Source organism: Sminthopsis crassicaudata, chromosome 4, assembly GCF_048593235.1.
Source record: "Sminthopsis crassicaudata isolate SCR6 chromosome 4, ASM4859323v1, whole genome shotgun sequence".
NCBI classification, from domain to species: Eukaryota; Metazoa; Chordata; class Mammalia; order Dasyuromorphia; family Dasyuridae; genus Sminthopsis; species Sminthopsis crassicaudata.
The window spans coordinates 251392238-251536416 of record NC_133620.1 but is presented as its reverse complement, the minus strand read 5'-3'; positions in this window follow the sequence as shown (position 1 = coordinate 251536416).

Sequence of the window (144179 nt, the reverse complement as noted above, 5' to 3'; positions counted from 1 at the left end):
ATCAAAGGATGTGCAGTTTCATAGTCCTTTGGGCATAATTCCATATTGCTCTCTGGAATGGTTGGATCCATTCACATCTCCATCAACAATGTATTAATGTCCCAGTTTTCCCTCACCCTTTACAAAATTTATCATATTTTTTTCCTTTCCTCAGCCAATTTGAGAGGTGTGCAGGAGTACCTCAGATTTATCTTATGCATTTCTCTGATCAGTTAAAATTTAGAGTATCCTTTCATGACTAGAAAATGGTTTCAATTTCTTCATCTGGAAATTGTTTATATTTTTTGATGATTAATCATTTGGAGAATGGTTTGAATTCTTATAGATTTGAGTCAATTCTATATATATATATATATATATATATATATATATATATATATATATATATATATATATATATATTAGAAATGAGAGCGTTATTAGAATCCTTCAATAAAAATGTTTTCCCAAATTATTGCTTCCCTTCCAATCTTGTCTACATTGGTTTTGTTGGTACAAAAAGTTTTTTATTTAATATAATCAAAATTATCGATTTTGCATTTAATAATGTACTTGAGTTCTTTAGCCAAAAATTCCTTCCTTCTCCACATATATGAAAGGTAAGCTTTATCCTTTGCTCTTCTAATTTGCTAGCAATAAAATTATTTTTTTGTTCTTTATAATTATAAATTTTGACAGTATATATGCATGAGTAAATTTTTGATAACATTATCCCTTGTATTCATTTTTCCAAATTTTACCCTCCTTCCCTCTACTCCCTCCCATAGATGACAATATATTTAACATGAATTACAGTATGACCTAGATACAGTATATGTGTGTAAATCCAATTTTCTTGCTTCATGTTAAGTATTGGATTCTGAAGGTATAAGTAACCTGGGTAGATAGACAGTGGTGCTAATATTTTACATTCAATTCCCAGTGTTCCTTCTCGGGGTGTAGTTGTTTCTGTCCATCATTGATCAGCTGGAAATGAGTTAGATCTTCTTTATGTTGAAGATATCCAGTTCCATCAGAATAGGTCCTCATACAGTATTGTTGTTGATGTGTATATTGATCTTCTAATTCTGCTCATTTCACTCAACATCAGTTCATGCAAGTCTCTCCAAACCTTTCTGAATTCCTGCTGATCATTTCTTACAGAGCAATAATATTCCATAACCTTCATATACCATAATTTACCCACCCATTCTCCAATTGATGGACATCCATTCATCTTCCAGTTTCTAGCCACTACAAAAAGAGCTGCCACAAACATTTTGGCACATACAGGACCCCTTCCTCTCTTTAGTATTTCTTTGGGATATAAGCCCAATAGAAGCAATGCTGGATCAAAGGGTATGCACAGTTTGATAACTTTTTGGGCATAGTTCCAAATTCCTCTCCAGAATGGCCAGATTCTTTCACACCTCCACCAACCATGTTTTAGTGTCCCAGTTTTCCCACATCCCCTCCAATATTCATCATTATTTGTTCTTGTCATCTTAGCCAATCTAACAGATGTGTAGTGGTATCTCAGAGTTGTCTTAATTTGCATTTCTCTGATCCTAGTGATTTGGAACACCCTTTCATATGAGTGGATACAGTTTCAATGTCATTATCTGAGAATTGTCTGTTCATATCCTTTGACCATTTATCAATTGGAGAATGGATTGTTTTCTTATATATTAAGATAAATTCTCTATATATTTTGGAAATGAGACCTTTATCAGAACCTTTAACTTTAAAAATATTTTCCCAATTTGTTACTTCCCTTCTAATCTTGTTTGCATTAGTATTGTTTGTACAGAAACTTTTTAGTTTGATGTAATCAAAATCTTCTATTTTGTGATCAATAATAATCTCTATTTCTCCTCTAGTCATAAATTCCTTCCTCCTCCACAGGTCTGAGAGGTAGACTATTCTCTGTTCCTCTAATCTATTTATGATCTCATTCTTTATGCCTAAATCATGGACCCATTTTGATCTTATCTTGGTATATGATGTTAACATATACAGAGTAAGATGCTAAACTTAGCTGGATAGTTTATTCTTGGTTGCAATCCTTGTGGATCCATATCTAATTTCTGCCATACTAATTTACAGTTTTCCCCAATTTTTTTCAAATAATGAATTTTTATCCCTAATGTTGATATCTTTGGGTTTATCAAACACTAGACTGCTATAGTTGTAAACTTTTTTGTCCTTTGTACCTAATCTGTTCCACTGATCGACTGGTCTATTTCTTAGCCAATACCAAATGCTTTTGGTGACTGCTGCTATATAATATAGCTTTAGATCAGGTATACCTAGACCATCTTCATCTGACTTTTTGTTCATTAATTCCCTTGAAATTCTTCACCTTTTATTCTTCCATATGAACTTTGTGGTTATTTTTTCTAGGTCAGTAAAATAGTTTCTTGGGAGTCTCATTAGTATAGCACTAAATAAATAAATTAGTTTGGGGAGTATTGTCATATTTATTATATCCGCTTGGCCTATGCACAAGCACTGGATGTCTTTCCCATTATTTAAATCTGACTTTATTTTTGTGGCAAGTGCCTTGTAATTTTGCTCATATAATTCCTGATTTTTCTTTGGTACAAATATTTTATGCTTTAGACATTTGTTTGCAATGGAATTTCTCTTTATATCTCTTGCTGTTGCAATTTCATGGTGATGTATAAAAATGCTGAGAATTTATGTGGATTTATTTTGTACCCAGCAACTTTGCTAAAGTTGTGAATTATTTCTAATAATTTTTTATTAATATCTCTGGGGTTTTCTAAGTATACCATTATATCATTTGCAAAGAGTGACAGTTTGATTTCCTCATTACCTACTCTTATTCCTTTAATCTATTTCTTGACTCTTATTGCCAAGGGTAGCATTTCAAAGACAATATTGAATAGTAATGGTGATAGTGGGCAACCTTGTTTCACTCCTGATCTTACTGGGAAAGGTAGCAGTTTATTTCCATTACATATTATGCTTACTGATGGTCTTAAATATATGCTCCTGACTATTCTAAGGAATAGTCCATTTATTCCTATACTCTCAAGCATTTTTAGTAGGAATGGATGTTAGATTTTATGACATGCTTTTTCTGCATCTATTGAGATGATCATATGTTTTTATTAATTTTATTATTAATATGGTCAATTATACTAATAGTTTTCCTAATATTAAACCAGCCTTGCATTCCTGGTATAAAACCTACTTGATCATAGTGTATTATCCTGGGGATGATTTTCTGAAGTCTTTTTGCTAATATTTTATTTAAGACTTTAGCATCAATATTCATTAAGAAAATTTGTCTATAGTTTTCTTTCTCAGTTTTTGATCTACTTGGTTTAGGTATCAGTACCATGTCTGTGTCATAAAAAGAGTTTGCCAGGACTCCTTCATCCCCTATTTTTTCAAATAGTTTATATAACATTGGGGCTAGTTGTTCTTTAAATGTTTGGTAGAATTCACATGTAAATCCATCTGGTACTGGGGATTTTTTCCTGGGGAGTTGATTAATAGCTTGTTCTATTTCATTTTCTGAAATGGGACTATTTAAGCAATTTACCTCCTCTTCTATGACACACAGCCCTCCCTTTTTGGTATCCTCCCCCCCTCTTTTTAATTCCCTTCCCCTTTCTTGTACCCTTCCCTTATTCCCCTTTTCCTTTTCCCTTTTCATCTCCCCCCTTTTAATGAGATGAGAGAGGATTCTCTGAAAAACAAATGTGTCAATTATTTACTCTTTGAGCCGACTCTGAACTGAGTAAGATGCTAAACTTAGCTGGATAGTTTATTCTTGGTTGCAATCCTTGTTCTTTTGCCTTTTGGAATATCAGGTTCCAGGCCTTTCGATCCTTTAATGTGGAGGCAGCCAGATCTTTAGTGACCCTTATTGTGGCCCCTTGATATTTGAATTGCTTTTTTCTAGCTGGTTGCAATATTTTTTTCCTTTGTTTGGTAGTTCTGCAGCTTAGCCACAATGTTTCGTGGAGTTCTTTTTTTAGGGTCTTTTTCAGAAGGTGCTTGATGAATTCTTTTGACGCCTATTTTCCCTTCTGTTTCTATTATCTCTGGACAGTTCTCTTTGATGATTTCATATAAAATAGAATCTAGGCTCTTTTTTTGGTCATAGTTTTCAGGAAGTCCAATGATCCTCAGATTATCTCACCTAGATCTATTTTCAAGGTCTATAGATTTTCCCACTAGGTATTTGACATTATTCTCCAGCTTTTCTTTTCTTTTTTTTTTTTTTTTCTTTCTTTTTTGTTTTTTGTTTTTTGTTTTTTGTTTGACTGATTCTTGGGTTCTCAATGAATCATTCATTTCTATTTTTTCTGTCCTGATTTTTAATGAGTTATTTTCTTAATTCACATTTTTTTAGTTCTTTTTGTATATGCCCAATTGAGTTTTTAAATGAATTATTTTGCTCTGTTGAATTTTTTTCCATTTCACTATTTTTTTAATGAGTTATTTTTTTTCCACTTCAGAAATTCTACTTTCTTGAGACTTTTTTATCTTTTCCAATTCAGAAATCCTACTTTCCTGTGATATTTTAACCTTTTCTAATTCACAAATTGTGTTTCCCTGCACCTCCTGTGAATTCTTAATTTTTTCCAACTTAAATTTCAGGACATTGTTATTCTCTATCATAGCTTTTCTTTCCTTTCCCCATTTTTCTTCAAACTATCTTAACTTTTTAATGTCTCTTCTAGGAGAGAGTTATGTGATGGTCGACAGGTATCATTCCCCTTTAGAGTGTTATTTTCAGACTCTCTGCTGTTAGCTTCCTCTGGGTTGGATACCCGCTCTTTCTTTGTGGAGAAGGTTTCAATCATTCTCTTTAGCTTCTTACTCATTGTTAAAAATATGTTGGGGTTTGCCCTTGAGGTAAGAAGTTTATTTATTCGTTTAACAGCTTCCTCCCAGACTGGTGGGGGGGGAGAGGGGGAGTAGAATGCAACAACACTGTGCTTCAGGTAAGACAGAACTCTGGGAGAGAGTCCCCCCCCCCCCCCCGGAAATGCCTCAGAGGTGTTTAGCATGGCTGGGCTGTGAGGAGTGCATTGGTGAAGGACCCCTCTGTGTGGCCTAGTGACTTCCCTGAGGTTTAAGGATGAACAGTGAAAGCGTCACAAACCCCAGCCAATGCCTCCCTTTGGGCTGTGGATATCAGCAGCTGATGTGAAAAGCCCCTGTGCTCAAACAGGAAATGTCTGCCCAGAAACCAGGGTCCTCTTCTTTGGGAGTTCCACTTCTGTGGGAATTCCACTGCTGCTAGAATTCCACTGCCTTAGGTTGAGGCCCACACTATGTGGATTAGAGGCTGCCTAGGGCTGTGTCCCAGCTGTTCAGGCTCTCAACTACCCCAAGGAGTATCCCCGGGCAGCAGAAGGTATCTGCACAGTATGCACAGCTGTGAGGAGATCTATTAGGTCATTTCTGGATTGGGGTGGATTTAGGATCTAGCTTTATATTTTAAAGTAGTTTGATTTCTCTTCTGAAGTGCTGTTTTATAAGCAGAGAAGAGCTTACAGTCTGTGTCAGATTTCTCTACCTCAGTGGCTTCTCTGATCCCAGAGTTCTCCCCAGCCTGATCAGCACAGTGTGTTAGCACCCAGTCCAATCCTGTCTGTGCTAGCTTTTTTTCCTCCTCCCCTCGGAACCGACGTTTTCTGTTGGAATTCCAGATTCTCTTCAGCTGGTAAATTGTGCTTCTAATCCTTGTGTTTTTTTTTTTTTTTTATCAGTCCAGCATTATTTTTGAGGCTGATTTAACTAATTGGTAATGAGGGAGGAAGTGAGCTTACAAATTCACGTGTATCTTTTCCGCCATCTTGGCTCCACCCCAGTAAAATTCTTTATGTCTATGTCATGTACCAATTTTGATCTTATCTTAGTATAGGGTCATAGGTTTTGGTAAGTGCCTACGTGTAATGTTCTGTTGTTTCCAGAAACTGCTGATCACTCTCTGGGTGGAGATCTGCTCTCTCAACTCAATCTCTTGGCCAGATTCTTCTTTCTGTAGAGAGCCTGCAAACTCTGACCTAGAGTAGAGACTCCTCCTCCTCCAGAGTGCCACCCATTTTTATCCTTCCAGAGAATGGGCATGGGATAACAAAAGGGCTTGTGGGAAGATTACTTCTACCAATAAACTTATTCCTTTTAAACATTAAGCTCCTCCCCAGAAGTTCAAAGTGGTAAAACTTCCCTTAAAAGCCAGAACTAGAGAATTGTTAAGTACTGACTTAACACTTAGTAAGAACCTATCATCTCTTTATGTCATTAGCTCTTAGTAAGAATCTAACACCTATATTCTGCCATACTAGTTTCCAATTTTTCCAGCAGATAGTGAGTTCTTATAACCAAAACTAGGGTGTTTGGGTTTGTCAAACACTAGATTATTATAGTCATTAGCTATTGTCCTGTAAACCTAAGCTATTCCACCAATCAACTACTCAGTTTCTTAGCTAGTACAGAATGGTTTTGATGACCATTGCTATATAATGTAGCTTTAGGCCACAATCATTTGTATTTTTTCACTAATTCCCTTGAAATTCTTGATCTATTGTTCTTCCAGATGAACTTTGCTATCATTTTTTACAGATCTATAAAATAATTTCTTGAAAGTTTTATTGGTATGGCACTGAATAAGTAGAATTATTTAAAAAGGATTATCACTTTTAGTATATTAGCTTGGTATATCCATAAGGACTTGATATATTTCCAAGCCATTAAATCTGACTTTATTTTATACAACGGGTTTTGTATTTGTATTCATATAGTTCCTGTTTTTGCATTGCCAGATAGAACCCCAAATAGTTTATATTATCTACAGTTATTTTAAATAGAATTTCTCTTTGTATCTCTTGCTGCTGGACTTTGTTGGTAACATATAAAATGTTGATAATTTATGTGGATTTATTTTATATACAGCAATTTTGCTAAATTTGAGAATTGTTTCTAGTAGTTTTTTAGTTGATTCTCTACTATTGTTTAAATATACCCTCATATCACCTGCAAAGAGTAATACTTTGGATTTCCTTTTAACTACTCTAATTCCTTTCATCTTTTTTTCCTCTTATTTCAAAAGGTAAAATTCTAATACAATATTGTATAGTAATGGTGATAATGGACAACCTTGTTTCTCTCTTGATTTTATTAGGAATGGTTCCAGTTTGTTCCCATTATATGTAATGTTTGCTGGTGTTTTTAAATAAATGTTACTGATCATTTTAAGGAAAAATCCATTTATTCCTATACTCTCTAAGGTTTTTAATAAGAATGGATGTTGGATTTTATCAAATAATTTTTCTACATCTATTGAGAATATCATATGATTTTTGTTAGTTTAGTTATTGATATAGTCAATTATAATAATAGTTGTTGTAATATTGGACCACCTAGTATAAATCCTACTTGGTCATGGAGTATTATTCTGGGGATAACTTTTTCTAATCTCATTGCTAATATTTTATTTAAGATTTTTGAATTAATCATTCATTAGGAAAATTGGTAAAAAGAAAAAAAAGTTATTTCTCCATTTTAACCCTACTTGGTTTAGATATCAGCATTATGTCTGTGTCATAAAAATAATTTGGTAAGATTCCTTCTTTCCCTTGTTTTCCAAATAATTTGCATAATATTGGAATTAATTGTTATTTAACTGTTCAGTAGAATTCATGGGCAAATCCATCTGATCTTGGAAAGTTTTTCAGAGGGAGTTAAAAAGTAGCTTGTTCAATTTATTTTTCTAAAATGGAAATAAGTCATTTGTTTTCTCCTGTTTTAATCTTGACACTCTACATTTTTGTAAGTATTCATCCATTTCACTTAGATTATCAGATTTAATGGCATACAGTTGGGAAAACAGCTCCTAATTATTGCTCTAATTTTCTTTTCATTGATGGAAAATTAACCTTTTTCATTTTTGATACTAACAATTTGATTTTTTTCTTTATTTTTTTTGATCAAATTTGTTTAACTATTTTGTTGTTGTTGTTGTTGTTGTTTTTTTCACAAAACCAACTCTTAATTTTGGTTATTAGTTCAATAATATTTTTCTTTCAATTTTATTAATCTCCCTTTTTAGTTCAGAATTTCAATTTTGGTATTCAATTGGGTTGTTTGTTTGTTCTTTTTCTAGCTTTTATACTTTCATGTCCCATTCATTGAACTTCTCTTTCTCTATTTTATGGAAATAAGCATCTAGAAATGTATTCTTCCTTTCAGAACATCTTTGGCAGTATCCTATAAATTTTGATATGTTGGGTACTTATTGTCATTCTCTTCAGTGAAATTATCAAACATGCCTATGATTTGTTGTTTTACCAACTCATTCTTTAGGATCACATTATTCAGTTTCCAATTAATTTTTGTCTATTTTTTCCCTGGCCCTTTATTACATGTAATTTTTATTGCATCATGATATGAAAATTATACATTTACTATTCTTGCCTTTCTGCATTTGATTTTCAGGTTTTTATGTGCCAATATATGATCAATTTTTGTGTAGGTTTCATGGACTGCCAAAAAGAAAGTACACTCCTTTCTATCTCCATTTAATTTTCTCCAAAGGTCCATCATACTACCTTTTATAAAATTCTATTTACCTCTTAAATTTCTTTCTTATTTATTGTGTGGTCAATTTTATCTCATTCTGTGAGAGCAACTTTTAATCTGCCACTGATATAGTTTTGCCATCTATTTCTTGTTAAAGCTCTCAAATTCTTCTCTTGGAATTTGGATGCTATACCACTTGGTGCATACATATTTAATAATGATATTACTTCATCTTCTATGGTGCCTTTAGCAAGATATAATTTCCTTCCTTACCTCTTTTAATTAGATCTTTGTTTTTTTATTTTGTTTAATCTGAAATCAGGATCTCAATTCCTTCTTTTTTTACATCTGCTAAAGCATATTCGATTCTGCTCTAGTCTTTTATGTTTATTCTAAAGGTATCACTCTGCTTTAAATGTATTTCTTGTAAACACCATATTGTGAGATTTTTGTTTTTAATCCAGTCTGTGATCAGGCTTCCATTTTATGGGAGAGTTAATCCCATTCATGTTCACATTTAAAATAAATTATTTTGTATTTCCTTCCATTTTACCTTCCCCAAGTTATACTTTTCTCTTTACTTTCCCCCTTTCCCTTATCCCCAGTATTTTGTTTCTGATTACTACTTCCCTTAAATAGACCTCTCCTTTACAGCCCCTCCTCCTTTCTTATACCTTTCCATCCTACTTCTGTTTTCCCTTGTATTAGCCTCTTTCCTTTCTTTTCTCCTTCTCCTCCTGCTTCCTGATACTGTGAGACAAGTTTTTCTATGAAGATAAATATGTCTGGTATTCTCTCTTTGAACAATATCTGTTGAGAGTAATCATCACACAATGTAAATCTCCCTCCCTTCATTTCCCCAATTATAATAAATCTTTTTTGTCTCTTCATGAGTTGTAATTTTTCTCATTTTGTCTCCATTTTCCTCTTCTTCCAATACAGTCACATTTCCACTTTTTTATATTATCACAATAAAATCAAAGTATATCTGCACCCTCTCAGTATACCCACAACAGAGATAAACTTCTTAATAATTCATAATTCTTTCCTTTTTTTTTCTTTTTATGTTTCTCTTGAATTTTGTATTTGGGGATCAAATTTTCTGTTAAGCTTTGTTCTCTTCATAAGAAAACAAAATTCACCTGTTACATAGAAGGTCCATCTTTTTCCCTGTAAGATAATTCTCAATTTTGCTGGATCTTTGATTCTTACCTGCAATCCAAGTTTCTTTGCCTTATGGAAAATCAAATGCCACACATTTTGATCATTTAAGATAAAGGTGGTAGGTCCTGAGTAATCCTGATAGTGACTCCTAGACATTTGAATTGTTTCTTTCTGTTTGCAATATTTTCTCCTTTGTCTGAAAATTCTAAAATTTAGGTATGATAGTTCTTGGAGTTTACATTGGGGGTTTCTTTCAGGAAGTGATTGGTGAATTCTTTCTTTTTTAAAATTTATTTTTATTAAAGCTTTGTGTTACAAAACAAATGCATGGTAATTTTTCAACACTGATCCTTGTAAAACCTTGTGTTCCAAATTTTCCCCTGCTTCTCCCCAATGTCTACCTAGATGTCAGGTAACTAACTCAATACATGTTAAATATGTTAAAATATATGTTAAATACAATATATGTATACATATTTATATAGTTATCTTGCTGGACAGGAAAAATCAAATCAAGAAGAAAAAAAAACTGAAAAAGAAAACAAAATGCAAGCAAAGCACATCCTTTGACAATTTGAGTTATCACCTTGTAATCCTAACAATTTATCCATTAGAGAATAGCTTGAATTCTTATAAATTTGAATCAATTCTCAATATATTTTAGAAATGAAGCCTTTATAAGAACTTTTGAATGTAAAAATGTTTTCCCATTTTATTGCTTCCCTTCTAAACTTGTCTTCATTAATTTTGTTTGTACAAAAATGTTTCAATTTGATATAAACAAAATTATATATTTTATGATCAATAATGATCTTCATTTCTTCTTTGGTCACAAATTTCTTCCTCCTCCACAGATCTGTGAGGTAAACCATATGTTTTCTTCTAATATATTTATAATATCATTCTTTATGTCTAGATCATGAACCCATTTCAACCTTGTATATGGTATTAGGTGTGGGTCAATGCCTAATTTCTGCTGAACTACTTTCCAATTTTCCCAACAGTTTTTTGTCAGATAATGAATTTTTATCCCAAAAGTGGTATTCATAAGCAAAATACTGGGAAAGAAGGAAATGGGAAAAGGAAAGAAAAAAGTATAATTTAGAATAAATTAAATGGTAGGAAATAAAAAAAATTAATAGTATTGACTATAAATGTGAATAAGGTGAAGTCTCCCATACAGTGGAAGTAGATAACATACTGGATTCAAAGCCAGAACCCTACAATATGTTGTTTACAGGAAACCCATATCAATACTAAAACATATATGCATCAAGTGTTATAGCATTAAAATTCCTAAAGGAGAAGTTAAGAGAGCTGCAAGAAAAAAAAAAAAATAGGCAGCAAAACTATAATAATGAGAGATCTCAAACTTGCTCTCTCAGGTAAAATGAATTGCAAAATAAATAGTAAAGAAGTTAAGAAAATAAATAGAATACTAGAAAAGTTAGGTTATGATAGATCTTTGGAGAAAATTGAATAGAAACAGAAAGGACAAACATTTTTCTCAGCAGTTGAGGAAAACTATACAACAACTGACCATATATTAGGACATAAAGACCTCAAAATCAAATACAGAAAGGCAGAAATAGTAAATGCATTTTTTTGCAGATCACAATGCAATAAAAATTTATATTCAATAAAATGCCAGGGGGAAATGGGCCAAAAGTTAATTAGAAACTAGATAATTTCATTCTAAAGAATGAATGGGGGGACTTCCGGCCAAGATGGCAGCGTAGAGGCAGACAGCTGCTTGAGCTCTGTGTTTTCTCTCAGGACTTACTTCATGACAAGCCTCAGAGTTAATGCTTGGCCAGAAAAGAAACCCACAAATAATCACCAAGAGACGACAGCCTTGAAATTTGCCAGAGAAGGTCTGTGTTTGTTGGGGGAGGGTCAAACAGACTGGGTTCAGACTGAGGGCAGGCAGCCAGAGCAAGACAGATAGCTCAAAGAGCTCAGACCAGATGGAGGAGGGGTACAATCTCTGCCTTTTCTGCAAAAAGACTTTAACCCGAGTGTGGATATCCCATCTTGGCAGGAAGCCAGGATCAGCTGAGAGGGTGTAAACACCAGAGGTGAAGATTAAAACCCCGGAAAGCTAGCATCCCTCAGAACCGGCCACCCCCACCCCGACCTGGAGTGACTCAGGGCATTCTCAGAGCTTCAGAGTGCAGACGCAGCACAACCATCACTGTCCTGTTAGTGGCTCTCTGCTGCCCTACCCCCAGTCTGTAGAGGAAGCCCATTAACATCATCCAGCTCCATCCCCCCCAAAAAAGACCAATTATTTTGCTTGTCAATTTGTTTTCTTCCATTCCACTCTTGACAAAATGAACAAAAAATTCAAAAGGGCTCTAACCATTGACAGCTTCTGTATGGAGAGAGAGCAGACTTCAAATACTGAGGAGACTAAAAACAGACTGCCCCCAGAGGAATCCCCTAAGGTGGATATGATCTGCTCCTCAATACAAAAGAATCTCATAGAGGAAATCAAAAAGGCTCTCACAAGAGAGCTAGAAGAGAAATGGGAAAAGGAAAGGGAAGCTTGGAAAGAGAGCCTGGAGAAGTCATTCAGAGTGGATAAAGAGATTAAATCATTGAGAAATAAAATTAGTGAATTAGAAAAGGCAAACAACTCCAAGGAAAACAGAATTAGTGAGCTGGAAAAGGTAAACAGCTCCAAGGAAAATTGGATTAGTGAGCTGGATAAAGAAATCAGCTCTCTAAAAAATAAAATGGAAAAAATGGAAAAAAAAAATTCCATAGAAAATAAAAACACAATTGGACAATTACAAAAAGATATTAAAAAAAAGTGAGTGAAGAAAATACATCATTGAAAATTAGACTCGAACAAGTAGAAACCAAGAGGTAGTCAAGCAAAAGCAGAGAAATGAAACAATTGAAAAGAATGGCATGTACCTTATTAGAAAGACAACAGACCTGGAAAACAAATCCAGGAGAGACAATTTGAGAATAATCAGACTCCCTGAAAAATGTGAGGAAAAAAAGAGCTTGGACACAATTTTTGAGTAAATTATCAAAGAGAACTGCCCAGACATAAGATAGACATTGAAAAAATGCATCAATCACATAATGAAAGGGAGCCTAAAATCAAAACGCCAAGAAATATAGTGGCCAAGTTCAAGAACCATCAGACAAAGGAAAAAATTTTGGAAACTGCTAGAAAAAAGCAATTCATATATTGAGGAGCCACAATAAGGATAACCCAGGATCTAGCAGCATCCACATTAAAAGAACAAAGGGCCTGGAACATGATATTCCGAAAGGCTAAGGATCTTGGTATGCAGCCAAGAATAACTTACCCAGCAAAAATGAGCATCATTTTCCAGGGAAGAAGATGGACATTTAATGAAATAAATGAATTCCATCTATTCTTGATGAAAAAACCAGACCTACATAAAATGTTTGATCTTCAAATACAGAACTCAAGAGATTTCTAAAAAGATAAAAAGAAATCTTGAGAACTTTATTTCTGCCACAAAGATATGTAAAAAACACATGTATAATTTGTCCTAAAAACTAGAGGTGGAAAGGAAATCATATCATAAAAAAGTGTAAAGTGGTGGTATTACATCTCATGAAGGGGCAAAGGTAACCTATTATATCTGAGAGAAAGAAAGGAGGCAGGTGAACATAGTGTGTATTAATAGACATATTCGATTTATGGTGAAACTTCTTCCACTTCACTGAAAAGTGAGAGGGAAGGAGTAAGCTAAGGGGAAGGGAATACAGAAATTGTGAGGAAAAGGGGTAAAATAAGGGAAGGAACTTTAAGGTGGGGGAGGGATCCTAAAAAGGGAGGGCTGTGAAAAGCAAGTGGTGTTCACAAGTTTAATACTGGGTAGGGGAATAAGAGGGAAGGAAAGGGGAAAAGCATAAGCAGGAGTTAATAGGATGGCAAGCAATATAGAATTAGTCATTCTAACCATAAATGTGAATGGGGCAAACTGCCTCATAAAGAGGAAGCAGTTAGCAGACTGGATTAAAAGTCAGAATCCTACAATATGTTGTTTACAGAAAAACATCTGAAACCTGGTGATACATTCAAACTCAAAGTAAAAGGGTGGAGCAGAATCTACTATGCTTCAGGCAAAGCCAAAAAAGCAGGGGTAGCTATCCTCATTTCAGATCAAGCAAAAACAAAAATTGATCTAATTAAAAGAGATAAGGAAGGGCATTATATCCTGCTAAAGGGTAGCATCTATAATGAAGCAGTATCAATATTAAACATATATGCACCAAGTGGTGCAGCATCTAAATTCTTAAAAGAGAAATTAAGAGAGCTGAAAGAAGAAATAGACAGCAAAGCTATAATAGTGGGAGATCTCAAACTTGCACTCTCAGAACTAGATAAATCAAACCACAAAACAAATAACAAAGAAGTTAAAGAGGTAAATAGAATCCTAGAAAAGTTTGATATGATACATCTTTGGCAAAAGCTAAATGGCAACAGAAAGGAATATACTTTCTTCTCAGCAGTTCATGGAACCTATACAAAAATTGATCATGTACTCGGGCATAAAAACCTCAAAATCAAATGCAGTAAGGCAGAAATACTAAATGCATCCTTTTCAGACCACAATGCAATCAAAATTACATTTTAAAAAAATTCAGGGGAAAATAGACTAAAAAGTAATTGGAAACTAAATAATCTTATATTAAAGAATGATTGGGTAAAACAGCAAGTCATAGACATAATTAATAACTTCACCCAAGAAAATGACAATAATAAGACCATACCAAAATGTGTGGGATACAGCCAAAGCAGTAATAGGGGGAAGTTTTATATCTCTACAGGTGTAATTGCATAAAATAGAGAAAGAGCGGGCCAAGGAATTGGGCTTACAACTAAAATTACTAGAAAAGGAACAAATAAAAACACCCAGACAAATACAAAACGTGAAATTCTAAAAATAAAAGGTGAGATTAATAAAATTGAAAGTAAAAAAAAAAACAATTGAATTAATTAACAAAACTAAGAGTTGGTTCTATGGGAAAAAAAAAAAAAAAAACAACAACAACAACAACAAAATAGACAAACCCTTAGTAAAGCTGATTAAAAAAAGGAAAGAGAAAAAGCAAATTGTTAGTCTTGAAAATGAAAAGAGAGAACTCACCACTAATGAAGAGGAAATTAGAGCAATAGTTAGGAGCTACTTTGCTCAACTTTATGCCAATAAATTCGATAACTTAAATGAAATGGAAGAATACCTTCAAAAATATAGCTTGCCCAGATTAACAGAGGAAGAAGTAAGTTGTCTAAATAGTCCCATCTCAGAAAAAGAAATAGACCAAGCTATTAACCAACTTCTAAGAAAAAATCCCCAGGACCAGATGGATTTACATGTGAATTCTACCAAACATTTAAAGAACAACTAACTCCAATGCTATATAAACTATTTGGAAAAATAGGGATTGAAGGAGTCCTACCAAATTCCTTTTATGACACAGACATGGTACTGATACCTAAACCAGGTAGATTGGAAACTGAGAAAGAAAACTATAGACCAATTTCCTTAATGAACATTGATGCTAAAATCTCAAATAAGATATTAGCAAAAAGACTTCAGAAAAACATCCCCAGGATAATACACTATGACCAAGTGGGATTTATACCAGGAATGCAGGGCTGGTTTAGTATTAGGAAAACTATTAGTATAATTGACCATATTAATAATCAAATTAATAAAAACCATATGATCATCTCAATAGATGCAGAAAAAGTAATTTATAAAATCCAACTTCAATTCCTACTAAAAATGCTTGAGAGTATAGGAATAAATGGACTATTCCTTAAAATAATAACGAGCATATATTTAAAGCTGTCAATAAGCATCATATGTAATGGCGATAAACTAGAACCTTTCCCTGTAAGATCAGGAGTGAAACAAGTTTGCCCACTATCACCATTACTATTCAACATAGTACTAGAAACTCTAGCCTCAGCAATAAGAGCCGAGAAAGAGATTCAAAGAATTAGAGTAGGAAATGAGGAAATCAAATTATCACTCTTTGCAGATGACATGATGGTATAGTTAGAGAATCCCAAAGACTCTGCTAAAAAGCTATTAGAAATAATTCAGAATTTTAGCAAAGTTGCAGGATACAAAATAAATCCACATAAATCCTCAGCATTTTTGTACATTACCAACACAATCCAACAGCAAGAGATACAAAGAGAAATTCCATTCAAAATAACGGTTGACAGTATAAAATATTTGGAAATATATCTACCAAAGGAGAGTCAGGAGTTATATGAGCAAAATTACAAAACACTTGCCACAAAAATAAAGTCAGATTTAAATAATTGGAAAGACATTCAGTGCTCTTGGATAGGCTGAGCGAATATAATCAAGATGATAATACTCCCTAAATTAATTTATTTATTTAGTGCTATACCAATCAGACTTCCAAGAAACTATTTTAATGCCCTAGAAAAAATAACAACAGAATTCATATGGAACAACAGAAGGTAGAGAATTTCAAGGGAAGTAATAAAAAAAATGAAGGTGGTTTAGCTGTACCTGATCTAGAACTGTAGTATAAAGCAACAGTCACCAAAACGATTTGGTATTGGCTAAGAAATAAGCTAGTTGATTAGTGGCATAGATTAATTTCACAGGGCAAGATAGTGAATAAAAATAGCAATCTAGTGTTTCACAAACCCTAAGATCCCAAATTTGGGGATTAGAATTCATTATTTGACAAAAACTGCTGGGAAAACTGGAAATTAGTATGACACAAACTAGGCATGGACCCACATTTAACACCACATGCTAAGATAAGATCAAAATGGGTCAAAGATTTATCCATAAAGAACAAAATCATAAATAAATTGGAGGAACATGAGATGGTTTACCTCTCGGACTTGTGGAGGAGGAAGGAGTTTGTGTCCAAGGGAGAACTAGAGACCATTATTGATCACAAAATAGAAAATTTTGATTACACTAAATTAAAAAGTTTCTGCACAAACAAAACTAATACAAACAAGATTAGAAGGGAAATAACAAATTGGGAAAACATTTTTACAGTTAAATGTTTTGATAAAGGCCTCATCTACAAAATATACAGAGAATTGACTTTAATTTATAAGAAATCAAGCCATTCTCCAATTGATAAATGGTCAAAGGATATGAACAGATACTTTTCAGATGATGAAATTAAAAGTATTTCCACTCATATAAAAGAGTGTTCCAAATCACTATTGATTAGAGAAATGCAAATTAAGACAACTCTGAGATATCATTACACACCTGTCAGATTGGCTAATATGACAGGAACTAATAACGATGAATGTTGGAGGGGCTGTGGGAAAACTGGGACACTGATGCATTGTTGGTGGAGTTGTGAAAGAATCCAACAATTCTGGAGAGCAATCTGGAATTATGCCCAAAAAGTTATCAAAATGTGCATACCCTTTGAGCCAGCAGTGCTACTATCCCAAGGAAATACTAAAGAGGGGAAAGGGACCTGTATGTGCCAAAATGTTTGTGGCAGCCCTTTTCATAGTGGCTAGAAACTGGAAAATGAATGGATATCCATCAATTGGAGAATGGTTGGGTAAATTATGGAATATGAATGTTATGGAATATTATTGTTCTGTAAGAAATGACCAACTGGAGGAATACAGAGAGGTTTGGAGAGACTTATATCAACTGATGCTGAGTGAAACGAGTAGAACTAGGGGATCATTATATACTTCAACAATGATACTCTATGAGGATGTATTGTGATGGAAGTGGATATCTTCAACATAGAGAAGAGCTAATCCAATTCAAAGTGACCAATGATGGACAGAATCAGCTACACCCAGAAAAGGAACACTGGGAAATGAGTGTAAACTGAGAGCATTGTTGTTGTTGTTGTTGTTGTTGTTGTTGTTTTGTGTTTTTTTTGTTTGTTTTGTTTTGTTTCTATTCCCAGATTATTTTTACCTTGCAAATACAATCCTTCTTTTGCAACAACAACAAAATGCGGTTCTGCACATATATATTGTACCTAGGATACACTATAAGATATTTAATATGTATGGGAATGCCTGGCATCTGGGGGAGGGTATCGAGGGAAGGAGGGGAAAAACTCAGACCAGAGGGGAGTACAAGGGATAATTTTGTAAAAAAAAAAAAAATACCTATGCATATGTACTGTCAAAGAGAATGTTATCATTATAAAAATTAATAAAAATATTCTAATAAAATAAAAGAATGTATGGGTGACATAGCAAGTCAGAGACACAATTAATTTGATTCAAGGAATGATAATAATGAGATAATGTACCAAAATTTGTAGATTGCAGCTAAAACAGTAATTAGGAGAAATTTTATATCTCTAGATGCTTACTTGCATAAAATAGATAAAGAGAAATTCAATGAAATAGAGTAGAATACAAATTATCTCACTATTTTATTGTTTGTTTTTGCTGAGACAATTGATTATAAGTTATTTGCCCAAGGCCACAGAGGTAGGAAGTTTTTGAGGCCAGATATGAACTTAGAGCTTCCTAATTTCAGGTCTGGTGTTCTATACACTGTGCCACCTAGCTGCTCTGGAATCATTTAATTGATGAAAAGAGTCACATCCATCATAACTGATCATCACATAATCTTGTTTTTGCTGTGTAAAATGATTTCCTGCTTCTGCTCTTTTCACTTAGCATCAGTTCATGGAAGTCTTTCCAGAATTCTCTGAAATCATTTTTCTTATTGTTTCTCATAGAACAATAATATTCCATAATATTCATATACCATTTTTTTCTAACTCTTTTAAAATCCTTTTTGAATTCTTTCATAAAAGCCTTGTAAGAATGGAAACAACTCTCATTATCCTTTTCTTTTCTTCCTCAAAAAAAAAAAAAAAAAACTATGACCAGAGTTCTTTTTTACTTTTTTGTTTTTGTTTTTTGATCATTTTTTAAAAGTTTGAGGTCTGCTCTTAGGTAAAAGGGAAAATTGTCCCAAGTTTCCTCTATGAATGATAGCTGCTGGGTTGAGTCAGTGCTGTTGGCTTCTAGTGTTGTTTAGACATGGCCATGTCCTACTTTTTTCTGAAGCTCAGAGGCTTACTATTTGACTTTTGTATTTGCATTTAATGTCTCACAGAAAATCTGCAGATCCCTTTGTTTGTAACCAGGACAGAGTAGCCAGCACCTGTATATTTTGGCTATGAACTTCCTGGAAGATTCCTCAGAGCATGGGTGCCACATTGTCCTTGTCCTTTTGCTGTGCCTACACTAGGCTTCCTATCCCCTCCTGTACCTGATTGAAACCAACTTTTTCTTAAATCTTCCAAAATATCTTCTGTTGGGGTTCTGTCACTCCAAAACCAGTTCAGAGGATTGATTTGGTGTTCATCTGAGGGACATCAGGAAGAGCTCAGATAAAGATGTATGTTCCCTCCATTTTCTTGGCTCCATTCTCCCACAGACAATTTTCTAAAGTAGCAGGTTGAATAGCTGTCCATCTACATTAGTAAAAATTTCAGTATATTTTTTTTTCAAAAACAATTGTCACTATTAATTAACAATGGGAATGCTGTAGTTTTAGTGGCCATTCCTTTCAATGTAGGAGTTAGACTAGATTGCACAAAAGTATTTTCAAACTTTACAATTATGTTACTCAATAAAATGACTCATATTCAAAAATAGCACAGAGTAAATATGAATTAAAATATAATTCATTAAACACAAAATTTTACATAACTATAAACCAAAAATGAGTCAGTATTATGAAATGGCAATACAAACAAAAATACTAAGATGATAACATGCAGCTTTATGAAGGGAGCAGTGTATCCTTTAATTCAATTAATAGTGACAATTGTTTTTGAAAAAAAATATACTGAAATTTCAATTCTAGAAAAGTCTCTTCAGGAGATAAAACATGTTTTTTTAGTATCTCCATTAGAAATGTTTTTTCTTATCTTCAAATAATAATAATAAATATATCTCATGTAACATTTATTAATTCCATATAGTTCTACTTTTGGAAGCAAATTAAATTATATCCCTCTCCCACATGAAAACCCTTTGAATACTTGAAGACATGTCTCATTTCCCACATGAGTTTTCTCTCCAGTAAAACATCCCATTCCTATAACTAAAGATTACATGACTTATTCTCATGATCTTTCATTATCTTGTTTATCTGTTTTGGGACATTCTCAATTATCATACTCCTCCTTTAAAAAGGAAATGGTATATTAATTTAACCCTTTACCTTGATACTGGAACACTAATATTCATATATAACAAATTGATTCTTAGGTGAAATGTGACACAGAAAGAAAGAAAGAATAATTTTATCACATTTCCTTGTGTTTCTGGATTTTATAGATTTCTTTTTTTGATATTTTGAAATATCAATTTGTTTTGACTTTGAAATAAACATTGATTGGTTATATGATAGAAATTATAAAAAAGGTAAATTGAAAATTTAGATGAAGTAATAAGAAGAGAATTTAAAAGAGATTAATTTTCTTTAGGAAGTAGGTAGGTGTCTATACTACAGGTTTTCAAGAAAATGCTGGATAGTTTGTGAAAGTCAAGTATATACTGAGAATACTTTATCCCATACAACTTTTATCTTAATCAGGTGTATCCTTAAGGATACTTTTCGACTCTGAAATCATTTAATTCTTTTTTTTTTTCAATTCCATACATTTCACATTAGATTTGGCATTTATTTAAATTCAATTTTTGGTTTGGAAAACAACGCACAGTTTGAGTAGAGTGATAAAAGAATTAGCAAGACATAATAGAAAGAACTTTGGACTTGTTATCAGAAGATGTGGGATAAAATCCTGAATTAATCACTTAGGCACCTTACTTAAACTCTCTGTGTTTCAGTATTTTCATCTGCCAAGAATTTGACTAAATAACCTTTAAAGTGCTTGGAATTTTTAAATATATAATCTTACATTAAAAATTCATTATTGGAGGATCTTAAAGGCATAACTGTTCATTTTTATTCCTTTGCCTGCAATGTAGCAATATGATTTCAATATTCAAGCTGATTTGTTTATAATTTTTTTACACATTTCTTTATCAAACTTGAGAACAAAGGGCATATGTAACTATTTCAGCAAATCTTGAACTTCCAGGAATGGTATTTATGAGAAAAAAAAAAAAAACTGCTGAGAATCTCTATTTCACTATTTGACATTTTATGTTCTTATAAATGTATTCAAATGCATGGTCATGCTACAAAATGACTGTCATTAGTGTTGTCACAGGCCATGACTGTGGGAAGACCATGACTAATGCTAAGTCATCAGCACTATCAGTGCAAAGTGTATTCTAATAATTTCTCAAACTGACCATGGATCTAATTTCCACTTATCCCTAAATCATAAAACTTTACAATTATCCCAAGTTCATTAATAATGCATTACAGCTCTCATTTGCAATCAGAGTTTAATCAGACCCATGTCTCACAGGTAGGGTAACAAGTAAGCCACAAAAATTATCCATATAAATGTCAAGATTTATTTTTCCAGAATAAATGATATAACCCAGTCAAGCATAGTTAATAATGAAATAATCCTTTCTAAGCTTAATCTTCACTACCTATCTAATACCTATTTGGTTTAGTATTCCCAGCTATCAAATGATGGGATTCATTATTATCTAATTTATTTGGACTCCATTCAATTTTATAATAAATATTTGCAGGCATCAGGATCCCATATGGTAATGTTTAGCCATGCCTTCTTCAAGTTGCACATTAGACACAAGTAGAGTTCAACTCCTTTAAGAGAATCAATGTATCATGGAACCAGAATTTGTGTTACAGGCAAGACGTTTTAACTCCATCATTTAATAGATCTAGAAATATGATATAACCTGATTTCTGCAATATGGCAATTTATTCCTAATATAACATTTTTGGCTCTGTTTCTGCATATGTCTCCTCCTCTCCCTGTCTGTCTCTCTATATATATTTTCTCTCTCACACAGACACTTACACACATATAATTAAAAATTTATGTTACAGGGTTGGACAATGTGCTTATTCTTTCCCATAACTTTCTTTATGGAACTTCCTTAAATATTTCATATGGCTAATTACCTCAACACTGAAAAATAGAGACATTTTATGAATAAATATATTTTATTTGTTTTTTGGGGGGTGAGAATTTGATAGAGACAAACAGATCACTAAATAGAAGACAGATGCAAATAAGAATTAAAAATAGCACATTTGATAGGGAAAAGACCAAAATTTCTTTAAAGATTGCTTAGAGACATGTTACTACCCTCTTGCCAAATTTTATAAATTCTCTCTCTTAAGAAAATAATGCTGTTTACAGCCACTTACCTTCAGGGCAAAAATAGACAGAGTTGTTGATATTATCCTGACAGGCAGTTCTATTGAAGCGGGTACTGGAGACACAATCATTTCTTTTGCTTTCACAAAACCAGGCAAGAAAAGCTACAAAAAAACAAGTAAACCTTTATTATTAACTAATGCTCTACAAATCTTGTTCATATTTGTAATACTTCATAGAGATAAAGAAATGTATCCATGAAAATATAAAGTAAAATGTTTTATTTTAGATTTAGTTTCATTTCCTTTGTGCACAGTTGTTCAATTTTTAAAATGAATAAACTCAAAATTCTTTTTTTCTATGGTGGTATCCACATGAATACTTGAAAATTATCATATCAGACTACATAACTTAGAACCATAAAATTAGATCTAGAAAGTAAATAACAAGCTTTAGGTCTAACTCTTCACAAACAACAAAACAGAAATTCAGAAATACAATTACTTTCCCAATTACTTAGCCAGTAAATGTCAGATGTAGGATTGACTTCAGTTATTAATGACTGCATTAAGCACTATAATCAACATAAAATAATGACTCTATATGTTATATGTTAAATCTATAAATTTTGTGGAAATAAAATAGTGAAATATTCACTGTCAATTAAAAAAAACATTTTGCAGCTTATACCAAATTCTGCTTTTTTCTTCTCATTTTGTTTCTAGAAGGATTAATTCAACTGGTAACAATAATAGCACACATTTGTTCAATGTGACATAGTGAAAAGATATGGACATGTTTGAAATCCTTACTCCCTAACTTTGTTTTCCTCATCTGGGACAAATCACTAAATCTCTCTATCTGCATTTCCTATAAAACTGTAAATTCAGTATACTGATTAGATGACTTCTGAGGTCATTTTCTGCTCTAAATCTATGATTCAATAACATTTTAACATATATCAAATGTTTCTCCTATATTACCTTATTTGATCCTTATAGTGACTATATGAGGTAGTTAACATTTATTAAGCATTGCTAAATATGGATTAAAAAGTATCATTTTGCACATGCTAAAATGTACAGACATGGTATCCTTGTTACACCAAACCAATTCACATGCAAGTCAAGACATCCTCCATAATCCTCCATTTTATCCCATCTGCTGAAACAGTTTTATTGGGGTGTGGTCACTAGGCATGTTATGCCTTTTTTGGCGCAGGTGGACAAAAAGAGTGGATGGCTAGCCCTGAAAATGAGTCAAAAAGACCTTACACTGGAGGTGATAATTCTTCTTCAATACCCCAGTTAAGGTAATTAACAAGCCTCAAACCTAGCAGTGGGTTTCCCTCCCTTCCTCTTTCCCTTCTCTTTCTTTCTTTTGCCTCTTTTTTCTCTCCCTTATGCTTCAATATTATTTTGGAAAATGCAGTTATTTTAAATCTCATTTCCTTACTGGATTAATCCCAGTAATTATGCCCCAGCCTACTCACTCATCATTCAAGCAAAGCACAAATGTATACTTAATTATCTATTGTTGTATCACAACATAACAAAATAACAACAAAAAGAAAAAAAAAAAACTTATAAAGGTACAAGGATAGCTACCTCATAAGCCTCATCTTGAGACATGGTTCAATCATATATCATCCACAAAGTGCTACCTTGCCTTCTAGAAATCTGGATTTTAACCAGGAAATATTCACTTTTAGTTCCAATTTTACATATAAACGTCAGTGTTGGTTTAAAAGAATTACAATGAAAGGAATGTCAATGTATTATTCTCATCCCAAATTATACCTCCTCTATTGACAACATGCCTCATATTTTTAGTTATTATTACTATTATATTGCTTTTTTAATTATACCTTTTTTATTGACAGAACATATGCATGGGTAATTTTTTACAACATTGTTCCTTGCACTCACTTCTGTTCCAACTTTTCCCTTCTCTTCCTCCACCCCCCCCATGTCAGGCAGTCTTATACATGTTAAACATGTTAAAGTATATCCTAGATATAATATATGACTGCAGATCCATACAGTTCTCTTATTGCACAAGAAGAATTGGATTCAGAAGATAAAAATAACACCTGGGAAGACAAAACAAAAATGCAAGTAGTCTACATTAATTTCCCAGTTTTCCTTTCTGTGTATAGCTGATTCTGTCCATCATTGATCAATTGGAACTGAATTAGATCTTCTCTTTGTCAAAGAGATCCACTTCCATCAGAATACATCCTCTCTCCAAGCCTTTCTGTATTCATCCTGCTGGTCATTTCTTACAGAACAATATTCCATAACATTCATATACCATAATTTACCCAACCATTTTCCAATTGATGGGCATCCATTCATTTTCCAGTTTCTAGCCACTACAAAAAGGGCTGCCACTTTGGCACATACAGGTCCCTTTCCCTTCTTTAATATTTCTTTGGGATAAAAGGCCAGTAGGAACACTGCTGGATCAAAGGGTATGCACTAAATCACCTATATATTTATAACTCTAGTAGCTTCTCAGTTTTTGCCTCACTGTCTCTAGAACATAAAATATTCACTAAGAATATCAGACACTAAACCTGACTCTCTCCTGTCTCTCTAGTGGTCTCATATTCTACTTCATCTAAACATGCTATAGCAACTGGATGGTGCAGTAGATAGACTGGGCCTGGAATTAGGAAACCTGATCCTTTTGCACATGCAAAATGCAGGGAGATGGGATCCTTGTTCCATCAAAGCAATTCACATGCAAGTCAAGATATCATCCATAATCCAATATTTTACGATTTAATCTACAGAGACAGTTTTGTTGGATGTGATCACTGAACATGCTATAGCTTCTTGGAGGTAGACAACAAGAATGGATTGATAGTTCTGAAAATGACTCAAAAAGACCTCACACTGGAAGTGACATCCTTCTTCACCAACTCATTTTGAGGGGAATTAATGGGCCTCAAACTCATCAGTGAGTTAGGGGGTTTTCTACATGAGAAGTTTTCTGGGCAAAATGTATGGATGATGACAGTTTATTAAAATAGAAGGAAGCTGAAGCAGACAATGTTAAGAATGTAGGTGTTGGTCAGATATTATAGACCCTAAGGTCTGCTCTATCCTGGACCATCACTAGTCATTTCGATTTTTGTCTTCCACTGGACTTTCATGACTCTGGAAGAGAATGTAAAACTACTTTGTGCATCATGCCTCATTTAAATCTAATTCATGCACAAGTCAAGACATCAACCATTATAAAATGCCATTGATCCTTTAAAACATGAAGAATGATCAGCAAAAACTTCAAATATATGTGTGTACATATATTTGTGTGCATGTATATTTTATATATATATATATATATATATATATATATAATATATACATGCACCCCACACACACATATATACATATACATGCACACACACACACACACACACACACACACACACACACACACACGTATTTGTTAAATTGAAATTAAAATGAGAATATCCAAAAGTGGTAAGTAAACTTAGAAAGGATTTTTAAGGGAATTCCAAATTCCCTTTAATAAAAAAAAAAAAAAAAAAAAAAAAAAACCAAGATCATTATATGAGGGACTTGATCTGATACATAAATAGAGCAGAAAATCTGGGAAACTAAGTAATTGGAAGAGATATAATTGATAAGAAACAGCTTTGTTTAATTAGAGTAAATGAAGAAAATCAATAAATAAGATTAGTTTTCTTTAAGGGTAGTTAGAGTTATAAAACATGAAAGAACATTTCAGGTAGTGACCACATCCAATAAAACTGTCTCTGTAAATGAGATAAAATGGTAAAGTAGTGGATTACGATGATGTCTTGACTTGCATGTGAATTGCTTTGATGGGAAAAGGATCCCATCTACCTGGATTTTTGCATGTGCAAATTTTTTTTATAAAAAGCAGAAAGAAAGAAAGAAAGAAAGAAAGAAAGAAAGAAAGAAAGAAAGAAAGAAAGAAAGAAAGAAAGAAAGAAAGAAAGAAAGAAAGGAAGGAAGGAAGGAAGGAAGGAAGGAAGGAAGGAAGGAAGGAAGGAAGGAAGGAAGGAAGGAAGGAAGGAAGGAAAGAAGGAAGGAAGGAAGACAGAAAGACAGACGGAAAGACAGATGGAAAGACAGACGGAAAGAAAGAAAAGTTGAAATTCTTTATTTTGAGAGGCAATGTGGATTAAGTGAATTCCCCTGGGTGACATAGCTAGTAAATATCTAAGGCCAGATTTGAACTCAGGTTTCCTAACTTCCTAGAGCCCAGTGCTCTATCCACTGCACCATCCAGCTGCTCCAATATGTTTAGAATGAAGTAGAGTATAAGAATAAAGAGAAAGGAAAGAATCAGGTTTAGTGTCTGATATTCTTAGTTAATTACATATTTTATATTAGACAGTGAGGCAAAAACTGAGACGCTACTACAATGATAAATATATAAGCAATTTCCAGAAGCCAAGGCAGCCCCTTGTGGATGTCACATGATTGAACCATGTCTCAAGATGGGGCTTATGAGGTAGCTATCCCTCTATCTTTAGAAGGTTTTTTTTTTTTTTTTTGATTGCTATTGTGATACAACAATAGATAATGAACTATACTATTGCTTGAATGCATGAGTGGAGTAGGTTGGGACATAATTGCTAGGACTAATCCAATAAAGAAATGAGATTTAAAATCGCTACATTTGCCAAAATAATACTGGAGGATAGGGGAGAGAAAAAAGAGGGGGAAAAAAAGAAAGACAAGGAAAGAGAGAGAAGGGAGAGACAGAGAGACAGAGAGACAAAAAGAAAGAGAACTTTATTAATAATTTCATCTCCATCACCTAGTAAATGCTTAATAAATAATTGCTTATTGAGCCAGGTATTCACTACTATCTAATTACTTCTCTGAAACCTAACTGCTCCCCAGAGGTTAGAGAGGCAAAAGAGTAATTAAGAGAAAGAATAGAATATAAAATAGTTTGGGGAAGTAGAGTGACTGACAGCTCTTCCAACTTTTCTACTAGTAAAGCAAGAATAATCATGCTGTTGTACTAAAAATAGAATTTTTGAGTCTACTTATGTACTTAAATTATGAGACACAATTGACAGCCACACTGAACTGTATCAGAACAGTTGGTTTTCTTATGATATTAATCAGCTATGTTTTATCCTTAGTTGGGAAGAAAGAGTCCTGGAAATACAGAGGAGATAGATAAATAGTTATTGAAGGCCAATTAAGCAATCTCTTTTATTTGTTTATTGTTTCCTAATTTATTTTTTTCTTTTATGATTTCATGTATAAGCAACAGGATTCAGTGGTATAAGGGATATAATTTGGAGTATGTATATCAGAATATATTTCTATATCATATCTTTCTAAATTTATAGCCTTATCTATGAAGTAAATATAGATGTGAATAAACATCAGCTGAAGAAAAAATGGAAATGGAATTTCTGGATTAAGGATATTCATTCCTTACAATTTCTGGTGTTTATAAAATTAATTACAATTTCTTTTGTTTTGGAAGTCATCAATTTAGAAAATTTTCATGAAATCACACGTAGAATTCAAATCCAGTGTACAAGCATTTATTAGCCCCTTGTTATAGGATATAGCACAGTGTCTGGTACATAGAAGGTGCTTTTGAGAGATACAAAAAAAAATGCAAGTCATGTTCTGCTCTCGAGAATGTGTAATGAGGGAGACATATTAATAATTATATAAAATCATATTATACAAAATTATTTGGAAATAATCAATGAAAAGAAGACATTGCAATCAGGAAATGTTTCTTTTAGAAACTGTGACTTTAATTAAGTCTTGAATTCAGAAAACTAGGGAACATAGGAGGAGAACATGAGAAAGAAGAGATATTGGAACCTAGACTTGTGAGATGGTATATATTGTATAAAGAAATAGCAAAGATGATAGACTGGATGCATTCCAAAATTTGTGGAAGGGAACTGAGTTTTTTAAAATCAGAAAAGTAGGAATATTATGAAGATTTGATTATGAAGGTTTTTTGATTATTAAAAGTTGAATAGCAAAACTTTGATCTGCAGGTAATTTTATGTTTGTTCTGCAAATCATGGGGAGAGAATGGAGATTAATGAAAAAGCACATAAAAAAAAAGGAATAGAAATCTAGGCTAGGACTTTTGGTAGAACATCTCTCTGAGTTTAAATGATGAAGATCTAACAAAGGAGACTAAAATGTAGAAGGAGTACCACAATAGAGTAGTATCATGATTATCTAGAAACAAAAAAGTATCAAGGAGGAGAGAGTGGTTGACAGTGTTGAAGCCTGAGAATTTTGAAAGTAATCATTACTAATTTGAAGAAAGAAATTTCAGTTGAATAATGAAGATTAAAGACAATGTAAACTTAAGAAAGGGAGAGGAAACAAAGTGAAAGTGTGTATTGTGGTGGTCAAAATGGAGGAAAAATATGAGAAAATAATTAGTGGGAATGGATAGTTCAAGTGAAATTTTTTTCTGAGAATATGGCATTTGCACATTTTATAAATAGTCTGGAAGAAGCAAGATGATGGGGAGAGATTGAAGACATATAAGAGGGTAGAGATGAAAAAAAGGTAATTTGCACTTGCACTTGAAGAGGATATTGTCTGGCAAGATAAGTGTCATCTCTTCATGTGATACAGGACTAAAGGGTACATAATAGAAAAACATATTTGAATGAGATGAGAAAATGCAGAAAGAAAAAGAGAGAGCTCTAAACACGTGACTTTTTTTGTTAAAATAGGAGACAACAATCTATGCTGACAGGTTAAGGAAGGAAATGGAAGGTATGAGAGCACTATAAGACAAAAATGATAAATATACAAAATTTTTGATAAAGTTCTCCTTTCAAGTACTATACAAAAATACAGAATCTCAGATCAAAAGGATACTTTGAATACCATGTGGTCAACTCCAGATTATGTTAAAACACATCTACAAAAACTAACAAACAAAAAACAACATAAAAGATAAGAATTCGTGATGAGCTTTTGTTAGAGGAGCTCAAGGATAATGGTGGTCCTTGTGACATTGGAAGCCTCAGGGGACTTATCTTAGGCATCTTATTCCATATTTGCACAGATTTCCTAATTATGGGGACATTTTATTTGTTTGTTTGTTTGTTTGTTTTTGTGTGTGTGTGTGTAAATATCATTTTCTTGTTGCACATTAAGTATTAGATTCCAAAGATATAAGTAACCTGGTTAGATAGACAGTAGTGCTAACAATTTACATTCACTTCCTAGTGTTCCTTCTCCGGGTGTAGTTATTTCTGTCCATCATTGATCAACTGGAAGTGAGTTGGATCTTCTTTATGTTGAAGATATCCACTTCCATCAGAATACCTCTTCATACAGGATTGAAGTGTACAGCGATCTTCTGGTTCTGCTCATTTCACTCAGCATAAGTTGATGTAAGTCTCTCCAAGCCTCTCTGTATTCTTCCTGCTGGTCATTTCTTACAGAGCAATAATATTCCATAACCTTCATATACCATAATTTACCCAACCATTCTCCAATTGATGGGCATCCATTCAACTTCCAGTTTCTAGCTACAATAAAAAGAGCTGCCACAAACATTTTGGCACATTCAGGTCCCTTTCTGCTCTTTAGTATTTCTTTGGTATATTCTCTTGCTATTGCATTTTGTTGGTGATATATAAAAATGTTGAGGATTTATGTGGATTTATTTTTTATCCTGCCACTTTGCTAAAATACTGAATTATTTCTAATAGCTTTTAAGCAGAGTCTTTGGGGTTCTCTAAGTATACCATCATGTCATCTGCAAAGAGTGATAGTTTGATTTCCTCATTTCCTACTCTAATTCCTTGAATTTCTTCTCGGCTCTTATTGCCGAGGCTAGCGTTTCTAGTACTATATTGAATAGTAATAGTGATAGTGGGCAACCTTGTTTCACTCCTGATCTTACTGGGAAAGGTTGCAGTTTATTTCTATTGCATATTATGCTTACTGATGGTCTTAAATATATGCTCCTGATTATTCTAAGGAATGGTCCATTTATTCCTATACTCTCAAGTGTTTTTAGTAGGAATGGATGTTGGATTTTGTCAAATGCTTTTTCTGCATCTATTGAGATGATCATATGGGTTTTATTAATTTGATTATTAATATGGTCAATTATACTAATAGTTTTCCTAATATTAAACCAGCCCTGCATTCCTAGTATAAATCCCACTTGGTCATAGTGTATTATCCTGGGGATGATTTTCTGAAGTCTTTTTGCTAATATCTTATTTAAGATTTTAGCATCAATATTCATTAAAGAAATTGGTGTATAATTTTCTTTCTCAGTTTTCGATCGACCTGGTTTAGGTATCAGTACCATGTCTGTGTCATAAAAAGAGTTTGGTAGGACTCCTTCATCCCCTATTTTTCAAATAGTTTATATAGCACTGGGGCTAATTGTTCTTTAAATGTTTGGTACAATTCACATGTAAATCCATCTGGTCCTGGGGATTTTTTCCTGGGGAGTTGATTAATAGATTGTTCTATTTCTTTTTCTGAAATAGGACTATTTAAGCAATTTATCTCCTCCTCTGTTAATCAAGGAAGCCTATATTTTTGGAGGAAGTCATCCATTTCACTTAAGTTATCAAATTTATTGGCATAAAGTTAGGCAAAGTAACTCCTTATTATTTCTCTAATTTCCTCTTCATTGGTGGAAAGATCCCCCTTTTCATTTGTAAGACTAACAATTTGATTTTCCTCTTTCTTTTTTCTGATCAGATTCACCAAAGGTTTATCTATTTTATTGGCTTTTCATAAAACCAACTCTTGGTTTTATTTATTAATTCAATAGTTTTTTTACTTTCAATATTATTGATTTCTCCTTTTAATTTTTGTATTTCAAGTTTAATTTTTGGTTGGGGGTTTTTAATTTGGTCTTTTTCTAGCTTTTTAAGTTGCAAGCCCAAATCGTTAATCTTCTCTTTCTCTATTTTCTTCAAATAAGCCTTTCAAGATATAAAATTTCCCCTTATTACCGCTTTACCTGAATGCCACAGATTTTGGTATGATGTTTCATCATTGTCATTATCTTGGGTGAAATTATTAATTGTTTGTATAATTTGCTGTTTCACCCAGTCATTCTTTAAGATGGGATTATTCAGTTTCCAATTACTTTTTGGTCTATTTACCCCTAACTTCTTACTGAATGTAGATTTTATTGCATTGCGATGTGAGAAGAAGGCATTTATTATTTCTGCCTTCCTACATTCAATTTTGAGATCTTTATGCCTTATATATGGTCAGTTTTTGTATAGGATCCATGAACTGCTGAGAAGAAAGTATATTCCTTTCTATTGCCATTCAGTTTTCTCCAAAGGTCTATCATACCTAGTTTTTCTAATGTTCTATTTACTTTTTAAATTTCTTTCTTATTTGTTTTGTGGTTTGATTTGTCTAAATCTGAGAGTGCAAGGTTGAGATCTCCCACTATTATAGTTTTACTGTCTATTTCTTCTTGCAATTCTCTTAACTTTTCCTTTAGAAAGTTAGATGCTATACCACTTGGTGCATATATTTTTACTATTGATATGGCTTCATTATTTATGCTACCTTTAGCAGGATATAGTTTCCTTCCTTATCTCTTTTAAGTAGATCAACTTCTGCTTTTGCTTGATCTGAGATAAGGATAGCTACCCCTGCTTTTTTGGCTTTGCCTGAAGCATAATAGATTCTGTTCCAACCTTTTACCTTTACTCTGTATGTATCTCCCTGCATTAAGTGTTTTTCCTGTAAACAACATATTGTAGGGTTCTGATTTTTGATCCAGTCTGCTATCCATTTCCGTTTGATGGGAGCGTTCATCCCATTCACATTTACAGTTAAAATTACTAATTCTGTATTTCCTGCCATCATATTATCCCCAGATTATGCTTTTTCCCTTGACCCCCCTGAACCCCTTCCCCAATATTTAATTTATAGACCCCACTTGTGACGAGCAGCCCTCCCTTTTTTTAGTATCCCTCCCCCCTCCCTCCAAGTCCCTTCCCTTATTCTCCTTTCCTTTTCCCTTTTCCTCTCCCCCCTTTTAATGAGGTGAGAGAGAATTATCTGAAAAACAAATATGCCAATTATTTACTCTTTGAGCCTCTTATGATGAGACTAAGATTCACACAATGTTTCTCCCCCTCTCTAAATTCCTTCAGATATGGTGTATTTTTTATGCCTCTTCCTGGGATGTAGTTTCCCTCTTTATATCTCTCCTTTTCCTTCTTCTGATACTACCCCCTTCCCTTTACTACACCCCCTTTTTTCTTTTATATCAGTAAAATCAAATTATCCATGGGTACCTTCTATATACCCACAACAGAGATACAGTTCTCAAGGGTTCTGTGTACCTTTTTCTGTTTCTCTTCAGTCTTATGGATGTAGATCAATTTTTTTGTTTAAGTCTGGTTTTTTTCTTAGAAACTTATGGAATTCCTCTATTTCATTGAATGACCATCTTCTTCCATGGAAAAAATGCTAAACTTAGCTGGGTAGTTTATTCTTGGTTACAATCCTTGATCTTTTGCTTTACGGAATATCAGGTTCCAGGCCCTTCTATATTTTAATGTGGAGGCAGCCAGATCTTGTGTGACTCTTATTGTGGCACCTTGGTATTGAAATTGTTTTTTTCTAGCTGCTTGCAAGATTTTCTCCTTTGTGTGGTAATTCTGCAGCTTAGCCACAATATTGCGTGGTGTTCTTTTTTTAGGGTTTATTTCAGAAGGAGTTCGATGAATTCTTTCAACATCTACTTTCCCTTCTGTTTCTATTATCTCTGGACAGTTCTCTTTGATAATTTCCTGTAAAATAGAATCTAGGCTCTTTTTTTGGTTACAGTTTTTGGGAAGTCCAATGATCAGCAGATTATCTCTCCTAGATCTATTTTCCAGGTCTATAAATTTTCCCAGTAAGTATTTGACGCTATTCTCTAGCTTTTCATTTTTTTTTTTTTTTGTTTTGTTTTGTTTGACTGATTCTTGGGTTCTCAATGAATCATTCATTTCTATTTTTTTCCATCCTGACTTTTAAGGAGTTATTTTCTTCATTCACAGTTTTTAGTTCTTTTTGTAAATTCCCAATTTTATTTTTAAATGAATTATTTTGCTCTATTGAATTTTTTTCCATTTCCCTATTTTTTTTTTAGAGAATTATTATCTTTTTCCAATTCAGAAATCCTATTTTCTTGAGATGTTTTTTTTTTTCTTTTCTAATTCAGAAATCCTACTTTCCTGTGGTTAAAAATTCACAAATTTTCTAATTCACAAATTTTGTTTCCTTGCATCTCCTGTGAATTCTTTATTTTTTCCAACTCCAATTTCAGAACGTTGTTATTCTCTATCATAGCTTCTCTTTTCTTTCCCCATTTTTCTTCAAACTCTCTTAATTTTTTAATATTCCCTTCTAGGAGAGAGTTATGTGATGGGGGGCAGGTATCATTCCTCTTTAGGCTGTTGTCTGCTGAATCTCTGCTATTGACTTCCTTGGGGTTGGATACCTGCTCTTTCTCTGTGTAGGAGTCGATCGTTTTTCTTTTCTTTTTACTCATATTTAAAAAATCTTTTGGGGTCTGTCCCTGGGGTAAGAAATTTATTTCTTTATTTCTTTACCTGCTTCCTCCCAGACCTGATGGATGCCGTGGCTCTAGGCACCTGAGCTAAGAAAGAGCTCTGGGAGAGAGTTCCCCACCCCCTCCCTGGAAGTGCCTCAGAGGTGATTAGCACTGCATTGCTTTGAAGGCGCTGTGTGTCTTAGGAACTTTCCTGAGGTTTAAGACTTAACAGTAAAGGTGACACAAAGCCCAGCCTATATGTCCTGGTGGGCCGTGGATGTCAGCAACAGATGATGTGAAAAGCCCCTGTGCTCAAACTGGAAGTGTCTGCCCTGAAACCATGGTCCCTATTTCAAAGCTTCTGCTTCTTTGGGACTTCTGGGGCTGAGTTCCACAGCCTCCAGCCAAGCAAGGCAGTATGTGTTACCTTGGGCCGTGTCTACCCACTTTTCAGTCTCTTAACTACCCCCAGGTGAAAGCCAGGACAGCCTAAGTTGGCCACACCCACAGTGCAGAGATCTGCTGAGTCACTTCTGGGTTGGGGTGGTTCTAGTATCTGGCTTATATTTTAAAGTGGCTTGATTTCTCTTCTGAACTGCTGTTTTATAAGCAGAGAAGAGCTAACAGCCTGTGCCAGATTCTTCTATGTCAGTGGCTTCTCTGATCCCAGAGCCCTCTCCAGCGCGATCGGCGCAGCGTGCCAGCACCCAACCATCTGTGCTGGCCTATCTTCTTCCTCCCCTTGGAACTGACCTTTTCTGTTGAAACTCCAGTTTCTCTTCAGCTGGTAAGTAGTGCTTCCAGTCCTTGTGGTTTCTATCAGTCCAGCGCTATTTTTGAGGCTGATTTAACTAATTGGTAGTGAGGGAAGAAAGGAGCTCACAGTATTGCGTGTATCTTCTTTGCCATCTTGGCTCTGCCCTCCTTGTGGGGACATTTTAAAAAACACACTTCTGAACATAAAAAAAAAAAAAAAAAAAAAAAAAACAAACAAACTAACAAAAAACATTCTGAACATAAAATCTCAAATCATTGTACCTTGTTCTTCCTTTTAGGAGCAATTAAATGTCTGATCCCTCTTTTAAATGACTGCTCCTCAAATACTTGAAGATAACTCTTTTGTATCTTTTAATAAATTTCTCCTCCAGGCAGACTATTCTTAATATCTTCATTACATTCTGATCTCTAAGTCATGTAACAATCTGGTTGCTCTGCTCTAAGTATTATACGGATTATCAAAGTCCTTCCTAAAATGTAATAACTAATACTGAGCAACCCACTCCATATGTGATCTGAGGTCTGAACAACAATCTTTCTTTCAAAATCAATTTTTGTTACTTGAAAGGAGTCCTTGCTTTCATTTAGTATTGTTTTTGTTTGTGTCTTTTTCTACTTCATAACTCAATTTTTTTTTCTTTATTGCACACTTTCTGAATGTAAATTCTATTATAATTTGGGGGAATTTGAATCTCAAGGGTATTTCAGGTTCTTTTCAAAAAGTGTAATTCACCAGGAATGCAGGGCTGATTCAATATTAGAAAAACTATTAGTATTATTGACATGTGAATAACTAAATTAACAACAACAATATGATCACCTCAATAGAGGCAGAAAAAGCATATAAATAAAATCCAATATCCATTCCTACTAAAAAACACTTGAGAGTATGGAATAAATGGACATTTCCTTAAAATTATCAGTGGCATCTATTTAAAACTATCCATAAGCATCATATATAATGGGGATAAACTGGAACCATTCCTATTAAGACCAGGAGTGAGAAGGTTGCCCACTATCACCAATACTATTTAATATTGTATTAGAAATGCTGGCTTTGGCAATAAGAGGAAACTAAATTATCACTCTTTGCTGATGATATGATGCTATACAGAGAGAACTCCAGGGATTCTACTAAATAGCTATAAGAAATAATCCACACTTTTAGCAAAGTTGCAGGATACAAAATAAACCCACATAAGTCATCAGCATTCTTATATATCACTAACAAAATCCAACACTTAAAGTTACAAAGAGAAATTCCATTTAAAGTAACTACCAATAGTATAAAATATTTAGGAATCTATCTGCCAAGATGTGATTGTAATCATTCTTGGTGAGCAGATTTCTTAGGGAGTTTCTGGAGGCAGCCTTAGTTTCAGTCCACTCCAATAATCCCAAAATGAAGCCAGGAGTTAAAGTCCATTTCCTATATCATGTTCTTCAAAATCCTGAATATTTTCCTGGGGCCTGGTTAGTTTTAGTAGAGGACTATGTCTCTCCTCGGTTCCCCAATGAATTCTTGTCAGAATCTAAAGGTTTATCCTTCAGCCTCCAGCCTCTTCATGTCTCCTGCCAGCAGGAAAAGTAATCGTGGGAATAAATCATACACTGCCTCCAAAAGTGTGGGATTGTGGGTTTCTGCCTTGTGAATATCCCAGAAATCAATCCTAGTTATGAATCTCCCAAAGTCCTATGTTCTGAAGGAACCTGAATTTCTCCCAGGAAGTCCTTTCCTTGACTGAATCCTGGCTTTTTATATCTTCCCAGAGAATGGGCTTGTGGGTATTCCCTGGGTTTGTGGGAGCTCCTTAAAATTATGCTCTTTTAAAGGTGTGAATCTCATGGAATTCTAATAAATATATTACTGAACTAGAGAACTGTTAAGTACCATGCTAAATTAGATAATTATATCCATTCCAGTAAGTTAGCACCTTGTAAGAATCATAACACCAAGAGAAAATCAGGAACTATAAGAGCGAAACTACAAAACACTTTCCACACAAATAATGTCAGATCTAACCAATTGGAAAAATATCAAATGCTCTTGGATAGGGTGAGCAAATATAATAAAGATGACAATACTACTTAAGCTGATCTATTTATTTAGAGCTATACCAATCAGACTGCCAAAAAAACCTATTTTAATGACCTAGAAAAAATAACAACAAAGTTCATATGGAAAAACAAAACATCAAGAATTTCAAGGGAATTAATTAAAAAAAAAAATCAAATGAAGGTGGCCTAGCTTTACCAGATCTAAAATTATACTAAAAAGCAGCAGTTACTGTGGAATAGGTTAGGTTCAAAGGACAAAATAGACAATAACTTTAAGAATCTAGTGTTTGAATCCCAAAGAACCCAGCTTTTGGGATAAGAACTCACTGTTTGACAAAAATTGATGGGAAAATTGGAAATTAGTATGTCAGAAACTAGGCATTGACCCACACTTAACACTGTACACCAAGATAAGGTCAAAATAGTTCACGACCTAGGCATAATGAATAAGATTATAAATAAATTGGAAGAATATAGGCTAGTTTACCTCTCACACCTGTGGAAGAAGAAGGAATACATGACCAAAGAAGAACTGGAGATCATTATTGAACACAAAATAGAAAAATGTGATTATATCAAATTGAAAAGTTTTTGTACAAACAAAACTAATGCAGAAAAGATTAGAAGGGAAGAAATAAACTGGGAAAACATTTTTACAGTCAAAAGTTCTGATAAAGACCTCCTTTCAAAATATATAGAGAATTGACTCTAATTTATAAGAAACCAAGCCATTCTCCAATTGATAAATGATCAAAGGATATGAACAGATATTTTTCAGATGAAGAAATTGAAACTATTTCTAGCTATATGAAAAGATGTTCCAAATATTTTTTAATGAGAAAAATGCAAATTAAGACTATTTTGAGATACCACTACCTGTCAGATTGGCCAGAATGACAGGGAAAGATAATTCAGAATGTTGGAGAGGATATGGGAAAATTGAGACACTGATATATTGTTGGTGGAATTGTGAATACATCTAGCCATTCTGGAGAGCAATTTGGAACTATGCTCAAAAAGTTATCAAACTGTGCATACCCTTTGACCCAGCAGTGTTACTACTGGGATTCTATCCCAAAGAGATTTTAAAGAAGGGAAAGGGACCTGCATGTACAAGAATGTTTCTGGCAGCCCTCTTTGTAGTGGCCAGAAACTGGAAAGTAAGTGGATGACCATCAATTGGAGAATGGCTGAATAAATTGTGGTGTATGAATATTATGGAATATTATTGTTTTCTAAGAAATGACCAACAGGATGATTTCAGAGAGGCCTGGAGAGACTTACATGAACTGATGCTGAGTGAAATGAGCAGGACCAGGAGATCATTGTATACTTCAACAACAATACTATATGATGATCAATTCTGATGGACGTGGCCCTCTTCAACAATGTGATTAATCACATTGATTCCAATAGAGCAGTAATGAATTGAACCAGTTACACCCAGCAAAAGACCTCTAGGAGTTGAATATGAACCACTACATGGAATTTCCAATCCCTCTATTTTTGTCTGCCTCCATTTTTTATTTCTTTCACAGACTAATTGTACACTATTTCAAAGTCCGATTCTTTTTGTACAGCAAAATAATCATATGGACATTTATACATATATTGTATTTAACTTATACTTTAACATATTTAACATGTATTGGTTAACCTGCCGTCTGGGGGAAGGGGTGGGGGAATGGAGGGGAAAAGTTGGAAGACAAGGTTTTGCAATTGTCAATGCTGAAAAATTACCCATGCATATATCTTGTAAATAAAAAGCTATTTCAAAAAGAAGGGTAATTCATATTTCATTATTCATAGCTTTTGCCTCAAGTGATTTCTTGAATATATGGATCTATTTAATTGATTTTTCTAGAACTTTTTGACTAGTGAAACAGGGCTGGTGAGTAAGCATATTGGCATTAGTTATTTGTCTTCTCTATTGTTAGTTCATCATTTTTTTTTTCAAACACTTGATATCTTTGTGAAAAAGCTTGTTAATTTTTTAAATTTTATTTTTAATTCTTACTTTGGAGAGACTGGTAAGGTTGTAAGATTCTGTGAAAGCATGTAGTACTCCATCTTTTTAGTTACCTCAGTTTCACTTTAACAAATATTTACTAAACATATGCTGAGAACAGCATTTATTTGATTTTGTAGAGGGAAGAAAAGGTTATAGAGTATTTGAAGGACAGATTAGGTTTTAGGAGTTGTAGAATTAATAAAAGCTCTAATAATTTGCTAGATGCATGCTCATATACAATCCATTGTACATATTAAGAATGTAATTGCTTAGGAGATATTAAATAAATGAGTCATAAATTAGCCATTTCTAAATTTTATAATTTGATGGAACTCTTGGCTAGTAGACAGTTGTCATATTTCAATGCTTTTTAGTTAAAAAACTAATTATATCATCTTTGCTAATGAGGGGAATGCTTTTCTTTTCTTTCTTTTTTTTTCTTTTTTTTTTTTTTACATTTGAAATATAATTTGCTATGCTGCCAAATGTTTGGGGAATGTATTGAACATTGTGATTACCAAATTAAGTTTCATAATTTCTTCAAACATGATTCATTTTAACTTTCATTGCTATTGATGGATTGGTTAATGTAAGCAATTAATAAATAGTAGATCCTTTCTGTTTATACTGATGAATACTGATATTTTTATGCTTAAATTGATTTATTTACTGTTAGATTACCTAATATTTTGATATATACATCTATATATGAGAATATTGCCATTAAAATTTAATTTCCTTTAAGCCAGGAAGAATGATTGACACATAATTTAAATGCATCATTTTTGACTGGTACATGCATTTATAAAGATGTATGTATGTATCATATATGCACGTACAAATAATGTAGACATTCACATTTATATGAATATATTTATACATATTGATTTATGCATATTTAATTATATATACTAATTATATACCTATTACATGAATGTTTAGAGCATAAACATATTTATACAAGCATATATGTATATTCTTATGAACATTCATGTAAATATTGGAATATAAAAATAAGGAATTATATTTTTTCTTTTCTCATATCTATTCAAAATATAAAACATGAAAAATGTAAATTAAATAGAAATATAGAAATGGTGCATTTCTTTATTAACCTGAAAAGACTAATACTGTCAAAATGAAATAGTTTGCAAAAATACTAAACAACCAATCTCAGGAAGCAAAGATTGTTTTATCTTTAAATCATAAACATCCATTTAAAAAATATATTAATTTGTCATCTGACAAAATGATAACAAACCACTTACATATTCAAAATAAAATAAAATATTTTATATAAAATTTTAATAAAAATAACTATGGTTCTATATAATTTTACTATTAGTCTAAAACATAGGTATAATTGGGATCCTGAAGAGAGAGATGAACTCTGAACTTGTAAGAAAAAAGCATATTCAACCAATGAAAAAGTGATGGAGGAATATGTGTCAACCAAAAAGGCATGCATGAACTTACAAACACATACACACACACACACACACACATACACGTGCTCTAGAATAAGGACTAAAGATACTAACTCACTCTGTAATGTAGCGTTTATTATATCTAAGGACTATAACTACTGTGTTAAGGATTCATTCTCTGACTAAAAGAAAATAAAACAAACAAACCAAAATCAATCAAAACAAACCAATCACCCATTCAGCCCATTAGGAAGGCTTAAGGTAATTTGCCAGAAATTAGGTTTAGACAAAAATTTAATGCCATTAACCATAATAAACTTGAAATGTATTTATGATAATAAAATTACAAGAATAAGAAGATATATTTCTATGGACAGGGTAAATCTTCTTAATGAAACAATGGGTAGTTAACATTTCAGGCAATAAAACCAATAAATTTGCTTCATAAAGTTTAAAAGATTTATTTTTTAAATTTCCTAATAAAAATTAATACAATTAGAAAGGAATATATGAATTTGTGAGACATAAATTAACATAAATATTTATGTGTGTGTGAAATTTCTTTAAGGAAAGTATGGGAAATGTTGAAGTTATCTGTAATGAAAGCCCTAGTACCCTGGATATCTTAGAATAAGCTGGAGTCAGGATAAGCAAAAGTCTTTATTCTTGGTCTTTTGGGGTCCCCATCAGGGGATAAAATAGGAATCTCAACCTCCAAAGAATGATCCCTCTAGTCCCACTCCATCCTCTAATGTCTCCTTTCATTCACTGTATACACCCATAGATCAAGCCATCACAAGATGGTGGGGTGGGTCATTCTCCAAACATATGCTAACAGAGTATTGTACAATTGGTAATTAGCCTCAAGTGCTTGGACTCAGTGCACTCCCTTTACAATGATCAAATGACATAAAGTGAAAAAAGATAATAAATCACATAAAATATACTGTGAGGCTAATCTCTAACATTATGGACATCCCTTTATCTAACAATATGACTATGAAAGATTTATTCAACAGACAAAAAAAAAAAATACAAATTAAGACAGTTGTGAGGTTCTACTCACATCCATCTGATAAGCATAGATGAAAAAAAAGAAAAAGAAAAAGAAAAATAATAGACTAGGTAAGGATAGGCATATTAACTCTTTTGGTGGAGCTATGAATTGATCCAGTCACAAATGCTTCACTTTATACCAAAATTTAACTTAAACCAAGAAAGCCACAGTTATCTTGGTCTCCAACATTATTTTCTTTTTAACCACTAAGGAGAATTCTGTTGTGGTTCCTAGCTCTCTCAGGAATCTCCAGGATCCTCAGTCTCATCAGGTGTCAATTCATTTCCCTTTATCTTATAATATCTGGATTTACTAAGCTCAAGTGGCTGTCATATTTCCTTGTGTAAAAATACCATCTACATTAGAGCTTGAAGAGCTAATAACAAGCTTCTAACTACAGCGTTTCAAGATCATGTTTCTCATGGTCCCATCTGAAGTACTTTTCCACTTCAATAGGGATTGTCAAGTTGAATTCTGTTACAAGGTATGTTACATGCTATTGTGTAGCCCTGATGTTAAAGCAGATTGGCAATGTTGGAAGAATTGTGAATGAATACATTAAAGGTTAGAGATCAGTAATTGTTTCTTGTTGTTTTCATAAGATTTTAACTTATTTGCATGTTCTCATGAAGTTTTATGGAATTCAGGTAAATGGAATACAGTGTTGGTGATGAGAAAGTCATGAGATGCATGAGTTTTTAATAGAAAATGACAATGGCTGTTTCTGCTTCCAGCTCCATTCCTCCCAAGTCCCCATGCCATGCATTAAAGTAACTTAGATTATAAGCTTGTCCTTTTTTGGTACAATGATGGTGAGTGTCTCCAGATCTTCATAAAATTTTTCTTTGATCTCATCACAATTAGTCAGAATTAGTCATGGTGGGAGTATAGACATTGAGCTTGTGGCATGGTGTGTCACACATCTAAAGGATGACAATCACAACCAAGTGTTTTCTTCATCCAAGTATTTTCTTGTTATTTGCTACCACTGCAGTAGTTTGTTTTTTATAGTAAAGTGTGTGTGTGTATGTATGTGTGTGTGAATGTTTTATTCATTTTCTAGCCTTTTTCTTGACTTTGAATGCAAATTTTTGCTCTGCTCACCTGTGACTGGGAAGTCACCATCTCAAGCTTTAGGTTTTTTCAAGCTGCTGTTTTGAGAACTAGTTCTTGTACTCTGAAGTTTTCAGTGATTCTAAGGTAGTATGATAGGAAGAGAGATTAGGTCTCACTGCTCTACTATTGATTGTTCTGTTGTATTTTCATATATGAAAAATTAAAAATCATTATTGTATTTATCATAGTGTTATGATTGTTTGCATTGCAAAAACTTCCTGGTTTAACAAAGTGTTTTCCCATTTGCTATTTCATTTGATTATTACAACTCTATGTGGCAGGCAGAATGGACTTTATTATGTTCATTTTTAGGAAGATATATGTATTTAGAGCAAAATCATTTGTTCAGATTTATCTATTTAATTATGTAAGAACAGTATTCCAACCAAAAACTCTGATATTAATTGAAAAAATGTGGCAAATTATTTGTATTTCTAGGTGCCTGCTTGCTTGGTGTTATACAAAAACTAAATGAAGTTTCATCTGCAACTCACTAAAACAATATGCTACTTCAACTATCTCTTTCAAATTCAGGCTATGTAAATGTTTTGCTACATAACTTTAAAGATTTAGACTTTCATCTGATGGAATTAGATTATATAAAAATTAGAAAGTGATCAATTTTGAAATCTGACTCCAAACTATCTTTTCAGCTTTATTTCACACTTACTCTGCATTGTAACTGGTTACTCAATGTCCCCCAAATACAGTTGTACTGCACTTACCTGCAAATCTTTGCTCCCACAGTTACCTATACAAGTGACCCCCAAATTCATCTCAACTTATTCAAAATAGACTCATCTAGATTTTTAAGTTTTATGATTAATAGGATGAAGATCTATATGTTTTTTCTAACACTTTACAATCTTCCAAATATTTATTTAAATTTTTAAAATTAGTTTTATAATTATAACTTTTTTTTGACAGTATGTATGCATAGGCAATTTTTTACAACATTATCCCTTGCACTCACATCTATTCCGAATTTTCCCTCCTTCCCTCCACCCCCTCCCCTAGATGGCAGGCAGTCTCACACATGTTAAATGTGTTATAGTATATCCTAGATACAATATATGTGTGTAGAACCGAATTTCTTATTGCATAGGAAGAATTGGATTCAGAAGGTAAAAATAACCTGGGAAGAAAATAATGCAAACAATTTACACTCATTTCCCAGTGTTCCTTCTCTGGATGTAGCTGAGTCTGTCCATCAATTGGACTGAATTGGATCTTCTCTTTTTTGAAGATATCCATTTCCATCAGAATACATCCTCATACAGTGTCATTGTTGAAGTGTATAATGATCTCCTAGTTCTGCTCATTTCATTCAACATCAGTTCAGGTAAGTCTCTCCAAGCCTCTCTGGATTCATCCTGCTGGTCATTTCTTTCTTTCTTTTTTTTTTATGGTATTTTTACATCTTTTTGTTATTAATTTTATAATTATAATTTTTGACAGTATATATGCATGAATAATTTATTTTTTTTATAACATTGTATTCATTTTTCCAAATTTTCCCCTACCTCCCTCTACTCCCTCCCCTAGATGACAGGCAATCCCATACATTTTAGATGTCTTACAGTATAACCTATATACAATATGTGTGTGTAAATCCAATTTTCTTGTTGCAGTATTGGACTCCAAAGGTATAAGTAACCTGGGTAGATAGACAGTAGTGCTAATAATTTACATTCACTTCTCAGTGTTCCTTCTCTGGGTGTAATTGTTTCTGTCTGTCATTGATCAGCTGGAAGTGAGTTAGATCTTCTTTATGTTGAAGACATCCACTTCCATCAGAACACGTCCTCATATAGTATTGTTGTTGAAGTGTACAGCGATCTTCTGGTTCTGCTCATTTCACTCAGCATCAGTTCATGTAAGTCTCTCCAAACTTTTCTGAATTCATCCTGCTGATCATTTCTTACAGAGCAATAATATTCCATAACCTTCATATACCATAATTTACCCACCCATTCTCCAATTGATGGACATCCATTCATCTTCCAGTTTCTAGCCACTACGAAAAGAGCTGCCACAAACATTTTGGCACATATAGGTCCCTTTCCCCTCTTTAGTATTTGTTTGGGATATAAGCCCAGTAGTTGCACTGCTGGATCAAAGGGTATGCACAGTTTGCCAAATATTTATAAAATAGAATTAATGTGCAAGTAATAAATCAATTCAACTGACTGTGATTGTAAGAAGAAACTCATAGGATTTGACAGTGACCAAAGCAAACTATGGCTCAGAGTACTGAACTGATTATAGACTTATTCTGTTCAAACTGTATATTTCCATTCAATAAAAGTGGCAGCACTAAGGAAAAAAGACTTCTAGAGAATAAATGTCAACAGATTAGAGTGCTACTCTGAGAGGGAAGTATATTGCCAACAGCAACAAATGAATCTTAAAAAAAATGATTGAGACAAATTTCAATAATAATCCATGGAAGAGATAATAATGGCAGAGCAAAAATGGCAAAATAAATAAATGTTATACCCTACACCAAGATAAGGTCAAAATGGTTTCATGACCTAGGCATAAAGAATGAGATTATACATAAATTATACATAAGATAGTTTACCTCTCAGACCTGTGGAAGTGGAAGGAAATTACAACCAAAAAAGAAATAGAGATCATTATTGAGGATAAAATAGAAAAAGTTGATTATATCAAATTGAAAAGTTTTTGTATAAACAAAACTAAAGACAAGATTAGAAGGGAAGCAATAAACTGGGAAAACATTTTTACAGACAAACGTTCTGATAAAGGCCTCATTTGCAAAATATATAGAGAATTGACTCTAACTTATAAGAAACCAAGCCATTCTCCAATTGATAAATGGTCAAAGGATATGAACAGACAATTCTCAGAAGAAGAAATTGAAACTATTTCTAGACATATGAAAAGATGCTCCAAGTCATTATTAATCAGAGAAGTGCATATTAAGACAACTCTGAGATACCACTACACACCTGTCAGATTGGCTAGAATTACAGGGTAAGATAATGCAGAATGTTGGAGAAAATGTGGGGAAAACTGGGACACTGATACATTGTTGGTGGAATTGTGAATACATTCAGCCATTCTGGAGAGCAATTTGGAACTATGCTCAAAAAGTTATCAAACTGTGCATACCCTGTGACCCAGCAGTATTTCAACTGGGCTTATATCTCAAAGAGATCTCAAAGGAGGGAAAGGGACCCACATGTGCCATTTTTGTTTATGTGAGCCCTCTTTGTAGTGGCTAGAAATTGGAAAGTGAATGAATGTCCATCAAATGGAGAATGGCTGAATAAATTATGATACATGAATGTTATGGAATATGATATTCTTGTAAGAAATGACCAACAGGATGATTTCAGAGAGGCCTGGAGAGACTTACCTGAATTGATGCTAAGTGAATGAGCTGAACCAGAAGCTCATTATACAAGGGCAACAACAAGACTATAGGATGATCAGTTCTGATGGATATGGCTCTTTTTTTTAACTTTTCTTTTTTATTATAGCTTTTTTATTTATAAGATATATGCATGGGTAATTTTGCAGCACTGACAATTGTCAAGGCTTTTGTTCCAATTTTCCCCCTTCTTCCCTGCATCCACCTCCCCCAGATGGCAGGTTGCCAAAACATATTACATATGTTAAAGTATAAATTAAATACACTATATGTATACATGTTGAAACAGTTATTTTGCTTTACAAAAAGAATCAGACTTTGAAATAGTGTACAATTAGCCTGTGAAGGAAATCAAAAATGTAGGTAGACAAAAATAGAGGTATTCTCCTCTTTAAGAACTCTTTGGGATATAAGCCCAGTAGCAACACTTTTGGGTCAAAGAGTATGTGCAGTTGATAACTTTTTGAGCATAGTTCCAAATTGCTCTCCAGAATGGCTGGATGTATTCACAATTCCACCAACAATGTGTCAGAGTCCCTGTTTTCCCACATCCCCTCCAACATTGTGCATTATCTTTCCCTGTCATTCTAGCCAATCTAACAGTGTGTAGTAGTATCTCAGAGTTGTATTAATTTGCATTTCTCTGATTAATAATGATTTGGTGCATCTTTTCAAATGACCAGAAATAATTTCAATTTCTTAATCTGAGAATTGTCTGTTCATATCATTTGACCATTTATCAATTGGAGATTGCCTTGATTTCCTATAAATTACAGTCAATTCTCTATATATTTTGGAAATGAGGCTTTTATCTGAATCTTTGACTATAAAAATGTTTTCCCAGTTTATTGTTTCCCTTCTAATCTTATCTGTATTAATTTTGTTTGCACAAAAACTTTTCAATTTGATATAATCAAAGTTTTCTACTTTGTGATCAATAATTATCTCTAGTTGTTCTTTGGACATAAATTCATTCCTCTTCCACAGGTCTGAGAGGTAAACTATCCTTGTTCCTCTAATTTATTTAAAATCTCATTATTCCTAGGTCATGAACCCATTTTGACCTGACCTTGGTGTACAGTGTTAAGTGTGGGTCAATGCCTAGTATCTGTATTTTAATTTCCAATTTTCCCAACAATTTTTTTGGGTGTGGATCTTTTCCACAATGAGATGATTCAAACTAGTTCCAATTGTTCAGTAACAAAGAAGGTAATCTACACCCAGAGGGAGAGGTATGGGAACTGAGTGTGGACCACAACATAGTATTTTCACGCTTTCTGTTATTGTTTGCTTGCATTTTTGTTTTCCTTTTCAAATTTGTTTTTTTTTTTTTTTATTCTAGATCAAATTTTTTTCTTGTGCAGCAAAATAACTGTATAAATATGTATACATATATTGCATTTAACATGTATTTTAACATATTTAACATTATTGGACTACCTGCCATCTAGGAGAGGGGGTGGTGGGGAAGGAGAGGAAAATTTGCAACAGAAGATTTTGCAAGGCTCAATGTTGAAAAATTATCTATGCATATATTTTGTAAATAAAAAGCTATAGTACAAAAAATAAAGAGAAACATTGTAAGCAACAAGAAAGAATTAAAATACTATGAAGTCACAGTTAATATCAAACAGAAATTAGTAGGTTTCATGTTAAAAAAAAAATCAGTGATCTTGTGATATTCTGGAAAGCAAAGACACTAAGATTAAAATGAAGAATAACCTATCCAAAAAAAGAAAAAGAAAAAAAAAAGATGTCTAATCCTTCATAAAAAAATAAAATGGATATTTAATGAAATAGAGTATTGTCAAGAATTCCTCGTAGAAAGAACAGAACTAAATAGAAATTCTGACTTGTAAACACAAGACTGGGAGGAATCTTAAAAATATAAACATGAAATGATTCATATACTGAATGATGATATTTGTAACTCCCAAGAGTTTTTTTATTATTTGGGAAGTTAGAAGGAATCTACACAAAGGGGTTTAGTGTGAGTTTATTGTGCTGAGAGAATCTCCAGAAAATGAAAAATTAAGAAAAAGGCATTAATTAAGAGAATGGGGGAAAGAATAAGTAGAATGGATAAAAAATTTTTCACATGAAAGAGGCTTTGAATAAAGAATTATTACATTAGTGTGAAAAATAGACATAGTGATGACCAACACTTAAATTTCATTTTCACTGGAACTGGTTAAAAAAGGGAAAACATACATGCGTAAATTCAGATATAAAATATATTTCTGACTTAATGAGAAAATAAGATGGAAAGAGGATGAAATAGGGGGGAAGCGATGATAAAAAAAAAAAGAGAGAGAGGATTAAGGGAGGCTACGGTGAGAGGCAAAACAGAATTTTGAGGAGAGAGAGGGTTAAAAAAAGAGAGTAACAAAAGAAGAAAATGGATGAACAGAAACACACTTTAGTAATAACATTGAATGCGAATGGGTTGGACTCACCCAGAACAGAGAAGTGAATGGCAAAATAAATTAGAAACCAGAATGCAACAATATGTTGTTTAGAAAAGACATAGTTGAAACACCAAAAATATATGTGAAGTTAAAATAAAGACCTAGAACGGGATCTAGCAGATTTTAACTGAAATTAAAATTACAGAGAAAGTTATTGTTATCTCAGAGAAAACTAATGCAAAAAAAAAAATAGATCCAACTAAAAGAGATGATCATTGAAACCACATTTTGATTAAATATATTATAGACAATGAAGTAATAATTCTTCAAAATGATAGCAAGTTTCTCTGAGAGAAGCTTTATTTCTCAAATATTTAGGAAAGAAAGTCAAATTTATAAAATTAAATCAATTCTCAAATGATAAATGATCATATGATATGAACAGATATCTTTCAGAAGAAGAAATCAATGCTATCTATATGACAAAAATGTCCTAAATTACTATTGATTTACTGATTAGAGAAATCAAATTTAAAGCAACTCTGGGGGGTACCTCATACCTATCAGAAATAACAAATACTTATGGGGTTGAGGGAAAATAGATATAGTCATAATATCTGGATAGAGTTATAAACTCATTCAATTATTCTGAAGAATATTTTGGTACTATTCTCTAAAGACTACAAAACTGGGCAAATTATTTATTTCAGAAATATAACTACTGAATTGTATTCCAAAAAGATCAAAGAGAAAGAAAGGAAAAAGACCTATCTTCTATGTGCAAAAATTATATAAGAAATGACAAAGGGGTGATTTCAGGAGAAAAATACACATAAAGAACTTTTTGAAATGATGCAACATGAATTAAGAAAAACTGAGAGATTATTTTGCACAACATCAATAGTATTTTTAGTGACTATCAATTGTGAAAGTTAGTTTGAACAATAAAATTATGTGACAATTCCAAATAACTCATGATCAAAAAAATGCTATCCATGTCCAGAAAAAAAAAAAAAAGGAATAAGTTCTTATCTCAAATTCTAGTATAAGAACTCACTATTTAATAAAAATTGCTTGGAAAATGAGAAAGTAGTATGGCAAAAAACTCGACATTGTTTACCCCTTAATACCTTATACCAAGATAAGGTTGAAATGTGTTCATCATTAGATAAAGACATAAAGAGTTATGCTACAAGCAAATTAAAAGAACAAAGAATTGGCTACCCTTCAGATCTGTGGAGAATACAATTTGAATAGCATTTTTAATTTTTTCCAATCAAATATACAGAAAACTTTTAATATTCATTTATTTTAAATTTTTAGTTACACATTTTCTCCTTCCTCTTTCACCTCTGTAAAACAGTAAGCAATTTTATTAAGGTTATATATGTATAACCATGTAAAATATATTTCCATATTAGTTATTCTGTGAAAGGAAAAAGACAGTAAGAGAAAAAAATAATAAGAAATGAAAATAATATGCTTCAATCACCATTCAGGCTCTATCTGTTCTTTCTCTGGATGAGAATAACCTTTTTCATCATGAATCTTTTGGTATTTTCTTGGCTTATTACATTGCTGAGAAGAGTTTAATTTATTTTACTTCTGCTACTACTGGGCTTATATTCCAAAGAAATACTAAAGAAGGGAAAGGGACCTGTATGTGCCAAAATGTTTTTGGCAGCCCTTTTTGTAGTAGCTAGAAACTGGAAAATGAATGGATGCCCATCAATTGGAGAATGGTTGAGTAAATTATGGTATATAAATACTATGGAATATTATTGTTCTGTAAGAAATGACCAACTGGAGGAATACAGAGAGGCTTGGAGAGACTTACTGCACCTGATGTTGAGTGAAACGAGAAGAACTAGGAGATCATTATACACTTCAACAATGATACTGTATGAGGATGTATTCTGATGGAAGTGGATATCTTCAACATAGAGAAGAGCTAATCCAATTCCAAATGATAAATGATGGAAAGAATCAGCTACACCCAGAAAAGGAACACTGGGAAATGAGTGTAAACTGTGGCCATTTTTTTTTGTTTGTTTGTTTTTCTTCCCAGATTATTTTTAGCTTCTGAATACAATTCTTCCTTTGCAACAACAACCACAACAAAATTCGGTTCTGCACATATATATTGTACCTAGGATATACTATAAGATATTTAATATGTATGGGAATGCCTGCCATCTAGGGGAGGGGGTGGAGGGAAGGAGGGGAAAATTTGGAACAGAAAGGAGTACAAGGTATAATGCTGTAAAAAAAAAAAAAAAAAAAAAATTACCTGTGCGTATGTACTGTCAAAAAATGTTATAATTATAAAATTAATAAAAATATTTTATTTCAATTCACAAACAAAAAAAGTGTTTCCATAACATAGTATGATAAAAATGGAATTGCAAATCTACCATGTATAATTTGCTATTCTCTACAAATATACAACAAAATTATTATGTCAATTTATTTTCCTTTTTTCTCCCTCCCCCATAGATGTTAGGATTACTAAGTGAGAACTCAGGTTTTCTGGACAATTACAAGGTGAGAACTCAGGTTGACTTGATAGAGGGGGCAAGCTCATTGGCTGGGGTGGTTCTTCCCAGAAGCCCTTGCATTATCCCACGCCCATTCTCTGGGAGTATAAAAAGAGACAGCACTGGGCGCAGAGAGCAGATCGGCCTGAAGAAGGATAAGAGTTGGAGGAGATTCAGAGCCAGGATTCAAGAGAAAGACTCTGCATTGCATCAGGCTTGACGGGGCTCTCTGCAGGAAGGGAAGTCACTTCTTTGGACAAGAGTTAACAGCAACTGCCTGGAGACAACGGTTCACTACAGGAAGAAGAATCTGTCTGAAAGATTTGAGTAGACACAGCAGATCTCTTCCCAGAGAGCGATCTGGCAGCTTCTGGAGACGACAGCTCGCTACACATAGAGATGTCATTAGACACACAAAGATAAATGTGTGTGTGTATAAATTTATTCTGTACATCTATTTATCAGTTCTCTCTCTGGATCCCGATAGTATTTTCTTTATATGTTTTTTTTAATTTTTTGTATTTATAATAATCAAAATGACTTGTTCATTCAACATTGTTCTTTTATTGTATATAGCATTCTCCAGATTTTGTGCAAGTTTTTCCTCATGAACTGGGGATCCCTAAATGTCCAGTTCTTTGTCACCACAGAGAGCTGCTATAAATATCTGATTCACATTCAAAATTATAATTATGATTTTTGAGTTTCCCTCAATCTTATTTTATTCATTATTTTCCCCTAAATTTATTTTATATGAAGAAACAATAATTAAAAAGAAAAACAGGAAAGCAATACCAAACAAGATGAACCAATATAAAACATTACCACATGCTTAGCAGAACCTGAAAGAACATTCAAAATATATAACAGCAAACTCCAATTTACAAAAGTATACTAGTAGAAGAAATTATATTCATGAGTTCTTTACTTCCTTGTTTTTCAAGGAATTCATATATATATATATATATATATATATATATATATATATATATATATATATATATATATATATTTTTTTTTTTTTTTTACTTTCTTGTAAATTGTTCTTTTATTCTCTGCTGTGCATCTCATTTCCTCTATTTCCTCCCCTTTTTTCCTATTTGCCACTGTCTCTATAGTGCCTATTTTGCAATTGTACTGCCCCTGTTATGTTGAATACCTAAAGCGTGAATTGTTGTAAGTTTAGTCTGCAATTTTGGGGTGAACTTTTTTTCAATTCCTATTCCCTTATGTTGTTGTTACAGATTTAGAACAAGCAGAGATACTAGAAGCAACTTCACTTGAGTGCATGTGATAAGGTTTTCTTAACCCTATGCCTCATAATTGTTTTTGTGTGTGTGTGTGTGTGTGTGTGTGTGTGTGTATGTGTTTTGTTTGCTTTGTTTTGTTATTTGTTTTTTTGCTCTGATAAATTGATTCCTAAGCAAATCACAAATCATTGAGGTTTATGGTGCAAATTTATTGCTCATGCCATTTTGTTTCTGTAATTATTACTAATGATAGACATACTCCTCATCACCCCCTGACAAAGATTTGCATGTAACATTAGTGATTTATAACTAAGTGATTTCATGATCTCCCAAGAATCAAAGGGTGGGAATTGAAAATTCTTTTTTAACTCTATTTTATAGATGCAATCAAACTATATTTAATATTCTTCTTTGCTGTTCTTTAACCTTGCAAGTTTTCTTCAGGTAATCTCAGGTCACCTAGCTCACAATTCAATTCTTATGATTCAGGTAGCCACAGATCATTTGGTTATGATTCTATTTTTATTACTTATTTCTTCAATTTGCTTCACGACTCATTCCTCCACATTTGTCACTTTTTGGAGAAATTTGCTTAAACCAAATGTCATGATGATTTGATCCAAGCTATTGTGGCAACTCCTAAATGCCCTAAATCTTCAAGAAATGATTACTATAAGTTTCTGGACATCATAGTTATTTACATCTAATGGGGGCTGCTAATAACTGTGATGTCCAGAAACTTATAGTAATCATTTCTTGTCTTCTGTCAAAAAACACTTTAGACTTTTCATTCATTTATATCTAAAAAGAATAATGTTTTTCAAGTTTTGGCCTGTTTGAGCATCAATTTCTTCAGCCGTACAGTAGAGATAATACTAATACCATTTCATTCATGAGATTGGTGAATATAGGGCATCTTGTAAATCTTAATGTATCATATTAAGCAGTAATTGTTTTCACTTTTTATTATTGGACTCTTGAAACTGACCCAGTTATGCCTTCTTCCTCTATTATTATGAAATGCTTTGTGAACACTTGCTTAGATATATTCTTTTTCATAAAAGGTTAGATCCTTTATCCTTTTATAGGAAGCTCTGCTGTGTCTTTATTCTCAACATCTAAGATATTTTTCCTGACTGAAGATAATGCTCAAATAACTTCTTGTCCTATATCTATCTTATATCTTTGCTTGTCTTCATATCATTTATAACCCTTCATTGACCTTAGGTGAAACCTGGCAAGTGCTAAAATCTGTCTATTCTGTCTCATCAGAAGTCATCTCTTGATGAGCTGTCTTCCCTGACCCCACACACATCTAGAAGATACACTGATGTTCTAGTCTTCCTTTATCACTAGCTTCTATACACTTATGGAAAGAAGAGATAAAAGAAGCATTTATTAAGGACCTATTCTGTGTCAGACATTATGTTAAGGATTTTTCAATATTATCTCATATGATACTCATTTCAACCCAGGAGATAGGTTATACAGTATTTATTTTACATATGGGGAAACTGAGACAGAGAATAAATGCCTTGCACAGGATCATAAAATTTATAAGTCTCTGAGGACAGATTGAATTCAGATATTTTTGACTCCATGCCTCAACCCTGCAGCATAAGGTAATTTCTTTGTTCTCTTCCTTATCTCTATCTTTTTATCCTTATCTTAACTTTAGCTTCCATACTTATCTTTATCTTAGTTTTTGTTAGTCTATTTCAAAAGAGAAGTTTAAAGGAAATAATAATGTATTTGGTGTAAGAGGATCCAGTTTTAAATTATAGCTCTGGCCTGGGATAATTGTTTTAGAATTTGAACCCCAACAAAAGTGTAGGCCAGGAATATGGGAGTGGAGATAGGTACTGGCTAACAGGAAAACCATTGTATAGCTGCCAATGTCTCTGGACTTTATTTTGCTTATTTAATAAATAAGATTTGGATTTAATATTTTTTAAAATTAGTTTTATGCTTAAAATGTAGATTACATTTTTTTATCTATGTAGTCTAATAGAGTACTGGATTTTAGTCAGGAAAATCCAATTTCTAATGCTGTTTCAGAAACTCATCCTAAATATGGATCTAAAGTTACTTAAGTACCTTCAGGTTCACTTTTCTCATCAATAAAAATGGTGATAGCAATAGCACTTATTTTACAGTTTTCTTTGAAGCACTGAATCACCTTGGTAGAGGGGCTTGAGGAGCTCAATAAAACTATGATCTAGGCTTCAAGGTTACACAAGACTTAGTGCAAAATGTTTTTGTAAATCTGCAAAGTCCAATAGTTAACTTTTTGTATGTCTGATGCCTTGAGGGAATTTGAAAGAATGATTGTGGAGGAAAGATACATGGCTCAACATATTTAAACACCCATTCCTCTGTTCCAGTTGCTGTTTGTCTTAGAAATTAGATCCATCTAACAGGTCATGAGTAATTCAATTCACAGATCTCAACCAAGACTCAGAAATATGGATTACCCTCTTTGTACAACAGAAGCACTTGGATAAAGAGCAATGGGCTCACACAGGGATAATGATTACTATTCACCATAGGAGAAGAAATGATACTAATAGGAAATGATGTCAGTGTATGCAGTTCACTTTCACTTCAGTTTTGGATAAAGACATACATAGCACCAATTAGAGATTAACCTGTCATCTAAAGGGAAGTCAAAATAATAGACTGGATCAATAAAAGGAGAGTATTTTATAAACTGTCTTGTAAAGATTTAGGCAGATGAGGAAAGGAAAAAAGCAACTTTAAATCAAACTGTGTCACCAGAAAGGAGGGTGATGAAGATATATAATGCCCAGCCTCTGGCTAATTAACTTCAGATATGCTCAAATAACTGCTTGTCCTATATCTAGGACAAGATCCTAGATATGTACATCTAGATATAGGAGAGTTAGATCTATACTAGTTAAAATGGTTTTTACCAGATCCAACTCTACTAAAAACATAACCTCAAGCCTGGGTTGGCCTGGGTTCAAAATTCTCCTTTGATATTTACTAGATCATTGATGTCATTTATCCTCCATTTACATCAAGCAACTCCTTAGTATTTATAAATTAAGACATATGAAATTGACTCCTATTGTATTTTTTTTCAAAGTGATAATGAAGTGAATTATTATTTCATTCTCCAGTTCATTTTGGAGATGAAGAAACTGAGACAAAGAAAAATAAAATATAATGTGTATAGCCTAAGTGACCGAGGCTAGATTCGAGCTCACAAACATGTCTTTCTTACTGTAGGTGAAGCACTATATCCCCTAGACCACTAACTAAAAAAGACAGTATATATTTCTTCATCATTTTGTTTCTCAGGTTTCTTTTCTGTATTATTCCATTGAAAGAATAGATTATCTTTCTCTTTTTTTTTAATATTTGTAATCCCAGTGCTTAGAATAATGCCTTGCACATATTAGGCACCTAATTAATATTTACTGACTATGATTCGAACTATGATCAGAAAGCTATTGTCTTTTTTTTTCTTTTTTGAATTTATTTTTATTTTATTTTTGTGAAGTTATATGTAAAAACAATTTAATAGTCATTTCAAAACATTTTTATTTAAAATTCTCACCCTTCCTCCTTCCCCCTGGTTCACATAAAGAATACAAGCAATTCAATATATTTATATATGTAAAACATACAAAACATTTAGATATGAGTGTTGAGTGAAAGTATAAGTGAAAGAAAACATAGACCAAGAAAAGAAAAAGTCCCTCACAAAAGCAAAAAGGTTCCAAAAAGTATTCTTCAATCTTTATTCAGACACTATCAATTCTTTCTCTGGATATGTATAGTATTTTCCATGGTAAGTCCTTCAGAATTGTCTTGAATCATTATATTGCTAAGAATAGCTAATTCATTTGCATTTGATAATCCTACAATGTTGCTCTTACTTTGTACACAATACCTTTCATTTCACAGAAACTCAATATTCTGAAAGGCAAAGGAACTTGGATTACAGCCAAGAATAAGCTATCCAATTAAAATGAGCATTGTCTTTCAGGGAAGAAGATGGACATTTAATGATCTAGATGAATTTCATCTATTTCTAATGAAAAAACCAGAAGTGAACAAAAAATTTGATTTCCAAACACAAAACTAATAGCATAAAAAGATAAAAAGGAAAGAACTCTTGAGAATTATATCTCTGTTATGGGTATACTTAGAGAATACAGATATAATTTTATTTCATTATGTATGTATATATAATATGTAAATATTATGTAAATATGTGATATTTAATTATATTAATATATGTAATTAGCATATGCAATATATATGCAATATATTAATTTGTATGTAATATGTAATAGTAACTTGTAAATATGTAATATGTAATATTATGTATTATATAATATATAAAAGAAACTAGAGGTGGAAAGAGGATTGCCCTGAAAAAAAAAATTAGGTAAAATAAGAGAAATTACATCTCATAAAGAAGCAAATAAAACCTATTATAATTGAGGGAAATAAGGGAGAGAGATGAGCATTGTGTGAATATTATTCTTATCAGATTAGTCTTTAAGAGAGAATATCAGACATATTTATTTTCAGAGACAAACTTGTCTCACCTTAAAGAGAAGTGGGATGGAAAAGAGAGGAAAAGAAAGGGAAAAATTAATAGAAGGGAAAAGACAAGTATTAGGGGAAAAGTGTAAAAAGGGGACAGGGGCTCTAAAGGGTAGGCCTGTTTGAGGGAGATGGCTATCTAAAGCAAAATATTTGGAGGAGGGAAGGGAGGAAGGAAAGAGAAAAACATAACTTAGGTTGAATAAGATGGCAGGAAATACAGAATTAGTTATTTTTAGTGTGAATGAGAATTGGATGAATCCTCCCATCAAAGAGAGACAGATAGCAGACTGAATAAAAATCCAGAATCCTACAATATGTTGTTTATTAAAAAACACATTTAAAGCATGGTGATACATATACAGTGAAGGTAAAGGGCTGGAGGAGAATCTTTTATGCTTTAGGGGAAGGAAAAAAAAAAAAAAGCAGGGGTAGCAATCCTGATCTTAGATCCCTAAAAGCAAAGATAGATCTAACTAAAAGAGATAAGGAAGGAAACTATATTTTACTAAAGGGTACCATAGATAATGAAGCAAAATCAATACTAAACATATATGCACCAAGTGGTATAGCATCCAAATTCCTAGAAGAGAAGTTAAGAGAGATTCAAGAAGAAATAGACAGCAAAACTATGCTAGTGGGGGATCTCAAACTTGCTCTCTCATTTCTAGATAAATCAAACCACAACATAAATAAGAAAGAAGTTAAGGAGGTAAACAAAATGTTACACAAGTTAGGTATGATAGATAGATCTTTGGAGAAAATTGAATGGATACAAAAAAGAGTTTACTTTTTTTCCTCAGCGGTTCATGGAGCTTATACAAAAATTGACCATGTATTAGGGCATAAAAACCTCAGACTCAGATGCGGAAAGGCAGCAATTGTAATGGAAAAACCAACAAAATAGTTAAACCTTTAATTAATCTGATTAGAAAAAAATAAAGAAGAAAATCAAATTGTTGGTCTCAAATGAACAGGGAGAAGTATCCAACAATGAAGAGGAAATTATAGCAATAATTAGCAGTTACTTTGCTCAACTATATGTCAACAAATTTGATAATTTAAATGAAATGGAGGAATATCTAAAGTAATATAGATTGCCTATATTAACAGCAGAGAAAATAAAAATTTATATAGTCCTATTTTTGGAAAAGAAATAGAATTAATCAAATCCTTAAGAAAAAATCTCCAGGGCCAGATGGATTTACATATGAATTTTATCAAATATTCAAAGAACAATTAATTCCAATATTATGCAACTGTTTGAAAAAAGTAGGAAAAGAAAAAAAAAATCCTACCAAATTCATAGACATGGTACTGATACCTAAACCAGGCAGGGTGAAAACAGAGAAAGAAAATTATACACTAATTTCCCTAATGAGTATTAATGCAAAAATCTTCAACAAAATATTAGCAAAGAGATTACAAAAAGTCATCCTTACCATAATACATGATAGCCAAGGAGAATTTATACCAGGAATGCAGAGCTGTTTCAATATTAGGAAACATTTTAGCATAATTGAATATATCGATAACCGAATTAACAAAAATAATATGATGACCTCAATAAATGCAGAAAAAAAAATTGATAAAATCCAACACCCATCCTATTAAAAACACTTAAAAGTATAGGTATAAATGTACTTTTCCTTAAAATGATCAGTAGAATCTTTTTAAAACCATTAGTAAACATTATATGTAATGGAGAAAAACTGGAAATATTCCAAATAAGATCAGGAATAAAACAAGGTTGTGTACTATCACCATTACTATTCAATATTGTATCAGAAATGGCAATTTCTTTGCACTTTGACAATAAGAGAAGAAAAGGAGATTAAATGAATAAGAGTATGTCATGAGCAAACCAAATTATTACTCTTTGCAGATGATATGATGGCATACTTATATAACCCTAGAGAATCAACTAAAAAACTACTAGAAACAATGAACAACTTTAGCAAAGTTGCAAAATACAAAATAAATCCACAGAAATCATCAATAATTTTATATATTACCAACAAAGTCCAGCAGCAAGAGATACAAAAAGAAGTTTCATTCAAAATAACAGTCAATAGTATAAAATATTTGGGAATCTATTTACCAAGGGAAAGTCAGGAACTATAGGAACACAATTACAAAACACTTTACACATAAATAACGTCAGATCTAATCATTTGGAAAAATATCAAGTTTTCATGGGTAGGCTGAGTGAATATTATAAAAGTGATAATACTGTCTAAATTAATCTACTTATTTAGTGTCATACCAATCAAACTCCAAAGAATTATTTTTTTTTACAAATCTAGAAAAAAATAGTAACAAAATTCATCTAAAAGAACAAAAGCTAAACATTTAAAATGAATCAATGAAAAAAAATGCTAATATAAGTGGCCTAGCTGTGCCAGAACTAAAACTGCATTATAAAGCAATGGTCATCAAAATTGTTTGGTACTGGCTATGAAATGAGTAGTTGATCAGTGAAATGGAGTAGGATCACAGAACAAAATAGGAAAGAAAAAAAAAAAAAAAACTATAGCAAACTTGTGTTTGACAAAAGTAGTAGAACCCTGCTGTTTGGATAAGAATTCACTATTTGATAAAAAACTGCTGGCAAAAGTGAAAACTTGTATGGAAGACATTAGGGCTTGACTTGTACCTAACACCACATACCAAGGTAATATCTAAATAGGTTTATTATTTAGATGTAAAGAGTGATATTATAAGTAAATTAGAGGAACATAGAATAGTTTATCTATCAGATCTGTGGGGATTGAAGGATTTGTGTGCAAAGAGTAGCTGGAATACATAATTGAACACCCAATATATAATTTTGATTATATTAAGTTAAAAAGTTTTTTGTACAAACAAAACTAATCCAGACAAGATCAGAAGGGAATCAATAAATTGGGAAATTATTTTTACATTTATGGGTTCTGATAGAGACCTCATTTCTAAAATGTATAGAGAATTAACTCAAATTTATAAGAAGCCAATCCATTCTCCAATTGATAAATAGTCAAAGGATATGGACAAGAATTTTCAGATGAAGAAATTAAAATTATTTCTAATCCTATGAAATGGTGCTCTATATCCCTATTGATCAGAGAAATGCTAATTAAGACAACTCTTAGATACCATTACACAACTCTCAGGTTGGCTAAGAAGACAGGAAAAGACAAGAAGGTGGAGGGCCTGTGGCTAATCTCAGACTAATACATTGTTGGTGAAGTTGTGAATGGATTCAGCCATTTTGGATAGCAATTTGGAACTTTGTTCAGAAAGTTACCAAACTATATACTATTTGACCGAGCAGTGTTTCTACTGGGTCTATATCCCAAACAGATCTTAAAGGAAGAAAAGGGACCCACGTTGCAAAAATGTTTGTGTCAGCCCTCTTTGTAGTGGCAAGGCACTGGAAATTGAGTGGATGCCCGTTGATTAAAGAATGGATGAAAAAGTTATGGTACACGAATGTTATAGAATACTATTGTTCTTTAAAAAATGATCGGGAGGATGATTTTTAGAAAGGCCTGGAGAGATTTACATGATCTGATGTTAAGTGAAATGAGCAGAACCAGGAGATCATTGTACACAGCAACAATATTATATGACCATAAATTCTGATGAATGTGACTCCAACAATAAGAACATTGATGCCATTTCCAAAGATCTTGTGATGAAGAGAGCCATCTACACCCAGAGAGAAGACTTTAGGAACTGAATGTGGATGAAAACATAACATTTTTAATCTTTTTGTTTTAGTTTGCTTGCATTTTGTTTTCTTGAATTTACTTTCTTTTTGAGCTTTTTTTTTGTGTGCTGCAACAGAATTGTATAAATATGTTTATACATATTGGATTTAACATAACATGTTTAACATATATTGGATTGCTAACAATCTAGTTGGAGGGAGAAGGAGAAGAAAATCTGAAACACAAAGCAATGCAAGGGTCAATGTTGGCAAATTATCCATACATACATTTTGAAAATAAAAAGCTTAAAAATATTCTTTTATGAGAGTTTACAAGAAGTTTCTTTGGACTTGAGATTAATTCATAACACTTTTCAGGGATTTCCCCATAGGCATTTTGTCCTCATCTGAGTAGATATTTTGGTCTTCTCTGACATCATAGTAGCTGTCTATGGTTAAGGCTCTTTTCTGTTTCTTGCTAATTTTCTTTTTTCTTTTTTTTTTTCTAATTTCTGAATTTAAAAACTGAACTCTGGTCTTGAGATACAGGGAGTGCTGTCACAAGATTCTTAACAACTGTGAACCTTGCCTTTGATCACAGGGTGCCTTTGCATTCAGTGTCTTAATCACAGCAGGTAGTACCCCTACCTGCTCTCTGCTTAAAACAGCCTGGTTTCCTGGCCTGGCAATGTGCCTTCTGCTCTGAAACTAGAGGCTTTCCCATGGGTCTGCTCCAATACTGAGTCAGGATCAAAGGTTATTAGTGGTTGATCTACTGTGATTAAGACACTCTCACTGGCTTTCCCCAACATTATCTTAGCTGGACTGAACACCTCTTTCACCCCAGTGAGACTGACCTTTCTTGAAATCCTTCCAAACAATCTTTAGCTAGAGAAAAGTTTCATTCCATAATATTATATTCAGACTTGGTTTCATGGGGTTTTTGAGAGAAACTGTAAAAGCTCCAGCAGTTTCCTGCCTTCATTTTACTATCTTGTCTCTACTCATGGAACTCCTCCATCATAATAGCATATCACAATTAGTTCAGCTATTTCCCAGTGGATGAACATCCCCAAAATTTCCAATTCTTTGTTAAAAAAAAAAGGCAGCTATAAATATTTTATTTATTTATTTTTTAATTTTATAATTATATTTTTGACAGTACATATGCATGAGTAATTTATTTTTTAATAACATTAACCCTTGTATTCATTTTTCCAAATTTTCCTCTCCCTCCCTCTACTCCCTCCCCTAGATGACATGCAATCCCATACATTTTACATGTGTTACAGTATAACCTAGATACAATATATGTGTGTAAATCCAATTTTCTTGTTGCACGTTAAGTATTAGATTCCGAAGGTATAAATAACCTGGGTAGAAAGACAGTAGTGCAAACAGATTACATTCAATTCCCAGTGTTCCTTCTCAGCTATAAATATTTTTATGAATATAGAAACCTTCCTTTTTTTTGTTTTTTTTGTTTTTCATCTTTGGGATACATACCTCACAGTGCTGTTACTAAGTCAAAGGGTAGCATGATTTTATAATCCTTTGGGAATAATTACATTTTGCTCTATAGAAAGACAGAAACAAACCACAATTCTACCACAGTGCATTTGTAAGGGAAAGGAAAGGAGCTTTGCACACCATAACAGGAAGTAGTGATGTCTTGATGCCCGAGGCATCAGATGTAATATTTTAATCAGCACTAACCTACTTGTGAGCAGAAGATCTGGTAGAACTGAGAAAGCATCAACAGGAGAAATCTCCTTCACTTATTGGCTGTGCATGTGACCTCATAGACTCTATATAAACAATAGGGACCAGGGAATAGAAGTTTAACAGGAGTCAGCAGGAGTTCAGGAAGAGGTCAGTAAGAGTGCAGGATGTGAACACATGGATAAAATCTTGTGCTCACATTCTAGTATCTTCTGGTACTATGTTAGACATAAGAACTACTGCTTGGAGAGGCAGTGGCCAGGAATCTGAAAGGACCTCTGATTGGGTAAGATTCCTGAAGACCTGAGAATTAGGCAAGAATGATAACCAGTAATCTCTGGGTGGGAAGTTACATGCATTAATGTCTCATTATATATAATGCTTTCCACTTATCCTGTCTCTTCTCAAAAGTGTTTTGCTTCTAACTATTCACTCCCCAAATCTCTCTTCTTTTGCTGTGCTATTGCTTATTTTGAAGGATAATTTTTTTTTCATTTTTCAAGTTGTTGATTCTCTCTGGCATAGCTCTTTTTTCCTTTTCCACATTTTATTGTACCTCGCTTATTTGATAAATCTTACTATATAATTTGCAAAAAGGAAGTTAAGGAAATTAATAGAATCTTAGAAAACTCTGGAGAAAATTGAATGTGTATAGAAAGGAATATGCCTTGTTTTTCTCAGTGGTTCATGGCACTTGCACAAAAATCGTCCATATATTAGGACACAAAATTAAAATTCAGAAAGAGAAATAATAAAGACATCGTTTTCAGATCATGATGCAACAAAAATACATGTAGTAAAGGACAAGGGAAAATAGACTAAAATAATTGCAAATTAAACTATCTAATACTAAAGATTAAACAATTAATTAATTTTATCTAAGAAAATGATAATAATGAGACAACATACAAACACTTATTGGATTAAGTCAAAGCAAATTTTAGGGGGGAAATTAAAAATTCCCAATTAAATACTACATTAGAAATTCTGAAAACAAAATTATAAATTAATAAATTGGAAGTAAGAAAACTATTGAACTAATAAATAAAACTAAGAGTTGGTTTTGTAAAAAAAAATAAACAAACAAAATAGAAAAATATTTTGTTAGTTTGATTATAAAAAAAAAAAGAAAATCATTAGTATCAAAAATGAAAATGGTGAACTTACAATTAATGAAGAAGAAGCAATAATTAGAAGCTATTTTATCAAACTGTATGCCAATAAATCCAACAATCTAATTAAAATGGATTTATATCTATAATATTGACAGAAGAGGAAAGAAAATATTTAAATAAAATCATTTTAGAAAAATAAATTAAACAAGCCTCAGTGAATACCATAAGAAAAAATCTCCAGGATCAGATGTAATTACAAGTAAATACTATCAAACACTTGATAACAATTGTTATTAAGTAGTTGATAAAATAAGTGATAAAGACATTTTGCTAAATTCTGAGGTGCTGATAGCTAAACCAGAAAGAGCAAAAACAGAGAAAGAAAATTATATGCAAACTCCCTGATCAATAATGATTCCAAATATTAAATAAAATATAAGCAAAGAGATCACAATTTATCACCATGATAATATACTATAATCTAGTGAGAGTTATACTAGGAATGCAGGACTGGTTCAATATCAGGAAAACTATTGTTATAATTGACTTAATAACAAAATGAACAGAAATCATGGGATTACCTTAACAGATGCTGAAAAAAATTGAGAAAATGCAGCACCCATTCTTAATAAAAATACTGAAGAGTACAGAAATAAATGCAATTTTCCTTAAAATAGTAACTGGCATCCATCTAGCCAGAAAGCATTATATGTAATAGGAAAAAGCTAGAAGCATTCCCAATTAGAACAGAGGTCAATCAAGGATGTCCATTTATCATCACTATTATTCAATTTTGTCTTAGAAATGCTACAATATTGACAGAAGAGGAAAGAAAATATTTAAATAAAACCATTTTAGAAAAATAAATTTTATAATTTATTTATAAGAATAAAGAAGAAAAGAAAAATAAATTTAAGTAATTAATGTAAGAGGAAATAATAGTATCACTTTTTGCAGATGATATGATAACATACTTAGAAAATCCTAGAGAATAAACCAAAAAGCTACTCAAAATAATTATCATCTTTAGCAAAGTAGCAGTAAGTAAAATAAGCTCACATAAATCATCAGCATTTCTATATGTTGGAAACAAAACCTGGGATCAAGAAATAGAAAGAGAAAATTTATTTAAAATAACTACAGTCAATATAAACTTTTGCTAGTCTATCTGCCAAGAAATATCCAGGAAATATATGAATATTGTAAAGGGCTAGAACTGAGCAATGCACTTGGATAATGAAGCACGTGAGACTAATTGCCAATTGGATGGTTCCCTATTAACTTGTTTGAACGTTGACCCTCCCCAGCTGTTCTGTGCTGACTTGATTGGTGGGACAAAGAGGGGGAAGTGACTTGTGTGGGAGGAGTAGGAGAAACTTGGGTGGTGGAACACACACTCACTTGCACTTGTGACCTGGCGTTGGAGGCGACAGTAAAGATGTAGAATAAAGACATTTAGTGATCCTGACTCCTGCTGATTTCTGGGAAGATAAGAGTTCCAGCATTTGGCGCCCAACGTGGGGCTGGCACCCTACTTCCACCGAAGTCCTCCGGTGACCAGGAGATTAGGTGAGTATTCTAATAGAAATAAGGAATTTACCTTGTTAAGGACTAAATCAGCAATCTCTAGTAACTGAGATGGGGCAGATGTTAGGTAAATCCTGGGCCTCAGCTGACCCTGCTCCAACCCCAGCCCCTGCCTCATCTAGCAATGCTATAGAGGATATAATTAAGATAATTGATGAGAAAAGTTTACTTGTTCCCATCCCACAAATGAATAATGTCTTACACTCATTGAGTCGCACGTCCCCTTGGTTCTTAAATGAAGAAAAACTACGTATAGATAAATGGAAGCTAGTGGGACTTGAAATGAAAGAATTTTACTCAAAAAATAGGCTTTGTCCAATTTTCCCAGAGGTATTTTATCTATACAACGTGATTCTATTAGACTTAAGCTATCAAGAAGAGTTTAGGAGAAGGAAGAGTTCTAAAAAGGCACAGAGAAGGAAGCCTGAGGAACAAAAGATAGAAGATAAGCAAACTCAGGATATTGCCAGAGAGCAAGGGGATTTGAATGAGGAATCTGAGTGTGTTGACTCTTATTGTCCTGAAGAAATTTCAACCACACCTAAAGAGCAGATTATTGATCAGCCCACATCAACTCCACCTTCAGGGACGGAGGGAGGAGGAGTAGTGGGAGGGGCGGTGACATCATCAGCACCCCCCCACCCCCACCCCGCCAACAACTGCCTACTCCTGTAACTAGATTAGAAAGAGGGCTTATTGAAGCAATTGAAAATCAAAAGAAGTAGATAATGATTTCAAACTTCAAATTTTTCCTTTGATTCAACAGTATAATTCTGCAGGTCAAGAGAGTAGAAGATATGCTCCTTTTAATATGGATATCCTTAAAAATCTGAAAAAATCTTGCACTGTCTTTGGGGCTACATCAAATTATGTTAATATGTTAATACACAATTTGGCTTATGAAACCTTAACCCCTAGTGACTGGAAAGTCATTGCAAAGGTGTACTTAGAACCTGGACAAAATTTGTTGTGGTTTTCTGAATTTAGTGAGCTCTGTAGGATTCAAGCCCAACAAAATAGTCAAAGTGCAGTTAATACATCCATCACCTATGATCTACTAATAGGTGTAGGTTCTTATGCAGACGCTTTGGTACAGATTAATTACTCCATAACAGCATTTGAGCAAATTGCTGCTGCTGCTATCAAAGCATGGGCTTCTCTCCCCAGTAAAAACGACAAGGGTGAGACCTACACAAAAATTGTATAGGAACCAAATGAACCTTTTGCTGATTTTGTGGCACGTTTGCAGGCAGCTGTCACACAGACTAATGGTGAAAATGAAGTAACAGACCCTTTGGTAAGGCAACTTGCTAGAGACAATGCCAATGAGGTTTGTAGGAGGATTATACTAGGACTACGTAGGGATGCTCCTTTAGAGGAGATCATAAGACGCTGTGCCACAATGGGCACAAATATCTTTTATAGCCAGGCTATGATGCAGACTTCCCAAGATCCCAACATGGGGAGACAGGATCCCTTTTGGCAAGGGGTTTCCAGAGAGACTCGTCAAAGCTTTCACTGAGGTAAAGTATGCCATCTGAAAGCTCAATGTTGGCATCGCTACAGAGTGAGAAGACAGGCTGGGAGAACAAGACCCAAAACCCCATGTCCAAAATGCAACAGAGGACTCCATTGGGCCTCAGAGTGTAGACTGATTCAGGGAAACGGGATGAGGGGCCCAGCTCCAGGGCCCCAGGCAAAAAACACTTGGGGCATGATGGCAGCCGATGCCACACCCAGAGAGTGCCTCCAAGTCCAATACCCAGACATGACCAATCAGCCAGGAAGCCATCTGATGGGAGAAAGGGATTACACAATCAGTCACCCAGGAAGCAACATGATGGGAGAAAGGGACTACAATTAGGGAGGATAGAGTTGTATGCAGCTGGGACAATTGAGATACCCCCTGGAGAGGTGAAATCTGTTCCTCTCCAACCTATGGATCCCTTGCCTCCAGGCACAGTAGACTTGATCATTTCACCTCCTGAGAGTACAGTGTTCATTCATACACTGATGTGGGAAACTGGGGAATGTGTAGATAATATCCCAGCCACTAACACAGGAGACAATGTGTGACTTATCAACCAGGGGAAGTAGTAGCATCAGGTTTATTGATACAGACGCCTAATAAGCAACCTGGTGCTAGTCACCCATGTTCGGACTCCAAGCAGAAAAACCCAGGAATATACTGGACAGCAGCTGTGACAGCTGACCGACCTATGCTCACCGTCTATATAAATGGCATAGCATTAGAAGGACTGGTGGACACAGGTGCAGATCGCACAGTCATTAGAGGTACCAACTGGCCCAGTCACTGGCCAAAGAAAAAGGCAGACACCTACATGTCTGGGGTAGGAGGATCAATAGCAGCTGAAGTTAGTGCTACCCCTTTAAGATGGGTATTTGAAGGTGAAACAGGAGTTTTTACTCCTTTTATAGTTGAAAAAATCCCCATCAATCTGTGGGGAAGAGACATTTTACAACAATTAGGGTTAAAAATGAGTACTTCGGATTTTTAGGCAGGGCTGCTGTTGAAGGCCCTGCCAACACTTTCACCAGTTCCTATCCAGTGGAAAACTGATACACCAGTGTGGATAGAACAGTGGCCCTTAGATAACAATAAAATTCAGGCCTTATTAGATATAGTATATGAGCAACTTGACCAAGGACATTTACAACCTTCTCTAAGTCCTTGGAATTCCCCAGTATTTATTGTAAAAAAGAAATCTGGAAAATGGAGGATGTTGACTGATTTAAGAAAGGTAAATGACCAGATGGAAACTATGGGAACTCTTCAACCTGGATTTCTATCTCCTACTCAGTTGCCTAGAGAATGGCCTCTGTGGGTTATAGACATTAAGGATTGTTTCTATTCTATCCCTCTAGATAAGGAGGATATGAAAAGATTTGCCTTTTCAGTGCCCGGCGTTAACTTAGCTGAGCCTTATAAAAGATATGAATGGACAGTTTTGCCACAGGGAATGAAAAACAGCCCTACTATGTGTCAAATGTATGTTGCTGCTGCTTTTAGTCCATTAAGAAAAGCATTTCCAAAAGTAATGTTATTACAGTACATGGATGATATATTGGGATGTGCACCTGAGGAACAAATGTTAGAAGCATGTCTTCAAAAAACCATAGAAACATTAAGGAATTATAAATTGCACATAGCTTCAGAAAAGATTCAAAGACATGCTCCTTTTCAATATTTAGGATATGAAGTATATCCTAAGGTGCTTACAGTACAAAAACTCTCCTTAAGAACAGAGAAGCTAAACACCTTAAATGACTTCCAGAAATTGATAGGAGATATCCAATGGATGCGTCCCATGCTAGGCTTGACTACCTGTCAATTGCAACCATTATATGACATTTTAAGGGGAGACAGTGCTTTAAATTCACCATGCCAGCTTACAAAGGAAGCTCAAGAGGTTTTGAGACAAGTTGAAGTGGCTTTATCCAATGTGGTTGAAAGAGTCACTCAAAAACCCTTGGAAATATCAGTTTTTGCTACACAAGAGGCACCCACAGCAGTCCTTCATCAAGGAGACAGTGTGATAGAGTGGGTGAACCTCCCAGCACAACCAGAACAAAGCCTTATTCCTTACCCAGTACTTGTGGCTAGAATTTTATTAAAAGCCATTAAACGAGCAGTACAATTATCTGGGACAAGACGTGACAAGATATACACTTTTTATACTAATGCACAAGTTAATGTGTTCTGCCAAACCATCCCACAGTGGCAAATTTTATCAACCATGGCTCCAAATTTTGCACACGGGTCTCCATTAAAGATAACCAGACTGTAACATAATTGGCAATGGATTCTTGAAGAAAAGGTTTCTAAAGTTCCTCTTAAAGGACCAACTATCTTTACAGATGCATCCAAACATAATATTTGCACTGTGTATTCTCATGACTTAACTATAAAGAGAGTAATCAGAACTCCTTTTCAGTCCACTCAGCAGAATGAATTGTATGCAATCATTCTAGCTCTTGCTTATTGTCCGGGAGACATAAATATAATATCTGATTCAGCCTATTCAGTAGGTGTGGTACAAAGAATTGCCACAGCCCAAATAAAATTTGTAGCCTCCAATATATATCAGCTCTTTAAAGAGCTTCAAGAGCAAGTGAGAAAGCATCCAGTTAAGATTTATATTTTGCATGTCCACTCCCATAGTGGACTTCCAGGTCCTATTTTTGATGGTAATTCAAAGGCAGATAGCCTTCTAAACATGCTGGCCAGTACTCCTTTATTTCAAGAAGCACAAGAATCTCATTCTAAATATCATCAGGCTGCCCGAGCTTTACGTTTGCAGTTTGGAATAACAAGAGAAGAAGCCAGGAGCATAGTAAAAGCCTGTACAGCTTGCCTTCCTTTCCATGCTCCTACACTCCCTCCAGGGAAGAACCCTCGTGGTTTGAGACCTAATGAAATTTGGCAAATGGATGTGACACATTATAAATCTTTTGGTCGTCTATCTTTTATCCATGTTGTGGTAGACACCTTTTCAGGATTCACATTTGCAATGCCAGCAGCAAAAGAGACAGCCCGAGTGGTCACTGAATTCCTTATACAAGCATTTGCAATTATGGGTGTGCCACAAGCAATAAAAACAGACAATGGACCTGCATATACATCTAAACATTTTACACACTTTTGTGCACAGTATAAGATTTTACATACCACGGGCATACCCTTTAATCCTCAAGGGCAGGCAATAGTAGAGAGAAGAAACAGAGATATTAAGACACTCCTCCAAAAACAAAAGAAAGGTTGAGCCACAGGTAACCCTAGAGAACGTCTAAATTTAGTACTCTATACCATTAATTTTTTAATTTTTGACAAAGATGCACTGGCTCCAGCAGACAGGTTTTATAACCCACCAGAAGGGCAGTATCCAGTGCGAGCAGCTCCACTTTCTTTAGATAATCGCCAAGTGATGTGGAAAGTCCCAGAAAGTGGTGAATGGAAGGGACCAGATAGGTTAACTGCTTGGGGGAGAGGGTTTGCTTGTATCTCTACAGATGGAGAAGGAATCAGATGGGTGCCAACGAGCCATATTCGCCTTGTCCATTGGAGAGAGACAGAGGAAACGAAGGAGAAGGCCCAATAAACATCGGGTGGTTCCATTGCTCACTGTGCCCACCACTGAAAGAACCTGGCAGTTATGGCGTTTGACCCATGGACATCAAAAACTGTTGGATTTGAAAATCCTCAGGAATCATTGGATTCTCTGAGGCATGATAAGACTATTGTAGGACTGAAAGTCCTCAGGAATCATTGGATTCTCTGAGACATCATAAGACTATTGTAGGACTTGAAAATCCTCAGGAATCATTGGATTCTCTGAGGCATCATAAGACTGTTGCTGGACTTCAAAACCTGTTGGGATCATTGGATTCCCTAACATATAAAAAGACTGATGTGGGACTTCAAAAACTTGTGGGGATCATTGGATTCCCTAACAGTGAAGCAATGGACAATAGATTGGTTTTGGACTATCTCTTGGTTGCTGAAGAAGGCGTGTGTGTGACTGATGTTTACATACCCTCCTTCTAGGACTTCTGGAAATCTCTTACAATACCATGTTGATTTATATTGTTTGTTATATCACTACTTGCATATACAATTCCTGTTTGTTAAATCACATCGAGTCTGCACTGACTGTGGGGAGAGTCATCACTGATAGCCTCTGCATTATTGCTATGTGCTTGTGTAATAACTCCCATGTTGATGGGTTTGTGCATACTTGTTTCTAATAAGGCCCTTCAATCCAGAAACCCGCTAGCAAATCCCCACTTCTCTTTGGTGCTTTTCATCTCCCTTCCTGAGATGTCAGGTAGGGCGTGATTATCTCCTTTTTAGTGCTTTCATCTCCCCTCCTGAGAAGTCAGGGGGGGCGTGATCACCTCCTTTTTGGGGTTCTTATCTCCCTGAAAAGTCAGGGATGGCGCGACCACCTGTGGTCTAAAACAAAAGAAAGTGGGAGATGTAAAGGGCTAGAACTGAGCAATGCACTTGGATAATGAAGCACGTGAGACTAATTGCCAATTGGACGGTTCCCTATTAACTTGTTTGAAGGTTGACCCTCCCCAGCTGTTCTGTGCTGACTTGATTGGTGGGACAAAGAGGGGGAAGTGACTTGTGTAGGAGGAGTAGGAGAAACTTGGGTGGTGGAACACACACTCACTCGCACTCGTGACCTGGGGTTGGAGGCGATGGTAAAGATCTAGAATAAAGACGTTTAGTGATCCTGACTCCTGCTGATTTCTGGGAAGATAGAATTCCAGCAGAATATCATTACGCCAAAGACTCTAGCTCTTGGAACATGAACTCACTATTTGACCAAAATTACTTTAACATTAGAAAATGTTATGGTACAAACTTGGCATAGACCGATATCTCACACATTATGTCACAATAAATTTGAAATGAGTACATGATGTAGATACAAAGGTTGATACTATAAGCAAATTAGGAAAGTAAGGGATATTTGTCAGATTGTTGGAGAAGGGAAAAATTTATGACAAAAAAGAACTAGAGATCATTTCAAAATGCAAAAAGGATAGTTTTGATTACATTAAATTAATTTTTTGTACAAGCAAAATAAATATAGCCAATATTAGAAGGGAAACAGTAAGTTGGGAATTAATTTTTACAATCAATATATTTCTGATAATAACTAATTTCTAAAATATATGGGAAATACAGAAAAATTTATAAGAATCTATGTCATTCCTCAACTAATACAAGATAAAAGGAAATATGATTTTCAGATGAAGAAATTAAAGTCTATAGTCATATGAATGATCTCAATCACTATTGATTATAAAAATCTAAATTAAAATAACTCTGAAGTACTCCCTTATACCTCTCAGATTGTCTAAGATGACAAGAAAAGATAATTATAAATGTTGGAAGGGATGTGAGAAAACTGAGACATTAATGCATTGTGGCAGAACTGTGAAATGATCCAACCATTCTGCAGAGCAAATTAGAACTATGCCCAACGAGCTCTGAAATACATACCCTTTGATCCAGCACTTTCAATATTGGGTCAGTATCCTAAAGACAGCATAAAAGAGGAAAATAGACCCATATGTGCCAAAAATTTTTTTTAAAAATGTTTGTAGAATTTCTATTTGCATTGCCACAAAATTCCAAAATGAGTGAATGCCCAGCAATTGAGGAATGGTTGAATAAGATGTGATATATGAAAATAATCGAATATTATTGTTCTATAAGAATGAAGAAAAGGTTAACTTTAGAAAATCCTGGAATGACTTATAAAAACTGATGCTGAGTGAAGCTAGCAGAACTAGAAAAAAACATTGTGCACAGCAAGAACAAGACTATGTCATGATCAAGTATCATAGACTTAACTCTTCTTGGTAATTCAGGGATACAAACTTCGGATGTAAAAATAACATCTATATACTGACAAAGATCACTATGGAGACTGATTGCAGATCAAAGCATAGTGTTTACACCTTTTGCCCATTATTTTTCTTTCTTTCTCATGATTTTTCCCTTTGGTTCTGATTTTTTTCTCACAACATGACTCATATGGAAATATGTAAAATATGAATGTATATTAAAAGTCAAACTATATATTTAAATCTACATAAAAGTATATTCAAATTTATTAAAATGCAATTCAAACTTTTTGTCCAATATAATTTTTTTCTAATATGAGTAAAATAACAATAAGTCATTATGATTACCAATTCTGATTACCAACACATATCCATTTCCTGCTGTTAATCAATCGATAATATATTATCTATAACTTTCACATATAAATTTCACCAATTTTAATAAAGCTTTTTCTTTTTCAAAATATAAGCATAGATAAATCTTTGACATTAACCCTTGCTAAACCTTGTGTTCCAGTTTCCCCTTCCTTTCCCCACTTCCTTCCCTCCATGCAAGTAGTCCAATATATGTTAAACATATGTTAAACATGGTAGACATATATGCTGAATCTAATATATATATATATATATATATATATATATATATATATATATGTGTGTGTGTGTGTATGTATAAATATATATACATATATATGTATATATATGCATATATATATAATATATATGTATGTGTATACATATATATACACATATATATACACATATATATGCATATATATATATGTATATATATATATATATATATATATATATATATATATATATATATATATATATATATATATATATATATATATATATATATATATGTTATAAACATGTATACAATTATCTTGGTACACAAGAAATGTCAAATTAGTCCAGAAAAAATGAGAAAGAAAATAAAATGCAAGCAAACAACAATAAAAAGAGTGAAAGTACTATGTTATGAGCCACCCTTAGTTCCCACTGACCTCTCTCTAGGTGTAAATGGCTCTCTTCATCACAAGATTATTAGAACTGATGTGAATCATCACATTGTTGAAAACAGGCACATCTACCAGAATTGATCATTGTATAATCCTATTGTTGCTGTATATATACAATAATCTCCTGGTTCTACTTGTTTCACTTAGCATCAGTTCATGTAGGTCTCTTCAAGCCTCTCTGATATCATCCTGTTACTTACAGAAAAATAATATTCCATAACATTCATATACCATAATTTATTCAGCCATTCTCAATTGATGGGCATCTACTCAGTTTCCAATTTCTTGCCACTACAAAAAGGGCTGTCACAAACATTTCTGCCCATTTAGGCCCCTTTCTTTCTTTTATGATCTCTTTGGAATATAAGCCCAATAAAAATACTGCTGGATCAAAGGATATGCACAGTTTGATAACTTTTGGAGCATAGTTCCAAATTGCTCTCCATAATGGTTGGATCCATTCACAATTCCATAAACAATGTATTAGTGTCCTAGTTTTCTCACATCCCCTCCAACATTCATCATTATCTTTTACTGTCATCTTAGCCAATCTGAGAGGTGTGTAGTGGTATCTCAGAATTGTATTAATTTGCATTTATCTGATCAATAATGATTTAGAGAACCTTTTCATATGACTAGAAATTGTTTCAATTTCTTCATCTGAAAATTGTCTGTTCATATTCTTTGACCATTCATCAACTGCAAAATGGCTTGATTTCTTATAAATTTGAGTCAATTCTCTAAATATTTTAGAAATGAGGCCTTTATCAGAACCCTTGTATGTAAAAATGTTCTTTCAGTTTATTGCTTCCCTTCTAGTTTTGTCTGCATTAGTTAATATAATGAAAATTATCAATTTTGACAACACCAATTTTTTAAACTGATCAATCTTTCAATTAAGCAATAAGCATTCATTTATTCAATACATTATTATGGTATTGGTACTCATTGTTCTTGGCACTAATGATACTAAGAAATACAATATTTTCTACTTTCAAGGAGTTTACATATCAACAGGGAAATAGCAAAATGAAACTTCAGAGTATTAGAATTTGGAAGAGGTATTAGCTTCTTCAGAATAAAATAATACCACTTCAGCTGGGAATGGGTTCTGAAAAATATGAACTGATTGATAGGTTACATTACATTAAACATGCCTATGTCTTTATATTCAATTAAATGAATGTCATCTAAAGGAAAGATTCCCTCAATAGTATAAGAGTGGAGTTTTAACATAAAATATGTGACTATATTTGTGGTCATTTATTCCAAACTCTACTAACTTTTGTGGATTTTGCTTTATGAATTTTGCAGTTAGAAGCAAAAGTATGTTCAATGAAGCAGTTATCTTATCTTTCTACCAATTTCAGATCATAAAGCACTTTACAGTAAGTAGTCATTTGCATTAGATTATACTGGTCCTTTGTAAAATCATGCTGTTGTGTATTCCAGCATTTGCTTCTACTATTATGCTATGCAAATATAATCATTACATTTTTTTTAGTGAGCTGTTCAACCTATTTCTACATCTTTTAAATCTATGAAAATGTATTGTGATAGTATGCAATATTAATATGAAATGCCAGAAAATTGCTCACATAATATAGCTTTCAATATTATACTATTTGGAAATCTTATTCCCTGTGTTGCCAGCTTGCTATGAACAGTTCACACAGACAGAAAGAAATATCACCAAAAGCAACTTATTTTTTATTAAAACAGTTTCTTTTTAAGGGGATCAAAATGGTAATATTTCCCAGCCAAAAACAAAACAAAATAAAACAAAACTGGAGAATCAAAGTACAAAATACTCATTTCAACTATACACATCTCTATTAGTCATAGGAATCTGGAAATTAGACAGTTTTCTGTCCATGAATGGTATAAGATTAGCTGATAATTTGCCTTAAATACAAACTCTAATGTATTACCTTCTCATTTTCTAATATTTCTGTGTAATATATTGAGTACTTAGGGACACAAACTATATTGTTTCTTTTATTATTTGAAAAATAATTAAACAATATTTTAAAATCCCCTTTCAATCATCTACCTAGGTCACTCCCTCCTCTCTCTGATGTCTTTGTCCTGTTCCTCCTAACTTTAAATATCCTCTAAACCCTATAATTGAGAATTAATTCTCCATCCTTAGATATTCCTATATTAGTATTCCTGTTCTCTGGGGAAATCTTTGTGTTTGTGGGGAGGGGAGGAGGGGGTTAGTTCCCACCCTAGAAATAATTCTAGCCAAAAATAAATGTAGATAGAATTAGCAGTACATTTAGCTAACTATATCTTTTGAATATCCCTAAATCCTAGAACAAGATTCAATTTCGCATTCCATTTACCATCCAACTAATTCATTCCTTTTTTTTTTTTTTTTTTTTTCATTGGAATGACTCTGCCACACCTTTCTTTACAACTTAGAATAAAATCACTTCTTGTTCATCTCTCCCCATATGCATTATCTTCTACTACTAGAATGCAAGCTTCTAGAGGACTGGGAAATTCTCTCTTTTAAAATAATTGTATTCAGGGTGGCTAGTTAGTGCAGGGGATGGAGCACCAGCCCTAAAATTAGGAGAGTTCAAATCTGGCCTCAAATACTTAATACTTCCTAATTGTGTGACTCTGGGCAAGTCACTTAACCTTAATTGTCTTAGCAATAAATAAATAATAATTGTATTACCCACATGTATATTGCATGGATTATATTTTTTTCATTCTTTCAAAAATAACTTTTACCATTTGCCTATTTTGTATTTGCTATTGACAGAAGATATATTGCTATAATGACTGAATTTCTGTAATATCCCTAAATTTCTACTTTTAATAGGTTTATTCAACATTACATTAAAAGGAATTATACTCTACATCTCCATTCTAGAAAGTTTCCTTGTGAATAAAGCCAACTTGAGTCAGAACAGTTTTCAAAGTAGCTTCTGATATTCTTATCCCCTCCATTAGAATTCATAGCAAAACAGTAAGAATGAAGTAGTTTTCTTTGACTGGAGTATTGAGAACTAAGGTCCCATGACCAGTATCCTTACCTAATGTGACTCCTTCCCCATTTTCTCCTAAAAATATAAGGTCAGTTTCCTGAGGACATCTATCACCTGTAGAGGTGAGTTTAAAAAAAAAAAAAAAAAAAAAAAAAAAAAAAGAGAGACCTGGAGAATAGTCTTTGAAGGCACGAAGGCATAGAGGTGGAAAACAAAATTATGTGCATTTTAAATAGCCAGTAGGTTGGATTTATTGGATTCTAGAACATGTAAGTTGAGGGAATATGAAGCCAATATGGAAAGAAGGTCTACATTTGGATTGTAAAATGCATTGTCAGGAGATTATGTGTCATCTAGAAGTTATATGGAACTACTGAAACTTTTTGAGCTGACCAAATTAAAGGTCAGATCTGTCCTTTAAATATTTAATTTGAGCTCCTGTTTGGGCAATGGATTGAAAAGGGGAGAGATAGAAGAAATGAAAACAAATCAGAAAGTTATTTCAATAAAACATAAAATATCATAATGCAGAATGCTGGCTGTTTGAGCAGAAAAAATATAGCTAGATGTAAAGACAGACATAGAATCCACAAGACTTTGAAAATGCTTGAATACAGAATGCAAGAGAGAATAAAAGTTCAAGAATAACAACACAGTTACACGCATGGATACTGGAAGAATGAAAATGAAATCATGGTAAAGAACTAGTTAAATGTGAAATATATGTGTGTATATATATAATTTGCAATATGAGTGTCTTAAGAATTAAAACAAAAATAGTCGCTGGGAATTTTGGTAAAATTTGTTCAATCTTTATAGGTTGGATAAGAACGTTAGCTTCTTATTTTTATACTAAATATATTTTGGAAATTAGAATTTAGTAACTATTATAAATTAAGAAATCTTTTGATAAATAATGGGCTATACTTATTTTCTATTAATTGTTCCATCAGCATTAAATAATAATACCATGATAGCACTACCTTGGTTGAAGAAATAATGCTTTACTAATCAAAAATCATCCTTAACATGTACATCCCCAGGAAACAGCCTGACCTAGAACTTAATTGTTGCTTTAAATGCTTTGTGAAGTCTCTGAATAGGTGTAATTTATTTACCTGGAAATTACCAACACAGATGCTCTTACCCATCACACACACATCCTTTGTATTCAACTATGATTTAATGGTTTTCTGTATACAACCATTCCAAGCCAATTAAAAAGGAAATAAATAGTCACAGTGAGGAGAAAATTGCCTGCTTTGCCTTAGAGAAGCATGTGTGCTGTACTAAGATAAGATGATGTCCATCTGTTAAAACCTCAGCATAATCCATCCTTGTCTGGTAGCAGAAAAAATAAAACAAAATAAAACTTCCATACTCTGTTGTCCAGCTTCATAAACTATGGTTCACAACCTCATATAAGATCTCATAAGGGAATGTGGGGATTGTGAAATTATGATTTATTACCAGTAAATGTTTGATTTGTATAACTATTTTATATACATATATACTGGGGTCACATAAAAATTTATTGGGTAAAAATGGGTTGTAAGTGGAAAAATTTTAAGAAGACCTACTCTATTGAATATATGTGGGGTCATTTTTCCATATTGTATCCAATACTAAAAAGTAGAATTATACATGTATGTACACATAAATAGATGTATTCACACATCTATCTATCTATCTATCTATCTGTACATATATATGTATATCTATAGATACACCTTTTGAGTTCCACTATTTAATAAACAAATACACTACATATGTGTGTATATATACATATTAAGTAGTAGAATTGGAAAGGTGTATCATGAATCTGGGCAAAATTGGGAACAGAATAATTCAATTTACTCAGTGAAATCTGATCAAATGTAGATATCTCATCTGGATAAATCTTTCTTGTATCTTTAACCTCTTCCTCTTCAATGTACCTTCTCCCCCAGTGAATTTTCCCTCAGTCCTGGTATCCCCTCTAGCAAGAAGATTATTCCACTCTAATTTGTCACTGTCATATTTTAAGTAAGAGAATTCTATATTTCATAATTTACTTCCTTATAACACATTAATTTCTGAATTCCTAATTATTTTCTGTCTCCATCTCTGTATTAAATCTTCTCTCTCAAATCATTAATGACCAATGAATCATTACCTAATCTAGTGACCTTTTTCACATTTTGCATTCTTCTTGCCTTCTCTTTAGCAGGTAACATAAATGATCACCCATTGTTCAGTGTTCCTTCTTTTTATTTTAAAGCACTATTCTATTCTATTCTCATTTTCCTTCTTTTTTTTCCCCTAAAAAGTCTTCCTTTTTCACTATCTTTTTTCCCTGTCCTTACCTAAAGTGTAAATAATCCATGAGACTCTAATATCAGTCTTCTTTTTTTCACTTTTCAGTCACTTGACAATTTCATCCACTCCTGTGACTTTGTCTTTTTTATTATTAGATTGTGAAAACTTGTAGGATAATGGAAATAATTTTGAATCTGTAATTAAACTATGTTCAAATTTTGTTCTTGATATAACTATCTCTCTGACCAATGATAAACCAGTTAATCCTTCTCAGAGTAATGAGAAAATCCAATAAGTCTTCCTTTAGAAAAAAACAAGGAACCATACCATCTAATGAATACAAAGAGGTAAGCATTGGATAACCAAATAATTATACCAACCCATGTGCAAGTATATTCTCAACTTAATTCTGACTGGTATATGGGAAAATACATAGGCTTTTCTTATCTTTGCTAAAAGGATGCATTGACTTAAAAACAACAACAAAAGACCAATTCCAGTTTATTACTGAGTAGAAAATATGTAGGGATCCTGTAATTAGTTTGCTGTCATGATGGACTATGGTATCTTCTTATTAAATGGAAAATATGCTGTGGAAGTCCAAGAATCAAGGCATAAGAAGCCCACGTCCCAAAATGTTGCACTTGTGACTATTTTTAATCAAACAATTAAGAGAATATGTTCCCCATAAGCATAACTATTTCTTCCTTCTTCAAAGAATCAAAGGGAGCACCATGGGACTCCTAATTAGCTCAATAAAGAAGAGGTATGATAAAGTGACTTAAGGTACTTTACAAACCATAAACACTGTAATGCCAGAAATTATCATCTATATAAATAACTGCCAATTTATGTTTCTTATCATTACATCTACTCTCCATTTAGGAACAAAAATTTCACTGTCAAACTCTCCCTTTTATATTGCTTTAATGTCCATAAAGAAACCTCTCAAGATACTCCATATTGATGGTACACTCTTTGCCATATAACTTCTCTCCTTCTATTTCACTGTTCTCCCTGTCACACAACCTTCAAATCTCAATGGGCCTTTGTTCACTCATTGCTTATATCTAGGCAGATGGCAAATATTTTGGATTCAGTGTTCAAAACATTTTCCTTTTTATCATTACCTTTTCTACTGATTTATTTATGGTTCTCATTGTCTGTCACCAAGACTACTGACATAGATTCAATTTTTTTTTAATTTCCCCTGTTCTGTTCTGTACTAATATTGTTGCCATAGTCTTCCTAACACACAATTCAGATTTTTTCAAGTTTCTTAGTAGCATTTAAATCCAATCATATCATAAGATTTGATAGAGCATTTTAGGTATTAAACAAAAAAAAAAAGAGTATAGTTATCAAGGAGGGAAGGATATTCTATGATCATAGATGAAGAAGGATCATTAGAAAATAAAAGAAGACTGGGTTATACTATGGAAATAAATAAATTTTGGACAAGGTAAAGCACAGATACAGATTGAGAGTCATCAATTGGCCTCCTTAATCTCATTCATGACCTTATTTGATATTGCCAAGAAAGAAATGTCTATACAGAATGTCAAATAAGACTATTTCTTTTTTTTTTTTTTTTTTTTTTTTTTATTATATATATATATATATATTTTATAATATTATCCCTTGTATTCATTTTTCCAATTTACCCCCCCTCCCTCTATTCCCTCCCCCCGACGACAGGCAATACCATATATTTTACATGTGTTACAATATAGTCTAGGTACAATACATGTGTGCGAATATCACTTTCTTGTTGCACAATAAACATTAGAATCCGAAGGTACATGCAACCTGGGCAGACAGATATTAGTGCTAACAATTTTCATTCCCCTCCCAGTGTTTCTTCTCTGGGTGCAGCTACCTCTGTCCATCATTGATCAACTGGAAGTGAGTTGGATCTTCTTTATGTTGATGATTTCCACTTCCATCAGAATACATCCTCGTACAGCATTGTTGTTGAAGTGTACAGTGATCTTCTGGTTCTGCTCATTTCACTCAGCATCAGTTGATTTAAGTCTCTCCAGGCCTCTCTATATTCCTCCTGCTGGTCATTTCTTACCGAGCAATAATATTCCATAACCTTCATATACCACAATTTACCCAACCATTCTCCAACTGATGGACATCCATTCATCCTCCAGTTTCTAGCTACAACAAAAAGAGCTGCCACAAACATTTTGGCACATATATGTCTCTTTCCGCTCTTTAGTATTTCTTTGGGATATAATCCCAGTAGTAGCGCTGCTGGGTCAAAGGGTATGCACAGTTTGATAACTTTTTGGGCATAATTCCAGATTGCTCTCCAGAATGGCTGGATTCTTTCACAACTCCACCAGCAATGTATTAGTGTCCCAGTTTCCCCACATCCCCTCCAACATTTGTCATTATTTGTTCCTGTCATCTTAGCCAATCTGACAGGTGTGTAGTGGTATCTCAGAGTGGTCTTAATTTGCATTTCTCTGATCAGTAGTGATTTGGAACACTCTTTCATGTGAGTGGATATAGTTTCAATTTCTTCCTCTGAGAATTGTCTGTTCATATCCTTTGACCATTTATCAATTGGAGAATGGTTCGGTTTCTTATAAATTTGGGTCAGTTCTCTATATATTTTGGAAATGAGACCTTTGTCAGAACCTTTGTTTTTAAAAATATTTTCCCAATTTGTTACTTCCCTTCTAATCTTGTTTGCATTAGTATTATTTGTACAGAAACTTTTTAGTTTGATGTAATCAAAATCTTCTATTTTGTGATCAATAATGATCTCTAGTTCTCCTCTGGTCATAAATTCCTTCCTCCTCCACAAGTCTGAGAGGTAGATTATCCTCTGTTCCTCTAATCTATTTATTATCTCCCTCTTTATGCCTAAATCATGGACCCATTTTGATCTTATCTTGGTATATGGTGTTAACTGTGGATCCATATCTAATTTCTGCCATACTAATTTCCAGTTTTCCCAACAGTTTTTTCCGAATAATGAATTTTTATCCCTAATGTTGGAATCTTTGGGTTTGTCAAAGATTAGATTGCTATAGATGTACCCTTTTTTGTCCTTTGTATCTAATCTGTTCCACTGATCTACCGGTCTATTTCGTAGCCAATACCAAATGGTTTTGGTGACTGCTGCTATATAATATAGCTTTAGATCAGGTACACTTAGACCACCTTCCTCTGAGTTTTTTTTCATTAGTTCCCTTGCAATTCTTGACCTTTTATTCTTCCATATGAATTTTGTTGTTATTTTTTCTAGGTCATTAAAATAGTTTCTTGGGAGTCTGATTGGTATAGCACTAAATAAATAGATTAGTTTGGGGAGTATTGTCATCTTTATTATATTCGCTCGGCCTATCCAAGAGCACTGAATGTCTTTCCAATTATTTAAATCTGATTTTATTTTTGTGGCAAGTGTTTTGTAATTTTTCTCATATAATTCCTGACTTTTCTTTGGTAGATGGATTCCCAAATATTTTATACTCTCAACATTTGTTTGGAATGGAATTTCTCTTTGTATCTCTTGCTGTTGCATTTTGTTAGTGATATATAAAAATGCCGAGGATTTATGTGGATTTATTTTGTATCCTGCCACTTTGCTGAAATTTTGAATTATTTCTAGTAGTTTTTTAGCAGAGTCTTTGGGGTTCTCTAAGTATACCATCATGTCATCTGCAAAAAGTGATAGTTTGATTTCCTCATTTCCTACTCTAATTCCTTGAATCTCTTTCTCGGCTCTTATTGCCGAGGCTAGCGTTTCTAGTACTATATTGAATAGTAATGGTGATAGTGGGCAACCTTGTTTCACTCCTGATCTTACTGGGAAAGGTTGCAGTTTATTTCTATTGCATATTATGCTTACTGACGGTCTTAAATATATACTCCTGATTATTCTAAGGAATAATCCATTTATTCCTATACTCTCAAGAGTTTTTAGTAGGAATGGATGTTGGATTTTGTCAAATGCTTTTTCTGCATCTATTGAGATGATCATATGGTTCTTATTAATTTGATTATTAATATGGTCAATTATATTAATAGTTTTCCTAATATTAAACCAGCCCTGCATTCCTGGAATAAATCCTACTTGATCATAGTGTATTATCTTGGAGATAATTTTCTGAAGTCTTTTTGCTAATATCTTATTTAAGATTTTAGCATCAATATTCATTAAGGAGATTGGTCTATAATTTTCTTTCTCAGTTTTCGATCTACCAGGTTTAGGTATCAGTACCATGTCTGTGTCATAAAAGGAGTTTGGTAGGACTCCTTCATCCCCTATTTTTTCAAATAATTTATATAACATTGGGGCTAATTGTTCTTTAAATGTTTGGTAGAATTCACATGTGAATCCATCTGGCCCTGGGGATTTTTTCCTGGGGAGTTGATTAATAGCTTGTTCTATTTCTTTTTCTGAAATGGGACTATTTAAGCAATTTATCTCCTCCTCTGTTAATCTAGGGAGCCTATATTTTTGGAGAAAGTCATCCATTTCACTTAAGTTATCAAATTTATTGGCATAAAGTTGGGCAAAGTAACTCCTTATTATTTCTCTAATTTCCTCTTCATTGGTGGAAAGATCCCCCTTTTCATTTGTAAGACTATCAATTTGATTTTCCTCTTTCTTTTTTTTGATCAAATTTACCAAAGGTTTATCTATTTTATTGGCTTTTTCATAAAACCAACTCTTGGTTTTATTTATTAATTCAATAGTTTTTTTACTTTCAATTTTATTGATTTCTCCTTTTAATTTTTGTATTTCGAGTTTAATTTTTGGTTGGGGGAAATAAGACTATTTCTTTAAACAGCATTCCTTTATGCCCTTCCTCCCTCTTAGTAATTTCTGCTCATTTCAATGCAAGTGTAAACCATGTGAATAGAGATACAAGTCTTCCTTAGATTGTATTAATCTTCTTAGAGCTAAGTATAGTACTTCATACAAAGTAGTTGTCTAATAAAGATGTTTAGTTTATAATATTGGCCAAACTAGAACTAACCTATGACTGGGAAGGCCAGATCTGAATAAGCAAACCAGAGGCAAGTATGTCAGGAATTAAGTAGCAATTTAATTAATTTCAGAGTAAGGAGAATGCTTTCAAGCAAAAGCTGCACCTCCAGAGATGGAGAGCTTATCATACTGGGACAAAGGCAAGGTTTTATAGGCATAAAAAAAAAAAAAAAAAAGTGGATTGAATTCTCAAACACTTGTTCTTAAATCTTGTCATAAATCTCTCAGTGAGTACCCAATACTATTCAAACAATGCAATTTGCCAGAGAGTCAGATCAATCAGAAGGTAAAGGATTATTGTTATGCCAAGCTCCAGGCACAGAATAATTTCTGGGGCTCAGCTTTGGGAAACAGGATGTCTCCAAATATCTTTACAATTGTATCATAGGTTTAGAGGTAGAAGGAACCATAAAGGTCAATAGTCCAAACTCCTCATTTTATAGATGAAGAAAACGGCTACAGAGTAATTATATGCAGAAGGTCACAAAATTGTAAATATATAAGGTAGAATTTAAACTTATTTCTTCCTAACTGTAATGGATGATAAACCATAAATTCTGACCGTGGAGGGATGTTTGAACAATTATTTTTTTTTCTTTTTTTTCTGCTCTCTGTTATAGAATTTAGCATTTTAGAAATGTTTAAAAATGTGAGTGTCATAGTAACGATATTCAACTTAACTCCTTGTAATTTCTTTTTATATAAAAATACATGCTTTCATCCCATTTCTTCTAGAGTTTCAACTAGTACTCTTATGTCCATTCTAGTGTTACATTGTGTGACATACATTTTATATGTAAATTTCAATTTCAAGAAAAAAAAGCATAGAAGCCAACTAAGGAAAATTAATTTTAATTTTAATTTTCCAGTGACATTTGGACATCCTTTGTCCTTTAGTTTGGGAATCTCTCACATTTCACACATTCAAATAACTCCTGAAATCTCATCTCTTTCACTAATCATTGTGGCTTGACATCTGTCTAATATATAAATTCCTCTATTGTTTCCTTTATAAAACCTAACCCTACAAAGGCCAATGTTTTTGTCATGTAACCAGGTGGTTCTGTGTGTTGTTTTTGGATTGTTCTCTCTCTCTCTTCTCTCTCTCTCTCTCTCTCTCTCTCTCTCTCTCTCTCTCTCTCTCTCTCTCTCTCTCTCTGTCTCTCTCTCTCTCTCTCTCTCTCTCTCTCTCTCTCTCTCTCTCTCTCTCTCTCTCTATTTATTTTTGGGAGAGGGGTGGAGTAATTTCATTAAGATAAACTTTTCCTGGCAAGTAAATTCTACCACATTCTACAAGGCAGATCAACAATTTATAGATTTAACTATCAAGGGCTTAAGAGGTTAATTGACTTATCCCACTTCAGATAATATTGAAAATGGAATCAAGGAGATGTGAATTCACATCCTTCCTCAGAAAATAATAATTGTGTGACCTAGGGTAAGTCACTGGATTTTTTTGTGTTTCAAAATGCCATCTATGTTTAAATAATAGTAACTCCCGAAGTTATTATGAAGATACAATGAAATAATGTAATATTCTATACAAAGCTTCGAGTCTAGATACTATAACAAAAATTTAAAGAAAGAGGGGCAAAATTTTAGCAAAATGAACCAACAAATGCATAAACTATGTTTGACAATATACAAAATGTTGAACAGTCAAAGACTTTCAGCTTGACACATGCTTAGCATCAAGTATGATCATTAAAATTATTTAGAATTTAATTGAATTTCTTTATAATTTGTCACCCCAGAAGTCCAAGTGTGATTACTTTTACAAGGTTGTGTACAATCCTTTGCATTTGAGTTCTTTCACTACTGGACTGCCTTATTACTTGAGTTGAGTAGCAGTCATTTCACATAGAAATCCAACCAATAAGTGAAAAGCAGATTGGGGGAATAAGCTTACAAGGAATATTACAGAACATTTTAATAGAAGTGTCTCAGCTATAATACTTCACATTTATGTTTTGCATTATGTCTTCTTGTAAAGGGCTGAAATTCTTAAGAGGTGTGCTTGAATTAGACAACCAAGCACTTAAGGCAAATTACCCATTGGACAATAACTCTATTAGCAAATTCTTGGAAAAAATGGCCCTTCTCACTATTCCATGCTGGCTTGATCTTTTAGTATATATGGATAATTGTAGGAGGGATTGGAGGGTGGGAGAGAGGAGCCAGACTCACTTGGTCACAGGATGGAGAGGAGAAAAATGTGGACATTTTGAATTCTAGATCCTTGGCAAAACTCCTGGCAGTTTTGTCCATCTCCTTCATTCCTCCCCCTAAAGACCAAGGACTGTTACTTATCCTGACTCTGGCTTATCCTGAGGCCTCCAGAGAACTAGCCCAGACTTCATATTTTGGTGCCCAATGTGTGAACCAAAGACCCTAATTTCACTGAAGAAGTCCCAGGTGACAAGGAAATAGAATGAGCATTTTAATAGACAAACAGGGAACTTAATTTGTTAAGAGCTAAACTAGTAACTCTCATTTTCTAGATGAAATGGGCCAGATATTAGGAAAATATTCTTCCATCCCCAACTCCACCCAGGAGATCTACAGGAAACATACTCAGACAGATAAAGAGACAGGGTTTAATTGTAACTTGGGAGCAGATTAATGGAATCATGGATACATTAGAATGTACATCCCTTTGATTCTTCAAGGAAGAAGAAATAGAGGCAGATAATTGGAAACTAGTAGGAGTTCAACTATGTGAATATTATAACAATAATGGTCCTGGTTCAATTTCTAAGGAAACTTTCTATATATACAACATAATACAATTGGCCTTAAAGAATCCCTCAAGTTTTGGAAAAAAGAAAAGTTTAAAGAACAGCCAGATGAGGAAGTGTGAGGAAAAAGAGGAATACAAAGGACAAATTAATGATAATATCCCCAGAGGGCATGAGGACTTAAGTGAACTTGAAGGGTGTAGTGATTCTCACTCTCACAGCTCAACTTCAAACCCACCTACACTAGAGCAGGTCATTGACATCCTCCCATCAACTTCACCTTTCAAGATGGAGGAAGGAGGAGTGGGAAAGGCAGTGATAATACCAGCACCTCCCCCACAGCAATCACCTCCTCCTATGACTAGATTGCAAAAGGCACTACTTAAAGCCACAGAAGAAGGGCACGATTTAGCTCATTTGAAAATAGGAATGTCTCCTGTGATTCAATGGTTTTAACTCTTCAGGTCAAAAAAGTAGAAGATACACTTCTTTTGATATAGAAATCCTCAAAGACCTGAAAAAGGCTTGCACTCTTTATGGGGCTACATCAGCTTATGTTAAGATGTTATTACAGAATTTGGCTTATGAAATCTTAACCCCTACGGACAGGAAATCTATAGCAAGGACATGCTTAGAACCTGGACAAAACTTGTTGTGGCTTTCTGAATATAGTGAGCTATGTAGGATACAAGCCCAACAAAGTAGTCATAGTGGAATTAATCCACCAGTCACCTATGACCAACTAACAGGTATAGGTTCTTATGAAGACATTTCAGCACAGATTAATTACCCCATTGCAGCATTTGAGCAAATTGCTGCTTCTGCTATCAAACCATGGGCTTTTCTTTCTCCCCAGTAAAAATGACAAGAATGAGGCCTTCACAAAAATAGCAAGTGGGCCAAATGAACCCTTTGCTGATATTGTGAGACGTTTGTAGACAGCTGTCATATGAACTATTGGTGAAAATGCAGCAACAGAAATTATGATATGGCAACTTGCTAAAAAATGCTAATGAGGTTTATAGAAGAATTATAATAGGAATATACAAGGATCCTCCTTTAGAGGAGATCATAAGACACTGTGCCACACAGTGTGCACCAATACCTTTTATAGCCAGGCTATGATGCAGACTTTCCAAGATTCAAACATGGGAAGACAGGATCCCTTTTGGCAAGGGACCTCCAGAGAGACTCGTCAATGCTTTCAATGTGGTAAAGTAGGGCATCTGAAAGTTCAATGTTGGCACAGAGACACAGTGAGAAAACAGGGTGGAAGACCAAGACCCAAAACCCCATGTCCAAAATGCAGCAGTCTTCCACTGGGCATCAGAATGTAGACTGATTCAGGAAACTGAGATAAGGGGCCCAGCCCCAGGACCTAAGGCAAAAATATACTTGGGGCATGGTGGCAGCCAATGCTACACACACAGAGCCTTTAGAAGTTAAATACTCACACATGACCAATCATCCAGGAAGCAATATGAGGGACAAAGAGATTAAAAATGGGGAGAATACATGTGTATGCAGCTGGGACAACTGAGATACCCCCTAGAGAGGTGAAATCTGTTCCTCTCCAGCCTATGGATCCCTTGCCTCCAGGTACAGTACGCTTGACCATTTCACCTCATGAGAGTACTTACAAAAATGTTCATCCATACACTGATGTGGGAAACTGGAGAATGTGTAGATAATATCCCAGTCACCAATACAAATAGAAAATGTGTGACTTATCAACCAAAAGAAGAAGTAGCATCAGATTTACTGATACAGACTTCTACTAAGCAATCTGGTGATAGTTGCCCAGAATCTGAGTCTAAGCAACAAAATCCAGGATATTCTAGACAGCAGCTGTGACAACTGCTTATCCTATGTTCAATATCTATTTAAATGGCATAACATTAGAAGGATTGATAGACATAGGTGCAGATTGTACAGTAATTTGAGGTGCCAACTGGTCCAGTCACTGGCCAAAGATTAAAGCAGACACTTACATGTCTGGCATAGGAGGATCAATAGCAGCTACCCCTTTGAGATGGACTTTTGAAGACAAAACTGGAGTTTTTACTCCTTTTATAGTTGAAAAAATCCCCATCATTCTTTGGGGAAGAGACATTTTCCAACAATTAGGATTACAGCAACTTGACGCATGACACTTTTAACCTTCTTTAAGTCCTTGGAATTCCCCAGGATTTTTTTTTAAGAAAAAATCTAAAAAAATGGAAAATATTGACTGATTTAAGAAAAGTAAATGAAACTATTGGAACTCTTTAATCTTCAAGGACAGGCAATAGTAGAAAGGAGAAACAGAGACATTAAGACACACCTCCAAAAAGAGAGAGAGAGAGAGAGAGAGAGAGAGAGAGAGAGAGAGAGAGAGAGAGAGAAAGAGAGAGAGAGAGAAAGAGAGAGAGAGAGAGAGCCACAGGTAATCCTATAGAACTTTTAAATTTAGCTTGCTATACTATTATTTTGTTTATTTTTATTAATGATGCACTGGCTCCAGCAGACGTTTTATAACCTGCCGAAAGGGCAGTGTCTACTGAGAGCAGCTCCACTATCTTCAGATAATCACCAGATGATGTGGAGAGATCCAGTAAATGGTGAATCAAAGGGACCAGATAGGACCACTTTGGGGAGAAGGTTTGCTTGTATCTCTACAGATGGAGAAGGAATCAGATCTGTGCCAATGAGCCATATTCACCTTGTTCATCAGAGAGAGATAGAAAAAGAGATAAAACATTGAAACAAAGGAGAAGACCCAAGAAACATCTGGTGATTTTATTCTGACTACATATGCCATTTAAAAAAATGACTTAGCCCTAGGAGTATGGCAAATGACTCATGAATATAAAAAAAAATTTATTAATGAGCCTGATACAGGACTTTAAAACCCACAGGGATCATTGGATTCTCTGAAACATGGTAAGATTGTTGCAGGACTTCAAAACTGGCAGGAATCATTGGATTCCCTGACACATGAAGTAATGGACAATAGATTGGTTTTGGACTAACTCTTGGCTGCTGAAAAAGGTGTATTTGTGATAGTTATTTATATACCCTCTTTCTAGGACTTATGGACATATATAATTCCTCATGTTGATTCATGTTGTTTGTTACATCATTACTAGCCTGTGTTATATTACTATATGCTTGTGTAATACCTCCCATGCCGATAGATTTATGTATACATGTTTCAATTAAAACCCTTTTGTCCAGAGTAAACCTGCTAGCAATATCTGGTTTGACTCCCCATTTCCCTTTTGTATTGTTTTCACCTCCCTTCCTGAAAATTCAGGGAGGGTGAGACCCCCTGTGTTCTAAAACAAAGAAAGAAGAAGATGTAGAAATCAGGAACTCTGGAAAGGTATACTTGAATCAAGGACAGCAGGATGCTTATAGTTAAGCACCTACTCAGTGTGATTCATGGGATAATGTTTCTCTAATTAAATATATACTAAATGTGATGTAATGATGTAATCACTCTAGTTGACATATACTTAGTGTAATATAGTGATGCAATATTCTACAATTGGCACATGTCCAATTGTTGTAGTGATGCAATTGTACTTAATTGTATTTAAAGGCTGAGAGAACTAGGAGCTGGGAGTCTCAAACACAGACCCAAAGAAGACTTCTGAGTCCATCTTTGACCATCCTCTTTGTGAGTCTCCTGCTTTTATCACTCCTCATAAAGAGCAAGACCCTTTCAGAGAACCTCCAGAAAGCTAGTCCATATATTACATAAAATAAATATAGTTTGTTGCTACACCAAAGCCAGAATAATCATTGGTCTTTATTCTTATTTTTATTTAAAATTTAAAAAAAATAAGTGTTTAATTAAAAGAAAACAAAAACTAATTTCCAAATATGACTCTCTGATACAAGAACATATATCATGAATTACTTATTGCTTTTTGACTTTGTATGTACAGAGTACTGTATTGAGTGATACAAAATGTTGAGAGAATACAAAAGTAAAACATTTTAGTAGCCTATTCTCTCAAGAAGCTTTCAATTTAAATAGGGAAAGTTTTTAAGAAGATGTTTAATAATCATTTAATATAATGTAAATGGGATTTTCATACTGGATAAAATGATGACCTAGGTGACACTACACTTCTAAGTATCTGTGATTCGATGAAGCCCTCCATTTGAATATGGGAAGAAAAACCAAAGCCCATGTATGGACAGTTTTCATGATCTATCAGTTCACTAAATTTACATTAAACTGTTACTTGAGTGATAATAATTAAATATTATTAGAATGAAAAGATAGCACTGTCTTTTAATTTTCCTTTTATAAAAAAAATTAACTAACATCAATTGAATTTTATATCTTTTTAAGAGTTTCTTTTCAAATACTCTTAAAGTTCATCAAGGATCACAAAATGCATGTTAAGACCTTAAATAGAAATATAGAAATAGGGTTCATTTATTTGAATTTTCTGAAAAACTTGAAATGGACTATCTTTTAGTGCCATCCAAAGCTAGAATGAAAGTATAAAAACTGAATCTTGATTGAGTTAGTGATTGCATAGTAAGCAGAGCAATGGGAAGGAAGAAAAGAAGGAGGGAAATTAGGAAGGAAATAATAAAGGATGTAAGGAAGGAAGGAAGGAAAATAAGAAGGGCAACATCCATGAAGAAATGACTTTACTAGATAGTTACCATTAAAGATTTTCTATACAGCATTTTTGTCATCAAATAGCTAACACTTTGAAGTCATCTATAGCATAGTCTCCATCATCTGAAAAGTAATGAACATCTATTATATCATAGCATTCATGAAAGGAAAGTTGAGGAGTAGGGAAAGAGGTTTAGTGTATAGGAGAAGTATGAATTATCATGATAATTATTCAGCAGTCCCTTGCCTAACTGGTATTTAATTATATCTATTAAATATATGCTTGACATGATGACCAGAGATAGTAAGGTGTCATCCAACAAAAATACTGAAAAATTAATATCTGACTCTTTGAATGTGGTCATGCTATTTAATTCTTCTGATGAATGGAATGCAATTTTAAAAGGTGATATTTTCATGTTAAAAAAGCGACAAGCTGCTCAACTTGAATTAATAGATACTGAGGAATTAAATGGGTTACATTAGTTAAAACACAATGTTATAGCAGAAAATAGCCAAACTTGATGGTAGTTAGGTCCTATTTGACAAAGAATTTGTCGAAGGAAACAAGCAACTTATAAATCATATCATTAAAGAAAATACACTAAGGAGTACAGATGTACTGTAGATCATAAGAAATGATTATATGTCTACAAATAAACTTTCCCATATTTCACATTCCCTTGGAATGATAAAGGATAATTATACCTTTGTGGAGGAAAATAACAACAACAACAACAACAACAACAACAAACAAACAAACAAAAAACTGTAATTTCTCTGTCAGGATATATTCTTTCAATATTTTCTCTGACATTTCCCTCTTAATCTGAAACATATATTGAAGTATAAAGCAGATTTCTTTCATCAAAGTTTCTATAAAGACATGTAATTGAGTGACTTTAACCAGAATCAGAAGAAAACAGACAGAAGTACAGATGCATCTAAATTAGTTCCCTCACTCACTTATATACATCAAGTTGCCCCATCCAAATGGTTCAAACTTCAGAATGAATAGAATGTTCATCATAGTTTTTGTCTTAAAGGAATCAGAGGAGACTTCTTCCTTAAAATGGAAATGTAAAGTTCATGTGGATGTTGGCAAAAATTATTGACAAACAGGCATTGGGATTTAAAAGAGTAGAGCCAAGATGGTGGAGTGAAGCCAGGAAACTGATAGAGTTCACTCACCCTCAAAAATCACATGAACCAAGTCTCTGAACAGAGTCTGATAGAATGAAACCACACTCCAGCTAAAGATAGATGGAGAAAAAAATAAAAAGGGTGTTTATGCCAGCCCAGATAAGCTCTGGGAAAGCCAATGAGAGGGTCTTAACTGCAGTTAATCAGCAACCAAGACACTCAGTCCTGAGGCAGTAGAGGAGCAAATCAGTGGGGCAGTTTCCAGCACAGAAGGAAAAATATAGGAAATCTGGCTGTTTCCTGAAAAGAGCAGGCAAACCCCTCTCCACCAAAACACAATGGACCCTATGCCCAAACCCAAAGCTTAGAGCTGCACAAAAAACTTGGAACAGCTCTCCCTTTACCCCAGGAGCAGAGCTCCATCTTAAAAGTAAAATAAAAAAAAAAAAATTAAAAAAGGAAATACCAAAAGAAAAGAAAGGAAAAAGGGCAAAAAAAGAGAACTAAAGCAAAGTAATATGATGACAGAGCAGAACAAAACGCAAACTCAGAGGAAGACCAAAATGCCCACAGAAGAAATCTCAAATAATTCTATAAATTGGTCTCAAGCCTAAAGAGGCTTTTTGAAGTGCTCATAAAATATTATGAAAGGCAAGTAAAAAAGATAGAAGAAAAAAATGAGAAAGTAAATAAATAAGAGGCTTCCATGAGAGAGTCAACACATTGGAAAAGAAAGGAAAAAAAGTTGTCTGAAGAAAACACTTCCTTACAAAGTAGAATTACCCAGCCAAAAAAGCAGGGGTAGCTATCCTTATCTCAGATCAAACAAAAGCAGAAGTTGATCTAGTTAAAAGAGATAAGGAAGGAAACTATATCCTGCTGAAAGGTAGCATAAATAATGAAGCCATGTTGATACTAAACATATATGCACCAAGTGGTATAGCATCTAACTTTCTAAAGTAAAAGTTAAGAGAGTTGCAAGAAGAAATAGACAGTAAAACTATAATAGTGGGAGACCTCAACCTTACACTCTAAGATTTAGACAAATCAAACCACGAAACAAATAAGAAATAAATTTAAAAAGTAAATAGAACATTAGAAAAACTAGGTATGATAGATCTTTGGAGAAAACTGAATGGCAATAGAAAGGAAATACTTTCTTCTCAGCAGTTCATGGATCCTATACAAAAACTGACCATATATTAGGACATAAAGATCTCAAAATTAAATGTAGGAAGGCAGAAATAATAAATGCCTTCTTCTCAGACCACAATGCAATAAAAGCTACATTCAGTAAAAAGTTAGGGTAAAAAGACCAAAAGTAATTGGAAACTGAAAAATCTCATCTTAAAGAATGACTGGGTGAAAGAGCAAATTATAGAAACAATTAATAATTTCACCCACGAATGACAATGATGAGACATCATACCAAAATCTTTGGGATGGAGCTAAAGCAGTAATAAGGGGAAATTTTATATCTTTAGAGGCTTATTTGAAGAAAATAGAGAAAGAGAAGATTAACGAATTGGGCTTGCAACATAAAAGGCTAGAAAAAGACCAAATTAAAAACCCCCAACCAAAAAATAAACTTGAAATACAAAAATTAAAAGGAGAAATCAATAATATTGAAAGTAAAAAAAAAACTACAGAATTAATAAATAAAACCAAGAGTTGGTTTTATGAAAAAGCCAATAAAATAGATAAACCTTTGGTAAATTTGATCAGAAAAAAGAAAGAGGAAAATCAAATTATTAGTCTTACAAATGAAAAGGGGGATCTTTCCACCAATGAAGAAGGAATTAGAGAAATAATAAGGAGTTACTTTGCCCAACTTTATGCCAATAAATTTGATAACTTAAGTGAAATGATGAGTTCCTCCAAAACTATAGGCTTCCTAGATTAACAGAGGAGGGAAATAAATTGCTTAAATAGTCCCATTTCAGAAAAAGAAATAGAACAAGCTATTAATCAACTCCCCAGGAAAAAATCTCCAGGACCAGATGGATTTACATGTGAATTCTACCAAATATTTAAAGAACAATTAGCCCCAATGCTATATAAACTATTTGAAAAAATAGGGATGAAGGAGTCCTACCAAACTCCTTTTATGACACAGACATGGTACTAATACCTAAACCAGGTAGATCGAAAACTGAGAAAGAAAATTATAGACCAATTTCCTTAATGAATATTGATGCTAAAATCTTAAATAAGATATTAGCAAAAAGACTTCAGAAAATCATCCCCAGGATAATACACTATGATCAAGTAGGATTCATACCAGGAATGCAGGGCTGGTTTAATATTAGGAAAACAATTAGTATAATTGACCATATTAATAATCAAATTAATAAAAACCATATGATCATCTCAATAGATGCAGAAAAAGCATTTGACAAAATCCAACATCCATTCCTACTAAAAACTCTTGAGAGTATAGGAATAAATGGATTATTCCTTAGAATAATCAGGAGCATATATTTAAGACCATAATATGCATAATTTAAGACCAGTAACCATAATATGCAATAGAAATAAACTGCAACCTTTCCCAGTAAGATCAGGAGTGAAACAAGGTTGCCCACTATCACCATTACTATTCAATATAGTACTAGAAACACCAGCCTCAGCAATAAGAGCCAAGAAAGAGATTCAAGGAATTAGAGTAGGAAATGAGGAAATCAGACTCTCACTCTTTGCAGATGACATGATGATGGTATCTTTAGAGAACCCCAAAGACTCTGCTAAAAAGGTATTAGAAATAATTCAGAATTTTAGCAAAGTGGCAGGATACAAAATAAATCCACATAAATCCTCGGCATTCTTATACATCATCAACAAAACGCAATAGCAAGAGATACAAAGAGAAATTCCATTCCAAAAATATGTTGAGAGTATAAAGTATTTGGGAATCCATCTACCAAAGAAAGAATAGTCAGGAATTATATGAGAAAAATTACAAAACACTTGCCAATAAAATAAAGTCAGATTTAAATAATTGGAAAGACATTCAGTGCTCTTGGATAGGCCCAGGGAATATAATAAAGATGACAATACTCCCCAAACTAATCTATTTATTTAGTGCTATACCAATCAGACTCCCAAGAAACTATTTTAATGACCTAGAAAAAATAACAACAAAATTCATATGGAAGAATAAAAGGTCGAGAATTGCAAGGGAACTAATGAAAAAAAAAAAGTCAGAGGAAGGTGGTCTAAGTGTACCTGATCTAAAGCTATATTATATAGCAGCAGTCACCAAAACCATTTGGTACTGGCTAAGAAATAGACCGGTAGATCAGTGGAACAGATTAGATACAAAGGACAAAAAAGGGTACATCTATAGCAACCTAATCTTTGACAAACCCAAAGATACCAACATTAGGGACAAAAATTCATTATTCGGAAAAAACTGTTGGGAAAACTGGAAATTAGTATGGCAGAAATTTGATATGGATCCACACTTAACACCACATACAAAGATATGATCAAAATGGGTCCATGATTTAGGCATAAAGAATGAGATCATAAATAGATTAGAAGAACAGAGAATAGTTTAACTCTCAGACCTGTGGAGGAGGAAGGAATTTGTTACCAGAGAAAAACTAGAGATCATTATTGATCACAAAATAGAAGATTTTGATTACATCAAACTAAAAAGTTTCTGTACAAACAATACTAATACAAACAAGATTAGAAGGGAAGTAACAAATTGGGAAAATATTTTTAAAAGTAAAGATTCTGACAAAGGTCTCATTTCCAAAATATATAGAGAACTGACCCTAATTTATAGGAAACCAAACCATTATCCAATTGATAAATGGTCAAGGGATATGAACAGACAATTCTCAGAGGATGAAATTGAAACTATTTCCACTCATATGAAAGAGTGTTCCAAATCACTACTGATCAGAGAAATGCAAATTAAGACAACTTTGAGATACCACGACACACCTGTCAGATTGGCTAAGATGACAGGACCAAATAATGATGAATGTTGGAGGGGATATGGGAAAACTGGGACACTGATACATTGCTGGTGGAGTTGTGAAAGAATCCAGCCATTCTGGAGAGCAATTTGGAACTATGCCCAAAAACTTATCACACTGTGCATACCTTTTCACCCAGCTTTGCTGTTATTAGGATTATTTCCCAAAGAAATACTAAGAGCGGAAAGGGCACTGTATGTGACAAAATGTTTGTGGCAGCTCTTTTCGTAGTGGCTAGAAACTTGAAGTTGAATGGATGTCCATCAATTGGAGAATGGTTGGGTAAATTATGGTATATAAAAGTTATGGAATATTATTGCTCTGTAAGAAATGACCAACAGGAGGAATACAGAGAAGCTTGGAGAGACTTACATCAACTGTTGCTGAGTGAAATGAGCAGGACCAGAAGATCACTATACACTTCAACAACAATACTGTATGAGGATGTATTCTGATGGAAGTGGAAATCTTCAACATAAAGAAGATCCAACTCATTTCCAGTTGATCAATGATGGACAGAAATAACTACACCCAGAGAAGGAACAATGGGAATTGAACGTAAATTGTTAGCACTACTGTCTATGTACCCAGGTTACTTATACCTTCAGAAGCTAATAACTAATGTGCAACAAGAAAATGGTATTTACACACATATATTGTATCTGGGTTATATTGTAACACATGTAAAATGTATGGGATTACCTGTCATCAGGGGGAGGGAGTGGAGGGAGGGAGGGGATAATTTGGAAAAATGAATAAAAAAATAAAAAAATAATAAAAAAAATAGAATTACCCAAATGGAAAAAGAGATACAAAAGCTAATTGAAGAAAATAAAATATTAAAAACTAGAAAAGAACAAATGAAAGCTAATGACTTTGTGAAACAGCAAGAATCAAAGAATCTAATAAATGAAAAAAATGGAAAAAAATGTGAAATAGCATATTGAAAATATAGCTGAGCTAAAAAATAGATCTAGAAGAGACAATATAAAAAATATTGGCCTACCTGAAGGCCATAACCAAAAAGAACCTACACAACATTCTTCAAGACATTATTAAGGAAAACAATCCCAATGTTATAGAAACAGTGAGGGAAATAGGCATTGAAAGAATCCATTGGATACCTTTGGAAAGAGATGCCATAAGGAAAATCCCAAGGAACATTATTGGGAAACTCAAGAACTACAACTTGAAGGAAATAATACTTCAAGCTGCCAGGAAAACACACACACACACACACACACACACACACACACACACACCCCACACACACACACACAAAAAAATCAAATGTCAAGGATCAATAGTCAGGATTACCCAAGATTTGACATTTTCTACAATAAAGGATTTCGGACCCTATAATACCTTATTAGGGAAGATAAAGGGTTTAGGGTTACAACCAAGAATTAATTACCCAATGAGATTCAAGACCATCTTTTAGTAGAGGCAATGGAGTGTCAATGAAATAAAATACTTTAAATGATTTCTATTGAAAATCCAGAATGAAATAGCAAAATTAATCTACAAATACAGGATTCAAGAGAAGCATAGAAAGGTAAACAGTGAAAAATATATTAATTAAAATTTAAATTATTTCACCACTAAATGCACAACTAATATTTGTAACTCTTGAGAACTGTATCTGTCAATGGGGAAGACAGAGTGGTATCACATCGGTTGAGAGTATGGTTTTAAATAGACTCTAATGTGATAACATCAAAGAAAAAGACAGGGAAGGGTTGGAAAAGTTCTGTACTTGAAAAAGAAAAGGGGAGGCATAATGGGACAATTCAATACCATAAAGAGGTGCAAAAGACCTATTATAAAAGAAGGAAAAGAAGGGAGGAGGATGAGCATTGTCTGAAACTTGTTCTCATCAGTTTTGGTTCTAAGAGGGATTAACTTAATTATTCAGTTGCATTTAAAAATTTATCTAAAATAATAAAGAAGTAGAAGGAGAAAGAGGAAAGAAAAGAGAGGAGCAGAATAGAATGATAAGCTGAAACACTAGTTGAAAAGAGGGGAAGAGTTAGTTGAACATAAAGTAAGGGGTTAAAAAAAACACAATAGAAGGGGAGAGGTGTGATAGGAGATAATGACTTGGGATAAAAAAAAAATTAGGACTAATGACAGGGTGGAAAGAGAAAAAAAGTATGTAAAAGGGAGAAAATAGGATGGAGGGAAAAGAACAAAGCAATAGACCAGCAGAGAAATTAAAACCAAAGGTAGAGGATAGTCTAAAAACACCATAATCTAAGATGGCTATAACCACCCAAAACTGGAAGTGACTCAGCAGAAGCTGTGCAGCTGCATTTTGCACTACACCTAGGGTAGCCTTTAATCTGCACAGTGCTGGGCTCGGCCTGGGCCAATAGAACTTCCATCTCCCTGGGCAGAGACACTTTAGGTGCCTTATGGGATTATTCACCAGGGAATTGCTAATACCCACAGCTGCCACAGCAAGCTTTGGCTTGGGATAGTGATACTTTCACTGCTCAGCCTCTAGCCCCAGGGCAGTCATTAATCTGCACAGCAGGGTGCTTCACAGGGAACTTCCACAGCTTGCCTTGCAATCCTGAGTCACTTCAGGTGGGGAACCTTTCTCCCAGAGCACTCCCGTACCTTGCAGCTCTTTGCAGCCTGTTCACAGGACCCTATGGCCCATATACCTATACTTACTCTGTAGAGGAAGCTGGTAACCTCCTTGTCCTGAAAGCATAACCTACAGGCTTTTAAAAAATGAATAAAAAGTGAGATTAGAGAGCTAGAAGAAACATGTGGAAAGGAAAGAAAAGCTATGCAAGAGAGTAGCAACTTCCTGAAACATGAATTGGAAAAGGTAAGAAACTCTCAGGAAGTGCAGAGAAACAGAATCTGGGAATTGGAAAAGGTAAGGAGCTCCCAAGAAAGTAGGATTTGTGAATTGGAAAAAGAAAATTCCATAGATCAAAACAACCCATTTAAAAACCCAAATGGACATATACAAAAAGAAGTAAAAAAGCTAATGAAGAAAATAATTCATTAAAAATCAGAACTGAACAAATAGAAATGAATGATTCATTGAGACATTAAGAATCAGTCAAGCAAAACCCAACGAAATGAAAAATTAGTAAAACCTTTAAATATCTACTTGGAAAAACAACACACCTGGAAAGTAGATCTAGGAGAGATAATCTGAGGATTATTGGACTTCCCAAAAATTATGATTAAAAAAAGAGCCTAGATATTATTTTACAGGAAATCATCAGAGAACTGCCCAGATACATAGAATCAGAAGGTAACATAGGCATTGAAAGAATTAATAGAACACCTTCTGAAAAAGACTCTAAAACAAAAACTCCAAGGAATATTGTAACCAAATTTCAGAACTATCAGACTAAGGAAAAAAAAAAAAAAAACATTACAAGCAGCCAGGAAAAAGCAATTCAAATACCAAGATGCCACAATAAGGGAGACTCAAGATCTGGATGCTTCTACATTAAAGGATTGAAGGGCCTGGAATCTGATATTCCCAAAGGCAAAAGAACTTGAAATGCAGCCAAGAATAAACTACTCAGGTAAGCTGAACATTTTCTTCCATGGAAAAAGATGGACTTTTAATGAACAGATGAATTCCATTTGTTTTTAAAGAAAAAACCAGATTTAAACAAAAAATTTGATCTCCAACCATAGAGCTCAAGAAAAGCAGAAAAAAGCTAAAAGGAACTCTTGAGAATGCTATTTCTGTTGTGGATATACATAAAGACCACATGCATAATTTGATTTTACTGATATAACATAAAAAAGGGAAGTAGAAATGCCCATCGATTGAGTAATGGCTGAAAAAATTGTGAAATACGAAGTTAATGAAATATTGTTTTATAAAAAAGAAAAGATGAACAAACTGATTTTAGAAAGGCCTGAAAAGATTTACATGCATTGATGCTGAGTGAAAAAGGCAGAACTCAGGAATACCTTGTACATAATAACAGCAAGAATAAGTGATGACAAACTATAAAAATATTGGTTCTTCTAGCATAAAATATTTGGGAATATATCTACCAAAGGAAAGTCAGGAATTATAGGAGCAAAATGACAAAACACTTACCACAAAAATAAAGTCAGATTTAAATAATTGGAAAGACATTGAGTGCTCTTGGATAGGCCAAGCGAATATAATTAAGATGACAATACTCCCTAAACTAATATATTTATTTAGTGCTATACCAATCAGACTCCTAAGAAACTATCTTAATGACCTAGAAAAAATAACAACAAAATTCATATGGAAGAATAAAAGGTCGAGAATTTCAAGGGAATTAATGAAAAAAAATCAAATGAAGGTGGTCTAGCTGTACCTGATCTAGAACTATATTATAAAGCAGCAATCACCAAAACCATCTGGAATTGGCTAAAAAATAGACTAGTTGATCAGTGGAATAGGTTAGGTTCACAGGGCAAGATAGTGAATAAAAATAGCAATCTAGTGTTTGACAAATCCAAAGATCCCAACTTTTGGGATAAGAATTCATTATTTGACAGAAACTGCTGGGAAAACTGGAAATTAGTATGGCAGATACTAGGCATGGACGCACATTTAATATCACATACTAAGATAAGATCAAAATGGGTCCAAGATTTGGGCATAAAGAACGAAATCATAAATAAATTAGAGGAACATAGAATAGTTTACCTCTCAGACTTGTGGAGAAGGAAGGAATATGTGTCCAAAGGAGAACTAGAGATCATTATTGATTACACAATAGACAATTTTGATTACATCAAATTAAGAAGCTTTTGTACAAACAAAACTAATGCAAACAAGATTAGAAGGGAAGTAACAAATTGGGAAAACAGTTTTAGAGTAAAAGGTTCTGATAAAGGCCTCATCTCCAAAATATACAGAGAATTGACTTTAATTTATAAGAAATCAAGCCATTCTCCATTTGATAAATGGTCAAAGGATATAAATATATAAATAAATATAAATAAATATATAAATAAATATAAATTTTCAGATGATGAAATTGAAACTATTTCCACTCATATGAAAGAGCGTTCCAAATCATTATTGATCAGAGAAATGCAAATTAAGACAACTCTGAGATACCACTACACACCTGTCAGATTGGCTAAGATGACAGGAACAAATAATGATGAATGTTGGAGGGGATGTGGAAAAACTGGGACACTGATGCATTGTTGGTGGAGTTGTGAAAGAATCCAACCATTCTGGAGAGCAATCTGGAATTATGCCCAAAAAGTTATCAAACTGCATACCCTTTGATCCCGCAGTGCTACTAGTGAGCTTATCTCGCAAGGAAATACTAAAGAAAGGAAAGGGACCTGTATGTGCCAAAATGTTTGTGGCAGCCCTTTTTGTAGTGGCTAGAAACTGGAAAATGAATGGATGCCCATCAATTGGAGAATGGTTGGGTAAATTATGGTATATGAATGTTATGGAATATTATTGTTTTGTAAGAAATTACCAACAGGATGAATACAGAGAGGCTTGGAGAGACTTAATATCAACTAATGCTGAGTGAAATGAGCAGAACTAGGAGATCATTATATACTTCAACAATGATACTGTATGAGGATGTATTCTGATGGAAGTGGATATCTTCAACATAGACAAGAGCTAATCCAATTCCAGTTGATCAATGATGGACAGAATCAATTATACCCAGAAAAGGAACACTGGGAAATGAGTGTAAACTGTTAGCATTTTTTTGTTTTTCTCCCCAGGTTAAGTTTTACCTTCTGAATCCAATTCTTCCTTTGCAACAACAACAACAACAAAATTCAGTTTTGCACATATATATTGTACCTAGGATATACTATAAGATATTTAATATGTATGGGAATGCCTGCCATCTAGGTGAAGGGGTGGAGGGAAGTAGGGGAAAATTCGGAACAGAAGTGAGTACAAGGGATAATGTTGTAAAAAAGTTATAATTATAGAATTAATAATAAAAAAAAAAGAAAAACAAAACAAAACAAAACAAAACAAAAACAAAAACAAACAAAAAAAAAAAACCTTGGTTATTCTCAATGGTTCAGTGATCAGAAAACATCCTAATAGCTTTTGGAAAGTAAATTCCATCTGCTTCCAGAAAACAGAAATAAGGAGATTTAATGTAAATCAACACATACTATCGTCACTCCTTTTTCTGTTTTTTTTTTTTTTTTTTTTTTTTTTTTTTTTTTTTTTTTTTTTTTTTTCCTCTCTTTTGGTTTTTCCCTTTTGCTCTGATTTTTGTCCCAACATGATTCATAAAATAATGTATATTAAAAATGAGTAAATTTACTATAAAAAAAGAAAAGACATCCATTCATAGGCATTATTTTTTCTTACAAATAATTTGTAAACCGTTTTGGTTACCACAAAAAGAGCTGCGACAAATATTTTTGCATAAGGGTGTCCTTTTCCCTCCCTTAAGATTTTTTTAGCACTGAGATTTAATAATGGAACTTCTGGGGAAAAGGCTATGCAAAGTTTCATAGTTCTATTTGGAAAAAGCCTTGACTTTGGAATCATAGAATATTTCTATGTGTCATACAAATACTGCTTACTACCAGTTACCTTGAGAAAGTAATTTTCCCTTCTTATTGATGTGGGTTGGGGTCCCTTTAAGATTCCTTTCTGATTCCCAATCTCACCAGGGCTGAAGAAGCAGGCACCTTTGATTCACAAATCCTGGTCAAAAGCACCCTTTTGAATTCAAACGATATCCAGGCTTTTCCCAGTCCCCATGAGATCTGAGCTAACTTGGGCTTTCCCAGCCCCCATTCTAATGATCTGCTCAGGTTTCCCCAACCCCCACACAGCCATTATAAAAAGGGGAACCCTGGAGCCCATAATTTGCAGGAGCCTGAAATATGGTATCCTTCTGGCAAGGTAAGGGTTCCTGTCTGCCCGGCAACCAGCTCTGGCATCTTTCTACCTTTACCCTTACTTCCAAACCCCTACAAAAAACTTTTTTATATCAATCTAGGTTTTCGGGCCTATAAATCCCTTTACAGGGGACTCTGTGCCATCACTAGACTGCATTTAACTATGTATGATTGCGCCAAACCAAAAGGGGTTACCCCTTACCTAATTCTCATCATTATGACTCAGTTTTTTTCACATGTGATTAAAGAAATTAACTATTTAAATTAACATATTCCCTTCTAGTTCTATTATTTTATAATAGTATCTAGTGCCAGGAAAATGCTATATTGAATAAAATGATGTATCTCAGATAAGGAAGGTTTAAGTTAAAATCCAAGTGCAGGTGCTAGCTGTGCAATAAGGTTAATTAATCTTTCTGTCTCAGTTTCCTCAGCTATAAAATGGATTAATTGTAGTACTTATCTGCCAAAATTGTGAGGATCAAATTAGATAATAGTTATAAAGTTCTTAGAGTCCTGCCAGACACATAGTAGGTGCTTAATAAAAATCTGTTTCTTTCTTTGCTTTCTCATGCCTACAGAGATTCCCTACTACATTCCAACACTAATTGTGTAAAGGAAATATTAATAGAAGAAATGAAATTTGCAAAGATTTTAATACTAAAGTGGTTTATATGGTAAATTTTTGCTGAAATTGAAAGTGTCTAATTTATGTATGCTATGATAGAATAACCTTTAAACAAGAGTTAAAGGAGGCAAATTTTGTTTGGCTTTTTTAATCTACTATCTTTTTATTTATTTAATATTTTCCTACAGTTACACTCAAAACTAATCCACAGAGGCTTCTAAGACAGGATGGTAGAACATCCACAGTAAAATTTAGTTATGCTACTTTAAATTTGAAAATACATTTATGAAACATGCATACTATACAAAAATGTTACACCAAGTCCAATAATGTTAAAGAAACTCTAAAGTTTCTATTGATATTTCTAAAAATACCAAGTCTATTCCAAGATCAAAAACATTTCCCTAAAGATATGATCTTAAATAATTTCCACAAAATATTTGTGTTTATTTAAACAAATATTTCTATTCAATATTTTTATCATTGATGATTGGTCTTACTTTATAATTCCTAGTTACTCAGGCATAACAAAATGTATACCTTCAATCTTATTGAACCACAGTTCAATGAAATGTGCTAATGTTTACCTTGAACAGTTTTGGCTAATTCACAAAACAACCACTGACTAAAATATTCTTTTAGAAACAGAAATATTCAAAAGGAAATTATATATATATATATATATATATATATATATATATATATATATATATATATATACTGCTATGCCTCAACATGAAGCTGAGCCAAAGAACATCTGTTTCTAGTGTCATTAAGCATTTTTTAAATGCTCATGGGTGAGGCCATGAGTTGTCTCAAAGTAGACATCCTATAATTTTGATTAAAAATCAAATTTAATATTCAAACACTTACAAAAAGAATATTTTTAAATTAACATTATTGTTTAATAACAAATATAACCTAGTCATGACAGTTATTTTTTTTTTATTCCCCTTTTAAATTGAAAAGTTTAATCCCCTTGAGTCACAGGAAGGAAAAGATTTCCTTCTGGGCATTATTGCAAAGAATGACTTTAGTCTTATGTACAGTTGGTCTATCAGACTATCAGTCTTAAACAATGGGGTTAACCAAGGTGCCACCTAGATTGCTAAAATTGGGTGTAAATAGTCTTTTAGAGCAGCAGGTTTTTTTTTTTTTTAATCGTTGTTGTTTTGGGTTTTTTTTTTGGCTCTAAAGCCTTTATCATTCCACCTGAAATCAGCTTTGCAAATGTTTCTTTACTAACCTTTCTTTATAAAATTTTGTCTGCTTCAAACTTCCCTGTTTTGTTTATTTTTTCTTTTCTTTCCTAGATATATAAAAAGGATTTGAATGTTTAATTATTAATAACTGACTCATTGTTCCTTAAGCATAAACTAATTGCAACACGATAGCTAATAGTTTTAGGGGAATTAAATGGAACAAAGATTAATTAAGTATCTCTTATCTGCCACACAAATACATTAAGAACTTTTATAGATATTATAACATTTCAACCCTACAATAAACCTATAATGTGGATGGTATCATCTGTTCCACTTGAAAATTTGTTAAAAAATTTGAATCAGATGATTTTTTTCTTCTTTGGCTATTTTATTAGATGGATTTGGTTAGAACTGCATATATGTAGAGAATCCAAAGTATAAGGTGGGTTTTACATAACAGTATACATTATAATATATTGTAATTTTAGTGTTATTTTTGGGAACTCAGAGTGAGTTCAAATATTAAAGAATGAAGATATAGATCTCTGTTTATATATATAAGAAAGAGAGAGCGCATATAATATATATATATGTATATATATATATATATATATATATATATATATATATATATATATATATATATATATATATATATATATTTTTCTCTCTCCCTCCTTCCTTCCCTCCCTCACTCAATGTATGTGTGAGAAAATTATTTTAAAAGCAAGAATATCATTGGAAATACACTACAATAGATTCTTAAGGGCTTTAAAATTATAAGACTTTATGTAAATATGATTTTAAGGAATTATTTAGGTGGGTTTTAAAGTGTTGTATTTTAAGAAAAATGATAATATCCTATTTATATATATTTTTTAAAAACTTGCAAAAGAATATCAAAGAATACGTTATAAGAATACATGAATGACTGAGAAGATAAAAAAACTCACTGATTGAGATAAATTGGTATCTTCAGTGAAAGATGTTTCTTACTACTTTGTTAATTAAGTTCCATAAAGAAATAATATCCAGGCTGGCTCACATCTCATAGTGGCAAGGCAAGCATGTGATTTGTTTAAAAAAAAAAAGAATAAAAGTTGACCTTTTAGTTGAAGTAAGATTATGTTAGGATGGAGATTCAGAGATTTGGGAGAAATAATTAACACTTCTGTCTTTGGACTTGCTAGAACAGATATCAAGTAACCAAACAGTGAGAAAAAAATCCTATGAACATAGCAATGGAAGTAGATTAGGCAATAGTTGTGTTTAGTGATTAATGTGAATATATTGTTCTTATCTGTTTTAAAATTTGAAAAAAAATTAATCCAGGAGCTAGAAATTAAATACTGAAGATTTATATGTACCTTTTTAAAGGAAAAAACATGTCAAAATTCATGAGTGAATATATTTTTTTGTGATTCCCAAGAAGGCCTTGTCTACCTGATCCACACATCAACCATCTGATAACATCTAATCAAATTGTGAAGAATGAATCAGCTCCCTATATAGAAAAATACTTAAAGCAATAGAAATATTTATAATACTTTATTAGTCTATATAGGCATTTTAAAGTGATTAAAAATCACTGAATAATAAGACTTCAGAGTATCTTGGAAGTTCCTCAAGTATATCTGTCTAAGGAAATATGAAACTATCCAAAATATACACACACTAACACACACACACACATAAACACACACACACACACACACACACACACACACACACACACACACACACACACAATGGCAGAAAAAAGGCAAGAACTCACTTATGCTCTTCCAAATTCCCATCCAAATAACTTTAAACTATTGCTTCAAAATGACTTCTGGAGCAGTAGACTATGATGCTCTTTGCACCTTTTTTTCTCTCCCCTCCCTCATCATTTACTTTGTACTGTGTGTGTGAGTATGTGTGTATGAATGTGTGTGTATGTGATTGTGTTTTTCTTGTATATACATGTTCATTCTGTTTGATAGAAAATAAGCTCCTTGAAGCCAGTTGCTATTATATTTTTTATACCAGTACCCTTATTACCTAGCATTGTGCTTGGCACTTAATTGGTACTTGATAAATGTTTTGAATGTTTGATACACTCATGATACCTGTTTGAACATTAATTGATCATTCTCTAAATTTTCCCCTTACCTTAACCTTGACTTCTGATTGATTCATCATTCTTCCACTTAATTACAACCAGAATTTTAAGTTTCATTTTTTCTCCTTTCATTTACCTCAGAAATTAATCATCTACCATTTTACCTATACAATCGTTCCCATGCATGGCCCTTCTTCTCAATTCCTGCTTAAATCATCTCGGTTTAGATTTTCAGATCTACTAAATGACTTTTCTTTCTAATCTATTGATTCACTGATAGATCAATTACACCATTGGTTGTAAAATCTTTTTGACAAACCAGTATGACTATGTCATATCTCTAGATAAAATAGTTTCAATAATTTAGATTCCCTGCTATGTGAAAAATATATTCTATATGAAATACAATACCCTCATTCTAGCATTTGAATCCCTTCAAACTTTGTCCCCCAGGGTTATTTACACTTACACATCTGTAAGTAATGTATTGAGTGTGACAATGGATAAGCAGAAACATACTAAAGGTCCAGTTTTCAAACATTTTAATCTAATGAAAGAGAAAAAAAAAAACAGTACAAAGAGAATGAGCAAAAAAGATAATGAATGCAAGATAGACTCTCATGTGAAAATGCTCTCTCTTCCTACTAATTTTTAAAGAATTGTGCCTGAACAGCTGCTTTGCATTTATAAAACATTCATCTAGTTCTTAGATTTTCTCTACTTGTTCATTCCCTCATTAAATTACAATATTCTTGTGAATTGGATCTGAATCATGTTTTTGTTTTTGTTTTTGTTTGTTTGTTTGTTTGTTTCCTCAATGCCAGGCTCTCTCTCATATAGAATAGAAAACTAGTAAAGGTTTATTGACCTGAAAATCTTCTTTTATTCGGTGTTACTCCAGATGGACATTGAAGTATTATTGAAATTTGATCGTGAACTATGTCACAGCAAATGGAAGATTGTGGATGGGAGTTAAATGAAGGGCATTTTTGATTGCCCTCTCTATAACCTCATTTTGAAATATAACAAACTCAGATAAACCAATGGGCAAAAGCTTCCTCTAAAGACTTAGGAAAGTCAATAAAGATTAAGTTTTTGGCTCCTTGCTGATGTACTAAATTTGTCAGCATGCACTGTCTGCTATGTACTGGAAGGGAGAAAGGAAACAGCAGTTCAGTGTAATTTTGTAGTAATGGAAAAATTATTTTTAACCTGCAAGAGCTATTTTTGTAACAAGGCAATAATGGTGCTATAAAATAATTGTAGGGACATTTTCCTAATAAGAATGACTCAATTTACAGACTAGCTAATTGATTCAATTACTATAGAACTCCACTGTGAAGGGGTGAGATTTTAATAGGTTTTAGAATATATGAAAGCATCCTCAAACTGAATGATATAGTGAAATAGAATTAAATTTCTAGTGTGAACATGATCAAAAGGAGCATAGCCATGTAAAAGAATGGTAAATATATAAATATATTAGTAAACGTTCTTTAATATTTGAACAAAAACTTTGGTATAGCATGTGGTAAGTTAGAGTTTTTTGACAATCCATGAGTTCCAACAAAACTTTTTTGGATGACAAAGGTGGAAAAAAAAAAAACAACTAATGTTTACAGAGTATGTTAAAATTTTCAAAGGGAAATATAAGCAAGGTGCCCAATCCATGTAATGGCACTATCTTTCATTAATTTACTAGAGGACATGAACAAGAGCCCCACAATATGATTGGCAAGTGTTGGCAATGATCTTTACTGTTTCAGCATATCACAAGAGATTTGTATAGTGTTAGTATGTGATAGCATATTTTTTCAAAAATCACCTTTTAATACAAATCATATATATATATATATATATATATATATATATATATATATATACAAAAACATAAGTAAATATATAAACACACGCATATGCATACTTTGTTTTTCCTGATCTAAAGTCCTTTTCCAGACTTTTTCCCTAGGAAAATATAAAGAAGGGCACAAGGACTGGGGATTAAGTTAAAAAATAACAACCAAACAGAATTTTTAAAAATCTCTTCTATGGGTTAGATCATTGCCTTCACAATCTCCTTAAAAATTTCCACTTAAGGATCCCTCCTCTGATCATTGTGGTTGGGGAGAGCACATCAGTTCTTCCTAGGAGTCGTCAAAGAAGGAATCCAATAATTTTATTATTTTAATAGAAGATTAAGTGAAAAATCTTCAAATTTGAAATTTACCTCAAAAGTCCTCACTATATTTTAACATAATCTGACTTTTCTTTGTTCAAAATTTCTATAAATATTCAGTCAAACTTTCTTGGGCAGAGAGAAAGATGCCTAAGGTTCTGGTGGAAAGCAAAACATCTGTCTGAACGTATAATGTTTCTTTCTAAGCAATAAGTGTTTTGATTCAAATTAATGAAAATTAATAAAAATTATTTCTGGCCGAATTATGCCTAAAACTTCAGCATCAATGTTTTTCTTTCACATTTGCATGTATTTTTATGTAACTTTTTTTTTCCTTTTCAGTAGAATTAATAAATGTTATACAGATGGATGAGCAATAACAACATAAAAAGTTTAAATGGAATTAAATCACAAAATGGAATATACAATTGAAAGAACTAAGGTTCTTTTTAACTCTGACATTGATTTAAGGCATGAACAACTTGGTGTAATTGGCATGATAAGACTTGAGGAATTCAGTGTAATTGGTATCAGAAGAGCAAATAAAGCACCATCATTTAAAAAGGGTTCATTTTAAAGATTAGAAAATTATAATAGGAAAAATTAATATAAACAGAGCAAAATAGTTAATAGCTACGTACTTTCAATTTTTGAAATATATTGGAAGTACAAGAGGAGTATATTCAGGTAGAGATCTATTTATTGCCATATCGATAGGGATAGAGGTTAGACTTATGATTTTATAGATAAGATACAGAGAATCTCCTAAATGAAGTAAACTACCTCTACAAATTTCATCTTATAATTTTACAAAGTAGGTTAAATAACTTACTAGTTAAATATATTGCCCAGGGTTATAGAGCCAAAAGGAAAAAATACTTTAATTTCCTCTTCACAACTTCAAAGTTAACTTCTAATACACACTTCCAGAGATGTCTATCTTTCTATTTCTTTTTTCTTTTTATCTCTATTTTGGTGTCTATAACTGTCTATTTCTGTCTGTTTTTCTGTCTTATTCTCCTCACACAAACACATACACAGACACATTCACCTGAAAACTACCTAGTATGTGAACATGAAGAATTATATATATATATATATGTATATAACTGTATACAAACATGTAATATATATATATATTACATGTTTGTATACAGTTATATACAGAAAGATTCATATTTACATTTGCTTTGTATATATTTTTATGTATTGATATTATTTGAATAGCTTATTTATATATATATATATATACATATATATATATATTATGCATATCTATTTACCAATATAAATAAATTATGTTTCTATACACATAGGTATACTTATCTCTCTAGAGCTAGAGTTATTAATATACATGAATTTTAATGTAGTTATAATATTACAGTTCTTCTTACCTCAGCCTTTTAAATACCTGCTGATGAAGTTCATGTAATACAATCAAATGTTTTGCACATAAGGTCATAGAATATCTTAATTACTAGACTCCCTTCAAGGGAAAAATATAACTAAAAATCATCAAAGTAACTATGTATTAATTTTATAGAAAGTTATATGACTATTTAGTAAGAAAATTGAAGAAACAAAAATGTAAAAATTCTATTAGCATTTATACCATTCATTTTCTTTAATGCTATAGAGGGATCACATAATGCCCTATAATGGTGAGAGATATGAATAATGAATTATAAGGAAAACGTTAATTCACCAAGTAAGGAGACATTCTGCAGTGATTCCCCCTACAAGTATTTTAAGAAGCACATTCCCCTCTTGTCATTTGAAACTTTCAACTATTTTGCTTCCTCAGGGCAATTCCTACAGATGATGAATAATTCAGTCATAATCCTAATTAAAAACAGAGTTGGAGCTCCATAGCCAGTGAAAGTTACAGGGCAATGTTACTAATTAACTGTTACTTTAAATTGCCATATGAAATAGTAAAAGGCAGAGTGTGGGAAATAATGTAGAGTATTTTTATTCCTGATTAAACCAGCAAAAGAAAAGGATGTTTGATAACTGAACACTAAAATCATCATCTATTCTGTAGCTTCCAAACTCTCATCTACATTTTCAATTAATATCAAATATACATATGTGTGTGATCCAATATTTTCTTTTGTAAAAATAAAGACTACTTACTGATACCTCAGACATGCAACAATTTTGAAAGAAATCTATACTGAGTCAAACTATACATTTCTCCACAGCTTAATTTATACCTCAGCAAAAAATTTATTTCATTTTAATTTTCATAATCTTGCATGTAAGGTAATTTATCCATTTATAATGCTAACAAAACACAACAGGAGAAAATATATCATTCATAATAACATATAGTTACAATATTACTTTATTTGATTTTAATAATCCAAATACAACTGGATTGATAGTCAAAGGTTGCCACAATGCGTAGAGTTCCCAGAATCTAGAAAATAGGCAATGTTTCAAGAATAAACTAAAGGAAATGTAATGAGGTAATTTTACATAATTTCTGTGAAGTGTTTATATAGATTATCAGTCCACAAACTTTTTAAATGCATCATCAATCAACTAATCCATTTGCCCATTAATAAGTATTTATTGAGTGTCGACTAACTTCCAAGAACTGTCAGGCACCTTCCAAGATATGCACACACACACACACACACACACACACACACACACACACACACACACAAATGTGCCCCCCCCCCAAAGATCTATTATTTGGCTATTTTTCTTCTTCAAGAAAGTTATCACTTTAAGATGAAATCATCTATATCCTAGAGAGAGAGTTAACCAAGTATCTGTAAGGCAAGTTTCTAGACATAGAATTTATTCACTAGTTCCTATCTATAACCTGCCTTTATACTATATGGTTGGTTTATTACATGAAGCTTATCTGTTTTTTCAATTGGGGTAGCCAGGATTTGAAAAGCTTCAATTATATACAACTCAAATCCTCAGAGAAGAACAATCAAAACAATTAATTTTGTTCCAAATTACAGGGGTTCTTCCTAGTGGAGGTGAGGGAGTAAAAACAGAAAAATGATATGTAGAATCAAAATGAATCAAAGAAAGAACAGGCCACATTAGAAAGGGATCTGAATATACATACACGTACATAAAGGAAAGGAAATTCTAAGAAATAAAGATACAGAATAATTACAATCAATTGAAATGCAAACATTCCCACCTTTTTTGAACATTTACACAAATTAAACATTTCATCAGTTTCTAATTAACATTTTTGTATTTTACTCTCATTAACTACATTGATTAGCATCAAAGCTAAATTGGTGTCCTTTTTCAATGAGAGTTTCCTCTCTGCCTCTGTCTTTGTCTCAATCTCCCCCTTTGTCTCTCTTCTGTCTCTCTATATCTTTCTCTCTCTGTCTCTGTCTTTCATCTTTCTTTGGTGCTTTTTGTTTTTGTGGATGAGACCTTACTCCTGGAGTCTTTAAGGAGGGGCCTTTGGAATCTCATAAGGCCATGTACCAAAGAAAGCAAGAAATAAACAGAAGAAAATCCATCCCAGAGACTCTAAGGGACTGAATTAATTGTCAGGTGGAGGGAAATCCACCAACTCCTATCTTGCTTCTCAAAGATTTAAATTATCCTTTATCTTCAAGAGAGAATAAAAAAAAGTACCCTGAGTAGGAGGATGTCTCCATTAGTATATTAATGTGTTATGACTCATCAACTGAATTACCCTTAATTACCCTTAATCTTTAGAGAGAGCAAAAAAAAAAAAAAAAAATACCCTGAGTAGAAGGATGTCTCCATTAGTATATTAATGTGTATACGACTCAACAATTGATTCAGAGAATTCAGTACATGATCACCATATTCAAAAGAAATTGGAGCATATTTATACTTCCTCTTAAGCCATGGGGCAGTACAGACCTAAATCCATATCTAGCTATTATGCAAGTTGAGGCAAATGAAAATTGAACATATTCCATGAGGAAGGGGAGTAAGGGGCCTCCATTTATATGAATATATAGGAACAAGAGAGGATCCACACAAAATAATTTGTCCTAGGCTCTATGACAGCAAAAAAGTGGCCCTAGGGTTTTAATCTTTGAGTTGAAAGGGATTTCAATGACCATCTAATCCAGTGGTCCTCAAACTTTTTAAATAAGGGGCCAGTTCACTTTCCCTCAGACTGTTGGAGGGCTGAACTATAGTAAAAACAAAAGCTCACACTCTGTCTCTGCCCCACAGCCCATTTGACATAACCCAGAGGGCCGCATAAACGTCCTCAGCGGGACAAATCTGGCTCACAGGCTGTAGTTTGAGAACCCCTGATCTAATCTAATTCAAGTCTGAAAAAAAAAATGGCCTCTAACATGTAGTCATCTTGGCTTTGGATGGAATCAACTGCTGATTGAAATAGCCTATTCTACATATCTGTAGTTATGACTTAAAATGGCAATGCCAATAACAAGCATAATAATAGCAACAGCAGCATCAATAATAAATAATAATAATAGCAATGCTTCTTTCTCTCTTATTCTTTTTCTTCTGGGCTGTAGTGTGCCTATTTACCAGGTAAAAGTGTAAAGATGGCTATCTAAGAACCCACACCCAATCACAAAAGTGAAATAGAAATGATATTAAGAAACCTTATCCACAGAGATAGAGGTCCCAGAAACTTTCTGATGAATATATATTCCCCCATGGAACACAACAAGAAGGGACTAAAGACAACGCAGGCTAAAAACTCCAAAGATATCAAGGCCCTGAACACCAAAAGCTCCATGATAAAACCTCTTGGTCCCAAGACCCCCAAGGTGAATGTCAAGCACACTGATCCCAAGGTGTTAACCAAGCATATAGGCCTAGCATTGACATCAAATGCCTAGGCCTGAGACTCATGATGCCCACCTCTGAGCATTGTCATGACTACTGATGCCAAGGTTTTTAAGATCACGTAATTCAAAGCTGACAAGACAACTGATTCTGAGGCTGTTAAAATGACTGACCTCAAGGTAACCCAGTCTAACTCCAAGGCCAATAAATCTGACACCAAGATATGCAAGGCCACCAAGTCTGACAACATCGTCATAAAATCTGATGCCCAAGCCTTTAAAATAGATGTTCCAGAACAAAAGGACTTGTATAAACTTTAAATTAATTAAATTTTTTTCTCAGCCAGTGTATGGTTATTCACTATTTTATACAAATAAAGGAAATGAAATCTTATGAGAAAAATAAATGTAATTAAATAATGATGTGTGTACAGCTTCAAGGATTTCAAAATATATATATATATATATATATATATATATATATATAAAATACATATGTAATATTCACATACATCTATACCTATAAATGCACACTCATATATATATATATATATATATATATATACATACACACAGATATACACGTACATGAACATTATATATATATATATATTTCCTCTATTAGAATGTAAGCCACTTACAAAGCATTAAAATTTTGCACATTAATTTTTGTTTGTTTTCCTAATTTAGGTAAGACATATAATTGGTTTGAAGGGGGAAATATATATCACTAAAATTTAATGGGGAATAGAAGAGGTTTTGTTTTTGCTTTCTTAATAAATAATCCTTTAGAGGAAGCAGATAGATAATAGATAGAATAGTAGATTGGTAGATAGATAGATAGGTAGATAGATAGATAGATAGATAGATAGATAGATAGATAGATAGATAGATAGATGCGTAGATTTTTTTTTTGTGCATTGACCTATGATTTTAGGAAAGGAATACATTCTGGCTTACCATAGCTATTAATTGTCTGAAAAATAGATCAAATTTAGGAAACCTTCAAGTACTTCTGAAAAGATATATGTGGTAATATGCCTACTTTCATGGAAATGTGTCAGAGATTTCTAAAGAAATTCAGAAATGCAATTATGTTTTGTTGGCATAAATAACAAATTTAAAAGATAGGAACAAGTGTTAATGTTTCGAAATAACACATCATAAAAATATATTTTCAGAATTTTGATGGTAGAAGGAGTAAATCAGACAAAGGTTATTATACTTTCTATAAAGGTTTTTGAGATCTCACTTGCAAAAACCTCACTGAAAAATAATCTTCATAGAAAATTGGGAAACTAAATGTCATAAAAATTCCATGTATTTAATTTTAATCAAATCCTACCATAGTTCAAAAATGCTTTGAAGACCTTGTGGATAGGCTGAATAGCTAAGATCCATCAAATTCAATTAATCCATTAATTCTGATAATGAAAATAACAGGACTTGGATTTGAATCTTAGCTGCTCTGTTTCTTACCAAGATAATTATAGATAAATCACTGAAGCCCTCAGAGTTTCATTTTTCTTATCTATAAAATGGAATTTGATTACATGATTGGGAAGTGTGTTCCACTACTTAATTTTATGATTCTGTTTTTTTTTTTTTTTTTCTTTCTTTCTTTTCCTTTTTCTAGTTTTAAATTTGAACAGGGTATATAGCTCTGGAGCAAAAAAGAAGTTATCAATGTTGATATAAATCCATGCTATTCTGTCTTGAAAACCACTTATGAAGGATCATACTGAGTTTTGGCTTCACTTTAAAAAGTTCAAAGACAAGCATAGTCTATGAAGCAAAAAGAGAAAAAGAGTGTTGGGAGATTTGAAAATGGTTATATGAAAAGCTCTAGCTGACTATAAAAATATCAAGGGTCACTCAGGTTTAAGTTAGAGTATCTTTATTGTTAAGTTACTACAGAGAGCAAAAGAGGGAAAAAAAGAAGAAATTAAAAGGAAGCATATTTCATTAATAAGAAGTAGACTTTTCTAAACAATTAAATCTGCTCAATAAGAATGTGTATATCTGATTATATGTATATATGTATTCATATAGAGTTAGAGGTTGGTCCAAATCTATATCTGTGATTCCACCAATTTGTAAACAGCTCAAATATTATTTACAATCCTAGATATTTGTCTAGGGAACAAAAAAAAAAAATAAAGTGACTTGCCCATACTCACAAAACTGATATGTGTCAGAAACAGGACTAAAAAGATCTCTCTGACACTTGGTCTCTGCTAGGCAGTTAAGGTGGTAAAAAGCAAATAGAATCCCAAACTTGAAAAAGAGTTCAAATTTGTCTTCAAATACTTCATAGTTCTGTAATCATGAGCAAGTCAAATATTCTACTTAGCCTCAGTTTCCTTATCTGTAAATGGATAAAATGACAACTCTTCACATTATTTTGCTCAAAAAAAATTATAAATTGCTATGTGTGAACTGTTACTACGACATTGCTTCCCTGTTCAAGAATGGATAATTTAAAACAAACCAAATCTCTATTTCTGAAAGTATTTGAAAAGAGAATGTTATAATTGGATAGTGTTTGAGTGTCAATAACATCTCAGGACTTATCCCAAATATGGGACTTATATTTTTTTTTATCCTGGGACACTCACATTGTTGATTAAAAAAAAGGATATCAAACCTTAGCCTTTTTTCTGTATTTTTTGGTTTATAGCTTATGAAAGAATTATTATTACTACATCTTGTCATGTATGACTGTAATATCTTAATTGTATATAAATGGAACAAAGGAAACCTTACTTCCTACTCTGTAAATCTAGGACCATCTCCAAAACATGAATTAGAACAAGTAGGCATAAATTTAAGTTGAATGGATGTCTTACCATAAGCAAAGACAATAATATATCTCTATATCTTCTTTAATATTTGTTATCGATATTTTTTAATCATATGGAATATAACTTTATGTGATGATACTTCAAACAATTATGAGAAGAGAGAGACATACAGAAAACAGAAAGATAGAAGCTTTTCACATCTTTTCAACATTTTTATAATAATGTAAATATATAATTTCTTAATTACTAAATTCCATGACCTTTCTCAATCTTCTTTTTTTCTTGATTTTTTATACTTTGGCATTGTTGATCACTTATACTTTCTTCTTTCTGATTTCCCTAAGTTTCTCAGAAAAACTCTCTAGGTTTTTGGAATTTTTTTGATCATTATTTACAATATTTATTTATTGAGGACTAAAAACAAATAAAAAATAGAAAAAAGTAAAGAAAAATAAAGAAACCCATTGTTATATGCCCAGCAAAACATCGGAGAAGAATCAAATATGTAAAAATAAGTTTCCTTTCTAGAAAGAATATACAATAATATAAAGCAGCGGTTTGGCTGCTTTGCTATTGGCTAAGAAATAGACTAGTTGATCAGTGAAATAGGTTAGTTTCAAAGGACAAAATAATAAATAACTTTAGTAATCTAGTGTTTGACAAACTCAAGGACCCCAGCTTTTGGGATAAAAACTCAATGTTTGACAAAAATTGCTAGTAAAATTGGAAATTAATGTGGCCGAATCTAGGCATTGACCCACACTTAACACCATACACCAAAATCAGGTCAAAATGGATTCATGATCTCGGTGTAAAGAATGATATTATAAATAAATTAGAGGAACATAGGATAGTTTACCTCTCAGACCTGTGGAAGAGGAATGAATTTATGTCCAAAGGAGAATTAGAAATCATTATTGATCACAAAATAGAAAACTTTGATTATATCAAATTGAAAAGTTTTTGTACAAACAAAAAAATGCAGACAAGATTAGAAGGAAAACAATAAACTGGGAAAACATTTTTACAGTCAAAGGTTCTGATAAAGGCCTCATTTCCAAAATATATAGAGAATTGACTCTAATTTATAAGAAATCAAGCTATTCTCCAACTGATAAATGGTCAAAGGATATGAACAGACAATTTTCAGATGAAGAAATTGAAACTATTTCTAGCCATATGAAAAGATGATCCAAGTCATTATTAATCAGAGAAATGCAAATTAAAACAACTCTGAGATACCACTACACATCTGTCAGATTAGCTAGAATGATAGGGAAGTATAATGTGCAATGTTGGAGGGGATGTGGTAAAATAGGGACACTGATACATTGCTGGTGGAATTGTGAATACATCCAGCCATTCTGGAGAGCAATTTGGAACTATGTTCAAAAAATTATCCAACTGTGCATACCCTTTGAACCAGCAGTGTTACTACTATCCCAAAGAGAGCTTAGAGAAGGGAAAGGGACCTATATGTGCAAGAATGTTTGTGGCAGCCCTCTTTGTAGTGACCAGAAACTGGAAATTAAGTGGATGCCCATCAATTGGAAAATGGCTGAATAAATTGTGGTATATGAATATTATGCAATATTATTGTTCTGTAAGAAATCACCAACAGGATGATTTTAGAAAGGCCTGGAGAGACCAACATGAACTGATGCTGAATGAAATGAACAGGACTAAGAGATCATTATATACTTCAATAACAATACTATATGATCATCAATTCTGATGGTTCAATAATGAAATGAACCAAATCAATTCCAGTAGAGCAGTAATGAGCTGAACCAGGTGCAATCAGAGAAAGAATTCCCAATCCCTCTATTTTTGTCCACATGCATTTCTGATTTCCTTCATGGGCTAATTGTACACTATTTCAAAGTCTAATTCTTTTTGTATAGCAAAACAAACGGTTTGGACATGTATACATATATTGTATTTAATTTATACTTTAACATATTTAACATGTATTGGTCAACTTGCCATCTAGGGGAGGGGGAAGTAGGGGAAAATTGGAACAAAAGGTTTGGCAATTGTGAATGCTGTAAAATTACCTATGCATATATCTGGTAAATAAAAACTATAATTAAAAAAAGAATATACAATAATAGAAGAAATTATATACATAACTGTCTATCTTTTCTTTGCTTCCTTGTAGTATATTATTTTGTTCTCTGCTGTGCACTTTTTATCTTATTCTTTTCCTCCATATATATATACACCTACATACACTTATATATATATATATATCAATATTATATCTATACACAATAAATATACCTACCTACATATATATATATATAAGCATGTGTACACACATATATATTTACATATAGACAAACATACATCTACAATAATATTAATGTGCATGTCATATAATGTAGCATTCTTTCATGATTGAACCTTTTAATTTTGACTTTATCTGAAGCCAACAATTACTAACCCTACTTTATATATATATATATATATATATATATATATATATTGCTCCTGGTCCCTGCTATACTGATGTATATATTTCTTATTTCCTATCCCTGCTAACTCTTCTACTTTAATTCTATTCCTTGACTGGACTTGCTATTACTTAACCTCACCCATCCATAGATCTTTCCTATATCTTCTCTTCTCACCATTTCCCTCCCTCTTTATCTCTTTCCTATTAATCTTTATACTTCTTCTCACTGCCATAAATCTATACATCTTTTTATACTTCACCTTATCCTTTTTCCTTCCCCCTTATTTCTTTATAGATTTTGAAGGTACTATACCATTCATGGTATGTGTGCATGTATGTGTGTAGGTGTATGTATTTATATAAGCATATATACATATGAATATGTGCATGAATTTCCCTATTTAATTTATTCCCAATGTGCGTAGGTTTTCAGAACTATTAGCCTTCTTCCCATTTAAAGCTTCAATTTCAGTTCTTCCTCAGAACCTCATTCATATATCAAAATTACTATTTTTACTTTTGCCTATATTGTTTTGCTTTTTTAGAGTCAGATTATACTCAGCTCTGCTCCAGTCTTTCTTTTTGAGCTATCCAATTACTGATGTCAATTTTAAATATATGGTATACATTTCCGTGTAAAAAAAAATCACATAACATTTTGTCCTTATTGAATTCCTTTAAATTAATTTGGCTCATATATTAAATTTTCTAATTAAGCTCAAATTTTTTAAAATAAAATCCTGATATTCTGCAAATTTGTTATATATCCTTTTTTCATTCAATATCATGGTTAGTTTTATTATATATGATATCTTTGGCCATTGGTATAGGTTTTTACATTGTGGATATATATTATTCCAGGACCTGGATTATTTTATTATAGCTGCTGATAAATCCTGTATATTTCTTGTTATATCTCAAGCATTTTTATATCGATTTGGGGGGGTTGTTTTGTTTTTAATTTTGGGGAGTTTTGTTGTTGTTTCTTGTAGGAGGTTTTCTTTGATCTGGGTATTTGAAAAATTGGCAGTAATATTCCTACATGTTTTCCAGTAAGATTTATTTGAGGTAATTGTCACTGGATGTTTGTTCTATTTCTACTTTTCCCTCATATTCTATAGTTCCAGGACAAATGGATTGGATTACTTCTTGCATTATTGTGTCAAGATTCCTGTTTTGTTCACAACTTTCAGATAATCCAATTATTCTCATATGTTCTCTTCTTGATTACTTTTTAAATAAGATGTTTCACATACTGTCCTATTTTTTTTTCATTCTTTATATTTTGTTTTGTTATTTCTTGGCCTCATGCCTTTACTGACTTCTTCTTGACTAATTCTAATTTTCAAAGAAATTCTTCTTTAAGACTCTGATTCTCCATTTCTAATTAGGGCACTTTCAACCACCCCCATAATCTCCTTCTTTTAATAGAATGTTTGTTTGTTTTTTCCCTTAGTTTTTCTTCAGTTTCTTTTGTATTACTTTCGAAGTTTTTTTTTTTTTCTTTTTTTTTTTCAGTTCTTCTATAATTGTTTTCTTGGAAGATAGCCTTTTAACTTTACTCTTTGGGGTAGAAGACACATTTAATTCTGTGCCCTCCTCTGAAGATGCAACATGATCTTCCCTGTTCCCATATTGAATTTCTATGATTGGGTTATTTCTTCTTCACTTTTTTTTTTCAAGACTATTAGTGAAATCTCCTGTAATCCTGAGGTGGTGGAGATGGCTTCACTTCAACTCTCTCTTCTGACCTGGATCTGCAAAGGTACTGCTCCACCCTCCTGCAAGTTTCCACATCAGCCAGCTTCCCTGCCCCAAGCAGAAGTGGTGAATCTAGATTCAGAGGAACTGGGTTCATTCTGGTTTCACATCTTACTTTCTTTTGCATCTTGGACAAGCTATTTCCCTTCTTTGGACCTTAGCTGTTGCTGATTATAATGCTACTGTTTACAGTTTTTCCTGAAGTATTTTTAAGTATAAAATGCAATATTAGAGTATGTAGCTTCTAGGATCTGTCAAGCACTAAATTCATTAACCATTCTATAAAAATTACATACTTTAAACCCCCATTATAAATTTTCTGGACAAATAAAATTATTTTCTTGTGATTAAGTGGCTGTCCATTATTGAGATTTTTTTTTCTATTCTTCATGTTCCTTTTTAGTTTCTAAAAAACAAAACAAAACAAAACAAAACAAAAAAACCCATACCATCATTCTTTTTAATACTACTTGCAAAAATCACACTCATACTCTCTTCTTATCCTGCTAGTTAAGGGTGGGTATAATATCTTACTTAACATTCCACTTCTTTTTATTTTATTGTAATATGTGACGAACCATATTTATTCATCTAGCGAAGATTTATTGGGTCTACTACATCAGAAAGGATCAGAAGTTTTGAATGGATTGTGAATTGTAGCCTACATCCAAAGGAGGGAGTACACTGAGTCACATATTCCATGGAAATATGAAAGATCTACAACTATGATGGGTTATGAATTGTGAAGTCTCTTTTCAACATTAAGATGATTCAAAGCAATTCCAATAGACTTGTAATGAAAATTGCCATCCACATCCAGAGAGAGAATTATGGAGATTAATGTGAATCAAAGCATAGTACTTTCATCTTTTGTTGTTGTTTGCTCTCTTCTTTTTTCCCCTTTATCATGTGTTTTTTTTTCTTCCTTTTTTCCATTCCTGTATGTGTGCATCATGACAAATGTGGAAATATCTTAAAAATTATACATTTTTAACATATATATGTAATTGCTGCCTTGGGAGGGTAGAAAGAGGTGAAGTTTGTAACACAAAGTTTTACAAAGGTGAATATGGAAAGCTATCTTTGTATGTATTTGAAAAAAATAGATCCTAGGGGCAGCTAGGTGGCACAGTGGATAGAGCACCAGCCCTGAATTCAGGAGGATCTGAGTTCAAATCTAGTCTCAGACACTTAACACTTCCTAGCTGTGTGATCCTGAGCAAGTCACTTAACCCCAGCCTCAGGAAAAAAAAAAAAAAAAAAAGAAAAAGAAAAAAAAAAAAACAAAGAAATCCTATTAAAACTAAAATAAAGAATTATCAAAGATCTTTGTAAACAATTCTAGCTGTTAAGTCCATGATGTGGAGATGTGGCATTTGAATAACATAATAGCTCTTGCCTTCATGGAATTTTAATAAGCAATATTATATGATAAACTGTCTTAGAGAGTTATAAAACATAGTGCTACATAGGCTATATACAAGAAGTGAAATTTGAGTTAGGTTTTAAAGAATACGTAGGAATTCAACATGTACAAAAGAGAAGAAAAGATATAGAAGAACTAATACATGATGAACAAGGTTTTATACTGTCTTATGATTATGGGATAGAGAATAGCCCACATTGGCTAGATAATAAAGCTTATGTAGCTATTATAGATCTGGAGGGATTCAACAACTCTAATTAGAACTTTTTATAGGTAAATCAATTTAGACAATGGCAGATTAAGTGACTTGTTCTAGATTATACAGCTACAAATCATCAAAGAGTATTTAAATCCATGTCAAATACCAATACTTGCAATACTAATACAATATACATTCTCACTAATACTAAATACATACTTTCCATTTCCAGAAACATGAGAATAATATGAAATAAGATTATGGAATTCAGTAAAAATTCTAAGATTTGGAATCAGAAAACATTAATTTAAGGGATGTGTCTGATACTTCCTAGCTGTAATCTGGCAAGTCACAATCTCTCTGAGCATGATTCCTGAAATAAAATTAAAGATAATGTCTCACAGGATTACTTTGAGGCAAAAAAAAATATTTCTCTAAATGATATATAAATATAAACATTTATCATTATGGAAATCAGCCTAGCAAGTATTGAAACCAATATATTTCTTCAAAAGAGAGCTCTTAGAGATCATGGACTAGTGGTAAGGGGACACTATTAGATCTCTCCTTAAAAGGAATCAGCTGTAGGAAAATTGGTTGGGAATAGGAAAAACAAAAAACAAACAAACAAAAAACAAAACTTAAAACAGATAGACCAATTAGGAGACCACTCCAATAGTAAAAAATAATGAGGATATGATTTATAGCTGTAACTATTACATCAGAGAGAAGGAGACACATGTAACCAGTAGTGGTAAGGTAAACACTTGAAAACAGATCAGATAAATCTGAACAAAGGAAAATGATTAATTGAGAGGGTAACATTATGACTGCAATACTGAAGTACTGAGTTCTATTCCGGAAAAGTTGTTTGAAATATTTTTTGGCACATTAAAATTAAAATGTCAAATAGCAGGAAAATAACACATACATAAAAAGCCGCACTCTTTGGCCCAATTCTACTTAGAGGAATATACACAAAGGAAACAATAAAAAGTACCAAAGACTCTATTTTCATCTAATACATTTATAGCAATACTTTTCTGGAAGCAAAGTGCAGTAAAGAAAGTAGATGATCATCAGCTAGGGAAAGGCTTAATCCTTGTGGCATAGAAATTTAATTGAATATTATTTAGCCATAAGAAGTGATTAATATCAAGAAAGAAGCTAAATATTTAAGACATGCATAAGCTAACAGAATGATTGAAGTAAACAGAAGTAGGAAATCACAATAATGGAAAAATGGAAACATAAATCAGCAACAAAATCAAACTAAATGATATGAAAATTTAATGACCAAGATTACCTCCAAATTAGAAAGCACCTCTCCCCTATCTCTGCAGGGAATTAGGATATGGATGTAAAACTATTGATATATTAGTGTTCTCAATTGAATTGCTTTCTAGTTCTGTTCAACTACTTCCTTTTCTCCTCTCTTTCTTCATTGGACTTCTCTATTTTTATCTCCTTTCTGCTTTCTCTCTTTATTCTGGAAGGGAGAGAAGGATAAAATACTAACAAATAAAAATGATATAAAATCAAAAGATATAAGGAGATTTAAAAAAAATTGACAGAATATTTTGGCTGTTAGGAGGCATAAGGGAGATAGGAAGTAGTCAAAAATAATGCAGAACACAGAAGTATATTTGGTCTAGAATATGATGACAAAAGTACTTTAAATAGGAATGTCTATTAAGGGGTTTAGTTTTTAAAAATGTAGTACTTGAAGAAGTAGTAATATGTCCAGTAGATATATTCAGCTATATTTTATCTGAAAGTTGCAATCTGGAAAAATGGTTACAAGATGGAGAAATATTGTATTCTGGAGTGAGGTAATAATCTAAGCCATTAGAATAGGAGAGATAACAAAGGGAGATGGGACAGAGGAAGAAAATAAAAAGATTAAGAATAAAACTATGGGGAGACTGATGAAGAAAGGACAAACAAATAAAAGGTTACAAAGGGGATAGAGAAGAATTCACAAAGGCAGAAAGATCATCAAGGTAATACAATGTCATGGAAGATGAGGCAAGAGATAGTCTCAAAATGAAGGATCAGTATTATGAAAAGGAAATTGGATTTGATGAGTAGGAGGCCATTTTTCTTGTTTCAAATGATATTTTCACCAAATGTTCTTTTTTTTTTATTATATATGTATATATTATATTATATAATATATATTATATATATATATATATATATTATATATATTTATAATATTATCCCTTGTATTCATTTTTCCAAATTATCCCCCCTTCCCTCTATTCCCTCCCCCCGATGACAGGAAATCCCATACATTTTACATGTTTTACAATATAACCTAGATACAATACATGTGTGTGAATATCATGTTCTTGTTGCACAATAAGCATTAGATTCCAAAGGTACATGTAACCTGGGCAGACAGATATTAGTGCTAACAATTTACATGCACTTCCCAGTGTTCCTTCTCTGGGTGTAGCTACCTCTGGCCATCATTGATCAACTGGAAGTGAGTTGGCTTTTCTTTATGTTGAAGATTTCCACTTCCATCAGAATACATCCTCATACAGTATTGTTGTTGAAGTATATAGTGATATTCTGGTTCTGCTCATTTCACTCAGCATCAGTTGATGTAAGTTTCTCCAGGCCTTTCTGTACGCCTCCTGCTGCTCATTTCTTACAGAGCAATAATATTCCATAACCTTCATATACCATAATTTACGCAACCATTCTCCAACTGATGGACATCCATTCATCTTCCAGTTTCTAGCTACAACAAAAAGAGCTGCCACAAACATTTTGGCACATATATGTCTCTTTCCGCTCTTTAGTATTTCTTTGGGATATAAGCCCAGTAGTAGCACTGCTGGGTCAAAGGGTATGCACAGTTTGATAGCTTTTTGGGCATAGTTCCAAATTGCTCTCCAGAATGGCTGGATTCTTTTGCAACTCCACCAACAATGCATTAGTGTCCCAGTTTCCCCACATCCCCTCCAACATTCATCATTATTTGTTCCTGTCATCTTAGCCAATCTGACAGGTGTGTAGTGGTATCTCAGAGTTGTCTTAATTTGCATTTCTCTGATCAGTAGTGATTTGGAACACTCTTTCATGTGAGTGAATATAGTTTCAATTTCTTCATCTGAGAATTGTCTGTTCATATCCTTTGACCATTTATCAATTGGAGAATGGTTCGGTTTCTTATAAATTAGGGTCAGTTCTCTATATATTTTGGAAATGAGACCTTTGTCAGAACCTTTGTTTTTAAAAATATTTTCCCAATTTGCTACTTCCCTTCTAATCTTGTTTGCATTAGTATTATTTGTACAGAAACTTTTAAGTTTGATGTAATCAAAATCGTCTATTTTGTGATCAATAATGATCTCTAGTTCTCCTCTAGTCATAAATTCCATCATCCTCCACAAGTCTGAGAGGTAGACTATCCTCTGTTCCTCTAATCTATTTAATATCTCCCTCTTTATGCCTAAATCATGGACCCATTTTGATCTTATCTTGGTATATGGTGTTAAGTGTGGATCCATATCTAATTTCTGTCATATTAATTTCCAGTTTTCCCCACAGTTTTTTCCGAATAATGAATTTTTTTCCCTACTGTTGGTATCTTTGGGTTTGTCAAAGATTAGGTTGCTATAGATGTACCCTTTTTTGTCCTTTGTATCTAATCTGTTCCACTGATCTACCGGTCTATTTCTTAGCCAGTACCAAATGGTTTTGGTGACTGCTGCTATATAATATAGCTTTATATCAGGTACACTTAGACCACCTTCCTCTGAGTTTTTTTTTTTTTTTTTCATTAGTTCCCTTGAAATTCTCGACATTTTATTCTTCCATATGAATTTTGTTGATATTTTTTCTAGGTCATTAAAATACTTTCTTGGGAGTCTGATTGGTATAGCACTAAATAAATAGATTAGTTTGGGGAGTATTGTCATCTTTATTATATTCCCTGGGCCTATCCAAGAGCACTGAATGTCGTTCCAATTAGTTAAATCTGATTTTATTTTTGTGGCAAGTGTTTTGTAATTTTTCTCATATAGTTTCTGACTTTTCTTTGGTAGATGGATTCCCAAATACTTTATAATCTCAACATTTGTTTGGAATAGAATTTCTCTTTGTATCTCTTGCTGTTGCATTTTCTTAGTGATATATAAAAATGCCGAGGATTTATGTGGATTTATTTTGTATCCTGCCACTTTGCTGAAATTTTGAATTATTTCTAGTAGCTTTTTAGCAGAGTCTTTGGGGTTCTCTAAGTATACCATCATGTCATGTGCAAAAAGTGATAGTTTAATTTCCTCATTTCCTACTCTAATTCCTTGAATCTCTTTCTCGGCTCTTATTGCCGAGGCTAGCGTTTCTAGTACTATATTGAATAGTAATGGTGATAGTGGGCAAACTTGTTTCACTCCTGATCTTACTGGGAAAGGTTGCAGTTTATTTCTATTGCATATTATGCTTACTGAAGGTCTTAAATATATGCTCCTGATTATTCTAAGGAATAGTCCATTTATTCCTATACTCTCAAGAGTTTTTAGTAGGAATGGATGTTGGATTTTGTCAAATGCTTTTTATGCATCTATTGAGATGATCATATGGTTCTTATTAATTTGATTATTAATATGGTCAATTATATTAATAGTTTTCCTAATATTAAACCAGTCCTGCATTCCTGGAATAAATCCTACTTGATCATAGTGTATTATCCTGGAGATGATTTTCTGAAGTCTTTTTGCTAATATCTTATTTAAGATTTTAGCATCAATATTCATTAAGGAGAATGGTCTATAATTTTCTTTCTCAGTTTTTGATCTACCTGTTTTAGGTATCAGTACCATGTCTGTGTCATAAAAGGAGTTTGGTAGGACTCCTTCATCCCCTATTTTTTTCAAATAATTTATATAACATTGGGGCTAATTGTTCTTTAAAAGTTTGGTAGAATTCACATGTAAATCCATCTGGCCCTGGGGATTTTTTTCCTGGGGAGTTGATTAATAGTTTGTTCTATTTCTTTTTCTGAAATGGGACTATTTAAGCAATTTATCTCCTCCTCTGTTAATCTAGGGAGCCTATATTTTTGGAGGAAGTCATCCATTTCACTTAAGTTATCAAATTTATTGGCATAAATTTGGGCAAAGTAACTCCTTATTATTTCTCTAATTTCCTCTTCATTGGTGGAAAGATCCCCCTTTTCATTTGTAAGACTAACCATTTGATTTTCCTCTTTCTTTTTTCTGATCAAATTTACCAAAGGTTTATCTATTTTATTGGCTTTTTCATAAAACGAAATCTTGGTTTTATTTATTAATTCAATAGTTTTTTTACTTTCAATATTATTGATTTCTCCTTTTAATTTTTGTATTTCAAGTTTAATTTTTGGTTGAGGGTTTGCAATTTGGTCTTTTTCTAGCCTTTTAAGTTGTAAGCCCAATTCGTTAATCTTCTCTTTCTCTATTTTCTTCAAATAAGCCTCTAAAGATATAAAATTTCCCCTTATTACTGCTTTAGCTGCATCCCAAAGATTTTGATATAATGTCTCATCATTATCATTATCTTGGGTGAAATTATTAATTGTTTCTATAATTTGCTCTTTCACCCAATCATTCTTTAAGATGAGATTATTCAGTTTCCAATTACTTTTTGGTCTATTTACCCCTAACTTTTTGCTGAATGTAGCTTTTATTGCATTGTGATCTGAGAAGATGGCATTTATTATTTCTGCCTTCTTATATTTAATTTTGACATCTTTACGTACTGATATATGGTCTATTTTTGTATAGGATCCATGAACTGCTGAGAAGAAAGTATATTCCTTTCTATTGCCATTCATTTTTCTCCAAAGGTCTATCATACCTAGTTTTTCTAATGTTCTAGTTACTTTCTTAATTTCCTTCTTGTTTGTTTTGTGGTTTGATTTGTCTAAATCTGAGAGTGCAAGGTTGAGATCTCCCACTATTATAGTTTTACTATCTATTTCTTCTTGCAATTCTCTTAACTTTTCCTTTAGAAAGTTAGATGCTATACCGTTTGGTGCATATATGTTTAGTATTGATATGGCTTCATTATTTCTGCTACCTTTCAGCAGGATATAGTTTCCTTCCTTATCTCTTTTAATTAGATCAACTTCTGCTTTTGCTTGATCTGAGATAAGGATAGCTACTCCTGCTTTTTTGGCTTTACCTGAAGCATAATAGGCTCTGTTCCCACCTTTTACCTTTACTCTGTATGTATCTCCCTGCTTTAAGTGTATTTCCTGCAGACAACATATTGTAGGGTTCTGATTTTTGATCCAATCTGCTATCTGTCTCCGTTTGATGGGAGCATTCATCCCATTTACATTTACAGTTAAAATTACTAATTCTGTATTTCCTGCCATCATATTATCCCCAGATTATGCTTTTTCCCTTGACTCCCCGATATTTAATTTACAGACCCCCCTTGTGATGCGCAACCCTCCCCCTTTTTTTTTAGTATCCCTCCCCCCTCCCTCCAAGTCCCTTCACTTATTCTCCTTTTCCTTTTCATTTTTCCTCTCCCCCCTTTTAATGAGGTGAGAGAAAATTCTCTGAAAAACAAATATGTTAATTATTTACTGTTTGAGACTCTCCTGATGAGAGTAAGATTCACACAATGATTCTCCCCCTCACTAAGTTCCCTCAGATATGGTGTATTTTCTATGCCTCTTCCTGGGATATAGTTTCCCTCTTTTTATCATTCCTTCCCCTTTTTCTGAAATGACCTCCTTCTCTTTACTACCCCCCCTTTTTTTCTTTTATATCAGTAAAATCAAATTATCCTTGTGTACTTTCTATATACCCACAACAGAGTTACAGTTCTCAAGGGTTCTGTGTACCTTTTTCTGTTTCTCTTCAGTCTTGTGGATGTAGATCAAATTTTTTGTTTAAGTCTGGTTTTTTTCTTAGAAACATATAGAATTCCTCTATTTCATTGAATGACAATCTTCTTCCATGGAAAAAGATGCTAAACTTAGCTGGGTAGTTCATTCTTGGTTGCAGTCCTTGATCTTTTGCCTTACGAAATATCAGGTTCCAGGCCCTTCTATCTTTTAATGTGGAGGCAGCCAGATCTTGGGTGACCCTTATTGTGGCACCTTGGTATTTAAATTGTTTTTTTTCTAGCTGCTTGCAGGATTTTCTCCTTTGTGTGGTAATTCTGCAGCTTAGCCACAATATTCCGTGGTGTTCTTTTTTTAGGGTCTATTTCAGAAGGATTTCGATGAATTCTTTCCACATCTACTTTCCCTTCTGTTTCTATTATCTCTGGACAGTTCTCTTTGATAATTTCCTGTAAAATAGAATCTAGGCTCTTTTTTTGGTCATAGTTTTCTGGAAGTCCAATGATCAGCAGATTATCTCTCCTAGATCTATTTTCCAGGTCTATAGATTTTCCCAGTAAGTATTTGATGTTGTTCTCCAGCTTCTCATTTTTTTTTTTTTGTTTTGTTTTGTTTGACTGATTCTTGGGTTCTCTGTGAATCATTCATTTCTATTTGTTCCCTCCTGACTTTTAAGGAGTTATTTTCTTCTTTCACAGTTTTTAGTCCTTTTTGTAAATGCCCAATTTCATTTTTAAATGAATTATTTTGCTCTATTGAATTTTTTTCCATTTCCCTAATTTTTTTTTGAGAATTATTTTCTTTTTCCAATTCAGAAATTCTATTTTCTTGAGACTTTTTTATCTTTTCCAATTCAGAAATCCTACTTTCCTGTGATTTTTTAACCTTTTCTAATTCACAAATTTTGTTTCCCTGCATCTCATGTGAATTCTTTATTTTTTTCAACTCCAATTTCAGGACGTTGTTATTCTCTATCATAGCTTCCCTTTCCTTTCCCCATTTTTCTTCAAGCTTTCTTTACTTTTTAATAGGCTCATCTAGGAGAGAGTTATGTTGATGGGGGGCAGGAATCGTTCCCATTTAGGTTGTTATCTGCTGTTTCTCTGCTGTTAACTTCCTCGGGGTTGGATACCTGCTCTTTCTCTGTGTAGAAGGAATCTATGGTTTTTCTGTCTTTTTTGTTCATATTTAAAAAATCTTTTGGGGTCTGTCTCTGGGGTAGGAAATTATTTATTTACTTCTTTACCAGCTTCCTCCCTGACTGGATGGATGCAGTGGCTCTTGTGCCTGAGCTAAGATAGAGCTCTGGGAGAGAGTTCCCCACCCCCTCCCTGGAAGTGCCTCAGAGGTGACTAGCACTGCTGTGCCCCGAAGGCGCTGTGTTTTAGTGGCTTCCCTTAGGTTGAGATTGAACAGTAAATATGGCACAAAGCCTAGCCCATGAGTCCAGGTGGGGCGTGGATGTCTGCAGCAGGTGAAGAGAGAAGCCCCTGCTCTCAGATTGGAAGTGTCTGCCAGAAACCGTGGTCCCTAGTTCAAAGGTTCCGCTTCTCTGGTACTTCCGGATCTGAGTTCCACTCCCTCCAGCTAAGCTAGGCAATGTGTGTTGCCTTGGGCCGTATCCACCCATTTGTCAATCTCTTAACTATTCTCAGGTGGTAGCTGAGGCCATACCCCCTGGTGCTGGAGATCTGCTGAGTCACCCCCAGGGTCCTGGAAAATCTAATCTATCTGAGTTTTTTTAAAGTATTTTAGCTTTCTCTTCTGAACTACTATATTATAAGCAGAGAAAAGTTAACGGCCTGTGCCAGATTCCTTTATCTCAGTGGCTTCTCTGATCCCAGAGCCCTTCCCAGCACAATTGGGGCAGTATGCTAGCACCCAGCCTTCTGTGCTGGCCTCTCTTCTTCCTCCCCTGGGAACTGACCTTTTCTGTTGAAACTCCAGATTCTCTTCAGCTGGTAAGTCATGCTTCCAGTCCTTGTGGTATCTATCAGTCCAGGGCTATTTGTGAAGCTGATTTATCTAATTGGTTGTGAGGGAGTGAGGACGTTCACAGAGTCGTGTGTTTCTTCTCCGCCATCTTGGCTCTGCCCCTCACCAATTCTTCTTATGGTAATCAGATTGAAAGGGGTTGAAGAGTGACAAAATGGACACAATATTCAGGGGTGGGGAAAGGACTTATTAAAACTAAAGAGTTTTAGTTACTCAGAGTAAAGAGATGAAATTGCAAGTTAGAATCTTGGCAAGATATATATGTGTAACTAACTTGAGACACCCATATTAAAAGGTTTCTTGATCCTGAACTATGATTATGTAAGGGATATTCATTTTAAGAGAGTTTTTTTAAACATATTTTATTAAATATTTTCCAATAACATGTAAAGAATTTAAACATTTTTTTAAAAAATTTGAATTCCAAATTTTCTCTCTTCCTTTCCTCCCACATCCCCTTGAAAGGAAAGAAATGTGACATTAATTATACATGTGAAAGCATTCAAAACATAATTCCATATTACTACAAAACATATTTCTTTATAAACTTGCCATGGACCAAAACTGGAATCAGTGTGCAAATGGATCCTAAGCTCACAGATGGAGACACATATGGACTAATTAGAGCAAAAGAAGGAAGAAGGCAAAAAACAAGATTGTACTTGACTCTTGAAAAAGTGTCCACACCAATTCTTTCCCTCTAGGTCTGATTCCACTGGCAAGATGCCTACATGCCAAATCTGATCTTCTCATTAAACCTCTTGCAACATGAAGTAGTGGAAAAAACATTGAATTTGAAATCTAAGGACATCATTTCAAGTCCCAGCTGACATTTCATATTTAACTTTATACTAGCAAATAACCCTCTTTGAGCAACAATTTTCTTATCTATAAAGCTAGCTGGTTTGACTAGACCAGAGCTTCTTAATCCTTTTCCACTTGTGAAGCCTTTTTGTCTGTGAATTTTTTACATTACTTTATATATACATATGTATATATATATTTATATATATATATACATATGTATATATATATATATATATATATATATGTATATATATATGTGTGTGTATAAAGTAATATTATATATATATATATATATACATACACAGACATATATATATATATGTATATATAATTTCCTGATAATAAATCATAATTTTGTGACCCTCATGTTCAGTTACATGATCACATATAGGTTCATGACCCCCAATGTAAGAAGTTTTGGAACAGATGACTTCTTATGTTGCTTCAAAATCTGTTTCCTTGTAGATCCTTTACTAAAACACAACTGTACTAATATTCCTATTACTGTTCATTAACACTTAGGCTTAATATTCTCACAAAATTGTTTGCCTGAAAATGACTTCATACATGGACTTAAATTTGTCCTTATCTAATGTACAATTACTATTTCAAATGTGTACCAAAATGAGGCCAAAGTTTGATTTACAGATTTGAATAATCATGTCTCCATTACTGTCTCTTATTTTATTGAATCTTGTGACTCCCAGGATAGTAGGAGCTTTATTTCAAATCACATAGATTCTAACTCTATCTTTTGATTCTTGCCTGAACGTGAAAGTCACTAGAAATTTGAGCTACCTTATTTGCTGTCAAGCAATACACGACTAAACAAGCTCCTATAAGTGATATCTAGAAAGCCAGCACAAATATTTGAAGCTTAGCAGGTAGAATATGACAACTGGGTGACATCAAGCCCTCAACCAATCTGACAAACTTATTGTACAAGTGTCAGACTTGGACTTTCTATAAACAGACTTCACCTTCACAAAGATCAGCCATGCTTAAAATGAAATAGCTGGGGCATTTCTTTTGCATTAAAATCACAGATTTACAGAGTATCAGATCTAGAAAAAAAGTTATAAAACTATCTTATTCTAACACACCCTAATTTTGTTCAGATGAGAGTTTATTATCAGAGGTTACAAGTTGATCAATGTGATACAAGAACCCATGTGCTCTGAAACCTAGACTTTTTCAATGAAGTGTTTATGTGCTGCTCAAATTTTTAGCCTCAATTCTCTATGATTATACTTTGTTCTCCTTACCTATTCCACCAGCACTTTAGAAAAGTTTTGCCCTAAGGCTCTCATATACTGATTGTGGATTTTTTTCATTTGACCTACATTTTGGCTCCAAAAAGATTCCCAACCAAGAGGATCACTCTTCCCTTGATTCCTTCAGGACTCTACCTCCTTTCTTTAATGTGATCTAATTGAGGACTAGTGTCAAGGTTTTCTCTCCTCTCTCCTCTCTCCTCTCTCCTCTCTCCTCTCTCCTCTCTCCTCTCTCCTCTCTCCTCTCTCCTCTCTCCTCTCTCCTCTCTCCTCTCTCCTCTCTCCTCTCTCCTCTCTCCTCTCTCCTCTCTCCTCTCTCCTCTCTCCTCTCTCCTCTCTCCTCTCTCCTCTCTCCTCTCTCCTCTCTCTCTCTCTCTCTCTCTCTCTCTCTCTCTCTCTCTCTCTCTCTCTCTCTCTCTCCACTTGTCACTCTCATTCTCTTATGCCTTCTAACTCTATTTCTCTCTTCCCCTTCTCAACCTCCTGCCCCCCTTCTCAATTGCATTTCAGTATCATTCCATACTTTGAATTTTTTCAGCCTTTCTTATAACAAAGAATTTAATGTAACTTTTGGTGATAAATCCTTAAGTAAGAGAAGCCCCAGGGAAAATTGTGAATTAAGTATTTTCTGTTGCTGCTCCATACTTAAAACTTTCTCTACCTAAGATTCTACCTAAGAGAAGACCAAAGTTCTATCTTTATCATTCTTCTTTGTTCTGTTTTTCTCTATATAAAATATTTTGCTGAATGATTCATGACCTCCCACAGATGTAATTATTGTGTATGATGATATTCCAATTTATTTACCAAGTCCTAACCATTCTTCTGATCTCCATTCTCATATTTCCAACTAATTATTGAACACCAAGACACAGGTTTCCATTTAAGTCATCTCAATTGCAATTTATTCAAAACTGAACTTCTTATAACTTTTATGAAACTTTATTCCTTTAAAATTTTACTATTTCTATTGAAGGCATAACCATTCTTAGGTTTTTCTTAGGTTTTAGACCTAGAAGCCATCCTAATCTTTTCAGTTCCTTTCAACTTTGATATCCAATCTCTCCCTTAATATTTTTCACTCCTTTGACATTGCCATCATACTGGCATATATTGGCATTGCCCCATATCTGTAATATTTCATGATTTTTATTAAAGCTTTTTATTTTCAAGACAAAATCTTAGATGATTTTCAATATTCACTACTGTTTCAAATCCTTGTGTTCTGAAGTATTTTCTCCCTCTCTTGTCCTCACTCTGTCCCCCAGACAGCAAGTAATCCAATATATGTTAAACATGTGCAACTCTTCTACATATATTTACACAATTACCAGGATGCACAAGAAAAAAATCAGATAAAAAAGGAACAAAATGAGAAGGAAAACAAACAGCAAGCAAACAACAAAAAAATGAAAATATTATATTGTGGCCCACACAGTATTCGTAGTCCTCTCTCTAGGTGCACATGGCACTCTCATTTAGGCCATAAGAAGTGGCCTGAAAAATTTATAATTTTTTGTTGCTGTACATAATATTTTGCTTTATTAACTTCTCATAGAAGCATTTCATATATCTCTCCAGGTCTTCTGAAATCGTTCTTTTAATTGTTTCTTATAGGAAAATAATATTCCATAACATTCATATAGCTAATTCATTCAACCATTCTCCAATTAATGGACATCTACTCATTTTCCACTTCCTTGCTACTACAAACAGGGCAGCTGTAAATATTTTTGCATGTGTGTGTCTGTTTCTGTTTTTTTTTTTTTTTTTTTTAATAATCTATTTAGGTTATAGACCCAATAGAGACACTGCTAGATCTAAAGGTATGCACAGTTTGGTAGCCATTTGCTCCTAGTTCCATATCACTCTCTAGAATACTTGGATAAGCCCACAATTGCACCAAGAATGTGTTATTTTCCCCAAATCTCTACCAACCTTCATCATTCCAATCTGAGAAGTATATAGTGGTATCTGAGTTGCCTTGCTTAGCATTTCTTTGATCAATTGTGATTTAAAGGATTTTATTTTGATGTTTTTTTTTCTTTTTCTTTTCCTATTTCTGATCAAATTAAATAAGCTTTATCTATGTTGTTAGTTGTTTTTTATTCATAAAACCAACTCTTTTGTTTATTATTTAAACAGTTTTCTTGGTTTCTATTTTATTAATCTCTCCTTTGAATTTCAAAATTTCTAATTCAATATTTAAGTGGGGTTTGAATCTTTTTTTTTTTTTTTTAGGTTTTTTTAGTTGCATGCCTAATTCCTTGTTCTCCTCTTTCTCTATTTTAATTATATTGTTATTTAGAGATATTAAATTTCCCTTAAGAAGTGCTTCTTTGGCTGCATCAGTTTTGGCATGTTGTCTAATTATTGTCATTCTTTTGGATGAAATTATGAATTATTTCTATAATCTGCTGTTTGAACCACTCATTCATTAGAATTAGATTATTTGATTTCCAGTTAGTTTCCTTTCCCTTTGTGAAATATATTTTTTTATTGTGAGGTGGTCTGAGAAGGAAGCATTTACTACTTCTGCATTTTTGCATTTAATTGTGAGTTTTTTTTCTCCTTAATACATAGTTTTTGTGAAGGGACCATATATTGCCTTGAAAGGGGTGTGTTCCTTTCTTTTCCTATTCAATTTTCTCCAGAGATCTATCACATCTAGGTTTTCTAGCATCCTATTAACCTACCTAGTTTTTTTGTTCTTTTTCTTGTTTACTTTGTCATTAGATTCATCTGATTGTGAGAAGAAGAGGATGAAGTCCCCCACCAGAACAGTTGTGCTGTCTATTTCTTCTTGCAACTGGCTTAAAATCTTCTCTAGGAATTTGCCTGCTCTACCATTAGCTGAATATACATTAAGTATTGTTACTACTTCATTATCTATGATATCCTTTATCAAAATTTCCTTCCTAATCTCTTTTAATATAATCTATTCTTACTTTTGCTTCATCTCAGATCAAAATTGCTACCACAGGTTTTTGGTTTTTTTTTGTTGTTTTTTTTCTGCCTTTTTTTTTATTGTCAGCTGAAGCATGATAAATTCTGTTCTAACTTTTTTACCTTTATTCTGTATATGTTTCTGTTTATCAAATGTGTTTCTTGTAAACAACATATTGTAGGATTCTGTTTTTTTTTTTTTAATCCATTCTATTTGCTTCCATTTTATGGGAAAATTCATTCCATTCATATTCATAGTAAGGATTACCAGCTCTTTAATTCCCTTTATCCTATTTTCTCCTCTGTAATACACTTTTGTCTCTCCTTCCACACTGCTCTGAGGCTTGTGTTTTATTTACCTATTCTACTATTTCCTATTCACCTATTTGCCTACTCTCCTAATATTTCCTATCTTATTTTCTATCACCCCTCCATTTCTCTTAGTAATTTTTAACTCACTCCATCCAATGCCTTATTTTCTATCAACTCTTCCTCCCTTTTCTTATCTTTTCCCCTACTGGAAAGCCTTTCCTTTTATACTGTCCCTCCCTTTTCTTTTTCTCTTTCTCCTCCTCTAATAAAATTAATTAAATGTTTGTCTATTTTGTTGGTTGTTTTATAACATTAAATCTTAGTTGTATCTATTACTTCAATAGTTTTCTTACTTTCATTTTGTAATCTCCTTTTAATTTCTGAATTTCAAATTTGGTATTTAATTGTTATTTTTTAAATATTCTTTTACTTGCTTTTGTTTAATTGCATGCACAATTGAATGATCTTCTCTTTCGCTATTTTATGCAAGTAAGCATCTAGAGATATATAACTTCCCCTAAGAATTACTTTGGCTTCATCCCATGTATTTTGATATGTTGTATTATGGTCATTATTTTGGATGAAATTATTTATTGAGTCTAAGATTTCTTGTTTCACCCATTCATTCTTTAGGATTAAATTATTTAGTTTCCAATTAATATTTAGTCTATTTTCCCTTGGTCCTTTATTACATATTCTTAATCATGCATCATGGTCTGAAAAAAGATGCATTTATTATTTCTGCCTTTCTGAATTTGATTTTGAGGGGTTTGTGCCCTAATAGGTGGTCAATTTTTTGTAGGTTCCTGGTACCACTGAGAGAAAAGTGTATTCCTCTCTATTCCTATTCAATTTTCTCCAAAGGTCTATCATATCTAAATTTTCTAAAATTGTATGTACTTTCTTAACTTCTTTCTTATTTGTTTTGCATTTCAATTTATCTAATTCTGAGAGAACAAGTTTGAGATACCACACTGGTATAGTTTTGCTGTCTATTTCTACTTGCATGTCCACTTTTCCACTAGCCTCTTGGATGATGTATCCCTTGGTGCATATTGGTTTAGTATTGATATTATATTATCTATGGCACGTTTTAGCAAGATGTAGCTTCCTCACTTACCTCTTAATTATATATATTTCTTTTGCTTTAGCTGAGATCAGGATTTCTGCCTCCCCCTTTTTTTTAACTTCAGCTGAAGCATAGTAGATTCTGTTCCAGGCTTTTACTTTTACTCTGTATGTATCACTCTGCTTAAAATATACTTTTTGTAAACAATATATTGTAGGATTCTGGGTTTTAATCTAGTCTCTTATCTAATTACATTTTATCTGAATTTATCCCATTCACTAACTTTGTTTTTCCTGTCATCTCATTTTCTCCAATTTATATTTTTCTCTTTCCTCCTCTCCCTTCTCATCAGTATTTTGCTTCTGATTATCACCTCTCTCAATCTGCCTTCCCCTTTTAGAGCCCCTCCCCCTTTCTTATCCTTTTCTCCTCCTTCTATTACTTCACCACTTCCTTTTCCCTTTCTCCTCATACTTCCCTATATAATGAGACAAGTTTTTATATTAAACTAAATATGTCTGATATTTTCTCTTTGATCCAAATATGATGAAATTAAGATTCACACAATGTTCACCCTGCTCCTTCTTTCTCTCAACTGTAATAGGTCTTTTATGTTTCTTCATGTGATATGATTCATCCCATTTTTCCTCCTCTTCCCTCTTCTCCCAGTACAATCCCTTTTCCACTCATAGCTTCTTTTTATATCATCAGGGTAAAATCAAATGATACCTATACCCTCTAAGTGCATCCCTAACGAATATATAGTTCTTAAGAGTTAAACATGTCATCTCTCCACATAGGGTTGCAAACATTTTTACTTTTAAAAATATAGAGTTTTTTTCTTTCTTTTTTACATTTTTATGCTTCTCTTGATTTGATGATCAAATTTTCTGTTCAGCTCTGATCTTTTCATCAAAAATAAATGAAAATCACCTATTTCATTGAAAGTCCATCTTTTGCCCTGAAAGATAATGCTTAGTTTTGCTGGTTAGTTCATTCTTGACTTCAGGTCAAGCTTTTTTGCCCTCCAGAATATTATATTCAAGGTCCTTCAATCCTTGAAAGTAGAAGCTACTAGGTTCTGGGGAATCCTGCTTGTGGCTCTTGATATTTAAATTGTTTCTTTGAGACTGCTTGCAGTAGTTTCTCCTTGATCAGGTAATTGTGAAATTTACCAACAATATTCTTTGGAATTTTCATTTTGGGATCTCTTTTAGGAGGTAATCAGTGGATTCTTTCAATAGCTAGGCAATTGTAGAACATCACAGCACGTGGCAACCTCTCTGCCCTGAGTCTCCCTGCAATGCACTGTATTGCACTGTGCTAGGTTAGGCCTCTGCTGGCCTATAATTCCTCCCTCCACACCACTACCTGTTTGAGGCAGACCTTTGTTGAAGTTCCTTCAAAATATCTTCTGCTGGAAATTTGTTAAACTTCAAATATTTGTGGTTCTGTCACTCTAAAACCTACTCATTGGTTTGATTTGGTGTTCATCTGAGGTAAGCCAGGAAGAACTCAGGCAAAACCTGTCTATTCTCTGCCATCTTCACTCTGCCCACAGTTTTTTTATCTTCTTGGTAATGTTTTTGCCCCATCCTCTTCCCATTCCAGGTGCTCCATTGAGCTGTAAAGTTGATTTTTCTAAAGAGCTGGTTTCATCTTGTAACCCTATCTATTCAATATACTCTAGGGATTTCCTATCACCTACAGTATCAACTATACCTCACCTCCCCCATTTCCATCTAAAGTCCTTAATAAACTCACTGCTTCATGAATATCTTGTTTGGTGTAACTTACTCTTTTTTACATACAAAAGACCTAGTGACACTGAGTTCCTATATGTTTCTCACAGAAAATACTATATTTCTCCATTTGTACTCAATGTATGTAATTTCTTCCTTTCTGTTTCCTTGATTCTTTCAAATTTCAGTTATAAATTTATCTTCTTCAAAGCAGCTTTCCTAGTCTTCATTAATGCTAGTGTTTTACCATAGAAAGTATTTCTAATTCATCATGAATATGTCCTATTTGTCCATAGTTGTTTGCTTGTGGCCTACTATTATATTGTAAGCGCCTTAAGGATAAATTATATATGTATATATATATATATATATATATATATATATATATATATATATATATATATATATATATATATATACATATATATATGCATGTATACATCTTTCTGTCTCTATATCTGTCTGTCTTTGTCTAAAAAATAAGTGAATATATATTCTTTGTGGTATAGTAAATAAATCGTAGTACATTAATGCAGTACAATAACAGTGGGCCATAAGAAATAATGAATATGAAGAATGCAGATCATTATGAAATATTTTATCAATTGAAACATGTAGCTAGGTAGTACAATAGATAAAAGAATAGACTTGGAGACAGGAATACTTGAGCTTAAATATGGTCCCAAATACTTACTAGTTGTGTTAAACTAACTTAGACATTTATTCTTGCTCTGTTTCAGTTTTCTCAATTATACAATAATGATCATAGCAGTACAAATTGTGAAGTTCAAATAAGAAAATATAAGGCAGAAGACAAAAGGATTATTTGGCATAACTGAGGTAAAAATTCACAAATTATCTATGGGAAAAATCTCAAAGGCATAAAAATAATCTCAGAATTAATTAATATAAAATAAGGTAAAATGCATCAAGGTCACATAAGTTCAAAAATCTAGAGGTATAAATGATCATTGAGATCATCTACAAACTCTTCATAATAAGGATAAGGAAACTGAGGACCAGGAACAGGAAACAACTTGACTAAAATAATAAATGTGGTCAACAAGTAACAAACACAAAGTGGTAAGAGAAAGGAAGCAATTATAAACTAGGTTTCTGTTACATACCTACTTTTCTATCAGTATTAAATACATGTGAGAATATTGAGGGAATACTAAATAATAGTATTAAGTTATTATTACAACATACAAGATCTGTAACTGATAATTTACAGTGGACTACATGTGTCTTTACTATTATTGTATGGTATAAAGAAATTATGGCCCCATTGTGCTTATTTTTTGTTAATTATAAGGAAAGAGATAGGGACTAGATGTGGAATTTCATTAATACAATGAAGTATTGGTAAAACAAAAAAACAAACAAAAACAAACAAAAAACAAAAACAAAAACAAATTATTATCTTAGGGTATTAAATTAGGTATTTAGAGGTTAATAATTTGGCAAAAGAAAGAACTGGTATGTGTCAGTCAGGTCTTATAGGCTTCCTCTGATATGCCATTTGTTATTTTATTTTATTTTTTTGCAAAAATCACCTTCTTTTTATTAATTTTATAATTATAACATTTTTGGCAGTACATATGCATAGATAATTTTTACAACATTATCCCTTGTACTCCATTCTGTTCCGAATTTTCCCCTCCTTCCCTCCATACCTTCCCCTAGATGGCAGGCATTCCCTTACATATTAAATAGTATAGTATATTCTAGATACAATATATATATATGCAGAACCAAATTTTGTTATTGTTGTTGTTATTGAAAAGGAAGAATTAGATTAGGAAGGTAAAAATAACCTGGGAAGAAAAACAAAAAATGCAAACAGTTAACACTCATTTACCAGTGTTCCTTCTTTGGGTGTAGCTGATTCTGTCCATCATTGATCAATTGGAACTGGATTAGATCTTCTCTATGTTGAAGATACCCACTTCCATCAGAATACATCCTCAACACATATATGTTGTTGAAGTGTATAATGATCTCCTAGTTCTGCTCATTTCACTCAGCATCAGTTGATGTAAGTCTCTCCAATCCTCTCTGTATTCATCCTGCAGGTCATTTCTTCCAGAACAATAATATCCCATCACATTCATATGCCATAAGTTACCAAACCATTCTCCAATTGATGGGCATCCATTCACTTTCCAGTTTCTAGGCACTACAAAAAGGACTGCCACAAATATTTTGGCACATACAGGTCCCTTTAACATCTTTAGTATTTCCTTGGGATACAAGCCCAGTAGTAGCACTGCTAGATCAAAGGGTATGCACAGTTTGAAAACTTTTAGGGCATAATTCCAGATTACTCTCCAGAATGGTTGGATTCTTTCACAATTCCACCAACAATGCATCAGTGTCCCAGTTTTCCCAAATCCCCTCCAGCATTCATCATTATTTGTTCCTGTTATCTTAGCCAATCTGACAGGTGTGTAGTGGTGTTTCAGAGTTGTCTTAATTTGCATTTCTCTGATCAATAGTGATTTGGCGCACTCTTTCATATAAGTGGAAATAGTTTCAATTTCATCATCTGAAAATTGTCTGTTCATATCCTTTGACCATTTATCAATTGGAGAATGGCTTGATTTCTTATAAATGAGAGTCAATTCTCTGTATATTTTGGAGATGAGGCCTTTACCAGAACCTTTTACTCTAAAAATGTTTCCCAATTTGTTACTTCCCTTCTAATCTTGTTTGCATTAGTTTTGTTTGTACAAAAGCTTCTTAATTTGATGTAATCAAAATTTTCTATTTTGTGATCAATAATGACCTCTAGTTCTCCTATGGTCACAAATTCATTCCTCCTCTACAAGTCTGAGAGGTAAAGTATCCTATGTTCCTCTAATTTATTTATGATCTCATTCTTTATGCCTAAATCATGGACCCATTTTGATATTATCTCAGTATGTGGTATTAAGTGTGGGTCCACGCCTAGTATCTGCCATACTAATTTCCAGTTTTCCCAGCAGTTTTTGTCAAATAATGAATTCTTAACCCAAAATTTGGGATGTTTGGGTTTGTCAAACACTAGATTGCTATTTTTATTCACTAACTTGCCCTGTGAACCTGCTCACTGATCCACTATCAACTGATCAACTAGTCTATTTCTTAGCCAATACCAGATGGTTTTGGTGACTGCTGCTTTATAATATAGTTCTAGATCAGGTACAGCTAGGCCACATTCATTTGATTTTTTTTTTCATTAATTCCCTTGAAATTCTCGACTTTTGTTCTTCCATATGAATTTTGTTGTTATATTTTCTAGGTCATTAAGATAGTTTCTTGGGAGTCTGATTGGTACAGCACTAAATAAATAGATTAGTTTAGGGAGTATTGTCATCTTGATTATATTCGCTCAGCCTATCCAAGAGCACTTAATAATTTTCCAATTATTTAAGTCTGACTTTATTTTTGTGGCAAATGTTTTGTAATTTTGCTCATATAATTCCTGACTTTCCTTTGGTAGATAGATTCCCAAACATTTTATACTATCAACAGTTATTTTGAATGGAATTTCTCTTTATATCTCTTGCTGTTGGATTATGTTGGTAATGTATAAAAATGCTGAGGATTTGTGTGGATTTATTTTGTATCCTGCAACTTTGCTAAAGTTATGAATTATATATGATAGCTTTTTAGCAGAATCTTTGTGGTTCTCTAAGTATACCATCATATCATCTGCAAAGAGTGATAGTTTGATTTCCTCATTACTTATTCTAATTCCTTGAATCTCTTTCTTGGCTCTTATTGCCAAGGCTAGCATTTCTAGTACAATATTGAATAGTAATGGTGATAGTGGGCAACCTTGTTTCACTCCTGATCTTACTGAGAAAGGTTCCAGTTTATCGCCATTACATATAATATTTACTGATGGTTTTAAATATATGGTCCTAATTATTTTAAGGAATAGTATATTTATTCCTATACTCTCAAGTGTTTTTAGTAGGAATGGATGTTGGATTTTATCAAATGCTTTTTGTGCATCTATTGAGATGATCATATGTTTTTTGTTAATTTGGTTATTGATATAGTCGATTATGCTAATAGTTTTCCTAATATTGAACTAACCCAGCATTCCTGGTATAAATCCCATTTGGTCATAGTGTATGATCCTGGGGATGATTATCTGTAGTCTTTTTGCTACTACTTTATTTAAGATTTTAGCATCAATATTCATTAGGGTGATTGGTGTATAATTTTCTTTCTTTCTTTTCAACCTACCTGGCTTATGTATCAGTACCATGTCTGTGTCATAAAAGGAATGTGCTAGGACTCCTTCAATCCCTATTTTTTCAAATACTTTATATAGCATTGGAGTTAATTGTTCTTTAAATGTTTGGTAGAATTCACATGTAAATCCATCTGGTGCTGGGGATTTTTTCTTAGGGAGTTGGTTAATGGCTTGTTCTATTTCTTTTTCTGAAATGGGACTATTTAGACTATTTACTTCTTCCTCTGTTAATCTGGGCAAGCTACATTTTTGAAGGTATTCTTCCATTTCATTTAAGTTATCGAATTTATTGGCATAAAGTTGGGTAAAGTAACTCCTAATTATTGTTCTAATTTCCTCTTCTTTAGTGGTGAGTTCTCCTTTTTCATTTTTAAGACTAACAATTTGCTTTTCCTTTTTCCTTTTTTTAATAAGACTTACTAAGGGTTTGCCTATTTTATTGTTTTTTTCATAGAACCAACTCTTAGTTTTATTAATTAATTCAATAGTTTTTTTTAACTTTCAATTTTATTAATCTTTCCTTTTATTTTTAGAATTTCAAATTTCATGATTGTCTGGGTTTTTTTAATTTGTTCTTTTTCTAGCATTTTTAGTTGTAAGCCCAATTCATTGACCCTCTCTTTCTCTATTTTATGCAAGTAGGCCTCTAGAGATATAAAACTTCCCCTTATTACTGCTTTGGCTGTATCCCACACATTTTGGTATGATATCTCATTATTGTCATTTTCTTTGGTGAAATTATTATGTCTATGATTTGCTGTTTCACCCAATCATTCTTTAGCATGAGATTATTTAGTTTCCAATTATTTTTTTTGTCTATTTTCCCCTGGCTTTTTATTAAATGTAATTTTCATTACATTGTGGTATGAAAAGGAAGCATTTACTATTTCTGCCTTATTGCATTTGATTTTGAGGTTTTTATGCCCTAATATATGGTCAATTTTTGTATAGGTTCCATGAACTACTGAGTAGAAAGTGTACTCCTTTC